Below are 140,588 nucleotides of genomic sequence, written 5' to 3' on the forward strand. Positions count from 1 at the left end.
ATTATAATGCCCCTATAACTGCCTTCACACACCATAAATCCCCCACACAGTATGATGCCCATATAGTTGCCCTCCACACAGTATAATACCCATAGCTGCCCCCAGAATATAATGCCCCTATAACGGTCCTCCACACCATATATCGCCCCATAACTGCCCGCACAGTATAATGCCCCTATAACTGCCTCCACACAGCATAAATCCGCTATAGCTGGCCCACACAGTATAATGCCCATATAGTTGCCCTCCATACAGTGTAATGCCCCTATAGTTCCCCTCCCACAGTATAATGCCCCATAGCTGACCCCAGAGTATAATGCCCCTATAACGGTCCTCCACACCATATATTGCCCCATAACTGCCCCCCCCCCCACAGTATAATGCCCCTATAACTGACTTTCACACAGTATAAAGTCCTCTATAGCTGCCTCCACTCTGTATAATGCCCCCATAGCTGCCCCAATAGTGCCTGATAAAATAGTGATATACATACTCACCTAACCCTGTTCCAGCGACGAGTAGAGGAGATCCCTCTGGTCTGTGTGGCACGGCGCAGACTGGTGCGATGATGTCACTGCCTCGCGTCCGGCGATAAATATTGGATGGTAGAGAAAGGACCTTACGGTCCCGTGCTCTACCATTGGGTTCAACTATATCGGAGTCCTGAAGACCGTTTAAACCAGGAAAAAATTATTGATAAAACGGAAACTCGCAAGAGGACGTCAATTAATTGCGCCGAATTTCGATTAATTGCCCAGCCCTATATGAAAATATACTATTCAGGCTGACAGGACACGTGGAAGTTGTAGAATTGCCACAGGTTGGAGACCGCTGGCCTAAATTGATACAGAGTAACAAATCTTAATCTGCGAGCAGGACTAGATCAGGATGGGTTTTCAGAACGATCGTTCACTGACAAAAGCAGAGATCTTGAGAATGTGGAGGAATTTAAAACACAAAGTATATTAGAAATAATTTGGAGGTAAGATAACTCAGGTGTAGGTTAACGGACAGTCATATAAAGCCAAAAGAAACTCAGCTCTGCTTCATCTGTATAAAAAAATGCCAGAAATGTGTGTAAAAATAGGATTATAGATTTTAGGTGATTTTCTTTTCTTCCTCCAGGATTCAATCTAAGGAACATATTGATTCATACGACAGTGATGTGATCTCTTCCCTCCATAATCACGGTGTTGGCATAGACCTTGCCCAAATAAATTAAGTCTCCGTTTCAACAATAATGAGAAAAATGACTTCACTCTTCTCATCACGAGCGAAAACCCAATAACAAGAAGGAAGCATTTAGGATTTCCTCCTGACAAACCAAAGTATTTATTGCATGAGACCCTGGAGGAATATTATCCAATAGCATGCCACTGCTCGTACACAGAAATGTGTCCCCCTCCCCCCCTGTAGATTGTGAGCCCACTGGTTATGGGCAATACCACTGTTAGTATTAGTACATCATTCCCATTGGTTTTTCTTTTTGACCTTGTTTTGTGATTTTTAGTCTGTTAGTGATGATCGGGGAAGAGTCATAAGGCTCCCCATAGTTGGTGTGAAGCTAAAATTCCTAGCATGCCATGAAAGCCACACAGTCATCAAATGTCTGGACTTTGTAGTTTATCATCATCTGTAAAGCTGCCAATTTCAGGCCACTGCTGGAATGATCACAAGTGTGTTGACCTTGTAGGAGGCAGTGACCCGTTCACTTATGTAAAACCCAGCGTTTAACAAGTAGCCATGAAGTTGATAATCTAATTAAGAAATTAGTTTTATTGTGTGCAAGAATAAAGAACTGTGACAACAGCAGGAGAGGATCATGTTGATTTTGTGGGAGGCAGTGACCTGTCCACTTTCATTGATAAATCACTGCATTTAACAAGTAGATGCCATGAAGTGGATAATCATCTAAGCAAGAAACGCGTTTTATTGTGTGCAATAAAGAACCCTGTGACAGCAGCAGGAGAAGAGTGTGCTGATTTTGTGGGAGGCAGTGACCTGTCTGCTGATCATTATATTGGTTAGAACAGAGCTGCATGTCCTTATGTGAGGGTGGGGCATGATGTGGGATGCAGGGTACCTTGGAATAACTTATTTGGACGAATCCTCCAAACTCATTGGAAGGGAACAAAATCAGATAAAGTCAGGCCAAAGTAACCAATATACTAAGGCTGTAGTAATATAAAAGGAAAGCAATCACAAAAATTCAGAAGACTGGAAATGCCTCAATGGACAAAAATAACCCAATGTTTACCTGTGACAATTCTAAAACTGAATGAAGGAAAGTGTTATATACATACCAGGGCTAAAGCAATGACTCTGTGGACTGTTTACAAAATATAAGGGTTCACATATTTGTTATTTTTATTAGTGATCGATTGTTATTTTAAATAAAGATATAAACATTGTGTATGGTGTGTTTTATTATTGTGAATGTTCCATTTGTATGACTCTTGTTCCGGTACTGCCAAAAAAGGTCTCTTCACCAAAGGCCACATGTTTTGTTCCCTACATTTAGCGTGTTCGCCAGGAAAGCTCCCAACATACGCGCTAAAAGCTTCCACAGGGCTCCATTAGCTCGACGAAGGCAAAATGAGTGTTCATTTGTACGTCAGGGTTGTATAGGTCGGTATATCGCACAATATAAAAAAAAAAAGTAGGCATGGAATAGTAATAGACCACTACGCTACTTCATACAATGGGTTCCCCCACAACAACAAAAAAACGGGAGCCTATGGGTATGGCATACGCCACAGGAATCTCTTGAACCCCTTCTCTCCTCAGCCATTTCTTTTTTTCCTCCCCACAATCCAAGAACCATAACTTGTTTTTTTACAGGACGAGTTGTAGTTTTCAAATGGCACAATTTTGTTATACCATATAATGTACCGGGAAACTGGAGAAACATTTACGGCCATACCAAATTTATAGTTTTTTTTTTTTCTTCTATTTACCAATTCCGCAAAATATTTTTTATTTTTTTTTTGTGTTGGCATATTCTGAGAACTACAACTTTTGAGTTCTCTCAATGGAGCAGTGTGAGGTCTGTTTTTTTGCAGGACGAGCTGTAGTTTTTATCCTTACGATCTTGGGGCCCATATGACTTCTTGATCACTTTTTATTTTATTTTTTTAATTTTAGAGCGATGAGGCGATTTAAAAACAATTCTGATTTTATTTTACTTTTTTTAAATGGCATACACTGTGCATAATAATATCTCGTACTTTTGTTTGGACACAGGGGTAACCATGTTTTTTTTTTTATATTAAGGCAAAAATACGAAAAGGGAATTCTTTGAACTTTTAGTATTTTTTCCTATATTAATAAAAAGTTTAACTCATTTAGAATTTTTTTTTTTTTTTAGTCCCACTGGTACAGAACACCCGCAGTACTTATGTATTGTACTTTTGCAGCTCTCCTGTTAAGCCCGACCTCTACCAGGACTTAATAGGAGCACAAACATGACAGACCTTCATTAGGCCCCCAGGCTGCCATGATAACCACCTGCACCCCGCGATCGTGTCACAGGCAGACTGATGGGATGAGCCACTAATGGCATAGATGCCGCAGTAGCTTTTGACCACAGCATCTAAGTGGTTAAACGTCCAGGATTGGAGTTCGCTCAATCCTGTCCGTAACAGTGACGTGCCGGCAGTAACATACAGCCCACACCCGCTGGGTACGAAGAGTCAGCTTTTCATGACCTATACGTTAAATGAATTCCGTAATAACCTGGGATTGACTGATGGGTCAAAGCCTCCATTTATTGAACACGTCCGAAGCCGGTCTCAGTGTACGCGTTAAACGCAAGGAAACCGTGATGGTTGTCACCTTTAAAGAACCTCTTTCCACGCACCCTATTAGGTCACAAGAAGTTGAGGGTAGCGCCTCTACATAGACCAGTCCTACTCTGGAACGTATGTGCATTACACCTATTATCTTCAATTGGTCATAGTTTCACTGGTCATAGTACCTGGGTCTGAACTGTATTTCTTACATATCATGCTTCTGTCCCGACTTAAGATTGTTCCTTAGGCTCCATTCACACGAGCATGACAGATTTAAGGCTCGTTCAGACCAGCGTAATACTCGTCCCACGCAATTCATTGGGGCCACTCACACATGCGTTGTTTTTCACACGGCGAGCGTCCATTGCGTGAAACTCGCTGCATGTCCTATATTGATGTGTTTTCACGCACGTGGTCGCACATTAAATCTATGGGTGCGTGAAAACCACGGACAGCATCCGTGCGCGGTCAGTGTTTCACGCATCAAATAAGTTGAGAAGCAGAGAAATAATGAAGTGCTTGCACGGCCGTGAAGAACACATGCCACACGCAAAACACACCGATGCCAATACACAATGCAACAGAAAGTCAGGCAAAACGCTGCGTCTTTTTTATCGGACACACTAGTCTGAATGTAGCCATACGCCCGTAAATCTGTCCGTGTACGTTGTGTTTTGCATCAGTGTGCTGTGTGTGTGGCATGTGTTTTTCAGTTTGTTTTTTTAATGTAATCGATGCGTGAAACATGGACAGGATACGGATGCGCGTCCGTGCGCTGTCTGGTTTTCACGCACCCATTGACTTCAATGGGCGGCTAGATGCGTGAAAACGCACCAATATAGGACATGCAAGGAGCTTCACGCAACGGACACTCGCTGTCTGAAATCTCACGCATGTGTGAATAGCCCCATAGAAATCAACGGGTCCGTGTACCATGCCTCGTTTCAACGCACAGCACACTGATGAGAATCACGCTCACCTGAATGAGCCTTTACGGTTTGACACCTGAGAATACTTAACATCTGCTTGTCCTATGATCCTATCCTCTCCCTTAAGGTTGTTAAGAAAATAATGGGATTTAAAAGCACAATAAAGAGAAACCGTCTGGTCTACATTTACATTCCTGAGTCATGTACCTCCCTCTCAGGTTCTGCACACAGGAAAATTCTTGCAGCCACCACTAGGGGGACCTTAGTGAGGACAGATTTATTATGGAGTTCAATGGGAGCTGTATACTCAGATTGCTGAAGGGATGTGTGTGTATATAAAAATTTTGCAGATTCACACGCAATAGGGGTGGGGGGGGGGGTTTGAATGAGGGTGCATGAATGGACATGCATGTGTGACAACAAGCTGCGGTTAACAGTGTGTTAAATTTCTGGATTTATTTTTTACATGAAATAGCAAAATAAAATTCTCCCAAAAAATACAATAAGGATTAAAAGCATACGGCATTGATACCAGGGTGGAAATGCTTAACTTTAAAATACGTCATATCTGAAAATTAAGGATGGCACATGGTTCAACGCAGGTTAAAAAAATATATCACATCAGGGGGACTGTACAGCCATAATTCTTCAAGTGTTCTGCCCGGTTCCTGTAACACCAAAACAAACATTTACTAATGAGAAGGATCATTTTATAGAACTCTGCAGCTCATAGATAATTGCTTATATAGCAGTTACCAAATATGTTATCTGTACTGCGCCTTTAAGCAGCTGAAGTATTAGAATAATGCCTGGCTATGGGAAACTACAAGTCAGCGGACTACCGGCTATTTTATCTAAAGGGCAGTCTACAAGTTTCAGAGAGGTCTGCAGGGAATCCCCTGTCCCGTGGATAGTTTCCACATCTTTTATTGGGGGGGGGGGGGGGCGCTACATTTAAGGGGTTGCCCAGGATTAGACAAGCATGGCTGCTTTCTTTCAAAAACAGCACCACACCAGGTTATATATGGTACTGAAGCTCAGCCCCATTCACTTCAACGGAGCGCAGTTGCAATACCAGACACAACCCATGGATGAATGTGACGATGGATCAGGCACTGCGTTGTGGCATGCATTATAAAGGGAAGCCGCGACGCAGCAGATGTGAACAGAGCCTGAGAAGTGCACATATAGCAATTGCCTAATATACTTCTAGGGGGAAGGAGATTTCCTCCTTCACAAGTTTGATTGATCCAATATTATCACCGGGGACATCAGAAACCTCTCCATTACCCCACATTTTCTATAGGGGGGGGGGGGGAGACGGACTGCTGGGATTTTTGGCCCATTATCAGATCACTTACTGGTGCAGGGACTGATCCCTGTAATAGAAGCGTATTATGGCACGGCTGGACGTGTACCGATCAAATGCAATAGACATAAAATTATTACTTACAGGTTTTTTTATTCACAGCCTCAGAGCACATCTTCTCGGACGTTGGCTAAAATATAAATACGTACATGGTCACAGAGGGAGAAATGGCGATAAATACACTTCTATGCAATATTATATATACTCAAAGGATATGACCTTAAATATAGCCCAAGCACGACAGTGACCTTTAGGACATATTCTCTTAAAAAGTGTTCCTCTTGTCATGTGTGCCGCCGCGTCACTTTTGAAAAATGTCCGTTGTAACAATAGAAAAATGTCGAGATAAAAAAAATAAATAGAAGAAACGATGAAACTTTGGCTGCTGCACTGATTTTTTTTTCATAAATAATAAATTATAAGAACCCACCAGCTCTCCTGACGTGTTAAGAAAGCAACATGGTTTTACCATTCCTCTTGCCAAGTTGTTAATTTAGTCACATATTTCCAGGAGGCGTAATAGGAGGAACTACACAACACAGAGAAAAGATGCTAAAGAGTTGTTATTTCATGGGGAATACAAGCATTTACTGAATTACACGTCAGGAGAGTGGACGGGTCCTCTAAGTTTTCGGTAAAAATGCTATTTAAAGGGTAGTTGTAGCCAAGTATTAATCTGTGGGGTCCTTTCAACGCTGATCAGATTTTTCTGCCTCGACAGTTACCCTTTAATCACATTATAAAACTTTAGTTTATGGCTGACTACTAGCCTAGAAAATCCAACATGAGGGATCATCATTGGTCCAAAAATGGCTGATAAATGGGGGAAATAGTCGAAATTGGGTGTGTAAGAACTGTGCCTAGGAGCCGTTCAAGAAAGATCTAACATCGGCATAGTTGTGGACTACTGCAAGATAGACCTAATAGTCGCACCATGAAAATCTTATTACATAAAATAAATGTGCAACACAACTTACACAATGATCAAAAAGGTGTAAAAAATTAAAAGCCTCCATAAGATACACACATTGTGGTTAGACTCTCACAGACATGGTTATAATGGAACAACCTTTGCATTTCAGTTCTATTATATTATGAGGTTATTACGCTCCAGGTAGATTATCGGGCAGATTTACTAAGGTGCACAGCGTGAACACAGGAGAAATATTCAGAATCCCGTCACCAAAGATAAAGAGATCAAAGAAACAGGTTTATAATGGAATTAAAGGGGATGTCTGGGTACAGGCGGCTTATCATACTGATTACCTATTCACAGGATGGGTCATCAGTATACGATTGGTGGGGGTTCTGGCTGCCTCTGGGCATCGCATGTTATGCAGTGGTTGGTGATGGCGGCAGATGGCTCCGTACACTGTATAGCGGCCGTACTGCAGAACAGAAACTCTGCTCCTATTGACTGCAGCACGGCCTCTATACTGAGACCAGAGCAATCGGCTTCCGGCACGGCGCACTGCAGAATGTCTGGTGCCAGGAGGCAGCTGCAACAGCTGATCTGTGTGGGGTCCGGGTGTCGGCCCCCTGCCAGTCATACTCTGATGACCAATCCTGTGGTTAGGTCATCAGTTGGAAAGACCTCCCCATGCCCAGACAACCCCATGCCACCAGCATCCAAAGCACCTTTCCAGGCAATCGGCTGTAACATGGAGTCTACATTAAATTTGTAATAAAAACTTTCATTACATTTAGACCTCATTCACACAGCAGAGCTGCCTGTACGGGGTACACAGACTCTCTTTGGTTTAGTATTAGAGCTCAGTGTTCCACCATATTTTTTTTTTTTAGGTTTACTAGATTTTTATGAAACCTAAACATCAAACCGGATCGGTTACCTTAATATGCTGCCCCATAAAACTGTCACTAAAACGGCTGCATTATGGCCGTCTGATCGTGTCCTTAGTCTAGCTCCATCAGAACAAAAAAAAGGGATAAATTGGCAAATATTGGGTCGCTGATTTTTCTCTTTTTGGCTGCTACCAGAGAGAGGCAAGAGCTCACAACTTTCCGCTTCCTTATACTGGTTGTGGACCAAGATACCGTTGCACTTATAAAGTTTCTCCACCCGAACTAAATGATTTCACCATCAAGAAAGTTAAATGGTTTTTCTCAGGATAGACGACATTGATGGCAGATCGATCGCTAGGATAAAGTGACAGTCTGCTGTCGATCCCGTGGTCTCCGGAGAATGCCCGGGCGGAGCTGACAGGAGACAGTGATATGGCGTTTTAATAGCGCCTCGGCTACAGATCTCCGCTGACTGGACATTATAGATATATCCTAACCATATGCCATTAAGGTCTCTCCTGAGACATAAGGGTCTGGCTAGACGTGAAAACCAACCACCTTTTCATGGGGTCTGGGTAGAAAAAGTTTCCAAAATTTGGTGACTTTACTTTTCATTTACCAAACTTCCAATTTTTTACTTTGGGTGGAGAGACAGTGGTTAGTAATGTTTCCTTGCAGCATAAGGGTATGTTCACACGCAAAATACGTCTGAAATTACAGAGCCGTTTTCGGGCGAAATAGCTGTTTTTCAATGGAGTTGATGAAAAACGGCTCCAAAAATGTCCAAATAAGTGACATGCACTTCTTTGACGCGGGCGTCTTTCTACGCGCCATCTATTGACAGCGACGCGTAAAATTACACCTCGTCTGAACAGAACATCGTAAAACCCATTGCAGGCAATGGGCAGATGTTTGCAGGTGTAATGGAGCCATCTTTTCAGGCGTAATTGGAGTCGTAAAACGCCCGAATTACGCCTGAAATAGGCCGTGTGAACATACCCTTAGAGTCCTGGGTTTGAATCCAACCAAGTGCAAACTCTGCATGGATTGTGCAGGTCCTCCCTGTGTTTCTTGGGTTTCCTCCCACACTCCAAAAACCTACAGATAGTGGGGCTCAAAATATAAATTCCCTCTGTACAGTGAGTGCCGGCATCATCTGTACAGCGCTGCGGAATATGTTGGCGCTATATAAGCATCAGAAATTATTAATAAAATGTTCATAATACATAAAGTGGACCTCCATTATTGTAAATGATATGAATCATATCAAATCATATCTAAGTGGACAGGGAGAGCTTAGTTCCCTGCGAATGCCAAAAACCTGAAGTGGAACAATTATGGGCCCCGTCTTTCCCAGAGCATGCCAGGAACGTAGGGCCAGTGCAGGGATTTGTATGCCATGCACTCGGCCCTGGTAATGTTTCAGCTTTTCTGGCATGCTGGGAGAGGGTATTTCCACCACAGCTGTTATATTGGTCCTTGCTGTCCATGGGAGTTTTGTGAACGATGGCCATACAGCCCTTGTATTGACTACAGGGGACCATTATATACACAGTCTCATTATGAGGACTCCCCACCCCTAGAGGAGTGAGGATCGCTCCACCTTTTTTGGTCCATTCACAATTGGCACTACCTGGTTTACATTTAACTTTTGACCTATGGCACAGGTTGTAAGTCTGATCGGATGCCAAGCTAGTAATGTTTACATTACACAAAAGTGCCTGAACTTTGCAAATTCAAGTTATTTCAGATATCCATGCACGCAATTACCCGAGCAGGCGAAAGAAAGCAGAAAGAGAAGCAGAGAATAAATACTGGAGACGATCGTACGAATTCTAACACTTAAAAGGATATTCTCCAAATAGTACATGCAAATATGGTTCAGGCTGTGCAGACAAGACTACAATTCTCATGAAGCCCCCAGCATTAGTAAATCTGCCGGTCAGAGGTGAATCATGCAAACATGGACTTTTGATGCAGCGTGACCTTGATTTAGGTCTTGTAGAGCTGAAAGATCCAATAGGTTTCTTTAATATTAATCCTCTGGATAGGATTTCCACCTCTGACTTTCATAAGTAACCCATGATTTTTGGGGAAATAAAACAGAAGGCATGGTCGTCATCAGTTGAGACGAGCTGTAGATAAAGAAACCAATGGAAAAAAAAAAAAAGTCAATTGTCAACACGATAAACTAGTCAAGTACAAGCACAAAGCTGACTAAACAGAGGGCGATACCATAATTCCCATCGAGTTATATATAGCGGTAGCATGCATGACTGACCACAAACTCCACCTCAGTGTGGTTGTGACCGTTAAAGGGGAAGGAATGATCTGATCTCCCTGGGTCTAGCAGTTAAAATGTCGCCAGGAGGCGACACATTTCCCTTGCATCAACCATAGTAGTATTACATGATGCCCATATCATATTTTCCTCCAGTTGCTCTTTGCTGTGTCTTTTGAGAGGGGGACCCACCACTAGAATGTCAAAATGCACTACTTAAGAGGAGCAGGTCTGCTTGGGTAAGTTCTTGCATTTCTTTTCTTAGAACTCTGCATTGCCATTCCTCTGTTATTCCTCCTGGAAAAGCATTAATGAAATGACCACTGGGCATTACCGATGCCTCTCATCAATAGCAGGTGTCCCTACACAGTCTGACACGGTCTGCACTGACAGGTCAACGTCAGACTGTGTAGAGACTAGGGTTGCACGATGCATCGAAATGTTAAAGACTGTCGATGCTGTGCACCCTCAAATGGTTCAATACCGGCGGCCCCACAGCTTAGTATTGTAATACATGAATTTGGTGACCGGCATGATGTAATGCGGCCGCTGCTGCACTAATTAGAGTCGGCGCCAGCCCTGAAGACCGGAAACATGGCACCCGCACTGCAAAGTGCACCCATGTACCTCTGTGCAGTGCAAGCTGCATCACATCATGCTTATCGTGCGGGCACACTTGCTATGCCCGAGCAATCAGGAGCGGGGCAATGGCTGTAATACACAGCCGCAGCCCCTCTCTAACGGCAGAGATCAGAAAAACCTCTGATCTCCACCGTTATCCCCTTGAATGAAGTGATCAAAACTGACCGCAGAATTGAAGTGGAAAACGAGGAGGGGGGGGACCTCTCCCATTGATCACATAACAAGGAATCCCTGTGACGCAATCGAGGGACATACCTTATATGGACAGAGAGCCCAGGGTCCAATAAAGGGCCCCAGGGCTGTCTGACCATATTTCCTGAGTTATGCCCTAACTACCTGTGTACTAAGCATCAAGTACTGTGTATCTAAAGATATACGCCAGTACATTAATGTTTAAAAATAGAAACGTAAAAAAAAAAAAACAAAAAAAAAAATGCTCTTTCACTTATTAATGTGAGGCACGAGGTATTATGAATTTTGAACATCCATGTGCCTCACATTAATAGTAATTAAACCCATCAGGTACCTCACACTTTAACCCAATATTGCTGATTGTGACACTGGTACATGATGGGGATCATTACTATTAACGTGAGGCACAAAATTCATAAAACCACGTGCCTTGCGTCAGAAAATGGAATGACTTTATTGTTGGCAAAGTATCACTTTAGTATAGAGAGCGGCAATACTACACAAAGTATCTGTATGAAAGTCCAAATTCCGGTATCGTGACAAATCCTAGTAGAGACACGTCCCCATTGACAAGAGGAATGGTAACACCCAATTCTAAATTTATTCATAAGTTTCCAGGAGGAATAACAGAGGAACAGCATAACCCAGTTCTAAGAAAAGATGCTGCAGAATTGTTATTTACTTGGAAATACAAGTATTTACTAAAACACACATCAGAAAAAGTGAGAGAAGGGGTAAAGGAAAGGGGTTTTCCCGTTAGTACAACCCCTTTAACACTATCCTTCATGTTGAACATAGGGAGCATGTGATAGAGCGAGAGCCGAGCAGGTTATATGGGTAAAGAATCAGTATAACTTGTAAGTTAAGAGACAATCTGCTGGATTTGGTCTGGTCGAATAGATCAGATACAATAGAAGATTAGCAGGTCCGGGAGCACTTGGGTAACAGTGACCGTAATATGGGAAGTTTCAAAATAACATTCAATAAAACGGTAACCTACAAAAAAACAGGAACTTACGAATAGCAAATTCAATTAACTGAGGGAAGCCCTTAAGGTGGCCATACATATAAAATGACCGCCAGCCGAATCTGTTGATTTCAGTGCGACTGGGCAATCATCTAACGTGTACGGCGGTGTCCAGACTCAACTCCGACGGCAGATGTCAGGAGAGAAGTATAGGACTATTTTTCCTGTATGAGGGGAGGGGGGGGGGGGGTGGGAAGGAATAGCTGTCGGCCGAACAAGCGTTTGACCGACAGCTATCTAAAGTGTATGGTCAGCTTTAGTCTTACGGACTGGGATCATGTACTTATAAATAGGGACTTGGAAATTAAATGGGGAGTTTTAACATTTATTTTGCATTAATAGTGTAGTGAATTTATACCCTATGGTAACAAAATGGCTAGGTCGGGAAGTTCTGAATATAATAAGGGTGGGGGATCAGAAAAAGCTTTCCAGACTTACAAAGATCTCAATAGAAATGGAAAAATGTTAACAAAAATGATTCGCATAAAAACAAAAATAAAAACGAACGACATTTATAATTTTTGGATGATTTTACCTAAATCCATAAAATGCTGAGAAAAAAAACAAAAAAAACACAACTGATAACATTGGCCCTTTACAATTATATTCCCATGGTCGTATTTTAGAGGTCAAAGAAATACCGGATATTAAAAACACATACTCTTCATCGGTGTTCACAGATATTCAGGGGGACAGTAATCACTTCTCCCCCTAAAATTACCCGCTAAACACAGAAGTATAGCTGCCTCTGAGCAAACAAATTATTGATAAAGCCCCTCGCCCAGACATCCAAGAGTATTAATGGAATGGAGTTCGGTAACAGATCGATCATTGCATCTCATCTTAGACTCTTGTAACAGGATCAGCGCCACAGGACTGGAGGACGGCTGATGTTGTACCAATAGTTAAGAAGTGTAAAAAGGTGGAAGAGTGTAACTACCGTCCAGTAAGTCCGACACCTGTGATATGTAAAATATATTAAGGTACACTATGAGACGAACTGTAAAATCAGGATGTTGGTCATGCGGCTCACGTGACATCTGGATTGCGCAAAACAATTTGATACTGTACCACACAACAGCATTGTACTGGAGCTACATAGGCAGGGACTGGGGGGGACGTGTATGTAGATAAGTAAAGAATTGGCTAAAGGGTTATGCTCATCTTCTCAAAGCATATGCCATAAGTGACTGATAGAAGAGAGTGCCACCTCTCTCAAGAACAAGGGTTCTGTGCCGCTTCATTGGCTTTCCTTGGAGCGGTGGAGTCGGCACACCACTTGCTCCGCTCTCCAAGAGAAGACAATCAGAAACTAAGCAACACAGTGATTACCCGAACGTTTCTGCCGCTTCGTTTTAGCGATCGGTTGGGTCTCTGTGCTCAGACCATTACCGAACAAAACTTCTGACATGTCACTATGAAGTCAAAAGTTTTTTAAAAGTTAAGTTACGCTTTAAAACTCAGCTTTATTGTAAAATATTACCGAAGGACCCAGATGGGCTGGCAGAATTGGCAAGACGGTGGCAGATTACATTTATCTGTTCGATCTAAAATGGTCCATCCTCAAAGAAATCAAGGGGAGTGATGAAGAACAAATAAGGGTACGACTCCTCCAAAGAGAGGTAAATCTGATCTAAACATTAAAATCTGTCATGTAAGGCCTTAACGATGTTTGCAATTTTAACGTATTCCTATGTTGATGCATATGGTCCTATAAAGAAACTAGTGATATGTTTGTTTATGACATAGCTCGGTGGTGGGATTCACTACGATTGAGAAAGGGGGCGGACCCCCAAACGTCGCATTGACGTGGCAAGACGCTAACTTTCCTCCTCGCAGAATCCCTGTGCTTTACCAAACCACCATGAACTAAGAGTGGCCTGGAAATAGTACTATTTGTGAGGTCATGTACCTATATATTCTGGCTAAAAGTAAGCTAGGCAGCTGTGCTCAATGTCAAGCAGCAGCTGCAAAAGCAAATAAGATTTTAGGGTGTATAAAAAAGGAACTAAAAACCTGTGATCCTAATTTAATCTTAACCCTCTATAAATACTTCATAAGACTGCCTCTTAAAGAGGCTCTGTCACCACATTATAAGTGGCCTACCTTGAACATAATGTGATCGGTGATGTAATGTAGATTACAGCAGTGTTTTATTTAGGAAAACGATCAAGTTTGACCAAGTTATGACCAATTTTAGATTTATGCTAATGACTTTAATGCCCAACTGGGCGTGTTTTTACTTTTGAAACTTCGGTAACGTTTGTGTGTGACTTAATGACAGCAAGCATGATCTCGCGAGATCACGCTATAAATGACAGCACAGCGTGAACTCGATGTGCTGCACTAAGTCCCACACAAACGTTACCGAAGTGTCGGGATTGTGAATAGACATCGCGTCCTGGCTGGAGGTAATGTATATTCACCGTCAGGACACTTCAGTAACGTTAATGTGTGAGTAAGTGACAGCACATAGTGAACAACGCAGGACCACTAGATGCTGAGTACATGAATGGAGAGAAGTGTATGACGCTGATTGGTCAACGATTGGTCAGCGTCATACACTTCTCTTTACAACGCTCACTTGGTCAAAAGCTAAAAAAACACCCAGTTGGGCAGTAAGAAAGTCATTAGCATAAATCTAAAATAGGTCAAAACTTAATTTAAAATTTATAGTTTTTCTAAATAAAAAAAAACACTGCTGTGATCTACATTACAGCTCCGATCACATTATGTAGGAGATAGGCCACTTATAATGTGGTGACAGAGCCTCTTTAAATATAGGATTCAGTTTTGAGCTCCACATTGTAATAAAGTTGTAAAAGAGCCAGAGAGGGTTCAAAGGAGGCCCTGTCTTACATTGAGAGGGTAGAAAAATTGTGCGTGTTCAGCATGAAAATAAAGACACCTTAAAAAAAAAAATCATATTTAACATACAGTGAAGGAAATAAGTATTTGATCCCTTGCTGATTTTGTACGTTTGCCCACTGTCAAAGACATGAACAGTCTAGAATTTTTAGGCTAGGTTAATTTTACCAGTGAGAGATAGATTATATATTTAAAAAAAACTGAAAATCACATTGTCACAATTATATATATATTTATTTGCATTGTGCACAGAGAAATTAGTATTTGATCCCTTTGGCAAACAAGATTTAATACTTGGTGGCAAAACCCTTGTTGGCAAGCACAGCAGTCAGACATTTTTTGTAGTTGATGATGAGGTTTGCACACATGTTAGATGGAATTTTGGCCCACTCCTCTTTGCAGATCATCTGTAAATCATTAAGATTTCGAGGCTGTCGCTTGGCAACTCGGATCTTCAGCTCCCTCCATAAGTTTTCGATGGGAATAAGGTCTGGAGACTGGCTAGGCCACTTCATGACCTTAATGTGCTTCTTTTTGAGCCACTCCTTTGTTGCCTTGGCTGTATGTTTCGGGTCATTGTCGTGCTGGAAGACCCAGCCACGAGACATTTTTAATGTCCTGGTGGAGGGAAGGAGGTTGTCACTCAGGATTTGACGGTACATGGCTCCATCCATTCTCCCATTGATGCGGTGAAGTAGTCCTCTGCCCTTAGCAGAGAAACACCCCAAAACATAATGTTTCCACCTCCATGCTTGACAGTGGGGACGGTGTTCTTTGGGTCATAGGCAGCATTTCTCTTCCTCCAAACACGGCGAGTTGAATTAATGCCAAATAGCTCAATTTTAGTCTCATCTGACCACAGCACCTGCTCCCAATCACTCTCAGAATCATCCAGATGTTCATTTGCAAACTTCAGACGGGCCTGTACATGTGCCTTCTTGAGCAGGGGGACCTTGCGGGCACTGCAGTATTTTAATCCATTACGGCGTAATGTGTTACCAATGGTTTTCTTGGTGACTGTGGTCCCAGCAGCCTTGTGATCATTAACAAGTTCCCCCCGTGTAGTTTTCGGCTGAGCTCTCACCTTCCTCATGATCAAGGATACCCCACGAGGTGAGATTTTGCATGGAGCCCCAGATCGATGTCGATTGACAGTCATTTTGTATGTCTTCCATTTTCTTACTATTGCACCAACAGTTGTCTCCTTCTCACCCAGCGTCTTACTTATGGTTTTGTAGCCCATTCCAGCCTTGTGCAGGTCTATGATCTTGTCCCTGACATCCTTAGAAAGCTCTTTGGTCTTGCCCATGTTGAAGAGGTTAGAGTCAGATTGATTAATTGAGTCTGTGGACAGGAGTCTTTTATACAGGTGACCATTTAAGACAGCTGTCTTTAATGCAGGCACCAAGTTGATTTGGAGCGTGTAACTGGTCTGGAGGAGGCTGAACTCTTAATGGTTGGTAGGGGATCAAATACTTATTTCTCTGTGCACAATGCAAATAAATATATATAATTTTGACTATGTGATTTTCAGTTATTTTTTTTTATATAATCTATCTCTCACTGGTAAAATTAACCTAGCCTAAAAATTCTAGACTGTTCATGACTTTGACAGTGCGCAAACTTACAAAATCAGCAAGGGATCAAATACTTATTTCCTTCACTGTATATGTGTGGTCAATACAAGGAACTAGCACATGATTCATTCATTCAAAGAACTGTACCAAGTGGGCATATATTACGTGTGGCGCAAAGGCGATTCAGACACCAATATAGGAATGGGTTCTACTATGGAATGCCCTACCCAAAGAGATGGTAATGGCAGAAACTGTCAACAAAAGGGCTACCGTAGATGCTTATCTAATGACAAATTATAGAGGGTTATAAATAATTTAACAATGAATAATATATATTAGGACTGGGAAACGTTGAGCTTGCTGGACATGTGTCTTTATTTCAACCTTGTAAATCCCGGTTCCCTCTGGATTTAGGAGTCCGGTGGGCGGTCTCACACAATGATTGACATCTCATACAGGGAAGGTTGTGAATCACTGAGTGGGACCACCTACAGGAGTCAACCCGAGCCGGAGCCTAGATCCATAACTGAATCTTCTCCCATAAAACTTTCTAGCAGTCTGCTCTATAACATGCACCTAAATAGACATGGCGAACATGCTGCCCCAACCCAGCTGACCATAGGGATCAGCAAATCAATGCAGTGGTATTAATAACACATTTATCTCTTCCAATTTTGAATTTGCTTATTTCTCCTACTTACCCGCAGAGCTGCCTTTCTTCACATACACAAAAAGCGATACTGCAATCACAACAACCACCACGATCACAGCGATGATAATTCCCGCTATAGCACCATTGCTCAATCCGCCACTGGGTTCTAAGAGAAGAGAAATAAATCTGTAATCAGTTCACAGTCGAGAGTAAAATACAATATAACAGGACAGGACTAAATTTGGTCACCATGACAATGGACTAGGAAATCGTCCATGGCGACCAGGTTTGGCTTCATGTCCTCTACACATTCGGCGGCTGGGTGCTGCATCTAGGGGCGTGTCTTCCGGCAAGATCACCCTACGTGACAGAGAACGCAGCAGGTTTTATATAAAGGCAGAGCGGTGTGCTCTTCCTACATACAGTAGCAGGCGATAGGCTGTTTGAATGTAGCTTATTGTCACTAGAGGGCGCATCACGAGAAGGGAGTACACAGGTTAGAGGTTTAGGGGTGTACTGCGTGAAGACACTGAGGGGCAAAGTATTCCGGGGTATTGTGTGAGGGGTTGGGCCAAAGAGAAGTCCTGCTGGGCGATGCCTCATTCACATCAGATTTTTTGGGAAAAACGCTGGACGTATACTTTAAACTTAGGCTGCAACAGATGCCTAAGGCTAAATGCGCACGTAGAATTTGATGTGGAAAATCTGCAGGTAAATGTAGGTAAAATTCGCAACTAATAGTGCGATTTGATGAGTTTAAAATTTGAATGCGAAAATAAGTGCGGTTTTATGCTGTGGGTTTTGGTGTGTTTTTTAAATAAACATGTTAGTTACAATTCTGAGGTGCAAACGCAAGATAAATTGACGGGATGCATATTTTGAAATACGTAACGCAGGTCAATTTAAAGCACGGAAAAATTGTTGTTTGTGAAGACGAGATTACCTGGAATCTCATTTACTTCGCTGGCACTGTATTAGGAGGTGGAGTTGCCAAAGGAAAATCCGCATGTCAAATCCGCATTGTCTGCAGGGGGCCCAACGGTAAACATGTAGGTCATGAACTCTCATAATCTTTTCACGATATATGCCAGGAGTTTTCCCACAAGACACATGTATCAGCTAGCCACAGGAGTCCGACCACAGGAACACCCAGCAATGAGAACGGGCGACCGAAGTGCTTCATGAGAAAGGTGCGCACGCTCGGCCAGCAATCTATTCATAGCTATGGGACTTTCTGTACCGCGGTCTCGAAACTTTTGTTTCTGTATCGCACCCCCCTAACCAATTAGAAAAGCATATGTTCTCCGACTGTCCCCTCGTGGCGTTTTTTTTTTAGTGCGGCCAAATGTTACATTAAAGTCTATAGTAAAATATAAAATGTGCTACACACAACTGCATTTTGGTGTATGGGGTTGGAGGCAACTTTGTGGTCATTTTTTTCCACAAACGCAGCATGTTCTGGGTATGGAGCCTTTGACGTTTTTTTCATTGGCTCTATAGGACTTCAAAAACGCCAGAAAAAAAAGACCACCACCACATAAAATACGCCACTAAACACGCATGTTTGATGTTAATAACACTAGCGTATTCAGAAGCGGTTTTTAATGCAGTTTAAAAACCGCCAGAAATTGTGTGTGAAGGAGGCCTTAGAAAATTCTGCCTCAAAATTCTGTCTGGAACTTTGAGGCAGATTTTGACCTGCCTGCACGCCTTTCTTGCGACTTTTTTGGCCATAGCCAAAAAAACACTGTGAAAAACGCTTTCTCTGCCTCCCATTGATGCCAATGGGAGGTCAGAGACTGAAACGCACGAAGAAAGAGCATGTCGCTTCTTTTTCTCCCGCTTGTGGGGGGGAAAAAAAAAAAAAAAAAAAAAAAAAAAAAAGACGCCTCCGTCAATGGGAGGCGATTTTGCCCATTTTTGGCCGCGACAGAGTGAACAGGGCCTAAGGCTGTATTTACACACAGCATTTTGCTGCGTTTTTTTTTCCATGCAGTTTTACATTTTGTGTGTGAAGGAAGCCTTAAGAAATCTGGAAATTGCAACAATGCCATTTCTTAATATCATGGGCCTCTTTGTAAAGCAGGGCTCTCGAATTGGGGTAGGTAGAAATGTACCGCCGTCAATATAAAAATATGAAATATTAATCCTGTATATATTTTTTGACTGCATTGTGTGTTGCTTATTTAAATCGAGAATTTAGCAAAGTTTTTTGTTCATAAATTGTATTCCAATAAATATATATCTAGGTTCTATCTAAATATCCTGATAATTTACATGATGGGGACGAAGAGCCGGATGTTACTTTTTACAACTAATTTTATTAAAGGTCCGGAAACCTTGAGGGTGTCCCATCTCTTGAATTACACGGCAGATGTAATAGAGAAGACTCCTCTTTAAATGCAGCCTCGTGTCAAAGGGAACATTTCACCGATCCCTAGGGTACATACGTTCTGCATGATGAAGTATTGCAAAACCGCTGGATTCCAAATATATAGAGGTCAGTTCATCCCTCATGTCACCTCTAAGGCTATGTTAGCAAAAAAAAAAAAATGCTGAAAATACGGGGCTGTTTTCAAGGGAAAACCGCTCCTGATTTTCAGCCGTTTTTTAATTAAGTCGCGTTTGTTACGGCCGTTTTTGGAGCTGTTTTTCTATAGTCAATGAAAACGGGTCCAAAAATGGCTCAAAAAATGATATGCACTTCTTTTCGCAGGTGTTTTTTAACCCGGCCGTTTTTTTCAAAATAGCCGCATCAAAAAAAACGCCCCGTCGGAACAGAACACCATTTTTCCCATTGAAATCAATGAGCAGATGTTTAGAGGCGTTCTGCTTCCGATTTTTCGGCCCGTAAAACGGCCAAAAATAAGAGGTGTGAACATACCCTTACACATAAAACCAGCTGACCTATGCCAGGTTCACACTTGGGTTTAGCTTTCCGTCCTTCAGCGGAGTCAATAAAGCAGAACAATGGAAAAACCGGAAGCGCCAGTTCCGTTGTGCGACAGACACCCCAGCGGCTGACAAAACCCATTGACTTTAATGGGTTCGGTCTATTGTTATGGCTTCTGGTATTCTTGGCCAGATCAGCGGTGGAGGCACCTAACGTAGCCTCAAACGCAGATGTGAATAAGGCCTAAGGTTATGTTAAAGGGGTTTTCTGACCCGAATTTTAACATTTTTAAAAAGGTCTGGGCGCACTTCGTATCTTCCAATATCCCCCCCCCCCCCCCCAAATACCTTCTTCTTGTTTCTAATATTTTCCTCACGATTCCTCTTCTTGCTAATTTTGCCGATTGTTTACATGCAGGAGTTCCGGTCCACGTTAGTTTCCGGTCCCGCCTAGACTACATTTACCACAATGTATAGAGCTGGTATTTCAGCCAGCTCCTTAGCACACCTCCTGTTTTCAGAAAGACCGCACATTGCACTGAGCATGCGTGGAGGAAGAAGTTAGTTCGAACCACGCATGCTCTGTGAATTATTGAACCTATCCGTCCCCCACCCTTGTACACGACGTCAGTAATGACGCTCCGTACATCGAGCAGGCCGGAAGGAAGTGTGGACAGTGAACGGACGGGAATTCACCGGAAGAGTGAATTTCAGATGGGGTTGGCGTCATGTGACCCGCGATGCGATCGGGAAAACCGTGCAGATTCTCCAGCGTGAGTAATTTGAAAAGTCACTTGTATTGCCAGTTGTAGGGGACTGACCATCACATCAGGTTCCGGAAAACCACTTTAACATTTGCCTTGTGGCTTTCATTCATAACGGGAGCCTCAGCGCTCTGCTGGATCGGTCATGTGACAGATGCCCGATGAATCCCCATCGACTTACCAAGGGGTCCATCGGGTTCCCGCATTTTTATTGTGGTTTTAATGCAGCGCTACCCTTTTCATCAAGTATGCTGGGAAAGCAGACAGACAAATTTAAAAAAAGATAAGCTGGCGTGTCGGGTCTGGCTTCTCGAACCGCTGGCGATATACATATGTGTGCAGCGGCTGAATGAGGCTAATTCTTCCCAGAGAATGACCTGCATTTACAGGCACATAGAGGGGGTACCGAGTTGGGAAACCCTCTTCGATAAAGTCCATTTGCCCTATTGGGGAATACGGTCAGGGATTGTACTTTACACTGGAATCTGATTGTCAATGGTATCAGCTATATTCTCTGGTCTGCACCAGTTTTGATACATGAGGCCCATAGAGCACACTTACCTTCTAAAGTCAAGTACACCTTGCCCTGTTTCAGCTGATTCGCTTGTTGTACACTGACGGTGTAAAAACCCTCATGGGTTTTATTGGCGTTTGTAATCTGCAAAGAGCCATTTAATAGCACGGTGGATTCCCGAAAAAAACTCTGTCCTTTAATGATGAATCCCGTTGAGTCGATCCTTATGATCTGCTGCGTTGCATTTGTAGTATCTCCTTTGTACCAATCATAATGTTGGACGTTTTCAGGTGTAACCCAGATATTGAGAAGAACAGTCTGATTTACCCGAGGAGAATGTGGGAAAACTGTAATGTTAATTCCAAATACTGAAGGCATCCATGTAGCCACGAAAACTGCAAGATACAAAACAGGACAGTTATATTGGGCTTTAAAATCGGAGCAAAATGTGTCAATTTTAATTGGACCGAACACCAGCAGCGAGGGGCAACAGGAGAGTTTCCATGGATATTACTTAGCACAATTTAAAGGGGGTTTTCGGTCCAAAGCCTTGAGACCCACATTGATCAGCACAAGAGAAGCAGGACCAGGCACTGGGTTAAATGCCACCGCCAATAGCGACCGCAGCATTTAACTTGTTTACAGAAGGAGTGAGCTCCCTCTCCCACCCATCGGCGGCCCGCAAATGCAATCACGGGTCTCCGATGGGGTGTCATGGCAGCCGGGGGCCTGATAAAGGCCCCCAGGTCTGCCCTGGGCATATGCCTATTAGGACGTGCCGGAAGATCACATGGTAAAGTCCTCTAGTGGGACTATATAAAAAAAAAAAAAAATAAAAAAAAAAAAGTAATTCATTAATAAAAATTACAGTAAAAAAAATAAAACCATTTTTCTGTGTAAAAAAATAATTAAAAGTACACATATATGGTATCGCCGCGACCGTAATGACTCAATTAATAAAGTTAATATGCAATTTAAACCGCAAGGTGAACACCATAAAAAAAAAAAAAAAAAAAAAAAAGCCAAAAAACAATGGCGAAATTTCCATTGCCCCCAAAAAAGTCACAATAATAAAAAAATTTAAAAAATCAATAAGTCCCATGTACCCTAAAACAGTACCAATCAAAACTATGTCTGATCCCGCAAAAAACAAGCCCAAAATAAAAAAAAATTACGCATCTTAGAAAGACTATGCGAAAAGAAATAATTTTAGTTCAAGAGTGTTTTTATTGTGCAAAAGTCGTAAAACATAAAAAACCTCTACATATGTGGTATCGTCGTAATCGTACCGACCCATAGAATAAAGATAATGTGTTATTTACGCCGCACAGTGAACGGCGTCCATTTAAAACACATAGAACAATGGTGGAATTTCAGGTTTTTTTTCTAATCCCCCGCAAAAAAAATTATATGTACCCTAAAATGGTGCCATTAAAAAGTACAACTAATCCCGCAAAAAACAAGTCCTCATACAGCTATGTCAACGGTAAAATATAAATAAAAAGTTATAGCTCTTTGAATGAGACTATAGAAAAACTAATAAAATAGCTTGGTCATTAAGGGGTTAAAATAAATGTAAGAGAGTCAACTAAGCTAAAGCCACACTAACCTACAGTAGGATTAAAGTCTTTTTCCCAAAATCAGAAAATTATCACCTATCCTCTGGATAGGTAATCAACTATGATAGCTGGGGGTCCCACTGATCGTGAGAAAGAGGATCCCAAATCCCTAGAACCTCCTAATTTAACTCTCTGCAGTGAGGCGTTTAAATAAAAAGGCAGTCGAGCTTGCACGCTGCTGCTCCATTCAATATTTATGAGAATGACGGAAACAGCTGAGCGCTGTACTCGGCTGTTCCCGCCATTCCCATAAAATTCGAATGAAAGAGCAGCGCGCATGCTGCACCACTCCATTCAACGTCCTCCTCACTGCTGTCAAGCAGGAAGGAGGATCGGAGTGTTAGGGACCTCCGTTCTCACAATCGGTGGAGGTCCCAGCCGTGGGGCCCAAAACGATCAGAAAATGATCACTTATCCTGTGTTGGTGACTATACAGGCATGTGTAGAAAATACTATAGTAGACACGTGCCCACAGAACGACATCCAATAAATGAAACCACATGCACAGCCAAGAACTTCTAAACGCAGCATAAGCGTATCGCAGATGGACCGACACCATACCCTGCCTCATGCGTATAGCAGACGGACTGACACCATACCCTGCCTCATGCGTATAGCAGACGGACTGACACCATACCCTGCCTCATGCGTATAGCAGACGGACTGACACCATACCCTGCCTCATGCGTATCGCAGACGGACTGACACCATACCCTGCCTCATGCGTATCGCAGACGGACTGACACCATACCCTGCCTCATGCGTATCGCAGACGGACTGACACCATACCCTGCCTCATGCGTATCGCAGACGGACTGACACCATACCCTGCCTCGTGAAATGTAATAAGTATAATGTACATCTCCAGTACATACAAAGTCAGGACCTTCCTCGTTCATGTTTAAAGAGCAACTCCTCTATTTTCGGTATTTATTACATTCCCATAGTAAAAGGGCAGTATTGGTTCCCCAAATAATTGCCAGGGGCTAAAAAGTCTATTGGATCCAAAGAGGTTGTCACCTTCATTCCTCCACAGGGAGGGGAATGGACTTCCACTGCTTTGGACAGAAGACAAGGCCATCAGGGGCAGAGCGCTCCAACTAATGCCCCATGCACAGTACCGTTGTGGGGCTCAGGCCTTTTTTGACGGCATCCGAGTGGCGCCTGATCGTCTTTACAGACCCATTCACTTTGACGGGTGAATTGGGTCCGTGAAAAATGGTCCGAGTCTCCGATCTGAGGAAAGATAGAACATGTCCTATCTTTCCTCGGATCACTGACGGGATCACTCGGCACACTCGGTCGTGTGCATGAGGCGTAAACCTATCAAAACATCAGATCCTCCGGTAAGCACAGGGGATGGACTAAACCACAACTACGGCCTCATGCACACAAACGTATTTTTTTTCCTCCAGTAAATACGGGTCCTTGGTCACACGTATTCGACCCGTATTGCACCAGTATTTACGGACCCATGCCCGTAAATACGGGTCCGGTGTCACCAGTGTTCCATCCGTATTTACGGGCACGTTTGCTCTGCAAAATTGCACTGCAGTAATCGGCAGCCCCTTCTCTCTTATCAGTGCAGGATAGAGAGAAGGGGCAGCCCTTTCAGCAGTAAAAGTAAATGAAATTCTTACTTACCCGGCCGTTGTCTTGGTGACACGTCTCTCTTTCGACATCCAGCCCGACCTCCCTGGATGGCGCGGCAGTCCATGTGACCGCTGCAGCGGTCACATGGGCTGAAACATCACCCCAGGAGGCCGGACCGGAGGAAGCAGGGAGTTCTGGGTAAGTATGAACATTTTTTTTTTTTACACTTTGATCTATATTGTGATCGGAAGTCACTGTCCAGGGTGCTGAAAGAGTTACTGTCGATCAGTGCAGCCCCTTCCCTCTATCCCGCATTGATCGTTTAACTCTTTCAGCACCCTGGACAGTGACTATTCCCTGACGTCGCCTAGCAACGCTCCTGTAATTACGGGAGCCCCATAGTCTTCTATGGGCCTGCCCGTGTCGTTATTATGGCCTGAAATAGGACATGTTCTATATTTTTCAACCGCACGGGCACCTTCCCGTAAGCATACGGGGGAGGTACCCGTGGCCAATAGAAGTCCATGGGCCTGTAATTACGGGCGTGTGCATGGGGCCTAACCTAGGAGATCCAGCCCCAGAATATCTCATCCGAAGCCGGCAGTGGAGAAAGTCACTCACTGCTGGGATTTATTATACATTAGGGTCATTCCACAAACACCCTATTAGTCTCTGTTCACATACGCGTCTCCGTGTCTTTCATTTAGACCTGAGACATGACAGCGATGAATGATCTGTTTTCAAACAGATACCAGCGAACCTCGACTGACCCTTTAACTTTAAGGGTATGTTCACACGGCAAACCAAAAACTGCTGTAAAACACGGAGATTTTTTCACGTTTTTTTTAAGCAACTAGCGTTTTTTTTACAGCCGTTTTTGTAGCTGTTTTTCTATTGAGTCAATGAAAAATGGCTCAAGTAGCGACATGCACTTCTTTTTGCGAGGCTTTTTTTTTACGCGGCTGTTTTTAAAAACGGCCGCGGAAAAACGCCTGGTGGGAACGGAACACCGTTTTTCCCATTGAAATCAATAGGCAGCTATTTGGAGGCATTCAGCACCCGCATTTTTAGACGTCTTTCAGGGCGTTTACGGCCCGAAAAACAGCTGAAAATAGCCTGTGTGAACATACCCTAATAGAGTTTGTCAAGATTCCTGTTTTGTTTTTTAAAGCAAGAATAGCGATTGCCGACTGACAGAAACCCCTATGGAGGATCTCAACGCAAATGAGCAAAGCTAAAAATATCTGACTCATGTGCACCGATAACCATTTCCCTTACTTGGCCCAATGTTCCTCATTTCAACCCCACCGTCCACGTTTACATGATGTGTCCTGCTGCAAAGAATCATGTTCTCGGCCGTAGCGGTGTGCAAAGTCCGTGATTAGGGCACGGACGGCCGCGGAGTGTCACCCGCATTTGCAGGCCATGCTCCCATTATGAAATTATAGGAGCACGATTCGTACATGAAAAAAATAGGACATATCGGGAAGGAGTCCGCGGGCCATAGAAACTAATGGATCAGTATTTTTATCCATAATTGCAGATAATAGTTACATTCGTGTGCATGAGGTATTAGTACCATTCGCAGGTTTTTTCTGCAGCATTTGTACTTATGCTTAGGTTGGGTTCATGAATCGTGTAAAAAAATAAATAAAAAAAATACACTGTGAATCCAGCCTGAAAATCTGCACCAAAATCCCTGATGCCGTCCGCATGTATTACATGAGGATTTAGCTGGGGATTTCACCCATTGCATCATGCATGCTATATATATGGAAATCCACAGAATACCTAGACCCGCTGTAGATTTTTTACGTGGCTGGACTTTGGTGAATTTTTGCAACTAAAATTCCACAAGAAATTTGAGTTGTGTGGACTTCAGCCTTGTTCACACAGTGCAGATTTTGCAGGTATATTTTAAGCGCAAACCAGGAACGGAACCTAAACAGAATATATAAAGGAAAGCCTTATTCGCATGAATGTATTCCATGTGCTGTCCGTGTAAATAACTACATTAAATGTAGATCTACATCTTTCCACAAAGTTACGGAGGTCACAATACGGCGACGCAAAAAATTTGGGGTTTCTTTCAAACTTTACTTAGATACTAAAACATGAAAACGATATTATCTTGGTGTCACCGGATTTTACTGACCCTCAAAATAAAAAAGGGAACGTGTCATTTTCACCGTACAGTAAACCCCGTAAAAACAAAACAAAAGTTATTACTTTTGAAGGTGGGGGAGGAAAAAACAAAAGCATAAAAACAAAAAATTTGTCTGGCCCTGGAAAAGGGTTAAGGCCTTATGTACACGAGCGTGTTTTTGCGGCCGCAATTCCCTCGAAAATACACGGAAGAATCGCCATTTCTTTTCTATGGGCCCACGCACGGCCCCGGAGCCCGGAAAGAACGGACATGTCTTATTACGGCCGTGTTCTGCGGTCCAGGCTCATAGAAAATAATGTCCGCGGCCACATGCAGGGCCCGCGACTTGCGGGCAGCTCGCGGGTAACACTCCGCTGCCGGCCGACCTGAAAATCACGGCGGTGCACATGGCTACGGTCGCGTGCATGAGGCCTAATAGATATGGGAATTGTTGGTCCAAAAATAACTTTAAAAACACGTATCTGGTGACAGGTTCGATCGTATAAGATGGTTTGAGACACGTATAAATGGCGCAGCTCGCACTTCTGGTTTTGGTCATTTTCAATATGACGCCAACAGTGACATCTGCATCGTATTTGGCAAACGTCACGCGGCATCGACACGAACTGGAGCAAAAGTGCAACCGGCTTACCCCGACCTATACGCCATTTTCTAGGCACAAACACCCAACTTTATGAAATTGACAGGCTGCAATATAACCTGCACCTACATATACATGCGTTTCCTTACGTCACTGGCAGAGATACTGTATAACTATGGTCTAAAACATGCGGCGCTCCAGCTGTGGTGGAACTACAACGCCCAGCATGCTCTGACAGCCAGAGTAGTAGTTCTGCCACAGACAATTGGTTTCTAGTCAGGTCTCCGCGAATAGCTACAGTACGGCGTAAATAGGCCGGATACAATGAAGCCTAACATACGGCCACCGCCCATAACGGGAGTCGTACACGAGAAGCCTCATTACGGCCACATACAGCAGGAATTATACAGAGTATATAATTACCGGACAGGAGACAGACCCCGGGGCTCATGGTGAGACGCTCGTGTTTTTAGGGACTTCCTTGGGCGGCTCGGCGGGCGGCGGGCGCTTCCTGGAGGTTTTACTTTCACTTTCAGCGGTTACCATGGCGACGCTCGGCTTCCGGTGGTAATGGCGCGTGAGGCGCTCCGCGTCCTGACAGAAAAGCGGCTGGAGGACTCGGCTTACTGAGGTGTAGGCCGCTTTATAGGACGAGGGCGTTGTTAGGTCTGACTGTAATTAATGTGTAATAGAAAAGTATCATTTTTCTTGCCCACATAATAGTGAAAAGTATTGGCCATATAGTGCCAGCCAAAGATGCCCCTAACGCCATAATGGGGTGCCTACTATGACAGGATTCTAGAAAGTATTCATTTTTATTGGCCACAGATGCCCTTTTATTGCCAGCCACAAGTTCACCTCGGTGTGCCTGCTACAGATGCCCCCTGTAGTATCCGATGAAAATGCCCCCAAGAGTGCCAGCTATAATGGTCAGTTCACACAGAGCATTTTGGCACAGAGTTTGAGGCGGAAACTGCGTCGGAATCGGCCCCAGAAAACGGGCCAAATCACCTCCCGTTGATTTCAATGGGAGGCCGAGGGGTTTTCTTTCCCAAGCGGTCACGGAAAAAAAGCAGCATGCTCTTTCTTCGAGGGGTTTGCGCCTCTGACTTCCCTTTGAAATTAATGGGAGGCAGAAAAAAACCTGCGGTGCTAGTTTTGGGCATTTGTTTTGGCATTTTTTGCCCACGGTTTTTGCAATATATATAATGGCTGTGGCGAAAACCTTGAAAAATAACATCATAAAATGTTGTCAATTAAAAATCTGATTTTTTTTTTCTACCTGTCAAAAAACTCAGTGTGAATTAGGCCTAAAAGTGCTCTGTGGTGCCAGCTCGGATGCCAACTGTAATACCAGCCTCAGGTGTTCCCATTCCATTAACAGATGCCCCTTTTAGCACCTGCCAAAAGTGCTCCCCCCATGGTGCCTGTTATAGAAGCCCTCTATAGTGCTAGTCACAGGGGCCCCAATGTGGCGCTCATGGCTCAGCATCAGGTGCAGTAAGGCCGCGTTCACACCTGCACTCTGCGCCTCCATTTGGTCTTTGTCACATTTGATGGATGGAATAGGGCAGCATGCAGTGCTCTTCTCCATGGAAACCTGGACTGGACCCCATTATAAGTCACTGGGGTATGTCAGGCAGCATGCCATGGATCCGGCACACGGCTTCCGTCATGAATGGAAGTCATGGTGCAGATGTGAACACAGCCTAAATGATGTCACCGCGACTCCTCTGATTTCATCAATATTCTACTTATAGATCAAGGCGACTAATATACAGTGAAGGAAATAAGTATTTGATCCCTTGCTGATTTTGTAAGTTTGCCCACTGTCAAAGACATGAACAATCTAGAATTTTTAGGCTAGGTTAATTTTACCAGTGAAAGATAGATTATATATTTAAAAAAAAAGAAAATCACATTGTCAAAATTATATATATTTATTTGCATTGTACACAGAGAAATAAGTATTTGATCCCTTTGGCAAGCAAGACTTAATACTTGGTGGCAAAACCCTTGTTGGCAAGCACAGCAGTCAGACGTTTTTTTGTAGTTGATGATGAGGTTTGCACACATGTTAGATGGAATTTTGACCCACTCCTCTTTGCAGATCATCTGTAAATCATTAAGATTTCGAGGCTGTCGCTTGGCAACTCGGATCTTCAGCTCCCTCCATAAGTTTTCAATGGGATTAAGGTCTGGAGACTGGCTAGGCCACTCCATGACCTTAATGTGCTTCTTTTTGAGCCACTCCTTTGTTGCCTTGGCTGTATGTTTCGGGTCATTGTCGTGCTTGAAGACCCAGCCACGAACCATTTTTAATGTCCTGGTGGAGGGAAGGAGGTTGTCACTCAGGATTTGACGGTACATGGCTCCATCCATTCTCCCATTGATGCGGTGAAGTAGTCCTGTGCCCTTAGCAGAGAAACACCCCCAAAACATAATGTTTCCACCTCCATGCTTGACAGTGGGGACGGTGTTCTTTGGGTCATAGGCAGCATTTCTCTTCCTCCAAACACGGCGAGTTGAGTTAATGCCAAAGAGCTCAATTTTAGTCTCATCTGACCACAGCACCTTCTCCCAATCACTCTCAGAATCATCCAGATGTTCATTTGCAAACTTCAGATGGGCCTGTACATGTGCCTTCTTGAGCAGGGGGACCTTGCGGGCACTGCAGAATTTTAATCCATTACGGCGTAATGTGTTACCAATGGTTTTCTTGGTGACTGTGGTCCCAGCTGCCTTGAGATCATTAACAAGTTCCCCCCGTGTAGTTTTCGGCTGAGCTCTCACCTTCCTCAGGATCAAGGATACCCCATGAGGTGAGATTTTGCATGGAGCCCCAGATCGATGTCGATTGACAGTCATTTTGTATGTCTTCCATTTTCTTACTATTGCACCAACCGTTGTCTCCTTCTCACCCAGCGTCTCACTTATGGTTTTGTAGCCCATTCCAGCCTTGTGCAGGTCTATGATCTTGTCCCTGACATCCTTAGAAAGCTCTTTGGTCTTGCCCATGTTGTAGAGGTTAGAGCCAGACTGATTAATTGAGTCTGTGGACAGGAGTCTTTTATATAGGTGACCATGTAGGACAGCTGTCTTTAATGCAGGCACCAAGTTGATTTGGAGCATGTAACTGGTCTGGAGGAGGCTGAACTCTTAATGGTTGGTAGGGGATCAAATACTTATTTCTCTGTGCACAATGCAAATAAATATATATAATTTTGACTATGTGATTTTCTTTTTTTTTTTATATATAATCTATCTCTCACTGGTAAAATTAACCTAGCCTAAAAATTCTAGACTGTTCATGTCTTTGACAGTGGTCAAACTTACAAAATCAGCAAGGGATCAAATACTTATTTCCTTCACTGTAAGTTACTTTAGAGACCACACCGAATTATAGGTAGGATACAAGAAGTGTGCCCCTTGGGGCCTCCATCACTTTTGGGACCTAATGGGGCCTCCACCGCCTATCCTCCCCTCCCCCCAGCTCTCCCTTAACACTTCCAGCAGTCTCTTGCATGGATGTTTGGAAAAATGTAACGCGTACCTCTGACAAAGTAAAATTTTATGATTTTAATATGTGTGATGAGCTTATTATGCAGGTGTTATTTCTAAGGGACAGAGAACGATTTTCCTTGTTGTCACGTTCTGTGGGTATATGGACCCACTGGGCCGTACCGCCATAGCGGGATAGCAGGTCTGGGAACTGGAAAATACTAAGGGACCACTTGCAAGACTAACACGGGTGAACACAACAACGCTCAGGCAATGAAGGAAGGGGTAGGTCCCTTATAGCCCAGGGTGAGTATGGGCTAATAACTGATTTTCTTCATGTGCGCGCGCTGGCCCTTTAAGGCCGGGCACGAGATTGCGTGCGCATGCTACGGGACACAGCAGAAGGAAGCGGAAGTGAGCCCTGGGGGTCTCCTGAGGAGGAGATGCGGGCAAACGCTCACAGATCCATGGCTACGGCTGTCGGGGGGTGAATAATCCTGACGGGCCATGGGCGTTACAGTATCCCCACTCTTATGCCCCCTCTTCTTGGGGCCAGAGCGGGAGAGATACTTCTTCATGAGGGTAGGAGCACTGAGGTTCTCCTCTGGCTCTCAGGACCTCCCTTCTGGACCAAACCCCCCCCCCCCATCCACTAAATAAAAAGATCGTCCTCCCACTTTTTTGGTGTCCAGTATCTCCTTAACCCCGAATGTATCTGATAAACTGCTCGGGGCAACTGCAGGACTAGGAGTCTTGGTGTTGCAGTTCAGGACCACAGGCTTCAGGAGAGAGACATGAAAAGAGTTTGGGATCTTGAGGGTGGGAGGCAGCTGAAGCTTGTAGGAGACAAGGTTGATCTGTAGGATCTCAAAGGGTCCGAGGAACCTGGGAGCAAACTTGTATGATGGCACCCTCAGCAGGATATTCCTAGAAGACAGCCAGACCTTGGTACCCAGAAGAAACTGAAGAGGCTCCCTTCTCCTTGTGTCTGCCTTTCGTTTCATGCAGTCGACCACCAGCAGAATAGAGGATCGGGTTTCCTGCCAGATCTGGAGGAATTCCCTGAATGCAGAGTCCGCTGCGGGCACCTAGGTTGTAACTGATATCGGGAGAGGAATTCGTGGGTGCTGGCCATAAGCGATGAAGAATGGTGTGACAGCAGTGGACTCGCTTGTGTGGTTGTTATAAGAGAACTCGGGCCATGGAAGAAGCTGCACCCAGTCATCATGCTGCCTGGAGATAAAGTGTCGTAGATAGTTCTCCATGATCTGATTGATTCTCTCTGGACTGGGGGTAGTAGGCTGAGGAAAAGTCCAACTTTACATCGAGGAGTTTACAGTGGGCTCTCCAGAACTTTGAGGTGAACTGAACCCCCCGATCAGACACGATATGCAGAGGCAAGCTGTGCAGGCGGAAGATGTGTTGGATAAAGAGGTTGGCCAGTCGAGAAGCAGAAGGTAGCCCAGTCAGCGAAACAAAATGAGCCAGTTTCGAAAATTGGTCCACCACCACCCAGACCGTACTGCATCCAGCAGAGGGAGCATTGGGCACTGGCAATGGCTGGAGCAGGCCAGCTGGCTCGGAGTGAACAACCTTGTTAGCAGCGAAAACCGTGCAGGACGAGACAAAGTCCATGATGTCTTTGGGCAGCGTGGACCACCAGAAATGACGGGCAATCAGGTCTCGGGTTTTACGGGCACCTGCGTGACCTGCCAGTTTGGAGCTGGGTCCCCAGCGAAGAATTCTCCTGTCTGCCAGGCGTACAAAAGGGTTGACAGAGACAATGCAGGACGGATCAATAATTTTTTGCGGATACTCCATGGTGTGCTCCGTCTCGAACGACCTGGACAAGGCATCGGCCCTCACATTTTTGTCGGCAGGGCGGTAGTGGAGCTCAAACTGGAAACGGGCAAAGAACAGGGACCACCTGGCTTTATGCGGATTCAGCCGTTGGCCCGACTGGAGATAGGTGAGGTTCTTGTGGTCGGTAAATATCAGGATGGGTTGAGCTGCGCCCTCCAGTGGATGTCTCCACTCCTCCAGAGCCAACTTGATGGCCAGTAACTCCCGATCCCCAATGAAGTAGTTGCGCTCTGCGGAAGAGAAAAGTTTAGAATAATAGCCACAGACCACTGCCTTGCCTTTGCACCAACAGAGGAGGCGTCCACCTCCAACGAAAATTGTCGAGACACATCAGAACGATGGAGGGTTGAGGCTGACGTGAAGGCACTCTTCAGGCTATTAAATGCAGATTCTGCCTCTGGAGTCCACACCTTGGCATTCATGCCCTTTTTGCTGAGGGTAAAGATGGGCGCTGTCAGTGAAGAGAAGTTTGGGATGAACTGCCGGTAGAAGTTGGCAAATCCCAAAAAACGCTGTATGGACCTTAAGGATTGAGGGCGTGGCCTTCCCAAGATGGACGTCAGAACTTGACGGACGTGCCTTTGATGTGTCGTCGGGTCTGGAGAAAAGATCAAGATGTCATCGAGGTAGACCACGACATAGACATAGAGGAGATGTCAGAAGATGTCATTGACAAACTCTTGGAAGACCGTGGGAGCGTTACACAGGCCGAAGGGCATTGCCCGGTATTTATAGTGCCCATCTCGGGTGCTGAATGCCATCTTCCCTTCGTCACCTTGGCGGATCCGGTTTAAGTTTTAAGCCCCCGTAGGTCTAGCTCGGAAAAAATCTTGGCTCCTCGTCTGCAGTCAAACAGTTAAGAGCTTAGTGGCAACGGATATCTGTTCTTGACCGTGATTTGATTGAGGCCCCGGTAGTCGATGCAAGGTCGAAGAGATCTGTCTTTCTTTTTCACAAAGAAGAACCCGGCCCCGGCCGGGGAGGAGGACTTTTGTATAAAACCCCTCTCCAACTTCTCCTTGATATAAGCGGACATAGACTGGGTCTCTGGCAAGGAGAGAGGGCATACCCGTCCACGAGGAGGGGACGCATCAGGAACCAGTTCAATGGGGAAGTCATACACCCGGTGTGGGGGCAGTGTCTCAGCCTCCTTCTTGCTGAATACATCCGCAAACTGTGAGTAGTAAGGGGGTAATCCTGCAAACAACCGAGGTAGGAGAGCTCGGGCTGGATGGACCTGTCCCAGACAGCGGTTGAGACACTTGGGACCCCACTGGAGAACCTCTCCGGAATTCCAATCCAGTACTGGGGCATGTAGTCGAAGCCAAGGCATGCCCAGCTGCACAGCGTTGACGTCCTTGGGCAGGATGAGGAAAGAAATTAGCTCTGAGTGAAGGGCTGCAACTTGGAACCTCAGCGGTTTGGTCTTAGACACAACTGGATCGAGCAGAGGCAGACCGTTCACTGAGGCAACGGCCAAAGACGTCTCCAGTGGAACTGTGGCAACTGGAGGAGATGCACTAGGTCTTTTTGGATAAAATTGGTGTAATGGCAGGAAGGAGGTGAAGGGAAAGTGAGCCCTAATCTACCCACCGCCCTGTCCCTGCCTACTTGCAACGACCCGCCCTAGGCGACGGGGTACAACTGGGCGGCGGTCCCTACGCTGTCTAAGTGCACGGGAGAACAAACGGAACACGCAAGGGAAGGGGCAGTAGCCACGGAACGCCGCGAGGAAACGGAGCGGTGAATGAGTAGTCAGGACCAGGATGAAGTGGAGTATACCAAAGTGAGCACGGAGAAGGAAGCAAGCCAGGGGCAAAGCAAAGCAGGTTAAGCGGAACTGCAGCAAGGCAGAAGCACGGCAGGAGCAGGCTGGAGCAAGCAGCAGTGAGGCCAGGAATCCAGAAGAATTACAAGCACTGAGGAAGAGAACACGGCAGGTAATAAAGGACAGGGGGCGGAGCTAACTCCGACTGACCAGGCCGCGATAGGCTCTCCCACTCCTGAGCCTGCCACCCTGGTTGGTGGGAGATGGTGTCAGTCGAACAGGTCTGGCCTCAGGTGTGGATTGATTAATCCCAGGAGTATACCTAGACGTAGTACCTGGCAGATCCCTAACAATTGACTGTGGATTCAGAGTCCAGATAGGCAGAGACCCAGTGGGTCTTCCCGCCGGACACTATGGTCACGGGGATGGACAGTTTTGAGGAGAGTTTTTTTTTTTTATCCAGCGCTGTATCGCCTAGGGTTGTTTTCCCAACCAATCCTAGGCATCGTTCCCGGAGCCTCATGTCAACCCGGATGGCAAGCAAGTTGAGGTCATCCAGGGTAGATGGCAGATCACGAGCTGCAAGTTCGTCCTTGATCTTGGACGGCAGTCCCTGCCAGGTCAGCTCTCCCGCCAGGGTGCGGAAGTGAATGGCGTACTCGCCCACGGAAGTGTCTCCCTGGAGAAGGTTCAGCAGGGTGGCGGATGCTGACGAGACCCATCCAGGGTCCTCAAATATAGTGTGAAATGTCCGTAGAAACCCCTGGAAGTCACAGGTCTCTGGTCCTTGACGTTGCCAAATAGGATTCGCCCATGCTAGGGCATTGCCAATAAGAAGAGAGATAATGAAAGCGATCCTTGCGCCATCAAAAGGTAACGCTCTGGCAAGTGAAGTGAATCTGGCACTGGTTCAGAAATCCCCTGCAGATACTTGGGTCTTCATTGTAACGAGGCGGTAGTGGCAGCGAGAATCGGGGATCAGCATTGGTACTGACAGGGGGTGTAAAAGGAGGAACAGCCGAAGCAACAGGAACGTATACTGTGATGACTGAAGCTTGCACATCCAGCCGATGAGTAATGGCGTTCACCGCCTGGAGGAGTTGGTCCTGTCGTAATTGGCAGAATAGCATATCCGCCTGCATGGCTTGTGATGTCGTCAGCGCATCGGGTTGAACAGCGGGGTCCATGGTCTGAGCGTACAGTCTTGTTCTGTGGGTATGTGAACCCGCTGGGCCGTATCGCCGTAGCGGGATAGCAGGGAACAGTGGGGACAGGAAAACACTAAGGGACCATTTGCAAGACTAACACGGGTAAACACAACGCTCAGGCAATGAAGGAAGGGGCAGGGCCCTACTTATAGTCCAGGGTGAGTATGGGCTAATTACTGATTTTCTTCAAGTGCACGTGCTGGCCCTTTAAGGCCGGGCACGAACGTGCACGCACACCCTACAGGACACAGCAGAACGAGGAGGAGGAGATGCAGGCCAGCGCTCACAGATCCATGTCTGCGGCCGTCGGGGGGTGCGTAATCCCGACGGTCCGTGGCCATGGGCGTTACACTTGTATTTAACTCTCCGATACCCCATCTGCAAGCACTACTAACTAGAACAAATTTCAGTGGTTCATTTTTATTGCCATAGGAAAATGAAGCAGCAGTCACACCCCTCTGGCTCCATTTATCTCTTAGATGAACAAGGGATTTTGTGCAGTATGTTAAAATCAAACATGGCAATCCATGGGATATGAATCTCATAAATGTCTGATAGATGCAGGTAGAGATGAGCGAACTTATGAAAAGTTTGGTTCGGCTAGTTCGCCGAATTTCACGAAAAAGTTCGATTCGGACTGCACTAGTTCTGACCGAACCTGTAATTTCCGTGCGCCAAGCATGGTACTGTCCAGGGTGCTGATAGAGTTAATGGGCTGCACTAACTCTTTCAGCAACCTTGACAGTACATGCTCGGCGCGCGGAAAATACAATTTGAATGTAATAAAAAAAAAAAAAAATGTTCATACTTACATTCCACCTGTCCGGCCTCCAGCGATGACGTTTCATCCATGTCGCCGCTGCAGCCAATCACAGGCTGTAGTAGCGGTCACGCACGTCAGGATGACGTCAGAAGGCCGGCCTCCAGGGATGACGCTTCATCCCACGTGACCGCCTCTGCAGCCAATCACAGGCTGCAGCGGCCTCTGCAGCCAATCACAGGCTGCAGCGGCCTCTGCAGCCAATCACACGCTCCTCTCCTGAAATACTCTGTGCTGCCTTAAACTCTGTGGACAGGTCAGGATCCTGTTTCTTTTAAATGCTGCTGGGGAACCCGCTCAATCCACTATATAAGGCTGCGCTACAGTGCAGCATTTAAAAGAAACAGGATCCTGACCTGTCCACAGAGTTTAAGGCAGCACAGAGTATTTCAGGAGATGAGCGTGCAGATTCAGTGCTGCTGTGAACTCTGCTCTTACCATTACGTTGCTCTCAGTCTGTTACCTCTCCTCCACTCCTGTCCTCAATAACACCTTCACATGATTGGCAAGTCACCACGTAATGGTAAGAGCAGAGTTCACAGCAGCACAGAGTATTTCAGGAGATGAGCGTGCGGATCTTGTGCGGGGTGGTGACTTGCCAATCATGTGAAGGTGTTATTGAGGACAGGAGTGGAGGAGAGGTAACAGACTGAGCTACGTAATGGTAAGAGCAGAGTTCACAGCAGCACAGAATATTTCAGGAGAGGAGCGTGCAGATTCTGTGCTGAGCAGAGTTCACAGCAGCACTGAATCTGCACGCTCATCTCCTGAAATACTCTGTGCTGCCTTAAACTCTGTGGACAGGTCAGGATCCTGTTTCTTTTAAATGCTGCACTGTAGCGCAGCCTTATATAGTGGATCGTGTGTGTTCCCTAGCAGCATTTAAAAGAAACAGGATCCTGACCTGTCCACAGAGTTTAAGGCAGCACAGAGTATTTCAGGAGATGAGCACGGCCGGCCACGGGCAGCCGGTCGTTTTTCCGAGCCGTACTCCCATTATAAAGTATAGGAGCACGGCCCGTAAAAGAAAAAAATAGAACATGTTCTATCTTTTTAACGGCACGGGCACCTTCCCGTGAGAAAACGGGAAGGTACCCGTGGCTAACAGAAGTCTATGGGCCCGCTATTTCGGGTCGTAATTACGACCCGTAATAACGGGTGTTTTTACGGTCGTGTGCATGAGGCCCCGTAATGACGGGTGACTACGTGTGTGAACCCGTCATTACGGCAGCGTTGCTAGGAGACGTCAGTAAATAGTCACTGTCCAGGGTGCTGAAAGAGTTAACTAATCGGCAGTAACTGTTTCAGCACCCTGGACAGTGAATTCCGATCAGAATATAGAGTAACCTGTAAAAAAAAAAGACGTTCATACTTACCGAGAACTTTCTGCTTCCTCCAGTCCGGTCTCCTGGCCGTTGCCTTGGTGACGCGTCCCTCTCGACATCCGGCCCGACATTCCTGGATGACGATACAGCCCATGTGACCGCTGCAGCCAATCACAGGCTGCCGCGGCCTCTGCAGCCAATCACAGGCTGCAGAGGCCTCTGCAGCCAATCACAGGCTGCCGCGTCAGAAAAGAAGTTCGGACTGGAGGAAGAAGAGGGACTCGTCACCAAGACAACGACCGGGTACGTATGAAATGCTTTTTATTTTATTTTTAATCAGCAGCCTCTTTTCTCTATCAGTGATTGATAGAGACAAGTGGCTGCCGATTTGTATAATATTTTTGACCGGGTTCGGTCAAAACGGGTTCTGCCGAACACGGTGAAGTTTGGATTCGCTTCGAACTTTTCCCGATGTTCGGACCGAAACCGGGTTTGGTTGTCCCGGTTCGCTCATCTCTAGATGCAGGTCCCAGCTTTTGAACCCACGTCTATGTTGAGATCCAGCTTCCGCATCCAGGCGGAAAATGAATATGTGTGTGTGACTCTCTCCTAATTAGTGAGCTTGGCAGTTTCCATATTCCACCCACCTAATAACTCAGTAGATGGAGAGCATTGGCAGCGGGACAAGGTAGGACGGGGTCTGGGGGCCCCGTTCTAGAGATAGGTCCGGGTCCTAGAGGTGGGACCTGCATTTATCTGACATTTATGGCATTTCCTGAGGTAGGGCTGGGCAATTATGACCTAAATCAAAGTCACGATTAATTGTACATGTAACCTCGATTATGATTATTGAACAATTATTTAGGCCACACCCCTTTTTACCCCCACACCGTATAATGCCCCATAGCTGCCCCCACACAGTATAATGCCCCACAGCTGCCCCCTCGCAGTATAATGCCCCCATAGCTACACCCTTACAGTATAATGCCACACAGCTACAATGGTGCCTAATAAAAATAACAAAATACATACTCTCCTAACCATGTTCCAACGATGAGAGGAGGAGATCCCTCTGCTCCTCCGTTCTGTGTGACTCGGCGCAGACAAGCGCGATGACGTCACTCGGCACACTCAGGCCCAAGGCAGTGACGTCATCGTACCTGTTTGCGCCGAGCTGTGAACGGCTTGGTTCAGAAAGGCGCGAGGCAGTGACGTTATCGCGCCTGTCTGCGCCGAGGTGTGGGTGGCATTACATAGTGAATGGTAGAGCAGGGAGCTAATGGCCCCCTGCTCTACCACTGGATTCAACTGTCAACAGTTGAAACTGGGGGGGAAAAAAAAAAATCTAAATGTGCAAAATGACGTCGGTTATTTGTGCTGATTTTCAGTTTCCTTTTTTTTTTTAATTAATTGCCCAGCCCTATCCTGTGGATATGCCATGAATATCCGAGGTGAGAATAACCATTTAAGTCCCTCTTCACGTATACCTCCGAAGGAAGGCCAAAACGTATTCCGCTGTATGACTTCATGGATAGTGACGTCAAAAGCTACCCTGTCTCTGCAGTCATCGGGCAGAAGAAGCATGAAGAGTCGCTCTGCCCGGGGATTCCGGCTTTGGGGAAGCTCGCGATGTTACTGTCAATATATGGGCATTTTTGTCACTTGAGCTCCCTGACATATACATTTAACATATACCTGTGACGGATGCTTGAGTGGCATCCTTCACCATAGGCTCCCATGTAAAAAAATAAACTTTTGCGGGATCCCTCAGGATGACATAGTATAGTATACTACACTATTCAACCCTTAAAATAAGGTAAATTAACCTATACAAGCCCAATGGAGGCCAAAAGGATGCTTTTTTGGAGCCCCATGGACATGTTTATCATGTACCTCAGGTGCTTTCCCGACATACACTACCGTTCAAAAGTTTGGGGTCACCCAGACAATTTTGTGTTTTCCATGAAAACTCACACTTATATTTATCAAATGAGTTGCAAAATGGCTAGAAAATATAGTCAAGACATTGACAAGGTTAGAAATAATGATTTTTATTTCAAATAATAATTTTCTCCTTCAAACTTTGCTTTTGTCAAAGAATGCTCCATTTGCAGCAATTACAGCATTGCAGACCTTTGGCATTCTAGCTGTTAATTTGCTGAGGTAATCGGGAGAAATTTCACCCCATGCTTCCAGAAGCCCCTCCCACAAGTTGGATTGGCTTGATGGGCACTTCTTGCGTACCATACAGTCAAGCTGCTCCCACAACAGCTCTATGGGGTTGAGATCTGGTGACTGCGCTGGCCACTCCATTACAGATAGAATACCAGCTGCCTGCTTCTTCCCTAAATAGTTCTTGCATAATTTGGAGGTGTGCTTTGGGTCATTGTCCTGTTGTAGGATGAAATTTGCTCCAATCAAGCGCTGTCCACACGGTATGGCATGGCGTTGCAAAATGGAGTGATAGCCTTCCTTATTCCCTTGTACAAATCTCCCACTTTACCAGCACCAAAGCAACCCCAGACCATCACATTACCTCCACCATGCTTGACAGATGGCGTCAGGCACTCTTCCAGCATCTATTCAGTTGTTCTGCGTCTCACAAATGTTCTTCTGTGTGATCCAAACACCTCAAACTTCGATTAGTCTGTCCATAACACTTTTTTCCAATCTTCCTCTGTCCAATGTCTGTGTGCTTTTGCCCATATTAATCTTTTCCTTTTATTAGCCAGTCTCAGATATGGCTTTTTCTTTGCCACTCTGCCCTGAAGGCCAGCATCCCGGAGTCGCCTCTTCACTGTAGACATTGACACTGGCGTTTTGCGGGTACTATTTAATGAAGCTGCCAGTTGAGGACCTGTGAGGCGTCTAATTCTCAAACTAGAGTCTCTAATGTACTTGTCTTGTTGCACAGTTGTGCAGCGGGGCCTCCCACTTCTCTTTGAACTCTGGTTAGAGCCTGTGTGTGCTGTCCTCTGAAGGGAGTAGTACACACCGTTGTAGGAAATCTTCAGTTTCTTGGCAATTTCTCGCATGGAATAGCCTTCATTTCTAAGAACAAGAATAGACTGTCGAGTTTCACATGAAAGCTCTCTTTTTCTAGCCATTTTGAGAGTTTAATCGAACCCACAAATGTAATGCTCCAGATTCTCAACTAGCTCAAAGAAAGGTCAGTTTTATAGCTCCTCTAAACAGCAAAACTGTTTACAGCGGTGCTAACATAATTGCACAAGGGTTTTCAAGTGTTTTCTAATCATCCATTAGCCTTCTAACACAGTTAGCAAACACAATGTACCATTAGAACACTGGAGTGATGGTTGCTGGAAATGTGCCTCTATACAGCTATGTAGATATTGAATTAAAAACCAGACGTTTGCAGCTAGAATAGTCATTTAGCACATTAACAATGTATAGAGTGTATTTCTGATTCATTTAATGTTATCTTAATTGAAAAAAACTTTGCTTTTCTTTCAAAAATAAGGAAATTTCTAAGTGACCCTAAACTTTTGAACGGTAGTGTATAAGATAAACGTAGTTCATGAACGCGATGTGAAGACTGCCTAATACTAGGAAGAGTTATGGATACTTCTGGTCCAAACGAAACCTAACCCCTCCCAATTATCCTAAATAAACTAGCAGACCCTGTCATGGGGGTAATGGTAAAAGAAAACCTTTATTTGACAACAAAACTTTATAAACTATATGAATATTTAACATTACAGACAAACTTTTAACTCAAACAGAGAAACCTCCATCTGTGTCTCGCCTCCCATACTCTACACATATAATTATACACCATTGGTTTCCTTCTAATCCTGAACAACTTCAGGTTAAGCCTCTTAGTCCAATATGCAACCTTGATGTTCCCCGTGCTCGTGCCATCTGGCACTGAAATGCTTGCCATGGCACTGAAATACCTGCAACCACCACAAGGGTGGGCTCACAACATACAAATGTATACAGCTCCCATAGAGATCAGTACTTGATTCATAAATCCAAATTCAGTTATCCCCTCCTTGTGGTGGACTCAGGAAAACAGATATTTAGAGAATTATTCAGCACAGAATTGTGGTCCTAAAAACGGGTGTAGTATATTTTGCAGAATTCTCAGTTGGGAGTGGGGCCCATTCTGAGTTTTGCTATGGGCTATAGTTATGCCTCTGATGCCAGACCAAAAAAATTTGGCTGTTTTATTGCAAATACAAGCACAGATGGCACTTCTGCACCTTCGACTTAGCACCTGGACCCCCACCTATCAAAACTTCTGATCTGTCGCTTTTAAATATCATACACTTTTTGTAAGTGCAGTCTACTATTTACAATTTTCAACATTGCATGCCAGTTTTTGGTGGGTAATGCAGTACAACTACGTTAGGTTTTACTCATTTAATACTTAATTTTACATATTTATATTATTGCTAGGAACTTGATGGTAAGTTAACCAACATGTATAGTGTTGGCCAAATTAATAGAAATATCAACAATTTATTGCATTTTTCATTGTTTCTTCGGTTGTTTTCAGTTCGGTATTGTTACAAATTCATTTTTGTTTGCTAATCTTTATATAAAAATAAGCAGTTTTCTATGAAAACTTAAAGAAGCCAAAATAAAATCTTGTATTCTGCAGTTGTATTGATAATTTCAATGTTGCAGACAATTTTGTCAAGAATTGTTTTAAAAACCTACAGGTGTCTTTTCATAGTTTTTATAACTTTTATCTACTATGTATTCAACTATATATGATTTGCTGCTACTGAGCATTACTTACATATATTTTTATAAATTTGACGTACTTATTTAACAAATTACATAATCCGGATACTGCCACATGGCACAAAGTCGACGACCCACTATTAATGTTTAATTGTCTGACCTAACGCCGTGAAAGCATGTTAAAATTTACATTTTGCAAAAAGAAGGTGTCCATGGATCAGAAATTGCCAACAAGGTCAATGTTAGAGGGGCAAATAGGACAAAAAGCGATTCTTAGCGCAGTATGAAAATAAAAATATAAGAATCCACTGCACGGACTAAGCCGCACTCACCAGACAGAGTTGTGAAAATCCACAGGCACAACTCTGGTATGCTGGTGTGCTCTGCCTGCAGGCCTCAGTAACGAGACCAGTGAAGATATACCAATGAAAAAGAAGAAAGATGCAGGATCCACCTGGTGCCACCAATGTAAGAGAGACTAAATGATTGTAAAAAGGCTAATTTAATAAACGTTCTACGCATTTCAAGATCGTTCTGACCTCTGGAATGAGCTCGAAACCCGTAGTATGCTTATTAAAGTATTCTTTTTTAGAATCATTCAGTCTCTCTTACATTGGTGGCGCCTGGTGTATCCTGCATCTTCTCTTATTCGTTGGATATTAGAGGAATTCAGAAGAAACTGATGACCTGTGAACCGTTGTCACCCAGATATTTTGGTCAATTTGCTTGCAGAAGGGCAATATCGGGTTGACTCGATTTTGATCAGGAAATGGCTAAAGAATTGCAAAAGATCCAGCAGACAGCTGCAAGGGTTTCTGGAACAACATGAAGTTGCAATAAGTTCAAGAACTGTTCAACAAAGTCTTCTCGATTTTGGGCTTCAAGACTGCAGACCTTTGAAGAAACCTTCCAAAAAGCCATGAATTTTTATGTTGATCTAGCCATATGAGGGCTCGTTTTTTTGCTGGACGATTAGTAGATTTTCACGACACCATTTATTGTAGTGGGGAAAGTGGAAAGAATTTCTTTGTGTGGTGGAATGGGAAAAAAACTGTGATTCCGCTTTTTTGGGGGTGTTTCGTTTTTATGGTGTTCACTGTGTAAAAAGTTTTTTGTTTTTTTTTTACTGCTTTTACAAGGAAAATATTGGTTGTTATAAATAAAATTTGTGTTTTGTCGCCATATTCTGAGAGCCATAACTTTTTTCCTTTGATTGAGCCGTATGAGCTGTAGTTTCTATTGGTAACATTTTGAACTACATAAGACTTTTTGATCTTTTTTTATTCAATTTTTTATGGGAGATGAAGTGACCAAAAAACTGTGATTCTGATGTTTTCATTCATTCATTCATTTATTTTTTATTTCCTCCCCTATGTATCCGGGGCCAGTGTCAGCACCAGTCAAACCTGGGCAAATCCACTGAGCTTGGGATGAGGGCATAGCGATCTGGGTAAACATGCTCTATACTTGTCTAGCTGTGGCTGGGGTAGACAGGGGCCCCACATACACTCATTCCCAATTCTTAAATCAGCACTTGGAGGCAGATTTCGGTCCTTTGTCATCAGATCTGTAACTTGGTGTGTACTACATAATACATCAGCAGCACCTGGAGCTTTGACGACCATAGGGAATATTGGGAGAAGGAGTTACAGTCCGTTCTAAAATTGATAACTAGAGAGGGATGCCAGGGGGAAGGCAGGCAACTGAGGGCACACTTTAGGACGGGGGATCTGTTTGGATTTTGCTCTGGGGCCCTCCTTTCTCAGTGTATGCCCTATACACTACCGTTCAAAAGTTTAGGGTCACTTAGAAATTTCCTTATTTTTGCAAGAAAAGCACAGTTTTTTTCAATGAAGATAACATTAAATTAATCAGAAATACACTCTATACATTGTTAATGTGCTAAATGACTATTCTAGCTGCAAACGTCTGGTTTTTAAACACTTGAAAACCCTTGTCCAATTATGTTAGCACCGCTGTAAACAGTTTTGCTGTTTAGAGGAGCTATAAAACTGACCTTCCTTTGAGCTAGTTGAGAATCTGGAGCATTACATTTGTGGGTTCGATTAAACTCTCAAAATGGCTAGAAAAAGAGAGCTTTCATGTGAAACTCGACAGTCTATTCTTGTTCTTAGAAATGAAGGCTATTCCATGCGAGAAATTGCCAAGAAACTGAAGATTTCCTAAAACGGTGTGTACTACTCCCTTCAGAGGACAGCACAAACAGGCTCTAACCAGAGTAGAAAGAGAAGTGGGAGGCCCCGCTGCACAACTGAGCAACAAGACAAGTACATTAGAGTCTCTAGTTTGAGAAATAGACGCCTCACAGGTCCTCAACTGGCAGTTTCATTAAATAGTACCCGCAAAACGCCAGTGTCAACATCTACAGTGAAGAGGCGACTCCGGGATGCTGGCCTTCAGGGCAGAGTGGCAAAGAAAAAGCCATATCTGAGACTGGCCAATAAAAGGAAAAGATTAATATGGGCAAAAGCACACAGACATTGGACAGAGGAAGATTGGAAAAAAGTGTTATGGACAGACGAATCGAAGTTTGAGGTGTTTGGATCACACACAAGAACATTTGTGAGACGCAGAACAACTGAAAAGATGCTGGAAGAGTGCCTGACGCCATCTGTCAAGCATGGTGGAGGTAATGTGATGGTCTGGGGTTGCTTTGGTGCTGGTAAAGTGGGAGATTTGTACAAGGGAATAAGGAAGGCTATCACTCCATTTTGCAACGCCATGCCATACCCTGTGGACAGCGTTTGATTGGAGCCAATTTCATCCTACAACAGGACAATGACCCAAAGCACACCTCCAAATTATGCAAGAACTATTTAGGGAAGAAGCAGGCAGCTGGTATTCTATCTGTAATGGAGTGGCCAGCGCAGTCACCAGATCTCAACCCCATAGAGCTTTTGCGGGAGCAGCTTGACCGTATGGTACGCAAGAAGTGCCCATCAAGCCAATCCAACTTGTGGGAGGGGCTTCTGGAATCATGGTGTGAAATTTCTCCCGATTACCTCAGCAAATTAACAGCTAGAATGCCATAGGTCTGCAATGCTGTAATTGCTGCAAGTGGAGCATTCTTTGACGAAAGCAAAGTTTGAAGGAGAAAATTATTATTTGAAATAAAAATCATTATTTCTAACCTTGTCAATGTCTTGACTATATTTTCTAGTCATTTTGCAACTCATTTGATAAATATAAGTGTGGGTTTTCATGGAAAACACAAAATTGTCTGGGTGACCCCAAACATTTGAACGGTGGTGTATGTCTAAAGTTATGGGGTCTACCAGAGTTTCTATCAAGTACAGTAGATGTGTCATAGCAATTTTTGAAGGTTTTCAGAGTTTTTTTAGAAAGAAAATGTACAGTAGACTGGATACTCTCTGCGTCTGACCCTGGGTCTGTGCAGATCCTCTCAGATACTAAACGTGAGTCATCTAGTGCTGAGTGATAAACAAGAAAGAGGTGGTGCATGGAGGGGAATGAGGAAAGAGAGGATACACACTTGTGAAGGAATGTCCGATATCAGGGTAGTGTCACTGTCAGGGTGTCACTGCTCCAGCATGGAAACTGCAGAACGAAATATACTGCTGTGTGGTTGTACAATGTATCAGCAACACACTAACACTGAAATTGCTTGGTTTAAGGCAGGGACCCTAAATCTTCTGAGACTCTAGCAATGGTCTTAACGGAATGCTTTTAGAAAAAACTGTTCCAGCTTAGAAAGCCGCCAAAGGAAACGTATCTATGTTGACCGCAATCCGTGAAGACACATATATTGAGGGTATCTATATACAATCCAGCATTTATCTGCGAGTGTAACAAATCATCTAGACAAAAACAGACCATACATCCTTGTGAGCTCATCACATGACGTCCATGATGGGTGATAATGAAATTTGTTTTTCCAATTAACACAAGTTCTAGATTTACAGGTAGATATTTCACATGCAGCAAAACAGTATTTTTTGATAAATACTGTATAGTTAAAGGGTGTAATGCCCATGGCCGTGGGCCGCCAGGTTTGCTTACCTCCTGACGGCTGCAGCCATGGATCAGTGAGCGCTGACCTGCATACCCTCCTCAGGAGACGCCACCGCTCACTTACGCTTCACTCTGCTGTGTCCCATAGGGTGTGCACGCACGCTCGTGCCAGCTCTTAAAGGGCCAGCGCGCGTACCTTTATTAAATAACCAAATTAGCCCATGTGCACCCTGGAATATGAGGGGCCCTGCCCCTTCCTGCATTGTCTGAGCGTTGTTGTCGTTACCTATGTCCGTCTCTGCAAATGGTTCCTGAAGTGTCTTCCAGTTCCCAGTGTTCCCGTTCCTGCTACCTGTAACCTGTATCCTGAGTTATCCTGGTCCAAGTCCCGTATTGAGTTGGAGTCATGCTGCACTGAGTACCATGCCTGTCCTTCTACATCACTCCTGGTGCCTGCCTGCTGCCTGTCTTGCTACTGTCTGAAGCTACCACAGGTACACCTATACGAACTATAGACTTTGACCTATGTCCTGTTGGCCAGCTGCCATACTGTTAAGGTGGTACAGTCCAGTGGGTCCACACACCCTACGGGACAGTGGGCTATCTAGCAAAAGTGCTTTCACAGTCAGTCTTTGCTACTCTGATTAGCAGGTCTTCATCCTTATTCAGGGATCTGATCTTCACTGCTGGGAATACCGGGGTTGTGTTCACAGAGTAGCTGCTGACTGGTGGAGGAAACCGGCAAGGGGAAATTACAGACAATGCCCGGGGCTATACCATCTACTGATCTTATAGGCGAGGCGGCTGTGCACTCGGCATGAAGGACAGACCCAGGAGTGGGTTCAGGTAAGAACCCGAAAAGTTTTTTTCTTTTTACTTTAATATTGATGCCCTATTCTTGAATGGTTTGGAGCTGAAGTACCAGGCACAGCCGTATTTATTGGATAGTGCTTGTTGGAGTACTGTGGTCCCTTCATTCATCTAATCGTAGGGGTGCCGGAAGTGAGACCACCACCACCACCAAATATTTAGGATCTTTCCTATTTATTGTTTTGAGGTGGAATTTTTCAATTAAAGGGGTTGTCCCACTGTCAGATGTTTTTACCAAAAGCACAGGTCACAGTCAACTTAAAACTGCTCCAAGCAGAAATAAACTTCCAGTCCATGTATTTCACCCCTTCTTCTCTCTTCAGAAAGCAAAGTGGACGGTTCGGTTACAGCTATAAAGTGACTGCTAGATCTAACTCTGCTGTAGCCGAGTGGCACTTAGATAGTGCCGGTAGAGAGGCAAAACACAACCGAGCGAACCTTACATAATGCAGTGGAGAGAGGCACAGCAGAGAGATACAGTTGTTCTCCCTGCAGTTAAGATGGGGGTAAACGCACAACTGGCATGGGTTCATAGCGTGGGTGAGAAGCCAGAAATTGTACATTTTTAAGAATTGTGTGACGCCAATGGCGGGTTCCACTTCTGACAGGGGTCCCCGCCGCTGGGTCTCATACCTTCTCCGGCAACCCATCCGTCCTCCATGCCACTGGTGTCTGCTTGTGTCCTCCTCTGGCAGCCGCACTGTTCTTAGAAATTTTTCAATGGTCTGGAGAACAATCTATGTGAAATTGCAGAAATGTGTCTTTGAGAGATCCTCGCCCTTTCTAAGTTATATTGTATCTGACCAGGGGTTGAAGATGGATCCCGACAAAGTGTCTGCCATGTTGAACGGGCCTCGTTCCCAGGGTTTCCGTGCAATTCATTGCTTTCCAGGATTTGCTAACTTTTACCGCCAATTTATTCCCCACATCTCCTTGTTGCTGGCGCCTATAATGGCCCATATGAAGAAAGGAGTAAATGCCAAGAACTGGACCGAAACACATTTTCTTCGGTTAAAAGAATCCTTTTCGGATGCCCCCATATTGGAACATCCAGACGTCTCTAAACAATTCTTCTTTGTGGTGAATGACTCTTCTGTTGGTGCAGGTGCAGTCCTGGCGCAAAAGGGTCCTACTGGTAAAACTGTAACCTGCGGCTTCTCCAGGTTCTCTCCTGCCGAGAGGAATTATTCTATAGGAGATTGGGATCTTCTGACCTGTCACCAGATTATAAGTGCCCTATCTCCTACATAATCTGATCGGCGCTGTAATGTAGATAACAGCAGTGGTTTTTATTTTGAAAAACGATCATTTTTGAGCAAGTTATGAGCAATTTTTGATTTATGCTAATTAGTTTCTTAAAGACCAACTGGGCGTGTTTTTACTTTTGACCAAGTGGGTGTTGTAAAGAAGTGTATGAGGCTGACCAATTAGTGACCAATCAGTGACCAATCAGCTTCATACACTTCTCATTGGGAGTTGGGGATTCTGAGGGTAGGAGGCAGCCGAAGCTTATAGGAGACAGGGTTTATCTGTTGTAGTATCTCAAAGGGTTCGAGGAACCTGGGAGCAAACTTGTATGAAGGCACCTTTTAACGAATATTTTGTGAGGACAGCCAGACTTTGGTACCTGGAAGATACTGAGGCGGCTCTCTTCGATTTATATCCGCTTTTAGATTCATGCGATCGCTGCAAGCAGAATAGGGGACCGGGTCTGTTGCCAGATTTGCAGAAAGTCCCCAAATGCAGAGTCAGCAGTGGGTACCTGAGATGTAGCCGATACAGGAAGAGGGATTCTATGATGTTGACCGTACACAATATGGAATGGTGTGGAAGTGGGGACTCACTTGTGTGATTGTTGTAGGAGAACTCGGCCCATGGAAGAAGCTGTACCCAATTCTCCATGATCTGGTTAATCCTCTTTACTTGACCATTGGACTGGGAGTGATAAGCTGAGGAAAAGTCCAATTTCACATCAAGGAGTCTACAGAGGGCTCTCCAGAATTTTGAGGTGAACTGAACCCCCCGATCAGATACAATTTGAAGGGGCATGCCATGCAAACGGAAGATGTGCTGGATAAAGAGATTTGCCAGTAGAGGAGCAGGAGGAAGGCCGGTCAGCGGGATAAAATGTGCCATCTTCGAAAACTGGTCCACCACCACCCAGACAGTGATGCATCCTGCTGAGGGAGGAAGGTCTGTGACAAAGTCCATCGCAATGTGCTGCCAGGGGGCATTGGGTTCAGGCAGAGGTTGGAGCAGGCCAGCAGGCTTGGAGTGAGCAACCTTGTTAGAAGAACACACCGTGCAGGAAGAGACAAAGTCCACAACCTCTTTGGGTAGCGTGGGCCACCAGAAATGACGAGTAATCAGGTCTCGGGTCTAACGAACACCAGCGTGCCCAGCCAGTTTAGAGCTGTGTCTCCAGCGGAGAATTCTTCTCCTGTCTGCCAATTGAACAAAAGTCCTCACCGGAGGGATGTCTCTAACTTGCAAAGGATTGGCAGTGACAATGCAATACGGGTCTATGATACTTTGAAGGGACTCCACCATGTCATCTATCTCAAACTACCTGGACAGGGCATCGGCCCACACATTTTTGTCAGCGGAATGATAGTGGAGCACAAATTGGATTGGAAATGGGTGAAGAACAGCGACCACCTGGATTGATGGGGGGTTTAATCGTTGAGCCGACTGGAGATAGGTGAGGTTCTTGTGGTGGGTGTATATCCGTATGGGGTGACCTGCGCCCTCTAGCAGATGTCTCCACTCCAGAGCCAATTTGATGGCAAGTAGCTCCCGCTGCCCAATAGAGTAGATTTGCTCTGCAGAGGGAAAAAGTCTCGAGTAATAGCCACATACTACTGCCTTTCCTTTGGAGCTCCTCTGGAACAGAAGTGCACCTGCACCAACAGAAGAAATGTCCACCTCCAATGGGCACTGCCGAGACATGTCAGGATGATGGAGGATCGAGGCTGATGTGAAGGTTTTCTTGAGGCTATTAAATGCAGATTCTGCCTCTGGAGTACACACCTTTGGCGTTGTCAAGTTTCTTGGTAAGGGTAGAGATGGGAGCTGTCTGTGATGAGAAGTTTGTGATAAACTGCCGGTAGAAATTGGCGAATCCCAAAAAATGCTCTATGGACCGCAGGCCCTGAGGACGTGTCCAGGACGGACTTTACCTTTTCAGGGTCCATCTTGAAACCTTGATCCAAGATGATGTAGCCCTGGAAGGGCAGAGAATTTTTTTCAAAGACACACTTCTCCAGCTTGACATACAGACGATTCTGCCTAAAATGCAGTAGAACTTGACGAACATGCCTCTGATGAGGCATCTGATCTGAAGAGAAAATCAAAATATCATCGAGATAGACCGCAACACAGACATAGAGGAGATCTAGGAACATATCATTGACGAATTCCTTGAAGACCGCAGGAGCATTACATAGACCGAAGGGCATTACCAGGTATTCGTAGTGCCCGTCTCGGGTGTTAAATGCCGTCTTCCACTCGTCACCTTGACGGATTCGGATCAAATTGTAAGCCCCACGCACGTCTGGTTACTCGTATACGGTCAAACAGTTTGGATATTAGTGGCAATGGGTATTTGTTCTTGACCGTGATCTAGTTGAGACCACGGTAGTCAATGCAGGGTCTAAGAGATCCGTCTTTCTTTTTAACGAAGAAGAACCTGGCCAGGGAGGAACACTTTAGTATGAAACCACTCTTCAGATTCTCCTTGATATAGGTCGAGATGGATTGAGTCTCCGGTAAGTGGAGAGGATATACCCGAGAGAAGAGAAGCATTTGGAATAGTTCAATCAGACAGTCGTAAGACCGGTGTGAAGGAAGCATCTCAGCCTCCCTTTTGCTAAGGATGTCTGCAAAATGAGTAGACAATCCCGCTAATGACTGAGGCAGAGAAGGTTGGACAGGATGGATCTGTAACAGGCAGTGGTGGAGGCATTTGGGGCCCCATTGGAGAACCTCTCTGGAACCCCAACCCAGGACAGGAGCATGCAGCCGGAGCCAAGGCACGCCCAGTAGAACCGGATTGACGGCAAGACTAGGAAGATAATCAGTTCAGCATGAAGGACTCCAACTTGGAGCTTCAGTGGCTTGGTTTCAGACACGATTGGATCAGGCAGAGGAAGACCATCTACCGAGGCAACAGACAAAGACGTCTCCAGAGGAACAGTGGGCAACTGGAGATGATCCACTAGGTCTTGCTGGATGAAGTTTGCCGTGGATCCGGAGCCCAGATAAGCAGAAACCCGGTGCGTCTTCTCGCCGGACACTATTGTCACAAGAATGATCAGTTTGGAAGATAATTTTTTATTAAGTGCCGTTCCGCTTTGGGTTGTCTCTCCAACCAATCCTAGGTACTGGAGTTTCTGTGGCTTCTGGGGACACAAACGCACAACCTGGCCTCCGAGGCCGCAATACAGACAAAAGTCCTGAAGTGCGTCTGCATTGTTTCTCCTAGGTAGACAATTTGGCCCTGACCACCTGCATAGGCTCCTCTGGTGGAACAACTGATGAGGACAGTAGGGATTGCTGGAAAGTAGCAGCCAGCCTAGGAAATCCTCTCTCCCGATGAACCTCTTGGGAACGCTCCCGGATCCTCATGTCAACCCGGATGGCTAGTAGAATGAGATCGTCCAGGGTAGGTGGCAGATTGCGAGCGGCAAGCTCGTCTTTAATCCCAGAAGACAGTCCCCGCCAGAATGTGGCCACCAAGGCCTCGTTGTTCTAGCTTAGTTCTGCAACCAAGGTACGGAATTGAATGGCATACTCACACACGGAGATGTCTCCCTGGTGCAGGGTCAGCAGGGATGCAGCAGCAGAAGAAACTATCCCAGGTTCTTCAAATATAGAACGGAAAGTCTGTAAAAAATACTGCAAGTGACGAGTCTCTGGTCCCTGTTGTTCCCAAGGGGAATTCGCCCGTGCCAGGGCTTTGCCCAATAAGGAGAGAGATTATGAAGGCGATCCTTGCGTCATCAGAGGGGAAGGCCTTGGCATATAGTCTGAAGTGGAATAGCGAGGAGGTAGCGGCAGGAAGCATCGGAGGTCGGCACTGGTACTAACAGGAGGTGTAGCAGGAGGAACAGCAGGAATAGGTTCGGTGATGACTGTGGCTTGTGCATCCAGCCGATGTGCAATGATGTTCACCGCCAAGAGAAGTTGGTATTGTCGTGACTGAAGGTCTTGCATGGCTATACACACCAGTGGAAATTTTGATCGTTTTTTCTGCATGCTAGCTGGGGGAAGGTCAAACCCTTGATGGACACTTCAGACTGTACATCTACAACCGTCTGAGTGGTAAAAAACTATCATTTTGTCTTGCATGGCTTGAGTTGCCTTCAAGGTCTTGGGTTGATCAGCGGGAACATGGCCTGAGCGTACTGTCACGGTCTGTGTGTATGTGGACCCACTAGGCCGCACCGCCATATTGGGGAGGCAGCTGGCCAAACAGAGCACCCAATCAATAGAAAATCCAGCACAAGGGTACCTGAATAGTCCAGACAGTGGCAGAGGCTTTAGCATGGATGACAGAAGGTGCAGCAGGTTGCACCAGACGTGGCGGACAACAGTAGGTACGGCAGGTTGCGCCAGATGTGGCGGACAACAGTAGGTGCAGCAGGACATGACTCCAACACTAGACAGGCTCAGGAACAAAGCACAGCACGGGATACAGGTAGCAGGGCACAGGAACACTGGGAACAGGATAACACTGAGGGACCATTTGCAAAGACTAGCATGGGAAATATTAACAATGCTCAGATGGAGTGAAGGGGCAGGGCCCCTTAAATAGTCCAGAGTGATTAGGGCTAATTTAAAATATAATTCATGTGCTGGTCCTTTAAGGTCGGGCACGTGCGTGCGCACCCTATGGGACAGTGCAGAGTGGAACGGAAATGAGTGCTGGCGTCTCCTAGGAAGGAGATGCCGGTCAGCACTCTCAGATCTATGGCCACCGCTAAAGTGTGAGTATGAATGGCGGTCCGCGGCCGTGCACGCTTCACAGACTTTAGTGTGTCTATGAAAAATCCGGCAGCACGCCTTGTGTTTTTGTGGTTTGGAGATTTTGTGATCACAAACTTGTGTGATTTTAATAAAACTGTACACACCCTGAACTTTTAGGCCTTATTCACATATGATGAACTGGTTCAGATTTACTTTAAGGCCTCTGTTTGCATTAGTCACCATTTCAAAGATCTTTGAAAACTTCTGCTCTATCTTAACATGCCCTGAAAGGGCTACTAAACCTACAGCTCTGTACACTTGATGTTTGTGGTATACATTTGCCGTATATACAGTACCAGGAAATTCTACTGACGTATACACCGAACATGTCTGTAGCCGATAATAGCTTCAATCTTTTTTCTAACTGTATACCTTTTCATCAGTATATCTTTTTTTTTTACAGTTTTAAAAAAAAAAGTCTAATAATGTGTCATTTAAAATGCTGGTGTGTTCTATTGTGGCAGAGGGGCCCTTGGTCACTCAGACACCAGGGTCCAAGTGAGATTTCTAGCTTTGCACATCATATTGTTACACCTATGCTTACTGATAACTCCAGCGTTTGCAACAGCATTGAAAAATCTTCCCCATTGTGATGCTTTTTGTTATCTCAAGCAAGAAATTAGACCTTCTAAATACTATATTTACTTTTGTACATAATTTTTGTAGCGGCGCTGGTCTAGATCACCCTAGCGGCCGCCAGCCTCGTTTTTCTTTGTGCCGGCGTCTCCCTGCTCTGAGACGCCGACGCACACTGTTCTCCACCGCTCTGTCCCTGTAGGGTGCGTGCACTCGCCCACGTTCTTAATGGGCCAGCGTGAGCACCAGGAATATTGACCCCAACCTATCCCAGCACACCCTGGACTTTAAAGGAAACTCTGCCCACTTCCTCTTTGCCTTAGCAATGTTGTCGTACCCAGTGTTTGTCTGCAAAAGTTCCCTAGCAGTATCCAGTGTCTGTGCCCGGTGTCCGAGACGGCTGCACTATCCGTGTCCGTTGTCCTTGCCAAGTCCAGTGTCGAAGATCACTTCAGTGTTCAAGTCCAGTGTCCGTGCCAAGTCCAGTGTCCGAGATGACTTCCAAGTCCAGTTGTCTTTCACAAGCTAGCTTCCGATAGTCTGGCACAAGCCAGCTCCCGATACTCCGACACCAGTTTGCTTCTGATTAGCCAGCACAAGCCAACAATCCAGGTACTCTCGCTCTATTGAGTATCATTGACTCTCGCTTGACCAGCTGTTACTCCGCTACGGCGGTGCGGCCCAAGAGGATCCACATACCCTACAGCCGTGACAGTTTGCTCAGGCCCTGGATCCTGCTGGTCAATCCAAGACGCCGGTCTAAGCAATTCAAGCAGACATACGAGACCTCCAAGAACGCCAGGATCAGCTTCTGCAAGCGATCAATGCTATTGCCACACGCTTGGATCTTGCTTCAGTTGATGCTGCCCCCATTCCTCTGCCTTCTATCACTCCAGTCAGTTCTTGGTCTGGAATTTCGTTGCCACTTCCACTTCCGTTACACTGGAGATGCAAAAACCTGTAGAGGCTTTATCAACCAGTGCAAGATACTCTTCCAGTTGCACACCCATCTTTTTCCCTCTGATCTGACCAAGGTTGCCTTTATTGTCTGCCTCCCCTGTTGCAAAGTTCTGGCATGGATGAACCCTATCTGGAAACGTAAGAGGCCGGAATCTTTTAACCTGCAGTTAATCTTGGAGACTTTTCGTACAGTGTTTGAAGAACCGGGCCAAACATCTTCTGCAGCTGCTGCGCTTCTGACCCTCCATCAAAGGGACGGTAGGAGAGTACGCCATACAATTTTGCATAGTAGAAACAGGGAGAGAACCTCCAGCTCACCGGTCTGCGTCTCCAGCAGCGTCAGTCGGATCCCCGCGACGGCCCGCGGTGTAGAAGAGCAATGTAGAGGAAAGAGTGATCCAGCGCTGATGGTAGTTTAAAAGGGAAATGATAGTCCCATGTTTATTTGAAAAAAATGATTAAAATCGGAAGGGAGACGCAGTCCCAAGATGCAAGTAGTCAGGGTGTATACCCAAGCCTACGCGTTTCGAACGCAATCATGACTACTTGCATCTTGGGACTGCGTCTCTCTTCCGATTTTAATCATTTTTTTCAAATAAACATGGGACTCTCATTTCCCTTTTAAACTACCATCAGCGCTGGATCACTCTTTCCTCTACATTACAATTTTGCACTTTGGCAGAAGAGCTTGCCTGCAATAGTGAGGCATTGGTGGCAACCTTCTGGCAAGGATTAGCTCCTCAAATAAAAGATGAGCTGGTGGCTCGTAATCTCCCATCTAGCTTGGATTTCCTAATTCTTCTGGCTAAACGGATCGACATGAGGTTCCAAGAATGCACACAAGTTTGTCGGGAAAAAAAAGTTCTACAGACTGGCGCATAAGTTCTATAGCCCCCTGCTACCCCTGTTGTCCCCGAAGAGCCTATGCAGGTGGACACACTCAGACTGTCAAACTAAGAGTGGCAGCGCAGACGTTCAGCAGGACTATGTTTGTACATAAGGATCATTTTGTGTGTCAATGTCCCTAGAAGCCGGGAAACTCCAGCACCTAGAGTTGATAGGAGAGACTACCCTAGGTGGATTGACGACCGCTGCAAAATTCCCTCCCAAATTACCGATTTTTGTGACAATCTCCTCTGGTGAAGAATCGCACTCTGGATTTTGGAGCAGCTGTGAATTTCATCCAACAGCCTTAGTAGACCATCTCCACTTGCCCACGACTCTTCTGGAGAAACCTTTAGCAGTTCTTCTGTGAATGGTCAACCTCTGCCAGACACAATTCTTTCCATCACAGAACCTCTGAAGTTGCAAGTGGGTGTTCTTCACTCTGAACAAATAGGTTTTTATGTTCTTCCAAAAGCTATTAACTGTATTCTGCTGGGACTACCATGGCTTCGCCAACACGCTCCTGTCCTCGATTGGAATTCCAGAGAGATATTCCATTGGGGATCCTGATGTCTTCACCACTGCCTGCCTCAGGTTCATCCTGTCCAGTCCCCGATACCTCAGTCACTCTCTGGTCTGCCTCCACAGAATGCCTGTTTCACAGATGTCTTCAGCAAGACATAGGTTGAAGTCCTTCCTCCCCATCGTCCGTACGATTGTCCCGTAGAATTGCTCCCTCAAGCTTCACCTACTCGTGAACGGGTTTATCCTTTCTCTTTGCCTGAAACCCAAGCCATGTCTGTATACGTCAAGGAGAACCTCGGGAGGGGGTTTATCAGGAAGTCTACTTCTCCAGTCGAAGCTGGATTCTTCTTTGTAGAAAAGAAAGATGGATCTCTCCGGTCATGTATCAAATGCCATGGTTTAAACCAAATCACGATCAAGAACAAATGTCCCTTTGCCGCTAATCTCTGAGCTGTTAGACTGAATTCATGGGGCCAAGGTTTTCACAGAGCTGTATCCGCAAGGGTGACAAATGGAAAACTGCATTCAACACCCAAGACGGTCACTACGAATATTTTGTCATGCCCTTTGGATTGTGTAACGCTCCATCTGTGTTGCAGGAGTTCGTAAACGACATCTACCGGGATCTACTGTATGTCTCCGGGTGGTTTATCTGTACGTCATCTTGATTTATTCACCAGATCTAACGATGTTTGCCAAGTCCTGTCGCGGCTATGAGGGAATAACTGTTACGCTAAACTTGAAAAGTGTGTATTCTAAAAAAAAATCCTTGCCCTTTCAGATCATGGACTCCAGATGGATTTGAAGAAAGTGAAGTCCATCCTAGAGTGGCCACATTCTCAAGGTCTCTGGTTGTCGTCTAGAAATATTAGTCTGAAAATTCCCTCCTACAAATTCACTCCCAGATTTCTTGGTCCTTTTAAAGTTCTGCAACAAATCAACCCTGTGTCTTACAAGCTATGGCTACCCCCTACTCTCAAGATTCCAAATTATTTTCATGCGTCCCTCCTGAAGCCTGTGATCCTTAACCGGTACAGTAAATCTCCTGGCTCTGTAATTGCTCCCAGTGGTTCTTCTGATGTCTTCGAGGTCAAGGAAATCCTGGACTACAAAAAGGTAGAAGGGAGGACCTTCTACGTGGTAAATTAGAAGGGTTTTGGTCCTGAGAAGAGGTCTTGGGAACCAGAAGAGAATGTGGATGCTCCAGCTCTCATCAAAAAATTCCTCTTATGCTCTGGACCTAAGAAGAGGGGGCGTAAGGGGGGGGGGGTACTGAAGCGCCGGCGGCCACTGGTCTCACTCACCCCAGCGGCCTCCAGCACCATTGTTCTCTGTGCCGTCGTCTCCGTCTTCTGGGGCACCGACGCACTCTGCTCTCTCCACCGCTATGTGCCGTAGTGCGCGTGTGCACCAGGAATGCTGACCCCATACTATCCCAGCACACCCTAGACTTTAAAAGAAACTCTGCCCACTTCCTCTTTGCCTGAGCAATGTTATGTCTTACACATTGTTTGTCTGCAAAGGTTCCCAAGCTGTATCCCGTATCCAGTATTTGTGCCCGGTGTCCGAGACGACTGCACTATACGTGTCTGGTGTCCTTGCCAAGTCCAGTGTCCAAGACAACTTCACTGTTCAAGTCAGGTGGTCTGGCACAAGCTAGCTTCTGATAGGCCGGCACAAGCCGGCTCCCGATAGTCCAGCACCAGTTGCATCTTATTATTCGCACAAGCCAACAATACAGGTACTCTGACCCTAGTGGTTGTCAGTGACTCTCACTTGACTAGCCTCTACTGAGGCCCAGTGGGTCCACATACCCCACAGCCATGACAGTTTTACTGTTATCTTTTAGAATTATCCTGAATCTCAAAGGGGTATATAACATAGAGAAGGCCCATGTGACAGCTATGGGGCCCCAATTAAAATGGAGGACGAGACCAACCTGCGCAGGGATTTATTGAAAATGGTGTATTAGGACCTCCTGTTGCAGGTGCTCAGGGTTATGGTGGTGTCAAGCAGCTCCTGTAAGGGGTGTAATATCTTTACTTAGGGGGCCCCCGTCCTATGTATGCCACCTGCATATGAAGTTGAGTAACTTTGTAAATACATTACATTACTTATCTTGTACTGATACCGATTTACTACCTGCATTATACTCCAGAGCTGCATTCACAATTCTGCAGACCTTATAACTTAAATCTCCCAGCATTTAACGCTAGTTCAATGCACTTATGCATGCAAGTGTCTTCTTTCCACCACTCATTGTACAGTAACCTAATATAGAAAAAATTAACTGGTAATAATCTTTAAACTCCATATGCTGGAAACTAAATATCGACAATTTTGGTAATGTAAACATGCTACCAAAAATTGCTTCTATACTTCAGACCTGCAGAATATTGTATGCCTTTTCTATTTTTTTTTAATGGGATTGAGGTTCTCTATCAGTTATCTATCGGTCTCCGGTCTGCTTACAGTGTCAGTTCCTGATACCATCCACGCGAGACATGAAGCTTCCCATGCTGGTTTTTAGGTCACCTGTTTTATTTTAGTATTGTTTATTCTGCAACCTTTGCCTCTAGGTCTCACAGCAGCTTACAGGAAGGGCTCAGACTCATGATATTTGATGAAAGGTTTAATGGATTATTGGAGGAAGGTCATTGTCAGGCACAGGAATTCCTGGATATAGTGATGTGAAAATGTTACAGGTAATGACACTGAATGAGGACTATTACAAAGAGTCTTGTTAAACTACTCTAAATAGTGATGAGTGTATCTATAAAAATATCTTCTACATTAATTATACACGATTTGCACAAACTGTGAACATGGTAAATTGCTTCTACTCCTAGTTGCATAGAAGTGTCTAAAAAAATAACCAAGCCCCCATAATGACAACCAGAGTACCCCCATAAACAGTGCCATTCGGAGTGCACTCATTAATTAATTAGTGTCAACTAATATGTTCAAACTAAAAGAAAAGAATACTCACCTCTTTGCTGCAGCAAAACTGCATGCCTGCATGTCCCCAGAAAGGGACATCATAGTAGCCAATAAGCAGCGCTTATAGGTGACATCCACTCCCAGCGCTGATCCATATCGGCAGAAATCAGCGTTGGGAACTTTTTTTTGTCCAACTGAACAGACTACAGTACTGACTTTGTAAGAGTTGCCCATACTACTTTAATCCAAGAGATCTGTCTTTTTCAGATGGTACTCCTGGAAATCTAGGAGCATTACCAATTCTGATTTATCATCCCTACTTATAATACACCAGGATAAAGGCTATGTAAGCATTTGAAAGACATATATATATATATATATATATATATATAAATATAAAATTTATTTTTATTTTTTTAATAAAAGGGTCAATCTGTGTGTTTGATGAAACTTTATCATTTATTATTTTTTTATTTTGTTTTACTTTTTGAGATACAGCTGCTCTGTATTCTCTATACAGAGTAGCTGTATCGTTCGCTAAATCCTGTTCCCGTCAGTTCCGCGGGACTGACAAGTTCAGCAAAAGCAGGTTCTGCGTGTCTGATGGATTCAGGTCTTAGTGAACGATACAGCTGCTCTGTATAGAGAATACAGAGCAGCTGTATCTCAAAAAGTAAAAAAGTTTTAATAAAAATTAATTTGAAAGTTTCACCAAACACTGACCCTTTTATTTAAAAAAATAAAATAAAAATCCCTTTCAAAGGTAAGTGAATTATTTAAATTATTAGGACTTATGTATGCAATAGAGGGGGGTTCAATTGAGACCCTCTTTTAGAGTGAACAGAGACCTGAGGCAAAGTGCAGCTCTTGTATCAGAGTACTGCTGACATCCCTGCAATATATACATGCTTTCCTACTCTCCCAAAACATTCGGACGACTGTAAGAAAATGTGGAGTACTCTCTGAAGAGCAGGCATTTTTCCTGTACACCGGAAGCGCTGTTGAGAGAAGCACCTCCTTTTCCTCCTTTTCCTCCGCTTTCTCTGTTCATTTGTCTGCTTTGATAGCCTGCGCTATAGACTCCTCCCTACCAAGTCCAAATTATAGACTCAGCAGGGAGACGTCTATAGTGCTTGTAAGGTGGGAACTAGAGGGTGCTGTGGTCTGTATTGTTATAGGGTCTGAAGGGTACAGTTCGTATGCATTTCTCATGATTCAAGAGTGGTTGGGGTCATTTGTGGGTTTGGCCTATATCTGAAGAGGCGGGGCAAACCTGATGTGCCACCACCAAACACTCTCTGATATGGAAGATCAGCAGCACATCCAGAAGACCATAAAAAAACACGTAGAGCCGTGTGCACAACGGTCTTAATGTCCTGGTTCCACGGATATACGATACCATCAAAATGTTGAAAATAACACAAGCACTCTAATTTCCAACACAGGCGGGTATTTATTGACTCAAACGTGCAAAGTTTTATCCTTTAAGAGATATTTTTCAAATTCTGATAAAGACCTTGTGGAGGTCAAAACGTTGCACATATTTTCTACATTCTAACTCTCTTTGATACCATTTCTCAAAGTAGGCAAGTATGTATGATTATTTGAGCTCATATTAATAACACCTACCAAGCAGTTCTCCTGGCAATACCAGTACCATGAGGTGGGCCCCAGCAATTAGCTAGTCTCGGGGGCAGGTATTGCAGTATTCACTTAAATACAACTGAGCTGCAATATCAGACACAGCCCATGGAGAAGAGTGGCACTGTAATGGGAAGTAGACAGACATGTTTGTCTAAATTTATACAATTCAAGATTTAGGATATCCAAACCAAAACGAAAACTAAATAAGCGCGGTTTCTAATTCTCATTTGATTCCCAAAGAGAACAAGCCCAATCTGCATCTAGTTGTGAATCTGGCATTAATGATGGCATCTCTAGTCCACGACATTTAGGAAGCATCACAGGATGCATTTACAGGAATGACGGTTCTAACAAAACGTGTCTGTAGTAGATTCTTCCTCACTGTTCTTCATATCTTTCTCTTAGCTCAGCAGGAGCTCCATCTATGTCAGAGCATTGCAGTCTGCATCGTCACCTTGGTTCTGCTGAATGTTACAGCCTTGAGGCAGAAAAAAACATAGATCTGACTCCTACGCACCAACAAAATGCATATAATTACATGCTCTGTGCATATTCTCTGCACTCTTTATGTGAGCACAGTGCAATAAACCTCTTTGAAGAGGAAGGATTTTAACATATTAAAGGACTTGTCCTTTACATTTTTAAGAATATATTAATTTATTAATTTCCTATAGATTATATGACAGAAACATATTATGCAGCACTGCTCTCTTCACTAATTTTAATCCCTGTGGCCAATGTGGTTTACAATCTAGTTTTGCACGTACATTAGGACCTATTTTATAGGAAGCCCATTGAGCTACCAAACTCTGCTAAATAACCCGAGCTGGGAAAGGGAAAGGCATGGCTTAATAGTTGATGTAAGGCTTCCCCCCTTTTTGGCTGTAATACAGAGCCAATTCATATGAATTGTTAGGAAACGTCTGTTCCTTTAAGATCGCCATGACTACTTGTCTAGCTTCGAGGCGGTTCTGGTTTTACTTGTTGAGCCGATCCCACTTCCCTGTCTTTCTACCTGTCAGATGTAAGGGTGGCGTATGTATACCTGGCTTCCTCCCCTTTTTTTTTTGCTTGTGAATTTTCCTGTCTTCATGTGTTTTGATCAAGCTACTGACTATAACCTGTACCTTGGACTTCTTGGAACTGGACCTCGGCTTGTCTCTGTATTGCTCCTTGTTTGCTGATTTGGACTTTCTGCTCCTGGCTAGTTCTGACCTCTGCTGTTCCTGACATCCACTTGCTTATCGATTTCGACTTTCTGTTTACCCTATGGCTATCTTGTTACCTGTTCAGGTATAGCCTGCATTGCACCTCTTATCCAACACTAAACTCTGTTAAAATAACCTGGGTTCTATGCAGTAAAAACCACCCTGCCTTGTGGTGTGCTCTGGCGAACACCATAGTGTAGCCTTAGACTTACACCAGGGTCTGTATAGTAATCTAATGTATAAAATAACACTTTCCAAGAATACAGTGCAGCAGAGAGTATTACATTATGAAAGTTCAACTATACTGTTAGGGGTGTGTCTGTCGACAAAATGTCAGCTTACTAATGACAACAAGCATGATTGAATAGTTGAGATTGTAATGGGGAATACATATGTCAACTGAGTATGGAGACAAGTGGGTTGGTAGGAATATAGCTATAGCCTTGTAAATTGGGTTGCCAGGAACACTTCTCTGACAAGTCAGTCTCCGATTCTTTTCTTTGGGGAGAACTTTCCAGATCTCATTATTTTAGACTACTACAACTAGCTGGCTAATAGACACTAACTTTTGTCATTTCTCGTGACATTCAGATTTTCTCCGCAATAAACCACTTATCATGTAAAGCAATGGGTGGTTTACCAGTTTTTAAAGGGGTTTTCCCATCAGAGACATTTATGACATATCCACAGGATATATTTTAAACATCAGATAGATACGGGACTCAGCTCTGGGACCCGCACCCATCTTCAGAACAGGGTCCCCTAATCCCTGTTCTAGCTTTGTCTGATCTCGCTGACTCCCGGCCACTTCCTGGCTATATGGTCGGGAGTTACGTAAACGGCGTAACTCGCTGAGCTTCCCTGGTTCCGTAACTCCCATAGTAGTGAATGACAGTTACGGAAGCAACATAGCATGTGAGCTACGCTGTTTCCGTAACTACCATTCAGTTCTATGGGACTTACGGAAACAGCGTAGCTCAGCGAGTTATGCTGTTTACGTAACTCATGACCATATAACCTTTTTGGTCGGAATTCACCTCATTCCGCCGCAAGACAGAGCGGCTGAACAGGGTTTAGGGGGCCCCGTTCTGGAGATAGGTGCGGGTCCCAGAGGTGGGACCCGCATCTATCTGACATTTACAGATGTAACCGTCTTTACCTTGACTTTTAACACATTAAATAAACAATGGTTAGATCTCTTATCTTGACTTTTTCAATGGCTTTTGTTGTGTGATATCACGCTGCAGCAAGTTATCAGAATCAAGTTAAAGATGGCTACATCTGTATGACATATCCTCTGGATGTGTCATAAATGTCTCTCGTTGGAAAACCCCTTTAAAGGGAAGGTGTCACAAATTTTTTTTTATATATAATATTGCTTTTAGTATGTCATTTTCGATTAACGACACATACAGAGATGGAATACGGCACATACATCCTCATAGAGAATGCGAACGGGAGCCGTTCCATTCACTATAGCGTACGCCGTCTGTGTGGGAACGGCGCATGCGCCACTCCCACACAGACCAAAAGACAGGTCTTTGGTAGAGCGATATCCGGCGCCATTTTCATGTGGACCGGAAGCCGCAGCCGGACAGTAAGGTGACGACTTCCGGTCGCGGCTTGCGGCCATATGTTCAAGGCAGCGCAGACGCAAGGACTAGGAGCGGAGGCGGCAGCGGCGGCAGGAGCAGGCAAGTTATGTTTGTGTATGTGAAGTGTGTGTATGTTAGTGTTATACTGTCTGATTACCACTGTATCTAATCCTCCTACACTGTGCATTCGCTCAGAAAATGGCGGCACACAGTGTAGGAGGTTTGAACATTCAACCCCCTCCTTTCTCCTGGCCAGGAGAAAGGAGGGGGGATTGTGTGAGGAGGCTAGAGCGAGTGTGTCTACTCCAACTTTGCAGCATAAAGCAATGAGGTTGCTTTACCACATCGCCAATGCTGCAATTTTGGGAATTGCTCCCTCTCGTGACCAGCACATAGAAATGTTATAAATCAGAATCTAATTTATAATATTTCCTGACTTGTGAAAAAATTAAAACAATGTGTAGTCATTTATATACTAACTGTTTAACTGTAAAAAAAAAAATTCTAGCGACACATTCCCTTTAAGGTAAATACTTCTGTAGTAGCCAATAGTATAGTACACAGGCAGTTGTTAGGTCATACCTAGGTATGTCCTAACAGGAAATATGGTAGGACAGCCCTGGGGTCCTTCAATAGACCCTGGGCTGTCTGGCCATATATGGTATGTCCCTCAATCGCGTTCCAGGGTCATCCCTCCTTCTCCTTTTCCCCTGAATGCTGCTGTCAACTTTGATCGCAACATTCAGGGGAATAGCGGCGGAGATGAGAAGTTTCTCTGACCTCCGCCAATATAGAGCGGGGCTCTTGCTGTGTAATACAGTCATTGCCCCTCTCCTGACATTAAGTGCGCGTGCGGTCAGCCTGAGGTGATGTGGCCGGCGCTGCACTAATGAGCGGCGGTTCAGGCACTGAAGACAGAACATGGGGGTGTTTTGTACAGTGTGTCCAGTTATCTGTTGCCAGCTGCAACTCTCACCGGTGGAGTAGCCCGCTGGTCGAAACAGCTTGGCATTGTGCTTGTTGATGTAAGGCTTGCAAGCAGCTACTCGGCCATGGAAATCCATCCCATGAAGCTCCTGGCATACCGTTTTTGTGCGGATGTTAATGCCAGAGGATGTTCGGAGCTCTGCAGTTATTGAGTCAGCAGAGTATTGGCGACTTTTATGCACTATGCTCCTCAGCACTCAGTGAACATGCTCAGCACCGTAACTTTATGGCTGTGTTGCTGTGGTCCCTAAATGCTTTCACTTTGCAATAATATCACAATATCACTCACAGTTGATCATGGCATATGTAGGAGGGAAGGCATTTCACGAATTGACTTGTAACCATGGTGATATCCTATTACAGTACTGCGCTGGAATATAGTTGGCTCTTTAGAACGACCCATTCTTTCATAAATGTTTGTAAAGATGGACTGCATGGCTAGGTGCTGGATTTTTATACATCTGGCAATGGGACTGAATGAAACCCCTAAATTCAATGATAAAGAAGTGTGTCCCAATACTTTTGTCCATATAGTGTATCTTGCATGCTGCACTGCCATTGCATGCAATAAACCTATCTATTTGGTACTCAAAGTCATTAACCTCTTTGGATGACCTCTGTGGCTTGTCGGCTTATCTTTAGTTAAAGGGGTTTTGTTATTGTGATAATTTATCACCCATCCGCAGTATAGGTCATAAATGTCATTTAGATGGTGGTCCGACCGCTATCTCCGGCAGCCCCATGGAAAGTGAATGCAGCGGTGGCTGAGCATGTGATGTCCCGCTACATTCACGTTTTGAACTTGAGGACCCACGTTCTCGGGATTAGTTCGGGTCCCCCACCAATCTTACATTCATCACCTATCCTGTGAATAGGTGATAAATTATCATAATGAGAAAATGCCTTCAAGTAGGCAGTTCAAGCTCCAAATCCCCTGCTTCCATTCACAATGTCAAAAAGCTAAATATTAAAATTCTGTCTGCCTGCAGCCATCACTAGGGGGAGCTAAGTGCATTTGGGAGCTGTATGAATCTCTACCTGCAGGAAAATGCTAAGCTATTTTCTCGACTCCCATAAACTGTAACAGAGAGGGCTGCACGCAAGGAAGGCCACCTTTACGTTAAACTGTTCGGAGACTCTCCCAAATCTCCCAATAGATAAAGTCCCAGAAGTGAGACCCAACATATGAAATATTTATGGCAAATCCTGTGAATATGGGATAAATGCTTAAAGTGGTTCTCTGGTTTTGAAAACCCATTTTCAAATACCCGATTAGGTAATTTTAAGTTAATACATGGGGGGTCTCCTGCGTGTACAGCCCATTGATTTCAATGAGAACTGTAGGAAAGCCCTTGCTGCAAGTTTCTCCACAGAGTCCAGCTGATCACTGGAGGTCCCAGCAGCAGGACATCCTGGAATTAACTTTTTCATAGGGTGGGCCTATCTAACAAAAAAGGGACTGTCCCGAAACCATCAGAATATTAAATGCGTTTCTAAATCAGCGCTGTATAGTGTGTGACTTGGGGAAATAAGACATTATTATTATTATTATGATTATTTTTTTAATGCATGTTTATTCGTTCACGTAGGTATTTTATATTCATATTCGTTAGGACCTATACCTGCTAATCAAGTTTATACATTATTGTGGGAACCATTGTTATTGTTCCTGATGGATAGCTCTTTTGGCAAGTGAAATCAGGGAGGTTTACGTATTACTTGGCACGCAACATATTTTAACGTATGCCCCACCCATTTATACCGAGCACGCCCACAACATAAGGCATTTGAATCACAAGTAGCACCTAGGACGCCCTTCATCATACTCCAAAATGAATACAGTCCCCAGACCTGACCCCCTAAACAAACACAGACCCATAGAATACAGACCACAGAGAGTCCAGGAGGTCTCCCCTTTTCCCCCGGAGCATCCCGGACACCCAGGAAAGTTGCAAAATAATCTTTTATCGTTGATCTGTGGCCGTCTCATTTACCTGGCACAATGTTTGTTATATTTTGCCTCTTTTTGTTTCCATGACACCTGCTCTCGCCTAAGCCTCTCCTGAAATCTCCTTCAATGCATGTTAATCCCTACTTAGTAGCTCCTGCTGATCTTTCAGTTTTCTTGCCCTCCTCCCATCTCCGTCCTCTATCCCCACCCTCCTGCTATGATGTATTTCTGTCCCAGCCACCACAGTTGGTGCTTGGCTCCTGGAAGCACAGCAGCAGGAAAGGGACAGGTGCCGTGTACGCAGTGAGTATAGGGGGGGACCAGTTTATATACTACAGCTGCACGCTGCTATTCTGCGTCTTTACAGCACTGATATATCCTACATATAATCTCCATCTATATATCAATCACTTGGAGCTGCCTCATGTTTTGAGATTTATGGACAGTCTTTGATATGTTATGCAGAGGATATAAACCTTCAGGATTGATGTGATCAGTATCATAGTCTAGATGTAGCAGAGCTGAATTTTGTAATTTAACTCTCTGGGGCCTTATTCTTTATGCATTATTTCATCTTACAATATTGCAATAGGTTTATCTGCAGTCGTATGTAAAACCAGAGATAAACCATTGTAATACCATGGGAAGTTATACCAAACACACCTGACGAAATCAGCTCTGCTACATCTATAATTTAAAGGACATCGGGAAGTCGAGAGTGTAAAAATTTACAGGAAAATCGGTGGAAAACTGAACATGAGTCAAAAGACAACGCAAATCATAAAGAGGGGTATCCGTATTATGATTTTGGTGGGGCTTGTAGTAGTAGGTTAGCAGAGGAGTGTTATCTTTATAGAAACGGTGCAATGCGGGAGCCCAGTAATTTTGGATTGCTGCTGTCAGGGTGATGAGGGGGGATTTGGTTGACTGACTGCTATTTTTTACTGTTATTTCAATTGCTTCCACCTAAGTGATGGAGGTCAAAGAACAGAAAGAGCAAGTGATACTATTGCACTATACAGAAGAAGGCCACATGCCCGTAATCACAGCCCACGATTGCGGGCACTGACGGCTGCCCGCATTTTCAGGCCGTGCTCCCATACAAAGTATAGGAGCACGGCCCGTAAAATACGAAAAATAGGACATTCTTCATAATTCCCGCACGGTTCTATGGCACAAACACCCATCCATAGCGCTACGGAAAGGTGTCCGCAACCAATAGAACGGAATGGGTCCGTAAAACCGCGGACCGTCGTATGGCAAACGTAATGATGTCAGCAGGATATAGGGTCACATCAAATAGCTTTATTACATAGACAATAACATTTTATGGCCGGATGTTTACAAGTGTAGTAAAATAACATCATACTACGCAATACCTACATACAGTACCTGTGCCCTTCCCTGTTAATTGTGTTGTGTTCTAACGCTGGAGACTTTATTTCCTGGTAATTGACATGTGTATTTCCACATGCCAGAAAACTATATACAGATGTAGCAGAGTTGAATTGTACATGTACAGTGACTTCTTTTTGTGTGCTGAATACATACTGTGGATCTATACAATTGTATGGGGCTTCTGTCTGGGTGTGATGAGAAAACCTCAAAGCAGAGGCCAATCTATCTATCAATCTATCTATCTATCTATCTATCTATCTATCTATCTATCTATCTATCTATCTATCTATCTATCTATCTATCTCATATCTATCTATCTATCTATCTATCTATCTATCTATCTATCTATCTATCTATCTATCTATCTATCTATCTATCTATCTATCTATCTATCTATCTATCTATCTCATATCTATCTATCTATCTCATATCTATCTATCTATCTATCTATCTATCTATCTATCTATCTATCTATCTATCTATCTATCTATCTATCTATCTCATATCTATCTATCTATCTATCTATCTATCTATCTATCTATCTATCTATCTATCTATCTATCTATCTATCTATCTATCTATCTATCTATCTATCTATCTATCTATCTATCTATCTATCCATACAAATACTGTATTTATTCTTGCAGCTTCCATGGAGAACTGAATTTAAAATGAAATCATGTGACAGTAAATGGCTTGTCGTACAATAATCTGATTCTCTCCGTTCATGAAAGGGCCTTTTATATCTACATTCGGCATACATACATTTGTTTTGAATGATGCATATTACAGCTTTATGGGGCTTTGACATCTGGAGTGCAGTTGTCTTCTATTTCTAAATCATTGCAGTAATTTTCATATTATTTTGAGAGCTAGCATTTTACTTAGTCTTTGTTCACACTTCGTTATATGTCTCCATCATAGGTATACAGTTAGTTTAAAAGGCTCTGATGTATTCCATGTTTCATGTATTCATGTCGCCCATGAGACCCCATAGCAAAAAAAAAAGTATACTGCACAGTATACTTTTTTTACTGTATGCCTCGGCGTGGTTTAGCGTAGTGTATAATGCTAAAACGTTAAAGTTTCTCACAAGATGTGGTAATGCCGCGATATTACTGCAGCTTGTAGGCTACCCTGTGTCTTCGTGGAGCCTAAGACGTCTGAACAGATACATACGACATCGCAAGTATAGAACTGTTTAGGCGCAGTCACACGAGGCATACTTGTTTGCTTTACAATATAACAATATATGCCTATGGGAAAAACGTTCCGCAACGCAAAAACGATTGAAATCCGTCATTTGTTGCAGAATATTTTTCTCATGAGCATACATTGTAGTTTTCTGCAGCGTATTCTTACACTGCGGAAATACGAGGCACATACACCTTGTGTCACTGCACCCTTTAAGTTCCATCCAAATCTGATTTTTTCATTTATTTGGCAGTTCTCTTCTCCAAAATTAACCTATGTGAGTAACAGCCATTACTTCTAATAGGTCACATGATATGACACATGGGGCTGACTAGTGAATGTCTCCTGGTCAGTGATGAGTTGATGATCAGTAAGCCGGAAGTGTTGTTTCAGCAGGTACTCATTATTAGGCTGGGTTCACACACCCTATTTGCGGACGTAATTCTGGCGTTTTACCCCCTAATTACGTCCGAAAATGCGGCTCATAAGCGTTGGCAAACATCTGCCCATTCAATTGAATGGACTTTACGATGTTCTGTGCCGACGGTCATTTTTTTTTACACGCCGCTGTCAAAAGGCGGCACGTAAAAATGACCCGCGTCAAAGAAGTGCCTGTCACTTCTTCAGACGTAAACGGAGCCGTTTTCCATGGACTCCATGGAAAAACAGCTCCATTTACGTCCGTAATGGACGCAGCGAAAAGCGCCTGCACATGCCATTACGGCTGAAATGCCGGAGCTGTTTTCTCCTGAAAACAGCACCGTAATTTCAGCCGTAACGGACGCTGCCGTGTGAACATACCCTTAAAGGGGTTGTTGTCCAAGTTGGGGCTGACTTATATACTGATGACCTATCCAACACCTGAACTCCGCACCGACCACCTGTTCTGGCTGTCTACAGGCGCCAGTAGCTATGCAGGAGTCGGTACCAGAAACAGAAGGCTCCGGTCACATTATAGCAGCTGTGATGGGTTACTTCAACTCTGCTCTTATTCACTTGCAGCACGGCCGTTATTCTGTGACTGCAGCCTTCTGCTTTATATTAGGCTCTGTTCACATCTGCGTCGGGACTCTGTTCATGGCTTCCGTCGGACCTTTCCGTCAGGGGAACCCCTTGAACGGAATCCAAACAGAAACCATAGGACGGATACGGTGCAAATGGTTTCCGTTTGTCACCGATGTGTATGGGTGCCGTTGTTTTGACGGAATCAGTAGCGCAGTTGACTACAGTATTGATTCCGTCAAAACATTGGAACCCTTACAGAACGGTGACAAACGGAAACCATTTGCACCGGATCCCTATGGTTTCCGTTTGTTTCAGTTTTCATTCCGTTTATGGGTTCCCCTGACAGAAAGGTCCGATGGAACCCATGAACAGAGTCCCGACCCAGATGTGAACGAAGCCTTACTGGTGTGCTGTTAGGTGACAAAGGTGCCTTGGGCCCCTCTTTAGGTCCGAGGCCTCGGGTGTGACTGCTACCTCATCACCCCTATAGCTATACGCCTAAAATCATATTAAATAGTAAGCATATCCCTGGGTAAAGTAAGTTCACTTGCCACTTGCCGTTATTTTTCAATTTTTTTCCCTTTTTTTACAGTATTTTGTAAATGTGCGTTTCTTTTTTAGGCTAGGAGTGACCTGTTAGGGTATGTTCACACGGCAGCGTCGATTACAGCTGTTTTCAGGAGAAAACGGCTCCGGAATTTCAGACGTAATGTCATGTTGCAGGCGTTTTTCGCTGCGTCCATTACGGACGTAATTGGAGCTGTTTTTCTATGTAGTCAATTGAAAACGGCTCCAATTACGTCCCAAGAAGTGACATGCACTTCTTTGACGCGGGTGTCTTTTTTACGCGCCGTCTTTTGACAGCGGCGCGTAAAAAAAATGAACATCGGCACAGAACATCGTAAAGCCCTTTCAAATGAATGGACAGATGTTTGCCGGCGCATTGGAGCCGTATTTTCGGACATAATTCGAGGTTAAAACGCCCGAATTACGTTCCTTTTTACCTCAGTAAATCTGTCTATGTATCAATCTTTCTGTCTTTTTATCTAAAGGATATCAGAATGATTTTTTGCTAAATATTCTTCGCAGGATTTTTCTGCATAGCTGTAGTCCTCATTTTGTAGTTAGAAAGTAGAAAGCAGCTAGAAATGTAATGTGCGTGCCACTCCTTTCCTAATCGAAGTGATGTGATGTGTCTGACGGAGCTGGTTTATTGGAGTAACATGACTCCTCACAATAATGAGGCCTCCCTTTATTTGTGTTGCATACCCAGTGGGGGGTCACAGTCATGAGGCCTTGGGGAGGTTCATACGTAGGGTAAAATGCTGAAGCCTTTGAATAGGGAATGTGAATATTCAATTCTTCCTTCTTTTTCAGTTCTATGTTACTAAAACAGCAATGGTGGCAAAAGATTCTTGCTATATATCTTTAACTTGAACAGTATCATGTTGTACATGTAAGCTGGTTTTCGAGGAAATAATTGGCTTGATGGGTGATACATATGTCATAGGCCGAGCCATGCCCTCTTCATTAGAAAAGAGGGAGGAATGTCACAGCTTAATAGAGGAAAAAAATATCAGAAGGAAATATCTATAATACTAAAGTGAAGAAAAATACAAAAATTCTAAACGTTTTCTGACTTGTCGGGTGCAGACTAAAAAGAATATAAAAAAATAACGTTAGCACAGCCTCTTCAAACCCCCCTTCCCCCCAAATCATTGCAATAGCGTTAACCCAGACCAAATTACCCTAAATCATAATAAAAATATATAAAAATGAATGCCATGTAATAGGGAACACAAATATAAAGCATATCATAGTATAACACTATAAGATTACCAGGAATATTCGGTAGAATTTGAAAAAGCAATTGAATGCGTACACCGGCTCTCTAGACAACCCAAATATACCACTGTAGTGTACTGAGATATCAAGATGTAAGATCAGAAATTTCATTGAATGTATTGCGACAATAATTTGTCAAATATTAAATACACTGTATGTTGTCCCAATAGTTTGAATATCTGATAGACAAAACCATATTAATGCTACAATTAAAACCAATATAAAGCAAGATGAAAACGTGTCCCAATAGATTAAAAAAGCACTCCAGCAATTTTTTTTGCACATATCTGCTAACTCACAAGCAATATTCTAGCAGTTCCATTTGTTTCTTCCCAGCTTAGTTGCACATCTCTGCTCTCCACCCAGCTCCTTGTTCCTCTGTATGTCCCCATGCATAAAGTGATGCTGAAGAGATCATTTCTCCCCTATCTAAGAGCGCAGCAGTGCAGTGATATAATAGTCCATACAATGAGTATCTGCAGCGGTATAAAACCCCCACTAACTCTGCCTGTGTATACTATCTGTATGTGCTGTGTGCAGAGAGTCCAGTGTATTTCTATGCTCCTCACTGTCTCTACTTGTAAGGACTGACATGGAGAAAATTATCACTAGCAGAGGACAGGGAGGCAGGCTCAAGCTGCATCACATAAGAATACACTGAAACTCTGCAGAAGGACAGAATTTCTATGTCACTGATCTATCATTTGCTGCACTTAGATAGGACTCTGAGCAAGTGCAGTGGGATGAGTCTTTGCCCCTCTATCTCTGAAAAGCCAGAAGCATCATGGGAAATGTAGTCTGCATATCAGAGGAGAAGAAGGAAACAACATGGCAGACAACCCATAGATTGCCCATCATCTAAAACAGGTATACACAGTAGCCTCTACATGATTCTTTAATAGCAGCCTATTCTGAACTATATAGGCAAAAAAGTGCTTCTTTAACCCCTTTGCGCACCTGGACGTAACTGCATGTCCTGGTGCGGGGTGAAGTATGGAGCGGGCTCAAGCTCTGAACCTGCTCCATATGCTGTGGGTGTCAGCTGTGTTTTATTTTCACTAATGGCCAGGAATAGCGATCAATCTGTTCCTGACTATTTAACCACTTAGATGCCGTGATCAGTAGCGACTGCGGTATCTAAGCCATTAGAAAGAGGGGGTGGTCCCCTCTGACAGCTCACCCCCCCTCACAATACGATTGCGGAGTGCCGATGGTTGGCATGGGGCAGCCCGGGGACCTAATGAAGGCTCTCATGTCTGCCTTCTTTTTGCCTCTGTTAAAGAGGCTCTGTCACCAGATTATAAGTGCCCTCTCTCCTACATAATGTGACCAGCGCTTTAATATACATAACAACAGTGGTTTTTATTTTGAAAAACTATCAATTTTGAGCAAGTTATGCACAATTTTAGATTTATGCTAATTAGTTTCAAAATAGACAACTGGGCATGTTTTTACTTTTTTAGCAACTGGGCGTTGTAAAGAGAAGTGTATGATGCTGGCCAATCAGCGTCATACACTTCTCTCCATTAATTTTTAGCAGTGCTCGCAACACCGTGTGATCTCGCGAGATCACACTGTACAGTCACATACTCCCACATTAACTTTACCAAAGTGTCTTGAGAGTGAATAGACATTGCCTCCAACCAGGACGCAATGTCTATTCACACTCCCGACACTTCGGTAAAGTTTCTGTGTGAGTAAGTCCCCAACAAACTTTACCGAAGTGTCGGGAGTGTGAATAGACATCGCATCCTGGCTGGAGGTGATGTCCATTCACTCTCAAGACACTTCGGTAAAGTTAATGTGGGAGTATGTGACAGCACAGCGTGATTTTGCAAGATCACGCTGTGTGGCGAGTACTGCTAAAAATGAATGGAGAGAAGTGTATGAAGCTGATTGGCCAGTGTCATACACTTCTCTTTACAACCCCAGTTGGTGAAAAAGTAAAAACACGCCCAGTTGTCTATTAAGAAACGAATTAGCATAAATCTAAAATTGTGCATAACTTGCTCAAAATTGATTGTTTTTCAAAATAAAAACCACTGTTGTAATCTACATTACAGCACCGATCACATTATGTAGGAGATAGGGAACTTATAATGTGGGGTCAGAGCCTCTTTAAGCCCTGCCTCTGGCAGGGTTTTACAGAAGCCTATAAAAATTACAATATACTGCAATAATGCAGTGTATTGTACTAGCGATGTAATGATCACTAGTTCAAATCCCCTAGGGGAAATATTAAAAAGTGTAAAAACAAAAAAGTTTAAAAAAAATTTCAGTAGTGAAAAAAAATATATAAAAAATTCAAAAAAAGCCCTTTTCCCAATTTCCTCTATAGTAATGTAAAAAAAAATAAACAAAATTGGTATCGCCGCATTCCTAAAAGTCTGAACTATTGCAATATAACATTATTTAATGTGCACGGTGAGCACCGTTAAAAAAAATATGGAAAACTCTAATCGCTGTTTTTTTTGGTCACCTTAGCTCTTAGAATCTTTTTAATAAGAAGTGATCAAAAGGTTGTATTTACCAAGAAATGGTACGAATAAAAACTACAGCTCGTCCCGCAAAAAATAAGCACTCACACCGCTCAATCGACGAAAAATAAAAAAGTTATGGCTCTCGGAATGTGGTGAAAAAACAAATTGAACATTTTGAACAAATAGTTTTTTCTTTGTAAAAGTAGTAAAATAAAAAAATTACCTATAGAAATTTGTCATCAACATTATAGTATTAAGCAGCAGAATAAAGTTAAGTTGTCGTTTTTACCGCACGGTGAAAGCCATAAAAAATGAAACCCAAAAAACAATGGAAGAATCACAGTTTTTTCCTATTCCACCCCGCAAATAACTTTTTTTTCAGTTATATGGTACTTAAGGGAAAAATAAAAAGTTATGGCTCTTGAAAGGCAGGGAGTAAAAAATTAAAGTGAAAAAGCAAAAAATGGCTTTGTCTTGAATGGGTTAATAGCTAAAAAGTCCTATTAACAATTCTTTGTTCGTAAGACAGGTACGGATCGCGGGGCTCTAGCGGTATACTGATTAGTAAGGGGCTTACAGAAATAATATGAATGGTTGTCTTGGTAGACTGCGAGACACTGAGAAATATGCACATTGTTCCCTCAAATTAATATTTCATAGAGCAGAAGATTAATGAATGCCCAACTGGAGGATAAAATAGTGGAGTAGACTATACTATTCTATCCTGAGGGAGCCCACAAAAAAGTATTCTGCGCAGTTTATGCATTTTTTACAGGTATACGTTAGACATATACGTTGGGAAGCCCCCTGTACATATACAGTATGGACAGTGATGCCAGGAGCTTCCCAATGAAAGAATCCAGCATTGGAAGCGCTCTGCCGTAGCTTTGTGCTTCCGATGCTCTGGCTGGGGACACGGTATTGTAACTCCTGACATCACTGTCCATATATGAACAGTGAGGTCAGGAGCTTCCAAGGGCACAGCACTTCAGGTAACTCTCTGCTCGGGGGGTTCGGGCGACGTATCTCACTGTGTGCCTATGCAGTGGGATACGTTACAGCCGGCCATCAGAGGTCTACAGAAGGCAAAAGCAAGATGTACACAGGCTCTTAGTCCGCACATTCTAACATAGTGAAATAATTGTGCAGGTGCACATCTGTTGTGACTGCAATACAAAACAAACCAACACAAAGAAACAGCAGCACTCTGTAGGCGCTAAGATATACGCAAACATTGATTATATAGATTATTTTAAACTGTACAACTGCTATATGTACTATACTTAGAAATGTGAGGTTCATAGCGCACGTTTTGATCAAATTGGGTCAGCCCACCTGCCGCGACAGATCGAGCACATACAGATAGGTCCTCACACTAAATAAACACGCCTCTCTTTTTTTTTTTGCCTAGGCCTACAAAATGAGGTTGGTAGGAATATCTGCAAAATATATTCAAGACATTCGAGTTGTTGGTTGCACTCACAGAGACTTTCTATGAGCCCGTCTTTAAGCTGACGAGGAAAGCCACTCACAGCCGAAGGGGCAAGGCACTCGACTACGCACTTCTGCCACATCGTTTGAGCGGTCGGATGGGTTCTCAGCAGCAGGACCCCCACTGATCAAAACATCTGACATGTCTCTGTGACGTATCAAAAGTTTTGGAAATGCGCAGTTTTTCTTAAAAAGACATAGTCAGCATAAATTAATATTCTGCTTCATGAAACAATAATTGTCAGAACAAAGTGCATATTTCTGGATACATAAAATGTCTCGCAACCGACGCTACAACATTGAAGTTTAGCTAAATGTTTGACAAACTTCTGACATGTCATAGTGACATGTTAGAAGTTTGGATTGGTGGGGTCCGAGCACTGAGACCCCCACCAATCGCTAGAACGAAGCAGCTGAAGTGCTCGTGTGAGCGCTCAGCCGCTTCGTGTCTGTTCGTCTTTCTTTCACAAAACATATATTTTTTAACGAATTGTTTTTTCTTCTAAAAAGTAGTACATCATAAAAGAAACTATATAAATTTGGTATTGCTGAAATCATATTAAGCTGCAGAATAAAGTTACGTTTCCTGCAAACGCTGTAAAGCAAAACCCCAAAAAACATTCCACTTTCTTTCTTTCTTTTTTCCATTCCACCCCACAAATGTTTTTATTTTTGCCGTTTCCCAGTACATTATAATGTACATTACATTGTGCTACTAAAAACTACAGCTCAACCTGTAAAAGACAAGCCCTCATACGGATATGTTGGCAGTAAAATAAAGTTATGGCTTTTGGAAAGCAGGGAGAAAAAAACTAAAATGAAAAATGGCCGCAGTGGCAAGGAGTTCTGTGAGTCAAATGTCAAGCTCCTCTAGTATATAAGCTACTCTAGTATGTACGGGAATCGAATATGCAGCAATTTATATGGAATATAAAAGTTTCCTCCTGTACTCCTATTATCTAAATAGCTTTTTTATGAGTAGATGCAGTCTGACCAGGGCGCTGCTGACCTGTACTCTGCAGCCAGACTGCAGGGCCATGGCATGGAATTACCCATCACGGTCTATTATCAGATTAAACTTACTCAAAAAGGAAGCAATTCTGGTAGTAGTACTCTTACACTATATAATGACACGGCCAACGGTAGAAGGGACTTTCCATCCTGATACGATTTTAAATGTTTGTCTTTCTGACTTCTACAACCATGTTGCTTAAATCTTTCATTTACCTGGAATGCAATGGTACCGTCTACTCACATGTACAGGATTCTGCACTTTAGGCCTCTTTCACGTGGCAGTAGTTTGGCCAGTATTTTGCATCCGTATTTAGAAACCAAATCCAGGAAAGGAAAATAAAAATACATATAATGGAAAGACTTGGACCTCTTAGACTCTGTGCACATCACCTTTTTTGGCTACGTTTAACGTATACGCCGGGAAAAGCTATTAACATGTACGTTAAAGGTAGGCTGTGACAGAGGCCTTAACAGTGGTATCTTTCACCCATAATTTCTCATTTCACGTGCACATAGCCTTATTTGTCTTAAACCCTCTCCTGGCTTTGGTTGCCAAATACTAATGCAAAATACTGACTAAAGTGCTACCATGTAAAATAATAAACAGCAGAGAGAATTGACATAGTAGTGAATGTGGAAATCCTATGTGGTTAGGACCTTGGAGGAAAACCCAACAATTGCACTATTCCCTAAAAGAAGTTCTTGGAATCCCTGGTGTACAAAGATCCTAGAGAGGGGAGTCATTCACAGTTTCACGCCACCTAGTAGCAAAGGGTATGGGACCTACCACGGCTGGGCTTTCTCCCTCCAAGGGTCCCATATTAGCTGTATGGTCTGACTGTATGGTATGTATGCCCTTGACCTACAAGGATTATGCTTTTAGGTATCCTCAGGTCATGTTCCCCAGAGTAGTCCCTGATTGGTGGTGGGTGCAGGACCATCAATGAAGGGGAGACAGTAGTTGGGTCAAAACCTAGGCAGTAAGGCTGTAGTCCAGAAACATAGCTCGGATTGTCACATAAAAGGTAGCAGAGCTGAAGGACAATCCAGAGACATAATCAGGACTTGAAAAGAACCAAGAGACAGATGGACCAGTGACAAACAGAAGGATAGCATGGAATTAGGACAAAAGAACAAGAAAACATCACGACCAGGAATCCTAGAACATTTTTGACCAAATTGATTTTTCGATCCTTAAGGTCCTTTTACACGGGACAATTATCGGGCAAACGAGCGTTCATATAAACTTTCTTTCTTCCTGATCATTGTCCTGTGTAAACAGGGGAACGATCAGCCGATGTACGTGCAAATGCTCGTTCATCATCTGATTGTATCATTTATGCAGCATGAAATATTATTGTTATCAGCAGCATATCTCCCTGTGCTGCCGACCTGATGGAAATGTATGGGGACGAGCGATCGTAGTAACGTTTGCCCATGCTCATGCTCGAGCTGTTTGGTTGATCGGCGCTCTTTTACACAGCCCATGTAGGGACGTGTAAGAGGACCCTTAGGCCAGTCATGTCTCAGGATATGATAAATAGACCAGCGTTATTATGCTGGCTCATAGTTGTGCATTATCACATTATACAATATCATTTTAAATAAGCCGCTCTGTTGTAGTTCTGTACAATTGGTTTTAGGACTAGTAAATGGAATAACAAGAGTCCCGATGTCTTGAAGTAACCTTAGATTAAAAAATATTTGCCTTTCTCATTCTTGATATTAGCTTATCTACACGAGTGTTAACACTCAGCTGAACATGAATTCCATGGGTGAGATAAGAAGGCTTGAAGCCTAATGTGGAACATGTACCTGGAATGACTTATGCTCTGAGAACCATCAAAGGCTGAATTGGGCTGACTATGTCCTGAATACCAGCTCTGCAACCATAGATTTCTGGTCAATGACATAGGCAAAAACAATTGTCACAAAAATGATCCCTCATCATATCACTTAGGACAGCATTGTCCACATAATAAGTTGTTGATCTTATTAGCAATGAAATTATATGAACCCAAGATAATAACTGTTTGTCGAAAACCAATTCCTCAGTTGTCCGATAACCGATGGACATAACCATGAATATAGTTTCTTACTGTAGGGTGTGTATATTAACCATTTTAAACTGCTGTCGTTGACAGTTTCTAGAGTTTATTTTGAGCTGTCTGGTACGATTTGACCTCCATGCTGATGTAACAGAGGACATGGCTCTAAGGAACATCAGCATCCACCCTGAACATCTATTGATCTTTCCAGTCGACCAAACCCACACCTATTGTATTGTGAGATGTTTACTATACTTTAACAATATTAACTATCTATCATCTTTATGGCTAATATATACTGCAGGCCTTTACTGTTCTAACAGCAGGTACCATCCTGCTTTGTTTAGGCGCACAGCTTGACATAAAGGCATGAAAAAACAGTGCTAGCCAGTGTATAAACACACGTTTTATGCAGTGAACACTCTAGAAGTATGTGGACTCTTAGGCAACAGTCACAGTGGAGTCCGTGTCTAGTGTAGATCATGTTAACCCAGATATCTGGTGCTGGTCCTCATTTTTCGGGTTTCAATGGTTATAAAATAGGTCCATTGGTATATAAAAGTTGCCGGAGGTACCTCCTCAGGCAATTATGCGAAGGGTATACAGTAAATATCTATTGACAAAATAAAAAAGTAGGTACAACAACGCTTTCTCGTATTGATGAACCACATATAGGACAATAGAGCAGTGCTCAAGGGTCTGTTCCCCGAGAAGACCCGCAGACATTTCTTCCACTCCCTTCAGACAATGGTTGTCCTGTGGGTTGCTTTTTCCTTCACCGACAGCTATTGATGCTTAACTAGGTGCCCCACATTCAGTAATGGACTGGAGTTCCTTCCACCAGAGAAATTGATTGTTGGGATCCACCCTCCATCTATACAGAATGTGCACATACACTTTTAATTGCATCATAATCTTAACACATAAGATCTAATAGGTTATTTGTGAATCACCCCATCATAAATAGAGCCTAGTGGCAAGTGATTGGCTCCAAAGTCAAAGTTTTTGTTGGTAATTTGTGGCCCGCTGTTGTGTCAGAGCTCAGACCCATCAGAAAATTCTGTGCTACTCTGGTGGGCCAGTCCAACCCAGCCCACATTAAGTGTTGTCACTGTGCTGGACATAGAGGCATCATTAGTTCCTGTCTATGAGCTCAGAACTCAGTCCATATCTAGAAGAGGTTTACCTTCTGCCAAAATCATTAAAGGGGACATGCCCCACAGGATATGCCATAAATGTCTGATAGATGCAGGACCCAGCTCTGACACTCGCAGCTATCTCTAGAATGGGGCCCCCTAAAACCCGTCCTACCTTTCTTGGCTCCGCTGCCTCCAGGCCTCTTCATGGTTAGATGGTCGGGAGTTACAAAAACAGCCGAGAGTTTGCCTGGCTACATTGTTTCTGTAACTCCCATAGATGGGAATGACTGAAACAGCATAGCTCGCCGTGCTACGCTGTTTCCGTAACTCCCGTTCACTTCTATGAGAGTTACGGATCAGTGTACCTCAGTGAACTCGGCTGTTTCCGTAACTCCTGACCACATAACCAGCGGGAGCTGTGTAAGCTAGAATGGGGTTTAGGGGCCCAGTTCTAGAGATAAGTGCGGGTCCCATAGGCCCCATTTAAGTGAAGAGGACGCAACACTAAAGTGGTGTCTTATTAAGACATGTAATCCGTTTATAAAATGGAAATACCTTTTTAAAGCCAGTTGGCTATCTCGTTTATAGTGGTTTTTCTAAAGATTCAATGAAAAACGGCTCAAGAAGTGACATGCTCTTCTTATTCGCTGACATTTTTTAACGTGGCCGTTTTTCAAAACGGCCGCATAAAAAAATGCCCCGTCAGAACAGAACGCCGTTTTTCCCATTGAAATCAATGGGCATATGTTTGGCGGAATTCTGCTTCCGATTTTCCGGCCGTTTTTCATCCATTTACGGCCCGAAAAACGGCTTAAAATAAGCCGTGTGAACATACCCTTACTGTAGAAATTGGCACATTAGAGATTGCTACTCTTGAGTGTCTGCTTAACCCCTTAAGGACGCAGCCTAGTTTTGGCCTTAAGGCTCAGAGCCCATTTTTCAAATCTGACATATTTCACTTTATGTGGTAATAACATCGGAATGCTTAAACCTACCCAAGCGATTCTGAGATTGTTTTCTCGTGACACATTGGGCTTCATGTTCGTGGTAAAATTTGGTCGATATATTCAGTGTTTATTGGTGAAAAATTGCAAAATTGAGAGAAAATTTTGAAAAAATTGCATTTTTCAGAATTTAAATGCATCTGCTTGTAAAACAGACGGTTATACCACCCAAAATAGTTACTAGTTCACATTTCCCATATGTCTACTTTAGATTGGCATCGTTTTTTGAACATTCTTTTATTTTTCTTGGACGTTACAAGGCTTAGAACATAAACAGCAATTTCTCATATTTTTAAGAAAATTTAAAAAGCCTTTTTTTTAAGGTACCTCTTGAGTTCTGAAGTGGCTTTGTGGGGCCTATGTATTAGAAACCCTGATAAAACACCCCATTTTAAAAACTAGACCCCTCAAAGTATTCAAAACAGCAGTTATAAAGTTTTTTAACCCTTCAGGCATTTCACAGGAATTAAAGCAAAGTGGAGGTGAAATTTGCAAATTTCATTTTTCTTGCTGAATTTCAATTTTATTCATTTTTTTTTCTGTAACACAGAAGGTTTTACCAGAGAAACACTACTAAATATGTATTTTCCAGATTCTGCAGTTTTTAGAAATGTCCCACATGTGGCCCTACTGCGCTCGTGGACTAAAACACAAGCCCCAGAAGCAAAGAAGCACCTAGTGCATTTTGAGTCCTCTTTTTTATTAGAATATATTTTAGGCAGCATGCCAGGTTTGAAGAGGTGTTGAGGTGTCAAAACAGTAGGAATCCCCCAATAGTGACCCCATTTTGTAAACTACACCCCTCAAGGAATTCATTTAGGGTTGTTGTTACCATTTTGACCGCACATTTTTTTCACAGGACGTATTTGAATTGGGCTCTGAAATGAAAAAAATGTCATTTTTTCCAATAAAATGTCATTTGTGATCAAAATTTCTTATTTTCACAGGGAACAAAATACCCCATTTTGTTGCCCAATTTGTCCTTAGTGTGGCAGTACCCCATTTGTGGTGATAAACTGCCGTTTGTGCCCATGGGAGGGCTCAGAAGGAAAGGAGCGCTATATGTTTGTTGGAGTCCAGATTTTGTTGGATTGGTTTTCGGGTGCCATGTCGCATTTGCAGAGCCTCAGAGGTATCAAAGCAATGGAAACCCACCAAAAGTGACCCCATTTTGGAAACTACACCCCTCAAGGAATTCATTTATGGTTGTTGTTAGCATTTTGACCGCACAGTTTTTTCACAGCACCTATTTCAATTGGGCTGTGACATTAAAAAAATGTCATTTTTTCCAATAAGATGTAATTTTTTACCAAAATTTCTTATTTTCACAGGGAACAAAATACTCAATTTTGTTGCCCAATTTCTCCTGAGTGCATCAATACCCCATTTGTGGCAATAAACTGCCGTTTGGGCCCATGGGAGGCCTCAGAAGGGAAGGAGCGCTGTGTGTTCTTTGGAGTACAGATTTTGCTGGTTTGGTTTTCGTGTGCCATGTCGCATTTGCAGAGCCCCAGAGGTATCAAAGCAATGGAAACCCACCAGAAGTGACCCCATTTTGGAAACTACACCCCTCAAGGAATTCATTTATGGGTAATGTGACCATTTAGACCCCATAGTTTCTTCACAGAACTTATTTGAATTGGGCTGGGAATTTAAAAAAAATATATTTTTTCCAATAATATGTCATTTTAGCTCAAAAATTCTTATTTTCACAAGAAATAAAATACTCAATTTTGTTGCCCAATTTGTCCTGAGTGCGGCAATACCCCATTTGTGGTGATAAACTGCCGTTTGGGCCCATGGGAGGCCTCAGAAGGGAAGGAGCGCTGTGTGTTCTTTGGAGTACAGATTTTGTTGGATTGGTTTTCGGGTGCCATGTCACATTTGCAGAGCCCCAGAGGTATCAAAGCAATGGAAACCCACCAGAAGTGACCCCATTTTGGAAACTACACCCCTCAAGGAATTCATTTATGGGTAATGTGACCATTTAGACCCCATAGTTTCTTCACAGAACTTATTTGAATTGGGCTGGGAATGAAAACAAAATTATTTTTGTCAAATAATATGTAGTTTTGGCTGAAAATTTCTTATTTTCACAAGAAACAAAATACCCCATTCTTTTGCGCAATTTGTTCTGAGTGCCGCAATACCCCATTTGTTGTGATAAACTGCCGTTTGGGCCCATGGGAGGGCTCAGAAGGAAAGGACCACCATTTGGCCTACTCGGGATTTTCTAGTGCGAAGTCATGTATGCAGAAGCCCCTGAGGTACCAGTACAGTTGAAACCCGCAAGAAGTGACCCCGTTTTAAAAACTACACCCTTAAGGCATTCATCTAGAGGTGTAGTGACCATTTTGACCGGAGACCTACACCCCATAAACTGTAATGTGGGTTCTCCCGGGTATGGCAATACCCTACATGTGGCTGTTATCAGCTGCCTGGACACACAGCAGGGCCCAGAGGGGAAAGACGAGGGGGGATAAGCTGTGCGGAGTGCATCAGGGTAAGTAAAATTGGGGTAAATTATAAACCAAGGGATGTATGATAAATTTTAAAACACTTTCATACAGAGCTCTGGTTATTCGGGACACGTGTCACATTGATATATTGTGTCCTCCCTTATCCCCCTCTTATAGCAGACTTTGCACCTCTTTTGACTTTTTCCCTTCTTGCCAGTTTGGGGAACTTCCCCTGGAAAGTGTTGCCCTGGTACGATGCGTGTGGGCTCGCTTCCAGAAGTACTGGGTGCCCCCCCTTCTTGGTCCCTAAAGATTAGGTTCTTGATAATCACCTCTTGAAATTCCAGGAAAGTTCCCGTCTGGCCTGCACATCGACGTAGCACGTACGCATTGTACAAAGCCATCTATATGATGTTCCCGGCCAGCTTCTTATACCACACCGCATGGCGCTGTAGGGCTTCAAGGCTTGATCTTACAAGTCCATCACTCCCATGTACCTATTGTAGTCCAGGATGCAGTCTGGTTTGGGGGTGGCCTTTCCTTCATATATCCTAAACCTGTAGGTATACCCTGATGCACTCTCACAGCTTATACATCTTCACGCCATACCTTGCCCTCTTACCCGGCAGGTACTCGCGGAATTGAACCCTCCCTTTAAAATGTACCAGGGACTCATCAATAGAAATACACTTCTCGGGGGTGTATGCTTGGGAAAACCGGGCACTGGAACGGTCTAATAGGGGTCTCCGTTTAGACAAACGGTCAAAACTGGGGTAATCTCGGGGTGGGCACGGCTCATTATCAGTATAATGTAAGAAGCGAAGTATTGCCTCATTTATTTATTTTTTTAGGTTCCAGTTCAGTTCTGAAGTTGTTTTGAGGGGCCCATATATTAGAAACCCCTATCAAATACCCCATTTTAGAAACTAGACCCCTCAAAGTATTCACAACAGCATGTAGAAAGTTTATGAACCCTTTAGGTGTTTCACAAAAATTTAGAGCAAAGTAGAGGTGAAATTTACATTTTTTTTTTGTCAGAAAATCCTCTTTATACCATTTTTTTTATAACACAAAAGGATTTATCAGAGAAACGCAACTTAATACGTATTACCCAGATTCTGCAGTTTAGAGAAATATCCCACATGTGGCCCTTGGGCGGTAATGGACTGAAGCACCGGCCTCCGAAGCAAAGGAGCACCCAGTGGATTTTGAGGCCTCTTTTTTATTAGGCACCATGTCCGGTTTGAAGAGGTCTTGTGGTGCCAAAACATTGGGAACCCCCCAAAAGTGACCCCAATTTGGAAACTAGACCCCTTGAGGAATCCATTGTAGTTTTCTTGGGGTGCATGCGGCTTTTTGATCAGTTTTTATTCTATTTTTAGGTGGCGTGGTGACTAAAAAACAGCAATTCTACTATTGTTTTTTTTTCGTTTTTTTTTACAGCGTTCACCGTGCGCTATAAATGACATATTCACTTTATTCTGCGGGGCGATACGATTACGGCGATACCAGATGTTTATAGTTTTTTTTTATGTCTTATGGCGTTTGCACAATAAAATACGTTTTGTAAACAATCATTCACTTTTTGTGTTACCTTATTCTAAGAGCCATAACATTTTTATTTTTCAATCAATAAAGCCGTGCGAGGACTTATTTTTTGTGTAACGAACTGTAGTTTTGATCAGTACCATTTTTAGGTACATGCGACTTTTTGATCTCTTTTTATTCCATTTTTTGGGAGGTGAAGTGACCAAAGAATTGTGATTGTGGTTCGGTTTATTATTATTTTATTTTACGGCGTTCACCGTGCGGGATAAATAATGAAATAATTTTGTAGTTCAGGCCGTTACGGACGCGGCGATACCAATTATGTATAGTTTATTTGTTTGTTTATATATTTTTATTAATAATAAAGGACTGATAAGGGAAAAGGTGGGATTTTTACTTTTATTACTTTTAAATCTTTTATTTTCTAATTTTTACACATCTTTTTTTAACTTTTTTTTCACTTTATTACTTTGTCCCACTAGGGGACATGAGGGCAGGAGGCTCTGATCGCTATTCTAATACACTGCACTACATGCGTAGTGCAGTGTATTAGAACTGTCAGCTACTCACTGACAGCAAGCATAGTGGGTCCTGACGTTGTCAGGACCCACTAGGCTTCCGTCTATGGCATAGCCGGACGCCATTGTTTGGTGTCCGGTTGCCATAGTCACCATCGCCGGCCGCTATCGCGTAGCAGGCCGGCGATGGCAGATTAACCCCTAAAAAGCCGCGATCTCTATAGAACGCGGCTTTTAAGGGGTTAATCAGCGGGGACACAGCGATCGGTCCCCGCTGTAGGAGCTGTGACAGCTGCTGAACAAGACAGCAGCGTCACAGCTCCTGTATGTGTCGGGAGGACGGCCGAAACGGCCGTTACTCCCGTGACGTACTATTACGGCATGGAGCGCGAACGATACAGCTGCCATGACGTAATAGTACGTCAAGGAGCGGGAAGGGGTTAAAGGGAAAGTGTCGCTAGAAAAAAAAAATTTTTTTTTTTTAGTTAAACAATTAGTGTATAGGTGATTAAATATTGTTCTAATTTTTTTCACGAGTCAGGAAATATTATAAATTAGATTCTAATTTATAATATTTCCCAGCGCTGGTCACTAGATGGAGCAATTCCCAAAATTGCAGCATTGCATGTGGTAAAGCAACCACATTGCCTTATGCTGCAAAATTTGAGAAAACTCACTCGCTCTAGTGAGCTCTCAGAATCCCCCCCCTCCTTTATCCTGGCTAGTGCCGGGAGAAACGAGGGGATTGAACGGTCTAACCTCCTACACTGTGTGTCGCCATTTTTTGAGCTAACACACAGTGTAGTAGGTTTATATACAGTAGTAATCACACACTAAAACACGAACATACATAGAAATAACTTACCTGCTCCTGCCGCCGCCGCTCCCTCCAGTCCGTCTGCTCCGTCTGCTACCGCCGCTCCAAGTGCACAAGTCCGGAAGCCGCAACCGGAAGTAGTAATCTTACTGTCCGGCCGCGACTTCCGGTCCACAGGAAAATGGCGCCGGACGTCGCTCAGTTCAACTTGGACTGTGGAAGCGGCGCATGCGCCGTTCCCACACAGACGGCGTACAGCATAGTGGATGGAACGGGCCCCGTTCGCATTCACTATGGGACTGTATGTGCCGTATTCTATGTCTGTATGTGTCGTTAATCGACACATACAGAAATGGAAAAAAAAATGGCAGCCCCCATAGGGAAGAAAAAGTGTAAAAATAGAAAAAAGTAACACACAAACACACAAATAAATAAAAAAAATGTTTAATAACACACTAAAGTCAAATTGACACTGGTCCTTTAAGCGATGCAGGACCATGGGGGTGATAAATGTTTTTCTATTATTGGGATACTGTGTATGGTTAATTTGTTTGGACAGAAGAAGTAACTTCTCAATGGGTACTACAATTTGAATATTTTATGTTGATGGCTCAATTTTATGTTAATTCTGTGTAGTGGGCACAATGATCTGATTAATTTGCCTACATTACAGCATGGGCACTGCATTGTGGGACATCTAAAAGGGGTGAACAATTTGTGGACCCAGGATGGGCACACTCTACTGTGAGCATTACAATTTGGAACAGCTCAGTGACATCACTTCCATCAATAGCTCGGGGCACTCCGAGAACATGCGGAGAACTGACCATTCTGGTATCAGTACAGTTCTTGAGGGACTACGGCCAGAGGGCTTTAGTACTTGGTAAAGGGCCCATGATCTTTAATACCCAGGGGCTTAAATCACTCTGAGCTCTCTCCTGCCATATTGTTTTACCAGAGTTGGTTTTTGGTAGTGTGTTTCCATGATTGAGGGTCGTGGAGCATGGGATAAGATTCAGATATCATCGTCTGCAATGGACCTCATATGCTCTGTTTCTAGGAAATGTTATGTGTAAATAATAGAAACCCTTCATACTACACAGTCAATATCTGCAGATATTTATCCAGCCGCAGCAATCTGTTTTCAGTTACTTGCATGGCTGCACCTCTGGGACATTCCCTCTATCCCCAATTACTTGCAGGCTGCGGATTTTACAATTCATGCTGTAGGCAGCGTGGTGTTACATAACTCACATACAGCCTGTGCTGTGCTCTGCTCGGTCATCTCCTGCTGTCTTCCTCGTAGGATCCTTTACTCATCTGCAATTCTATGCCAAAACTGTAGGATCATTGTTTCTCGAAAAAACAGCTGCTCTTTACTTGGCCTCTAAAATGGAGCAGGAATTCCTTTTAACAGCTTCGGAGACACTGCTGTTGTTCTTGCTGAACATTCCTCCGTGTTTTCTTGTGTTATCTTTTATACCTAATCCACATTTCTACATAACAATCTACAATTTACCGTATGGCAATGATTCACGTTCTTTGGGTCTTATGACATTTTTATTAGAAACGTTCTCATTGCCAGTCTGCTACAGTTTCGTCCCTGAGCCGAGATCTTGAGTATCATGCCTCATGCACACGTCAAAGCTGCCTGTACAGTGCTACACTAAGGGTATGTTCACACGGCTTATTTTCAGACGCTTTTCGGGCCGTAAAAGGCCGAAAAACCGGAAGCAGAGCGCCTCCAAACATCTGCCCATTGATTGCAATGGCGTTCTGTCCCGATAGGCCGTTTTTTAATAAAACGCAGCGAAAATCGCGAGTGGCTTAAAAAACGTCTGAAAATCAGGAGCTGTTTTCCCTTGAAAACAGCTCCGTATTTTCAGACGTTTTTGACTCTGCGTGTGAACATACCCTAAGTCCTTACGGTGTATTACGTGTGCCGCCATATGGTACCATATTCTCCCCTAAAATCAATGCTTCTAGGATAGATTATCTCCGTAACTTCATGCAATGAAACATGCTACGATTATATGGGTCCACAGATGGCCTATGGTGGGCTATGGGCACTGTATTATGGATCTATGCAGCTCAGTTAGGGACCCCAGTTCTCTCCCCAGACATTTATGATATATGCTATGTATACACCTGTCTATGGTCAGATGACTAATTTAAGTAATTTTCAATTCATTTGCTTAAAAATATATACGTAGTTTAAAAACCTGGATCTCAAGGAAAGTAAAGTTCACAGTTATTTAATTTAGTTTAGAACCCCTTTATTTTTATTCCCTCCTTGAGTCTGACTTTTACTGTCGGAGACAGAGGCGTAACTTGAAGCTCCAGGGACCAAAAGCAAAATCTGTAACAGCACCCCCGACCTGCCGTGCGCCATTTATAATACTGGTGTCTTCATATGTGGCAGAGGGTCCTTTGCGCTCCTTCAGGCATCAGGGCCCAAATGTGACAGCTACCTCCGCACCCCTTAAAGCGGCGTTCTGCTCATAGTTCTGCTCATAGTTCTGCTTATTTTCACACCACAGTATTTTATAATTTATTATTTGTATGATCTTTATTGTGATCATCCATTATTATTCACGACGTATCTCTAGTTTACTATTTGTGAAGGAGCAAATGAGATCCATGACCACCAAGCTAGTGAATTTAGGATTTTTTAGTGTGTACTGCGTTTTGCACCATGTGTTTTTGTTGCAATGCAGCCAGACAGCACAGACATTTCTATTCTCCTTCAGGTTTCCATAGAAACAGGGGGCGGAAAAATTAGAGGGAGGGAATGGTGACTGAGGGACGGGATAGCTGTAAATCGTTGTGTTCCGTTTAATGTACAGGACATACCAGGAGCTCGGCTTATACTCCGATAAATAATATATCAATCATTTAAGATTCTTATTCTGAGGATCAGGCCGCTCAGTGATCTGCATGGAAAATCGAGGTAGGATTTATATACTGATTATATAATGTTGTATACCCAAATATTCATGAAAAACTAGCTAATTGGTGTAGATAACAATGAGGTTTATAGGCTGTTCGTACAACAATCACCGATTTCCAATTGACAATACTGTTGTAGGTCTACATTTTGCAGGGTTGGGGTTTTTGTGCAGTAAATCAGTTTGCTATTTGCTAAATTGTTATATATCAGCACTTCGCTCATCTATACAGGATAATAATCCGTACAAGCGGTGGCGTGCAGAGAAGAGGGGGAGGGAGCCCCATAGCAAAGATCAAACTGGTCCTCCTGGGGTTTTCCACCTAGGACAGAAAGGCCTGGCGATTGTATGCCCTCCACGTCTTTTACAAAACCCTTGGGCTGATAGCCCACTCCATTGTTTTCTAAAAATGCTATCTATATGTAGAGAAAAAATACTTGAGAACAGGGAGTCTTTACGCCATAGTCATAGAAAAATATCCATCTTTATTCATTATTACATACAATAATATACATATACGATATATAAAAAACTCAACAAGGTTCTAAAAAATTAAGGTCTATTTGTGGAACAGTCACAAAAAAACATACAAAAATGAGTAAGGTAACACTGCTGTACAGTACAAATTTCACTGCTATTCAACCCAGGATAGTTTTGACAGCCACAGCCTATGTAAGTTGGTAATGAGTAACAAACTATCATACACTGTAACCATCCATAGCCTTATGATGTTAAGTGCATATTCAATCTTTTTTAGTCCTCTGCGTAATAAGGAATCAACAACTATGTCCACCTGGTAACACCAGGGGAACCAGTAAAGGCAGTCTTACCCATGAAGTTAGGGATGAGAGTGGTCCACACGGTAATTTAGGCACCCCGACGCGCGTTTCGCCGGTATCGCTTCCTCAGGGGGTGTGTACTGCTGTGTAATCTGTCCGTTTAAATAGTGTCAACAATCATCACTCAGTGTGTTCCGTTCTGTCCGAGTTCCCGGTCTACGACGCATGCGCGGGATTGCCTGAGACCACGAGATCTCCGTCTCCCATCGTCATGCGGACACTGCGCCTGCGCGCCCCCAGAGACGCGTCTCCAGGGAAACAGCGCAGGCGCAGCACCCGCATCTAGAAGAGAGGAGACAGAGGGCGGGCACTCGGCATCACAGCGACACGCGCAACCCCAAGGAAAACGGTATAGCAGTGGCGAGTCTGTCTGTGTCTGTCTATGTCGATCACCTCAAACAGCATTTCCCCATGCTCTGTGTCCAGATCAGAAAAGAAGAGAAAAGTAAAAATAACACCCCGACATAAGTTGGGTTCATATAATAACACCATGTGTACAACTGAAGTTGAATTAAAGTGAAATACATTATTGACAAATAAACAGAGTGTGAGTAATAAATAAAACCGTAAATGTAGAAATCTATAATTCAAATAGATGTGAAAAAAGTGAATAAACCTAGGATCAAAAAAGTTATTAATTTATAACAGTGAGTTAGGTACATGAAAAATCATGTAAAAAGACATCTAATGATGAATATAAAAAATAATAATAATAAGACATCAGTATAGAATATAAACAAATATTATTATAGGCAATGTGCCAATACCCATATCAAAGGACATGAGAAGGAAAAGGGGGGAAAAATTGTAATTTAGTGACATACAAAAAACTGGACCAGAAACATAATCCTTTTGGGAGTAATTAATATAGAAGACATCTCCTCTTAGTAGCATCTTTCTCCAATGATCGACCAGACTCCCAACAGATTCTCATCACCAGTGCCATACCACAGACATCCAAGGGGTCAATTATATAAGGTATTACTCGAACTCTAAACATGGACACAAAACGAGACGATTAATATCATATATCAAACAATAAGTCTCAGACAGAGGACCACAGCTAGCTAAAATCACTTAAAAAAACAGCAATGGACAATTAGAATATTATAAGAAAGCAGAAAAGCTCAATTGTTCATTAAGCCCAAAGGGGGTCAAAGTACCCAGGGTGGTAATCCATCTGCATTCTTTCTGCTCCAAAATCTTTTTCGCATTACCACCTATATGTAGAGAGAAGTCCTGCCTAGGTTCTTATCTCCCAATAGCAAAGGGAATATCATCAACATTGATGTGCCCCCTTGTTCCTTGGGGCCCTCAGCAGCCACATGGATGCAGATAACAACATCTTAACTCATTTCCAAATTACAACTGGCATAATAAAGACTCGGACACCATAGTAATATTTAATTGGTGGGGGTCGGTCATAGCATTTATTAAGAATAAACAATGTAAAACCAGATAACTTGCCAACAGAGTTGTACGCCAACAGGCGGTAGCCCAGTGGCATGTGATATCCGATGGTGCAACACCCATAATACCATTGCAACCGCCAGCTGTGACTCTACTTCCAGGGGTGCAGGGAAAGAGTCCAACACACTATCGGAGAAGCCATCTATATCCTCGGTAGAGGGGAGCACCTGACCCATCATGCCCAATCACTTTTCAGAGAATTAACCCCTTCCTAACCTGTCCCTGCAGTGAGGGAGTACCCAACTTATATAGTGGGGCCCCAGTCGAGATGTACACTGCTGATTACAAGTCATTGTTCATACATAAAATTATATCCGTAGTTTATTTACAATATTCAGCAATGATGTAAAAATTTGTGATCATGTTTTACTCCACTCGATCTGAGACAGTAAAGGTACTTTTGTACAGCCTGACTGGGGGCTGTGTATACGAGCGCCGATCAATGAGACAGCTCGTTGATCGGCGCTCCTTTCACAAGGAGCTAGTATGGGGACGAGCACTCGTTACTACGATTGCTCGTCCCCATACATTCCTATCATGTCGGCAGCACATCTCCCTTTGTAAACAGAGAGAACGATAATATTTAAGGCATGTAAAACGATACAATTGTTTGCTCGTTCATCGGCTGATCATTGCCCTGTTTACACAGGGAAATTATCGGGAAAGAGCGCTCTGGGAACGCTCGTTTGTCCAATAGTTGGCTCGTGTAAAAGGGCCTTAAGAGATGGGGACAGATGGAAGAGAATAACAGGATTGTAAGATCAGACTACGCACAGGGTGTTTTGTAGTCTGTAACCATAGAGACACATAGGTCTGCATAGGAGCGGTATTTTCAAAACAGTAGAATATTTTAATAAAGACTATATAAGTAAAAAAAAAATGTTGTTTATCTTAGAGGCATTGGAGCAGTACTTTTTTGTGTAACTAAAGTGATAAATGTGCAGATCCGCATGGCTGAAAACTGCATCGAAAGATGCATGCGAATCGCGGTAAAAACGCATTCATTTTTTGGTGCGGGATTCAGTCGCACAGAAAAAACGTGGCAAAACCGCATTTTGTGAATATACCTTTAAGCCCCTGTGTAACCCTGGGTGTTAACATTCTCCATTCCAAGCACTTTTAATGAATAATACGCTGAGAATGTGTGTTGAAATACGGACACTATAGAATATTTCATGATGTACTGTCCAGGCTACTTATGCAGTAGCTGAGAGTTCTACATTCCGCAGCTCATGACAAGCAATCTCTTCTACAGGTATGCAGCAAAGAATTTAGCCAAACTGCTGATTAAACATTTCCAAGTGCCCTCTTAAAAATAAAAAAGTGGCCCTCTACTATGTGAATTTCAGCATCCCACTTGACTAATGCTTTTTATGCAAAAATCTTCCGTACAAAGAAACAGTGTTCTTCCAGTAAAAACAAACTCCACTAAGTCCATTGTTCTGCTTTCTTGGCAGGAAAGATTCACTTGATACTTAAAGGCGTTGTATGAGATTAAAAAAAATCATGGATAGTTTTTCCAGGGAACAGCGCCACTCTTCTCCATGGGCGTTGTCTGGTATTGTAGCTCAGCCCTATTCACTTTAAATGGGACTGAGCTACAATAGCAAACACAGTCAATAGAGAAGAGTGGCGCTGTTTCTTGAAGAAACCATCCATGTTTTTTTTCAAATGACATAGTTTTCTGCACAATGGGGCTGATTTACTAATGCTGTCTAACATTTTTTTAATAAAGGTGCATGCACATGGTCATATCTTTTTCTTTATATAAGGGCCTGTTCACGTCAGCGTCGCTTTCCATTGAGGGGTTCCCTCTGAGCTTTCCGTCGGGGGAACCCCTCCGTTTCTCACCATTGTGAAAGGGTTCCGTTGTTTTGACAGAATCAATAGCGCAGTCGCCGGAACCCCTCAACGGAAAGCAATGCTGATGTGAACACAGCCTTAGGTCTGTGTTGTTTTTGACAAAAAAAGATATAACATTTAATTACCCCCAAAAATGTTATGTTACTTAGACATAACGGTGTCCCAACACTTGTTCTCTCTTGTTCCTTAGGCTTTGATTTAAGAGGACTTAGACATGTCTGGAAGTCATTCTGCAGTTCTTGGAGGCTTTGTACTGTCAGGTAAAAAAAAAATATATTTTTTAAAAATCTCTATATTATGTCCATCATTTTATGTAAGAGAATGTAAATCCTCATCTAAACCCTTCACATTTAAAAAAAAGTATATCAAACATTATAAATGCTCAGAGAAAATAGCCCACCGTGTAAGACTACATCTTCTGTAGGGGGAATAGGCTGGTCACTGGCTGTTTCCTGGCAAGCCAATCCGCAATGATCAGCTGATCAATGCTGCTTAATATACTTAGATTTCAGTGTAAGGGCTAGTTCACGGAAACCGCGTCGTAAACAGTGCCAAAAATGCCCGAAATCGCCTCCCATTGATTTAAAAAGAAGCGACATGCCCTTTCTTCGGGCATTTCCGTCTCTGACCTCCCATTGACATCAATATGAGGCAGAGAAAGCGGTTTTCACGGCGTTTTTTTTAAATACGCTGCAAAAAACGCGGCAAAGAGAGTGCAGGCAGATTTTTTTCACCTGAAAACAACTCTGTGTGAACAAGGCCTAAGGCATTCCATACTAATTAATATGGTGCTGGTAGATCCCACAATTCTTTGCTTAATCAGTTGGCAAACTAACGTGTATAGGGAATTGCTAAACATTTTTGGGTGTTTGCTGTTCCGGAAAATTAGATTGGCCATATTCTCTTGCATTTTCCCCGAGATGAGAGATATCTGGCTGCCACTCACTTCACTCACCTTTGTGTTCATTTCAATGGGTAGCTCAATTTGTTCATCAAGCAAGGTCACAATGACACAGGCTATACACAGTTAATCTTTTCTGTCTGTCAAGATGCTTCTTTATTTTTAAATAACGGAAAATATTAACTGTGTATAGCCTGTGTCATTGTGACCTTGCTTGATGAACAAAGTAATTCAAAGTGTAAGGGTCCTTTTGGACCAGCCAATCAGGGCTGTAGAAACGAGCGCCGATCAACGAGACAACTTGTTGATCGGTGCTCGTTTGCTCCTTTCACAAGAACCTATGATCAGTAATGTATGGCGACAATCAATCGTTACTACGATCGCTCGTCCCCATGCAGTTCTATCATGTCAACAGCACATCTCACTGTCTACACAGGGAGATGTGCTGCCGACAACGATAATATTTTGTGCTGCATAAACAATACGATCAGCCGATGAACGAGCGTTTGCTCATTCATCGGCTGATCGTTGCCGTTTCCACTAGGCAATGCAGGAACGAGCGTTTATATTAAATCTCATTTGCACGATCGTTGGATCGTTTACATGTATAAAAAAAATGCATTACAATACAATAGCATATGATCTGTGCTATGATAAAGAAAAAAGGCAGTACAACAATAACAAAGGAAACAATGCATAAAAGAAAAAATAGAATGTGTATTACGTTCTGAACAAAAGTAGCAAAGCAGCAAAAACTTTATAGTATTATAAAAGCTAGAAAAGGTATTTTTATAGGGAATCTGTCATCAAATAAACCCTTTTAATGTAGGTGTTGTGTAAGATGCTACAATATAATTAAGAAATTCCCCCTCCCCCCAAGCTCTAAATGAGATGGTGGTTGGCAGCAAAAAAAGTGTTGTTTATCATATAGATGCAGCAAATAGGTAATACATATACATACAAAAATACTCATATTTCATACATAAGCCAAGCTCTCATGTAGTCTGACCGCACCCATCAGGCAATACTTTGTTTTAGCCTAAAAACTAGAACTAGGTGCCCACACATAGAAAGTTGTCCTTAGAGCATGACCACATGTGGCGGAATTGCTCTGGAATTCCGCTGCGGACACTCCGCAGCGTTAATCTGCAGCGGACACGTTTCTCCATTGCCTTCCACAGCTTTTTAGTAGGGTTCATTTACACGTTGCAGACAATTCCGCTGCGGAGCATAGGCTGCGGTGCGGAATTTGGTGTCCGCAGCATACAATGGTTGTTGCGGACGTGTCGCGGACTTGTTGCGGACTCATTGCAGAATTTCTCCATTGACTTCAATGGAGAGTCAAAATTCTGCAATGAAGTCCGCAGCTGTCATGCACATGTTATGTGTGCTGCGGAGCGTATTGGTTTTACTAACATGACATTTCTTCATTCTGGCTGGACCTATGTATTTCTAGGTCTACAGCCAGACTGAGGAAGTCAATGGGGCTCCCGTAATTACGGGAGCGTTGCTAGGCGACGTCAGTAAATAGTCACTGTCCAGGGTGCTGAAAGAGTTAAGCGATCGGCAGTAACTGTTTCTGCACCCGGGACAGTGACTACCGATCACAATATGCAGCAACCTGTAAAAAAAAATAGAAGTTCATACTTACCGAGAACTCCCTGCTTCTTCCTCCAGTCCGGCCTCCCAGGATGACGTTTCAGTCCAAGTGACGGCTGCAGCCAATCACAGGCCAATCACAGGCTGCAGCGGTCACATGGACTGCCGCGTCATCCAAGGAGGTCGGGCTGGATGACGAAAGAGGGACACGTCACCAAGACAACGGCCAGTAAGTATGAATTTCTTTTTACTTTTATTAGGGAAAGGGCTGCCCCTTCTCTCTATCCTGCACTGATAGACAGAAGGGAAGTACTTTCACCTCAATACGCAACGGCTAGTCCGCATCAATTTAATGCCCATTTTAGGCAGAGCCGCAACAGAATCTGCAACGCAGATTCTGTGCGGCATTGATGCGGACAGTGGCGGAAGAACTCCGCCACGTGTGGGCATGCCCTTATAGTAGGTAGCACCGAGTATACTGTCTCACATACATTTTGGGAATGCAATACTTTAAATGGGTTTTCTAGGGATACAAAATTTTTGAACTAATACTCGATGTAAATACTGAATAAAGTTCCTAATATAAAGTCTGTATTAAATCTGAACACTTTCCTTCCTATACTCCCTACCTCGGCCCTGCCGGAAGTTCTGATTTTCGTCTGTCTCTTTTTTTTTCTCTCGACACAGGCTCGTGCGCTAGAGTTGGGGTATTTGCACACGCAAACTCAAAAACGTCTGAAAATACGGAGCTGGTTTCAGAGAAAACAGCCTCTGATTTTCGGGCATTTTTGAAGCTGAAAATGAAGCTACTTTTAATTTGGAGCTTCTTTTGAAGCTTCCTTTCAGGCTTTTTTTTAGGCGTTTTTTGAGGCGTTTTTTATAGTGTTCAATGGAAAATGAGCGCCAAAATATGCCTCAAGAAGTGACATGCTACTTCTTTTTACGGAGCGTCTTTTTACGTTCCGTTTTTTAAAACAGTGGCGTAAAAAGACTAAACTATATGAACTAAATTCTGTTTTTCCCATTGATTTCAATAGGCAGATGTTTGTAGGCGGTCAGCTTCCATTTTTTCAGGCGTTTTTCGAGGCGTGAACGCCCCAAAATATGCCTAAAAACACTGTGTGTGAACATACCCTTAGTATACGCACAACCCTGTGTCGATACCTCATTGACCTACGTATCGACACAGGGCTGTTCTTTACTAATTATTCTGCCCACTCTGTGTCTATTGGCGCTCCCCACTAGTTCTCTGTTCCCCTTTCTTTTATCCCGCCCACCTGCTTTATCTGATGTGCAATCACAGAATCACGTGACCGCACCTCAGATATCTAATGTGATCCCCATCATCCCTGTATACATGTAATCCCCATCATCCCTAAATATATGTAATCCCCATTATTGTGGATACCATCAGGGCAGGCAGCTTGAGGGCACTGATGAAAATGGTGCCGCTATTATTGTGCAACATAACAAAGGCAGACACAGTGCCTTAACAACAATTGCCGGCAGCTATAGTGCTTGTATAACAGTGTCCCCATAAGAGAGCCACAGTGCTGGCATAACCATGCTCCAACACAGTGGTAGCCAGTGTCCCCATAAATGTGGCTGCTTCAATAACACCATTAAGACAAAGAGAGTGCCACGCCACCATAAAAAATTATATTAGCTAAAGAAGGAAGACCAAACTTACCTTTTCCACAGTCTCCCACTACTATCTTCCATTGCCAGAAAGCAACATGTCAGCGGCCAATGACCAGTTCTGTTTAGAGATGTAAAGAAGGTTAGGACATGTGAATAAAGTTATCGGTTATTGAATTCTCGAAAACCACTTCAAATGTCTAAATGTACGGGAGACTAGACTGCTCCGCAAGTTGGGCCTCACTACTTTGGAGACTATCAGATATTCCATGAGAGTAGAAAAGTGAGCCCTGTATGCTAGTGTGACCCCTCAGTCCCTCAGCAACTCCTCTCTGCCAGTCAGAAGCATTAATAAATCACTGTGTGTCTAGGCAGACTTACCAATCAGCAGCCTAGAAAAAAAATCGGTATTAACCAATGCATGATCTGTAATGTCATCAATATCGACTGTATACAAGTAAGTGGTAGCCCTTCAATACAACCCACTGGTGTAGATCGGGGGGTGGTTTTCTGAAAGAGGAGGTCTTCTGGAAATGTTGTCTACTCTAATGTGCGTGTGCGTGTGTGTGTGTGTGTGTGTGTGTGTGTGTGTATTGATTTCCTATTTTACTTTGCATCTCTTCCAGTTCTACTTCATGCCTGTATAGGTGCAAGCAGTAAAGCGAGTATTGAAGTCATTCCTGCGAGACCTAAAGCTGGAGACATCGTCACACTCAATGTTACTGGAGTTGAGGGGACAATCCATTTTGCATCTTGGTATAGAGGATTAAGCACCAATGCAACAGATCAGATATTAACTCATGTCAATGGTAATGACATAAAAGGAGCAAAATACTTTCCAGATGCGAGCGGCAGACAAAATGGTTCATTAGTGATTCGGAATTTTCGGGAGGAATATAAAGGTTACTACACATTGCAGGTACAGACACATCGAACTCTACAAGATCTACAAATAAAAGTGAATGGTGAGTAAAAATGAAATATTCATGTTCAGTTTATAAAGTCCAGGGTCAGGGAATGTCCACCCAGAGCCAGGTCCAGATTTCTCATTAGGTACAAGAGGACCATGCCGAGGGGTGACTGAAATACAGACCTTAGGGGTGTGCAACCTGTAGGGTCCTGCTGAAGTGGGTGCCACCGATGGCCTGCCACATGTGGCTTGAGACGACCAGGAATTTCTAATATTCATTGAATATCGGTACTATTTAGACCTTTGATCTTTGAATGGCAGTATTATTTGGGCACTGTATGACAGTATTATATGCAGACATTATACGGAGATCTGGAAAACGGAAATGCTACAGATTTATAATTAAAATGTATTTTATATCAAATAATGCACTAATTATATTTATCTCTTTTGCCAGGCGTTGCATCTACAGTGTTCTCACCATTTACTATTCTATTAGGATTACTATTATACTCTTCTGTCAGTTATCTATGATACCAAGTCAAGAAAAGGTAAGCAATTCCGTTACCATGGTCAACTTGTCAAGTTTAATGAAGAAACCATTTTTTAGGCTTTGTTTACATCTACGTTAGGGCCCCATTCATGGGTTCCGTCAGAGCTTTCCGTCAGGGGAACCCATGAACGAAATCCAAACTGAAACAAACGGAAACCGTAGGTTTCCGTTTGCATCACCATTGATTTCAATGTTGACGGATCCGGTGCAAATGGTTTCCGTTTGTCACCGTTGTGTAAGGGTTCCATTGTTTTGACGGAATGAATAGCACAGTCGACTACGGTATTGATTCCGTCAAATTGACGGAACCCTTAAACAATGGTGACAAACAGAAAACATTTGCACCGGATCCGTCACCATTGAAATCAATAGTGATGCAAACGGAAACCTACAGTTTCCATTTATTTCAGTCAGGGTTACGTTCATGGGTTCCCCTAACGGAAAGCTCCAACGCAACCCATGAACGGAGCCCCGACGCAGATGTAAACGAAGCCTAAGTTTAGGTAGTATGTGTACATTTTTGATAGGTAGGTGTCCCACCTTTTGGCAAGATGGGGTTCTAGTGACCTTACTGAGCTCTTAAAGCCATGTTGTCTCCTAACTTGGGTATCTTGACCTTGGCGTCTTGACCTGGCCAAAAAGGACTTGTATCCTCATGTCCTAAAATTTCAGGACCACCAATTTTGAAAATGAGTGCTGTATTTATACATGGATTCAGATAATGCCAATAGTAGCAGGGTACACATACATTATGGTAATATTCTTTGTAATTTCTAGAATATCATACAATTTATTGCAAATTAGAAAATTATAGCAGTGAATTCACTGGTTGTGAGGTTTGTATTTTACATATTTAATGTCTGATAATCCGAAATAATCTGATAATCTGGCACCTTTCAGGTTCCATTGGTGTCAGATTTAAAATGCTCTATTGACAGTATACGTACAGATTTATATTGAAAACTTAGCTACAGTATCCCAGGCCCCAGTCAAGCTTTATGTATGTGATTGCAGATAGAAGGTCTCTAAATGTACAGACATACTGTACATAGTACATTCTCTAATCCAGCACGCTCATAACTTGCTGAAAATGTACAGATAATGTATTGGCTTGTGGAGGCGGAAGAGAATTGGCGACATTTAAAGGTGTTTATTGTTGCAGAAGAAACAATTTCTAGGTTTGGAAACTGAGTCACTTCTAATAATGCTTTCATTCATCACCGTATCCTAGCAATAGTGTCATTTTTGATGCAGGAAATTGTTCCCCGTTCCTATAACGTTACTAGTGCTGGGAATTTCCAGGTTCCAGAATTATGGTTTAGTATTTTATGATCAAAATGACATGTGGTTCCCACCCTGATACTTTAATTAAAACGTAGGTAGCAAACTGTTGCTAGTGTTTTCCAGTTCCCAGTGTTCCCTTACCTGCTACCTGTATCCTGTATCCTGTGCTACCTTGTTCCTGTGCCTTAGAGAATTGGAGTCGTGTTAAGGTCCCATCCGAGCCTAACCATCGCTACTGTCTGAACTACCACAGGTACCCTTACTCGGACTATAGACATTGACTTGGTACACTGTTTGGCCAGCTGCTATCCCGCTATGGCGGTATGGCCCAGTGGGTCTACATACCCACAGAACGTGACAGTACGCCATGGACCCCGCTGGTCAACCCGAGACCTTTACGACATCACAAGCCATGCAGGCAGATATGCTAGTCTGCCAATTACGACAGGACCAACTCCTCCAGGCGGTGAACGCCATTACTCATCGACTGGATGCGCAAGCTGCAGTCATCACAGCATCCATTCCTGTTGCTCCGGCTGTTCCTCCTGTCAGTACCAGTGCTGATCCCCGATTCTCGCTGCCACTACCGCCTCGTTACAACGGAGACGTGAGTACCTGCAGGGGATTTCTGAACCAGTGCCAGATCCACTTCACTTTGCATGCCTGAGTGTTCCCTTCTGATGGTGCAAGGATCACTTTCTTTATCTCTCTTCTCACAGGCAAGGCCCTAGCATGGGCAAATCCTATTTGGGAACGTCAAGGACCAGAGACCCGTTACTTCCAGAGGTTCCTACGGACATTTCGCATTGTATTTGTGGAGCCTGGACGGGTCTTGTCGGCAGCTGCCTCCCTGCTGAACCTTTGTCAGGATGACCCTTCTGTGGCAGTCGTCCGAGATCATGGACAAATTAGCCACTCGTGATCTGCCATCTATCCTAGATTACCTCATCTTGCTTGCCATCCGGGTTGACATGAGGCTACGGGAACGATCTCAAGAGACTTTGTCTTTATTGCGGCCTCAGAGGCCATGTTGTGCGTCTGTGTCCTCAAAAGCCAAAGAAACTCCAATGCAGGAGTTGGTTGGGGAGACAACCCTGGGCGATACAGCGCGATACCTAGTGGATCTCCTTCAGTTTCCCACAGTTCCCCTGGAGACGTCTTTGGCTGTTGCCTCAGTGAACGGTCTGCCTCTGCCCGATCCAGTCGTATCTCAGACAAGTTGGAGCTCTTCACTCAGAGCTAATTTCTTTCCTTGTTCTGCCCAAGGCCGCCAACGCTGTGCAGCTGGGTCTGCCTTAGCTTCGAGTACATGCCCCAGTCCTGGACTGGAATTCCGGTGAGGTTCTCCAGTGGGGCCCCAAATATCTCAACCACTGTCTGGGACAGATCCATCCAGCCCAACCTCCTCTTCCTCAGTCGTTGGGAGGATTACCCTCTCACTATTCATAGTTTGCGGATGTCTTTAGCAAGAAGGAGGCTGAGATCTGCCCCCACACCGGGCGTATGACTGTCCCATTGAACTGGTTCCTGATGCGTCCCCTCCTCGTGGACGGGTATGCCCTCCCTCCTTGCCAGAGACCCAGTCTATGTCCGCTTATATCCAGGAGAATTTGGAGAGGTGTTTTATACAAAAGTCCTACTCCCCGGCCAGGGCCGGGTTCTTCTTTGTCAAAAGACGGATCTCTTCGACCTTGCATCGACTACAGGGCCGCAATCAGACCACGGTCAAGAACAGATATCCATTGCCACTAATCTCTGAACTGTTTGACTGCATACGAGGAGTCAAGATATTTTTTTCCAACTAGACCTTCCAAGAGTTCGTCAATGACATCTTCCGAGATCTCCTCTATGTCTGTGTCGTGGCCTACCTCGATGACATCTTGATCTTTTCTCCAGACCCGACGACTCATCAGAGACACGTCAGTCAAGTTCTGCTGCGATTAAGGGAGATTTGCTTATATGCCAAGCTGGAGAAGTGCGTGTTTGAGAGAAATTCTTTACCCTTCCTGGGCTACATCATCTCGGATCAGGGCCTCAAGATGGATACTGAGAAGGTAAAGTCCGTCCTGGAATGGCCACGCCCTCAAGGCTTAAGGTCTATACAGCGATTTTTGGGACTCGCCCTACCAGCAGTTTATCCCAAACTTCTCTTCACTGACTGCGCCCATCTCTACCCTCACTAAAAAGGGCATGGAAACCAAGGTGTAGATTCCAGAGGCAGAATCTGCGTTTATTAGCCTGGAGAGTGCCTTCACGTCAGCCTCAACCCTCCATCATCCTGATGTGTCTCAACAGTTTTCGTTGGAGGTGGACGCCTCCTCGGTTGGTGCAGGCGCACTTCTGTTCCAGAGAGGCCCCAAAGGCAAGGCAGTGATATGTGGCTATTATTCTAAACTTTTCTCTTCCGCAGAGCGCAACTACTCGATTGGGGATCGGGAGTTACTGGCCATCAAGTTGGCTCTGGAGGAGTGGAGACATCTACTGAAGGGCGCAGTTCACCCTATTCTGATATTTACCCACCACAAGAACCTCACCAATCTTCAGTCGGCCCAACGGCTGAATCCCCATCAAGCCAGGTAGTCTCTGTTCTTTGCCCGGTTCCAGTTTGAAGCTCCACTACCGCCCTGCCGACAAAAATGTGAGGGCCGATACCTTGTCAGGTCGTTCGAGACGGAGGATACTATGGAGTCTCTGGAAAACATCATTGATCCATCCTGCATTGTCTCTGTCAACTCCCTGCAAGTTAGAGATATCCCTCCGGGGAGGACTTTTGTACGCCTGGCAGCCAGAAGAATTCTTCGCTAGGGACACAGCTCCAAACTGGCAGGTCATGCTGGTGCCCATAAAACACGAGACCTGATTTCCCATCATTTCTGGTGCCCACGCTGCCCATAGACATCATGGACTTTGTCTTATTCTGCACAGTGTGTGCGGCTAACAAGGTTGCTCACTCCAAGCCTGCTGGCCTGCTCCAGCCGCTGCCTGTGTCCAATGCTCCCTGGAAGCATATAGCAATTGATTTTGTCACGGATCTGCCTCCCTCTGGTGGATGCAGTACGGTCTGGGTGGTGGTGGACCGATTCTCGAAAATGGCTCATTTTGTTCAGCTGACTGGCCTACCTTCTGCTTCTTGACAGGCCAACCTCTACATTCAACACATCTTCCACTTGCACGGCTTACCTCTGCATATCGTGTCTGATCGGGGGGTTCAATTCACCTCAAAGTTCTGGAGAGCCCTCTGTAAACTCCTCAATGTAAAGTTGGACTTTTCCTCAGCCTACTACCCCCAGTCCAATGGTCAAGTCGAGAGAATCAATCAGATCATGGAGAACTATCTGCGACACTACATCTCTTCAGGCAGCATAATGAGTGGATGCAGCTTCTTCCTTGGGCCGAGTTCTCTTATAACAACCACACAAGCGAGTCCACTGCTGCCACACCATTCATCATTATTATTTACGGCCAACACCCACAAATTCCTCTCCTGGTGTCAGTTACTTCCAGGTGCCCACAGCTGACTCTGCATTCAGGTACTTCTTGCAGATCTGGCAGCAAACCCGATCCTCTATTCTGCTGGCGGTCAACTGCATGAAACAAAAGGCTGACACAAGGAGATGGGAGCCTCCTTAGTTTCTTCCGGGTACCAAGGTCTGGCTGTCCTCTAGGAATATCAGGCTGAGGGTGCCGTCATACAAGTTTGCTCCCAGGTTCCTCGGACCCTTCGAGATCCTACAGCAGATCAACCCTGCCTTCTACAAGCTTCGGCTGCCTCCCACCCTCAAGATCCCCAACTCCTTCCATGTCTCCCTCCTGAAGCCTGTGGTCCTGAACCGCAACACCAAGACTCCTAGTTGTGCAGTTGCCCCCAGCAGTTCATCAGATTCATTCGAGGTTAAGGAGATCTTGGACACCAAATTACTGGGAGGAAGAACTTTTTATTTGGTGGATTGGAAGGGGTTTGGTCCAGAAGAGAGGTCCTGGGAGCCAGAGGAGAACCTCAATGCTTCTACCCCCGTGAAGAAGTTTCTCTCCTGCTCTGGCCCCAAGAGGAGGGGGCATAAGAGGGGGGATACTGTAATGCCCATGGCCACGGACCATCGGGATCACTCACCCCCCCCCCCGACGGCCGCAGCCACGGATCTGTGACACCAGCGCTCACTTCCGCTTCATTCTGCTGTGTCCCGTAGGGTGCGCGCGCACGCTCGTGCCCGGCCTTAAAGGGCCAGCACATGAAAAATATCAGTAATTAGCCCATACTCACCCTGGACTATAAAAAGTGTCCGGCCCCTTCCCCTTCCTTCATTGCCTGAGCGTTTTGTGTTTACCCGTGGTAGTCTTGCAAATGGTCCCTTAGTGTTTTCCAGTTCCCAGTGTTCCCGTACCTGCTACCTGTATCCTGGGCTGCCTTGTTCCTGTGCCTTAGAGAGTTGGAGTCGTGTTGTACCGATCAGGTCTGCTGTGTTACACCACGCCTGATGTCTGCTGCCAAGGTCCCATACGAGCCTAGCCATCCCTGCTTTCTGAACTACCATAGGTACACTTACTCGGACTATAAACATTGACTTCGTACACTGTTTGGCCAGCTGCTATCCCGCTACGGGGTATGGCCCAGTGGGTCCACATACCCACAGAACTTGACACATGCCCTGTTGATGAATCTGGCATAGGGTAAAAACAATGCAGATGAGAACTAAGTAAAGTGACACAAATTATTCAGACTCTCGTATATATCGGAAAAGTGGTGCTTCATAATTAGGATGTATACCTATGAATTAATGCCAGCAAAATGGTGTAAACACATTGAAAATCTGCCCCATAGAGCTCCAAATCCTCTGCATTTTCCTTCACACAGTGAACTATAAAACTGGCAGCCACCACTTGGCGGAGCTTAAAGGGGTTATCTGGGTTTCTACATTTTTTTTTTTTTTACTAATGGCTGCAAAAGGCATGGCTTAAAAAAACAACCAGTACTCGCTTATCCTTTCTCCTGTCGGAACTCCCTGTGATGGTTTACATGGAGGCAGTATGTGACCGCTCCAGCCAATCAGAGGGCTCAGCGATCATGTGTCGTATTTCTGGCATGATGCTGTCGACTTCATAACATACAATTCAGGGCTTTCCAGAAGAATTCACATACAGGAATAAAATGTTAATATGTTGTTATGTTCTATTTCGTCTAGATCATTCTGAAGACAAACTACCTTTAAATGATTGTAAGTAATTCAAATCTTTCCTTTATTTTCAACAGATGTCCAAGAGCTTTTCTACTTAAGTTCACAAGATCATATGCCCATGTATGGATCAAAAGCAAAAATGGCAGATGTGCGGATTGTGATTTATCTATATTAAGCCGCCACTGGAATCTACGAAGTGAAGAAGAATAAAGTCACCTCGAAGTAAAGGAAAGAAGAATAAAAAGAAGACACTACATTCAAATTGATTATATACCTTAAGATATCCAAGGATATATCAAGACCTCCATTGGGTATTTACCCAACCATTCCATTAACCTCTTCCTCCCCACAGCAATCTCTCCATAATAAGCCTTTGTTCATCTCATACTTGATACATTTAGACCACTGCACTTTTATTGATCGCTCTGTGATTCTAATATTTACCGACTAATTTATTCAATACTGACGACTATCAAAGGTACTGCACAAGCAACAATATTATCATCATTAACACATTGTATCCAGGGGAACATGATTATCTATCTACGGTACTTCAGAAATCTTTGACTTTTTATTGACCAGTGAAAATGTTTGTTCTCGTGGCACAATGGTCTCCAATCTGTGGCTGTTGCAAAACTACAACTCTCAGCATGCCCTGACAGCCACAGGCCACTGTCGTAGCACATTTCGTAAAATTGTCACTAGTTCTCTCTGTTCAGTTACTGTAGGTCTAATCTAGTACCTACATCACTAGGCATGAACCAAACTATGTTTTATTTTAGAAAACCCCTTTCACCGCTGATTTTGCCAGGGAGGCCTCATCAGTCAGGCATTTCCCCTGCAGTTAATGAAGATCGGATTTAAGGGAAGAAGTAAAGAGCATAGTATCACAAACTGTCCATTTCCTGAACTTTCATTATTCTGATCATGGTGAAATGGGGCACCTTTCCAAACTTTACTTTAGCGCCCCATGGTTACATGTTACATTCCTTTTGCAGCATGAAGAGGTGTAACCATAAACTTAAAGGGGTTAACATTTTTTTTAGTAGGGTCTGAAAATAAAATAAATAAACCAAAAGGGCAGTGCTTACCTATCCTTGCCAACCGGTGATCCAGCACTGAGGCTCCGGCGCCACTCCTGGTGGTTGTTTATATGCACGTAGAGTGTTACCGCTGCAGCCAATCAGAAGACTCATCGGTCATGTGTTGTATTTTTAGCATTATGCCAGAAATCTGATGAGTCACCACTGAGCCCTCTGATTGGCTGCAGCGGTTACACGCTACGTTCATGTAAACAACCCCCGGGAGGGCTGCCGAAGCCGTGGAACGCTGTGAGCAAGAAAAAGTAAATATTGCTTTTTGATATATTTTCTATCATTTGCAGCCCTTACTAAAAAAAATTCACATGCCGGATAACCCTTTTAAGGCCCATTTACACAGGCCGATAATCAACCGAACAAGGGTTCGTAAGAACACTCGTTCCGGATCATTGGCCCGTATAAACATAACAGCGATCAGCCGACAAAATGACCAAACACTCATTTATCGGGTGATTGCATCTTTTATTGCTTCCTTGTCAACAGTACATCTCCCTGTGTAAACGGGATGTGCTGCCAACATTATACAAACTGTCTTGGGACTGAATTATTTTTACAGTTTGTAAAGGGCCTTTAAACGAGCACCGATCGACTTGTTAGGCTATGTTCACACCTGCGTTGGTGTGTTCCGTTCTGCTCTGTCAGTGGAGTAGAACAAGTGAATAACAGAACCCACGGTTCCGTTGCACAACGGACACTGCCGGTTGCCGACAGAACCCATTGCCTTTAATAGGTTCCATCGGGGTGTCCGTGATTTTACCGGACACAATAGCGCAGCATGCTGTGTTATTGTATCCGGTAAACTCTGATAAACACTGCCGAATCTGCGACAGAGGCCCCTAGCAGAGCCTTCGACACAGATGTGATCAGAGCCTTAGATCGTCGATCCATGCTTGTTATGGGCATAAAACTTGCCGGTGTAAAGGGATCTTAAGTGGTTTTTCACACCGTTCAACACCTTGTAAACACATACACAATTTTAATCCATTTATCGCTGTTATCTTATTGTTGTGTTGTTTGATTTATCTTTGGCCCCATATCTCAAATGTATAACATATTGCTAAACATCGTTTTACTGTGCAGAGTATCTACTGGCATTGGTTGTACATTTTTCCTGCGCCTGCCTTAAATACCCATTCTCATTCCCATTGTTTATGTTGTTTGTCATTATATTTGCGTTTTATGCATAATTTAATAATTTGTTCCTTATTGTACACTGCTAAAAAAACAAACAATTGTCTATTTGAAAATAAATCTATATTTAAAAGAAAGCCTGATCACAAAAGAAACAAAAGGAACTTTCATTACTATCACAGGTTTACAAAAAGGACCAGAGTGGTTATATATAGTAGGTGAAGGGACGGGGTGGGTTGAAATGCATTGTGTCTGTATTTTGTTTATGTATTTTTAAACAATCTATAGGTTCGAACATCATTTGCATCCAAGACAACAATAACCATATATCCCAACTTTCAAATATATATTTTTTAAAGTTAAGCCATTCCTCTAACCCGACCAAATCCCTGTCCATGCACCTAATTCTGCCCAGTTTGTTACATTGCAGGGAAAAACTGTGAAGGGGTACAGCACTAAAACAGCTCTGCGGCCGCTTCATTTTTAGGATTGAAGGCGTACAGAGTTTTTTCTTTTATGATAGCGGTAAACAGATAGTGAGCCCTTACTGCCTCTCACATTAATAATGCCCCTCTTTATGCCCCACAGCATAATAGTGCCCCTCCATTGTGCCACACAGAGTAATAGTGCTCCATACAGTAATAACAGCCCCCCATTGTGCCACACATAGTAAGGGCTTATTCAGACGAACGGGATATTCGTCCGTGCAACGCGCGTGATTTTCACGCGCGTCACACGGACCTATATTAGTCTATGGGGCCGCGCAGACAGGTGCGTGATTTTTACGCTGCGTGAGTCCGCAGCGAAAAACTCGCGACATGTCCGTTCTTTTAGCGTATTTCGCGCATCACGCACCCATTGAAGTCAATGGGTGCGTGAAAATCACGTGCACCACACGGAAGCACTTCCGTGGGACGCGAGTGATTCGCGCAACAGCTGTGAAAAGGATGAATGAAAACAGAAAAGCACCACGTGCTTTTCTGTTTACAAACATCCAAACCGATTGTCATTATGATGGCGGCTGCGCGAAAAGCACGCAGCTGCGCATCATACGGGGCTGACACACGGAGCTGTCAAGTGCCTTTTGCGCACGCAAAACACTGCGTTTTTTTTGCACGCACAAAACGCACACGCTCGTGTGAATCCGGCCTAATAGTGCCACTCTTTGTAACCTGCACAGTATCAGTGCCCCCACACTGTAATACTGCACCTATACAGTCCTTCCACACAGTAATAATGCCCTCTTTTGTGCAGCTTACAATAGTACTGCCCCCACACAGTGTTGATACCCTGTTAGTGCCCCCCCACACAGTAAGGATGCCTCCTTAGTAACCTCACACAGTACGGATGACCCCTTATTGCCCCCACACATTAAGAATGCCCCTTAGCGCCCCATACAGTATAGATGCCCCCTCTGCCCACACACAGTAATAGTCCTCCTTTGTGCTTTCATTGTGTGGAATACAGCAATAGCACTCCGACACAGTGATGATGCTCCCTTAGTGCCCCCTTACAGTAATAATGCCCCCTTAGTGCTCATTCACAGTAATGTTGCCCCCTTAGCACGCACCACATAGTAAGGATGCCCCCTTAGTGCCCATACACAGTAAGGATGCCCCCTTAGTGCCCCCACACAGTAGTGATGCCCTCTTAGTGCCCATACACAGTAAGGATGCCCCCTTAGTGCCCCCACACAGTAGTGATGCCCTCTTAGTTCCTCCCATCAGAAATAGTGTCCCATAAAATAAGAAACTTAATACAAACTCAGCCCTGTTCACACGATGAACGGAGCTGATCATCCAGATTGAGCATAACCAACTATGGCCTGTGCAGTCTGCGGCTGGGCGCAGGCAGGTGCAATGATGTTATCCAATCGCCAATGGCAGAGGTAATAGAATGAATGATGGAGCAGAGAGCTTATACTCCCTGCTCCACCATTGTATTTAACTGTAACTGCGTCCTGAGGACACACATACAGTTGGACTGCAGGACATGCAGCAGGCGTCCCAGGGAGGGAGGTGTGACGATGACTGCTCCCAATTTTTTCCTGGACCCTTTCAAGGTTCTTTCTTCTTTTACTTACAATCCCATGTTGTGATGCTCTTTAGTCATTTTACGTCATGGTTTTATAGTATTTATGTTTTTTATGGGACCCAGGATGAGATGAAAAACTACAGCATGTTCTACTGAAGGCATGCAACCATTGAAATCTTCCTCTTCTCTGGCTCCATCTACAGGCTGTATGAATCCTACACATGCCCAGTTATAATATGGAGTCTGCTGCATTATATATATATATGCACACACACACTGGTCCTTCTTAATGAATTAGAATATCATCAAAAAGTTAATTTATTTCAGTAATTCAATTAAAAAAGTGATACTCATATTTTTATAGATTCATTACACACAGAGTGATCTATTTCCAGCATTTTTTTCTTTTAATGTTGATGATTATGGGAACAGTTAGACCTTATTCACACAACTGGGTTTCCCAGCCGTGCGACGGCCGTACATAAAACGGCCGTCACACGGCCGCAGCAGGAACAATAGATCCCTAATGGGGCTATTCACACAACCGATTTTTTGACGGCCCGGGAAACCCGGCCGTCAAAAAATGGGACATGCCCTATTTTCGGCTGTTCGCCCGGCTCCCATAGAAGTCTATGGGGCCGGGTAATACACGGCCATCACTGGATTGTGTCCCGAGTGACGGCCGAGTCTACCGTCGATCTCTCTCCTTCTCCTCCTCACAGTGCAAAGTGCATGTGAGGAGGAGGGTATTTTTTTGCTCCCTATAGGAGTGGAATCTCCAATCCCCGGCCACAGCTTTGGCAACGCTGCGGCCGGGGATTTGGGATTCCGCTTCAGATGTGTCTGACGTCACTGTGTCCATATATAGCTGGTGTCTCCGCTCCAGGAGAAGTCAGGGACTTCTCCTGGAACGGAGGCGCTATCTACAGACAGGTAGGGGGGTGCCATCTATGGGCGGGTGCTGTGTAGAACTACCTCCTGGGGGCTGTGTGGCATTACCTATGGGGGGGCTGTGTGGCATTACCTACGGGGGGGCTGTGTGGCATTACCTATGGGGGGGTGTTGTGTGGCACTACCTATGGGGAGCTGTGTGGCACTACCTACAGGGGGCTGTGTGGCACTACCTACAGGGGGCTGTGTGGCACTACCTACAGGGGGCTGTGTGGCACTACCTACAGTGGGCTGTGTGGCACTACCTACAGGGGGCTGTGTGGCATTACCTATGGGGGGGGGGGCTGTGTGCCACTACCTACGGGGGGCTGTTTGCCACTACCTACAGGGCGGCTGTGTGCATTACCTACGGGGGGCTGTGTGGCACTACCTACGGGGCTGTGTGGCACTAACTACAGGGGGCTGGGTGGCACTAACTACAGGGGGCTGGGTGGCACTACCTACAGGGGGCTGTGTGGCACTATCTACAGGGGGCTGTGTGCCACTACCTACTGGGGGGCTGTGGCAGTATCTACAGAGGGCTGTGTGTGGCATTATCTACAGAGGGCAGTGTGTGGCATTATCTACAGAGGGCAGTGTGTGGCATTATCTACAGAGGGAAGTGTGTGGCAAAAAATGTACAAATGAAATTCATCCAATTTTAAAACGGACAGGGAAAAAACGGATGTAAAACGTGTCAAAATCGGCCGTTAAAAACTGCAACACGGAACAGAATCGGAATGGATGCAAAACGGCCAGGAAAAACGGTCCAAAACGACCGTTTTTATCGGCCGACACTCGGACCCTGTCGCGTGAATAGAGCCTTAATGAAAACCCAAAGTTTTGTGTCTCCGAAAATTAGATTAATATAGAAGCTCAATTTCAAAAATTATTTTTAATACCGAAATGTTGTCCTACTGAAAAGTCTGTGCAGTATCTGCCCTCAATACTTGGTCAGGGTTCCTTTTGCATGAATTACTGCATCAATGCGGCGTGGCATGGAGGCGATCAGAATTTGAAAGCCTTTTAGCAGTGTATTTTTAATTCGTTTTTGGCAATGTCAATGGAAAAAGTTGAAAATCTGCTTCAAAAACACCTCGACGTGACACTTTTTTTGAGGCGTATTTTTTACTCAACGTTTTTTCTAATAGCGCTGTAGAATTATGCCTCGTATGAACTACACTTCTTTTTATCATTGATAACAATGGAAGGCTGTTTGCAGGTGTTTTCAAATACGCCAAAAAAAAATAACGTGTGAACATTCCCCTTGAGAAAAGACACTACTGACTTCTCTACTTGGTGCCCAACTTTATCGGCATTCTCCATGCAGTCTCTGGAGTGCCATAAATAAAGTCCCTTCAACTTTTGCCATAAAACGATGTATCGGCTGTCGTTACCAGACTATACAATGAACTTTACGTATACTAACACGACCCCCCGAAAACGGGATGAATCCTCTCTAACTCACACAAAAATACATCATAATGCGGTGCCCATTGCTGGAACTGTGAGTGCACATTTTAATTTTCATGTCCATTGACACGTCTGTTAATATTTGTAAAAACACCACATTCTGATGTTAGAGCCAGACTATTATACAGAGATGAGCACCGTTACCTAGACACTGCTTATCTCCCCCTTGTAAAAGCAGACGATCACAGATCACATTGTCAGAAGTTCCTTCTTCTGTGCCAACTACTGGTTGACTGACATGTAGTGCCCTCCTATTTATAAGTGGCAGTTGCTTTGTGTAGTATACAGTACTGTGCCTCGGCTACTGCAGAACATCATAATACACCAGCGGCTGCTGCAGACCTTCTTTATAAACAGGATTTGGGGTGTTTTCATTTTAATCAATCAATGATGGACAACAACTTCCCTGTTATTTTTCAAAAAGAGGTTCTGCAGCAGCAGTACCCTCTAAAATAAAACAGTTACCTTGGGGTTCAGTAACCTGTATAAATGTAGTCAGCCTGTGGCCTAGTGCTTTTATATGGTCACAGAACTTCTTAGTGACACCTAATAATCTTATTATAGTGGGGAAGACTTTATCCCGTTTGATTTGGTTCTCTTTTTCTAATTTAAGACTTGTGTGAAAATCTGATGTAACTATAGGTTAAATTTATGCAGAAATATAGAAAATTTGGAAGGGTTCGCCATCGTTCAAGCCCCACTGTATATAATAGAGATACAAGGCCTAACAATGATAGCAGAAGCCATTAACATCTGACTATCCTGGACCAATCACCTTGACCAGTGCTAAGCGAACAGTCCCTGTGATTGGCCAATTAATACTATTGACCAATCACAGTGCAGCATGTTAAAAACTAGGAGAAAAAAGCTCCCCTCAGCTCTGACAGGATCGTTTCTCCGTCAGAGCTGAAGATAGAAGGAGCAGCCAGGCTGTGAGGCAGATGTCTGAGGGGGAGCATTCTCCATCGCTTCTGTGCCGCTAACCTCAAATAGAAAATATAATATAATGCAATGTTATATTCGCACACCAACAGAGAGGGTGAAGTAGGCGCCATATTTGTATTGTAAAATAATGGCCAAACCTATAACAAACCCTATGTGGGCAACTGCTAATAATGCTGCCCAGAAAATTCCACATTTTACCAGAAATTTGAGCAGTGGCATAATAAAACCATGTAGATATCTAGCAACTGTGTCACGTAATGCCAGGCACAAACAATGCCATGCAAATAAATAAATGAGGGGTTAACCCCCTCCCGACATTTGGCGTAACTGTACGTCATCATTGGGATGGGGGAGTATGGAGCCGACTTAGCGGGTGTCAGCTGTATGTTACAGCCAACACTTCACGGTAACGGCCAAGATTGGAAATAACTCCGATCCCGGCCGTGTAAGGATATGTTCACACGCAGTGGTTTCAGACGTAATTCGGCCATTTTATGCCTCGAATTACGCCTGAAAAAACGGCTCCATTACGCCTACAAACATTGCTTGCAATAGGTTTTACGTTATTCTGTTCCCACAAGGTGTAATTTTACGCGTCGCTGTCAAAATACGGCGCGTAAAAAGATGCCCGCGAAAAAGAAGTGCATGTCACTTCTTGGGACGTTATTGGAGCCGTTTATAATTGAAAAACAGCTCCAATAACGGCCGCAAAATACGCTGAGAAAAACGCGAGTTGTTACAAAAACGCCTGAAAATCATGACCATGGGATTACAGAGTTCGTCCACTTCAAAACACTTTCACTTAACCTCCCCTTCGATACCGTCCACCCCCCTTTAAACTTCATGGCCCCTCTTTCTTCCATACCACTCTCCCCTCCCAGTAAAACACACGAGACAGTGGGTTGGAAAATTTCGGCCACAGCAGCCATTTTATTTACAAATTTACATGAACATAAAACAGAGCTTTATAAATAACATTACTAGGAAAGGGAAGTCCTTGGAGCTACAAAACTTTGGCGCTGAACTGCCCACCTGTATAGCTACTTACCCCCCAGCCGTCTCCCTACAGGCTCTGGGGCACCTTTCTAATCCGCAGTTGGCTTGCCAAGTATGTAAAACCACTCCCCGGGACACCACCCAGCAGGAGGCCAAAGTACGCCCATACCCATGAGCAATTATGTACTTGTTAGGGACCATACCTCTGATGAATCCCCCACTTCAAATTACCACCAACTCCAAGGACCCCCCAATCCGCCAACAATGCCACTGTGACTCCACTCCTACCGGTCACCACCAGCCGTCCCCTGTAAAAGAAAGAACACCAGCAACAACCAAGAATGCATACAGTAAAAAACAGACATAATACCTAACCTTAAGGGAGGGAGGGCAGGACAAGGGCTAATCTATTTTCAGGCGTGAATGGCGCGAACCCGGCACTCATCCACCTATATGCCCTCGTTAACCTCGCCCCTTCCCAGCCACCCCCCCCCTTTTTCCTTCCTCCCTCTCAACCACTTGAACTCTTAACCTCCCTCCTTCTCCCCTGCAACCCTGGTCATGTCTGCCTCCCCCAACCATTTCATGTTGTGTCCGGCCATTTCTTGACCATGGGATTACAGAGTTCGTCCACTTAAAAACACTTTCACTTAACTTCCCCCTCGATACCGTCCACCCCCCTTTAAACTTCATGGCCCCTCTTTCTTCCATACCACTCTCCCCTCCCAGTAAAACACACGAGACAGTGGGTTGGAAAATTTCGGCCACAGCAGCCATTTTATTAACAAATTTACATGAACATAAAACAGAGCTTTATAAATAACATTACTAGGAAAGGGAAGTCCTTGGAGCTACAAAACTTTGGCGCCAAACTGCCCACCTGTATAGCTACTTACCCCCAGCCGTCTCCCTACAGGCTCAGGGGCACCTTTCTAATCCGCAGTTGGCTTGCCAAGTATGTAAAACCACTCCCCGGGACACCACCCAGCAGGAGGCCAAAATACGCCCATACCCATGAGCAATTATGTACTTGTTAGGGACCATACCTCTAATGAATCCCCCACTTCAAATTACCACCAACTCCAAGGACCCCCCAATCCGCCACACGAGCATACTTAAACCACCTTTAAGTATGAGAGCCCCCACTATCCATCATTGCTCGTTCAATACCTTCTTGAATACGCAAAGCCCAGAGGTCAATGCCCACCGCATTCAGATGTACTCCATCGCCCAGCCAATATTTTCCTTGGCCATCCTCAAAATCATAATGCCTGACAAAAAACCCACCATTTTTTACCACAAAACTGGAAACCGCCCGATTAACCTTAACCCGGGCATTGTTGATACGCGCTACTGAACGCGCATTTCGCCATACACTACGAGGTACAATTTCGGACCAAATCACCTTCACTTTCGGAAAACAGGACCAAAGCCGGAGAAGATCATACTTAACGTCCCTAATTAGCTCTCTAAAAGGACGAGTCCCTAAATCGTTACCCCCACATGAAGGACCAGCAAATCAGGTACCCGATCCAGCTGAGCATACCGATGAAAATCCGGCGAAACCCGACTCCACACCATGCCTCACGTGCCTAGCCACCGTATCACCACCGTTGACCTCTGGAACCCTAATTGTCGCCCATCTGGACGAACATCAGCCCTTAAAGCCCCCCAGTGCACATACGAGTGTCCAAGTATCCACACAAGTGCGGGTGAGCAACCTGGAATAGAAGAAGAAACAAGGATGACACAAACCAGGGAATAAAATTAAGGGATGAGGGATGAGGGAAAAAGGGGGGGGGAGGGAAGGAAAGGGGGGGGGAGGATGCAGGGCGACACGGAGAAGAACAGAAAACCCCCATACCGCGCAGCCACGATCACACAAACTGCGGACGCACATAAGACTTATACCTCACAGAATCCCAACGACCTATGCGCTTCACCACCTCAGGCCCCAGACCCCACGACGCTGCTTCCGTGGCTGCACCAATACGAAAAGAATGTGGTGAGTAAATAGCCTTATCCAAACCCAACACCTCTAAACACCTACGGAAAACACCTGTGAATTGGCATCGTGACAAGAAGGAACCATCTTCATGACATAACAGCGGCCCCCCACTACTCCTTTTCAGTGCCTCGTACCTCACAAAGCATCTCACCGGGCACATCCCAGCCCCTGCCGCCGCCCCTAGCATCACCCGTTTTCCCTTACCACCCTGATCCGTTTTCGACCGCCTCACCCAAAATTCCACTCTCTCCTCACCCCCCAATACATCCTCCGATTGCAAACCCCCCGCTCTCTTTTTACTGGGGGCCACTAGTTCACCCACCCGTAAGGCCCCAAAAAACGCCCACGAAAAAGCCAACTGAAACAATGCCACTTCAAAAACCGAAACACACCCTCACCAACACTTCACCTAAATGCTCCAAGAGCGCAAAAGGAACCGGGCGACGGCCGTCCGGCCGACCCACCCACATTTTCCGAAACCCCTTTAACGCCTGGACAATCAAGAATTCCTTTGTCAAGTCCTTCAAACCCTGTAGTTTAAAACCAAAGGCCAAAGCTGAAATAAAACGATTCACCTTAAATACCGACCAGCCCTCCACCGATACCTGACCCAGAAAACCCAATAAAGCTACCACCTGTTCCTCCAGAGACTAGACTTCGGGCAAACCTGCTAACCACGACCCCCAGTCCTTCCACGCCGCGTCGTACGCCAACCATGTACCAGGCGCTAGAGAGGACTTGATCAAACCTCCTGCTGCTCGCAAACCAAGTCCCAAAGCTGCTCCGGGAAAGCGACCCCTTCCAGATCCGCCTCTGGTGCCAACAGACGAAACTGCTCCCACTGCAGGCGAGAGAGAGAATCCGCAAAGTCATTATGCACCCCCGGAACATGAACAGCAACAATCCAAGCATTGAGTGACAAACATCGCAACACCAGATGACGCAACAACCTGACCACCGTGGGGGGAAGACGCAGACACATTATAGATTGCCAACACCACCCCCATGTTATCGCAGTGGAACCGCACCTTGCTATTCTGAAAACGCTCCCCGCAAATCTCCAGCGCAACCACTATCGGGAATTGTTCCAGAAGGGCAAGATTACGAACCAGTCCCAATGATACCCATTCACCCCGCCACTGCCCCACGCACCATTTTCCTTTACAATATATACCGAACCCCACACTACCTGAAGCATCTGTAAACAATTCCCATTGAACATTATCCACCAACGGAGAAATAAGTAACGACTTCCCATTATACAATCGTAAAAACTCCCTCCAAACTGCCAGATCGTCCCGATGCTCCCTTGTCAGCCGCACAAAATGGTGTGGGGCTCTAACTCCCGCCGTCGCTGAAGCCAATCTCCTACAAAAAATTCTGCCCATGGGCATTATCCGGCAAGCGAAATTAAGTTTCCCTAATAACGACTGTAAATCCCGCAGCTGAATCTTACGAAGCCGGCCAGTTCTGTTCACCTCCATTCTCAGCGCATCCAGCTTATCACTAGGAAGGTGGCATTCCATTGCTACCGAATCCAGGGTAATGCCCAGAAAAACTATACAAGTTCCGGGCCCTTCAGTCTTCTCCGGGGATAACGGAACCCCAAAACGATGAGCGACCCATTGGATTGCCCCCAGTAAATTAGCGCACACCTCCGAACCGGATGGGCCCACACAAAGAAAGTCATCCAAATAATGGATGACCGACCATAACCCCACCACCTCGCAAATTACCCATTCCAGGAACGAACTGAACGCCTCAAAATAAGCGCAAGAGACAGAGCAACCCATTGGGAGACACCGATCCATATAGTAAGCCCCCTCCCAGTAACACCCTAACAGCCTCTGGCTATCCGGATGAACCGGGAGAAGCCGAAAAGCCGCCTCGATGTCGGTCTTAGCCATAAGGGCCCCAGCACCGTACCGTCGCACCCACTCGACCGCTGCATCGAATGACGTGTATACCACCGAGCACAGCTCAGGGGCAATGCCATCATTAACTGACAACCCACGCGGGTGCGACAAGTGATGGATAAGCCAGAATTTATTTGGCTCCTTCTTAGGAACAACCCCCAGTGGCGATACCACCAGGTCCGGTACGGGAAGAGACAAAAAAGGACCCGCCATACGCCCTAACCTAACCTCTTTACACAACTTGTCCGACACCACCTCCGGATATTCCATCGCCGACCTCAAGTTCCGTAGAGAAAAAGGCACCGCGTGAGCCGGGGGAGGGATCACAAAACCAAACTGAAAACCGCGTAACAAATCCCCTTTTTCCCTGTCCGGAAACCTATTTAGGTATGGCTCCATCTCTACCCACCTCACCGGTGTCAGACCCATGGCCACCACCACCCCCCACTTTTCCTTTCCCTTTTCTGAAACATTTTGCGGACCCGTGTGAAGTCCCACCGCAGGAGGAACAAGAATGTTTGAACTTACATCCCGCCCCAAACTTGAAAGGACTGCTCGAACTTGGCCGGGGCCATCACCTTCAACCAAAGCCCAATGTCTTTATTATCCCACCGAATGTTGGGACGAATCGCTTTTCTCTGACGAAACTGTTTGTCATACCGCAGCCAAGTCTGGCCACCATACGACCGATGCGCCTCGCCTATAGCATCCATGTACCCGAAAAGGGCGGAACAATTTTCCGGCGCCTTTTCCCCTATAACACTTGCCAGAATGGCAAACGCCTGCAACCAGTTCACAAACGTCTGAGGGATTAAACGGTATTGACGCTTCTCCTCCTCCTTTTTACTTTCCCACCTTTTACCCTTATCTAAGTTAAATTTCTCCAAGGGAAGAAGCGAGAAGATTTTGACGTATTCATCTTTCCAAATCTTTTCCTTCACTTCAGGTTTTAAATGTGCACCCAACAAACCCTGAAAACAAACGTACACTTCACCTTTAGCTTTATCATCTAATCTCACCCTATCCACATCTTTATCCTTGTCAGTCTGAACCGCAACCGTCACCCCCCCCAACCTCATCCAGGGGGACCACCCCTGGGCGGTGCACCACCTCTACTTCCCCACCCGACGCAGGGACCCACGCCGCGATCGGGGATGGAGTGGGCAACCTACCCCCTTCACAACGCGCAAGCAATGCCTTTACACAGCCAAGCAATTCCTGCACTTCTCCCCCCACACTAACTGCAGACATCAACCCACTACTATCAACATCCCTAACTGTCTCACCCTGGGAACCCCCACCAGCCCCGGGGATCTAAATATAGCTGGAAACGTATGTAAAGGTGAGAGTGACTCACCAGACTGCGTGGGCGCTGAGTTCCCACCAGCAGCGGCGACGGGACCCCCACGACGACCATCCTCCATCTGCACACTTCCATCCTCGCCCGCCTCCGGACATCTGGGGCCTGATGCCGCGCCGCAGGCTCTACAGCCGTGTCCACCAACCTGGACCTCCGAGTCGCCACGCGTCGTCAGGGGCCGTCCCGACATCCTCCCTCCAACAACCGCCTCCTCCACAGTCCTCCGGCAGAATCACCGCCGATTGCGGCCTGCGTGACCGACCAGGGACATCATCCAGATGACAGGCGGGCCGTCCGAATGGTACATCGCCAGATCGGCCCGCCGCAGCTCCACGAGGCGTCGACCTGGAGACGGGAGGCTGTCCCTCCAGCCTGGGATCCTGTCCTCCTCTCTCCGAAGGGCCCGACCTGCAACCGGGATACCTCGCGGACCGGGACCTCCGCCCCCTAGCGGTGGAAGCGGAAGCCCGGCCCGAAGGGTCCCTTGAGGGGCTCCCAAGCCTGCGCCGAGCCCTGGGTAAAGCGTCCGGGCTAAGGCGCTCCGGAGGCCGCGCCCGCCGCGACCGCCTGAGGGGGAATGTCATCACCTCTGGCGATGCCCGTGTCCCGGCAGCAGACGTCCCCGCCGTCTCCTCCAGCCCTGCAGACAGCTCCTGCTCCGAGACCACCGGACCAGTCCGCCCGAGCTCCTCTTCTAGCCAGGCCATACCACACTCTGCCACAGCCTGCCGCACTTGCTCCAGTAGGGCCTGCATCACGCCTCAGGTCAGTCCCGTGTGACAAGGGCTAATCTATTTTCAGGCGTGCATGGCGCGAACCCGGCACTCATCCACCTATATGTCCTCGTTAACCTCGCCCCTTCCCAGCCACCCCCCCTTTTTCCTTCCTCCCTCTCAACCATTTGAACTCTTAACCTCCCTCCTTCTCCCCTGCAACCCTGGTCATGTCTGCCTCCCCCAACTATTTCATGTTGTGTCCGGCCATTTCTGGAGCTGTTTTCGCTTGAAAACAGCTCCGTATTTTCAGACGTTTTTGAGTTTGTGTGTGAACATACCCTTACAACTTAGATTCCTCGGTCAATAGCGACTGTAGCATTGAAGCTGTAAAAAAGAGGTGGGCCCCTTTTGTCACCTCATCGACAGGGTGCCGATGGTTGTCATGGCAGCCTAGGGTCCTAATGAAGGACCCCTGGTCTGCCATCATTGTGCTCCTATTAAGCCCAGCCAGAGGCAGGGCTTAATAGGTGCTGGTAAAAGTTTCAATACTTCGTTCACATCTGTGTTGGGGGCTCCATTAGGGGTCTTCGTCGCAGATCCGGCAAGGTTTACCCGAGACCATAGCACAGCACGCTGGGCTATTCTGTCTGGTAAAATCATGGACACCCCGACGGAAAGCCGACGGAACCCATTAAAGTCAATGGGTTCTGTTGTCAATCGTCGGTATCCATTGTACAATGGAAACATTGTTTCCGTTATTCCCTTGTTCTGCTCCTCTGACAGGGCAGAAAAATGGAACACACCAACGCAGGTGTGAACTCAGCCTTATCAAACAATCGCTTGTTTAAGTCCCCCAGAGGGACTAAAAAAGAATGTTTCCCGTTTTTCCCCCTAAAGAAATGTAAAAAAAGTTTCCCAGTACATTATATAGTTCATTAAAAGCTTGTCCCACAAAAACACAAACGCTTTTGCAGCTATGTTGTATTTATGAGCTTGCCAGATATTAGGGCGCATACAGTAAATGCTTTTCCCTTTTTTAGGGGAAAGATTAAAAAAAACTTAAACCCCCAGACTGGGGAAAAGAGGGAGAATCATATGGGAATTGGAATTTCCCATGATATAGTAATACTCGAGCATCTTTTCTTAGATCTGTGCATTGTGACTTTCCTCTGTTATTCCTCCTGGAAATGCATTAATACATTGTTTGTCTTTATACTGCTTTGCGCTATAGTAGGCTCAAACCCCATTGGGTCAGTTCAAATATTTTTGTAAACGGAGGTGCTCAAACCCAGTGCTCAAAACAAAGACTGATATGTGTACAGTATCACTAAATGACCCTAGATGGTGCTAAAACCATGCAGTATTAGTAATGGCCACTAGGTGGCGCTATGATTAAGTCGCTGCATGTAGTATACTGTATACTTATACATACAATTTCCTGCTCCCTATGCAAAGAACGTATACGTCCCCTGTGGAGCCATGACATATAGAAGTATATACATGGCATCACTAGTATAAGGCTATGGGTCACGTGTCTGACAGTCCCTGTTTTGAAGAACAACGAAAGTGGTACTATACGGTAGGACTATTTTATAAGTGTCTAGTCTATATATAGACGAATAAAAACTAGAAGGAAATTCTAAGCTAAGAGAGGGTGTCCACTGTTCAGGATCCTCATCTCTTGGGCAGAGTTGAGAGCAATTACAAAAAGTGTCTCTCTGGAGGACCTGTCCTGTCGTGCAGTACACAGATAACCTATAGATTTGAATGAGCACCATGTCATACTTCACTTTGCCTGTGGTGGTGCTGCAGTGAAATTTAACACTTACCGCCAGGTTTCCTCACAAACTACAGATGATCGCTGGGAGTCCCAGCAGGGGGACACTGTGTAAACAGCTTATTGTCAAGGACCCTTTTAAAAAGTAGTGATAGTCCAATGTGGAGAACCCCTTTAATGTCTGGTTCAATTAATCAAATATCAGTATATGTCTTTTTAGGGATTTTCATGCGTTCAGATCTGGGAGCAAGTCAGACAGAACGATCGCAGATTTGGTGCAGGGTTAACAGGAAGTCCAAAACATAATGGCTATGAGGGATAACTAATGAAATTAAATAATTTCTGAGTCTAAGAGGGCAAGAGATTTAGAAAATGATCTAGATGACTCAGGCTCAATGAGAGATGTTTAAAGGGGCTTTCTGCTTGAGAGTCTCTCTCTCTCTCTCATTTTGACCTATTTGACACGTTTTCGACCACGGCCATTGAGCGACGTGGGTAAAAAAATGTCACGAAAACCGTTTTCTCTGCCTCCCATTGATTTTAATAGGAGGTCAGAGATGGAAACGCTCAAAGATAGGGCATGTCGCTTCTTTTTCCTGTGAGCGTTTTTTACCGCTTGCGGGGAAAAGATCACCTCCGCTTCCTATTGAAATCAATGGGAGGCGATTTTTGATGCTGTTTCTGACGCGGTTTCCGCTTCAAAAACAGCGCCAGAATACTCTGTGTGAACTACCTCTTTGGGAACTGACCACTGTCCACTGACCACTGTCCACTAACCACTGTCCCCCTAGACAAAAAGCAGTAAATAGGCAGCAGTCACAAAGGCTGGAAGATTGAGGTGGAAGAACAATCCAGATTCAGTCTTTACTATAGAAAAAATTCTGAATTGGTTTGAGAGAAATTCTCGAGTCAGTGAGGTCTGAATTCTGGAGAGAGATTCCATTCACTTTACACCACAGGGCATATTCCGCCTCCTAACAAATGTTCTAATAAGTGTCACTGTTGCCAATAGCAACCAATCACATTCCAGCTTTCATTTTTACAGAGCAGTGATCTGATTGGTTGCCATGGGCAGTGCTGACATCTTTTGTCGGAGCAGTTGTTGTTACGCATGGAGCACATTATCCCTTTCACTGCTGGCGAATATCATGTCATTCTGATTCCCCTTTATATAATCCTCAATAACCTCCACACTTTTTGCTGTACGTTCACATGTTATGTCTTGTTTTGTTGAGGATATATTGGCCTTTTTTTCAGTGTATAAATAGAACAAATATTTTTTGAACCATTTGCATTTTGGGTAAGTAGATAAAAAATGGGATAAGATAAACTTGTCTGGTCTCTTTTTAAAACAGCGCCACACCTGTTCACAGGTTGTGTGTGGCATGACAGCTCAGACCCTTTCACTTCATTTAAGCTCAGCTGCAATACCAGACAGAACCTATGGACAGGTGTGGTGCTGTTTCCGAAGGAGAGCAGCCACGTTTCTCTAAGAAATTGTATTAATGCAGATTTTGCATGTATTTTTTTAAGCCAAAACCAGGAACGGAACCTGAACAGAGAAAAAAATGGAAAGGAAAGCCATCCAATTCCGGTTTTGACTTACAAAATACCTGCAAAATCTGCATCAAATCTGCACCGTGTGAACAAGGCCTGAAGGATTATTCAAATCTTATAAAGTGATGGCATATCGCCAGGGTCCGACCTCTGAGACCGATCCGGAGACTGAAGGGCTGATGCTCAGCGCTGATGTAGTGCTGTGTCCCCCTCCTAAGTTTCCCTTGTACAGCGGGGCCATGCTGCAGTTCCCTAGACAGCGGGTGGCAGGTGCGCCACTTTTCAGCAAAAAAAACAGTAAAGAGAACGTATCGCTAAATCAGCGCTGCAGCCCATTCATTTTCAGGGGTGACCTCTGGGATCACCACCGATCATAAAGTGATTGCATATCCTAGCGATATGCCATCATTATTTAAGATAGGAATACCCCTTTAAACCCCATACGACCACATCACAAAAATCTAGATAGCATCAGCACAAATAGATAAATAAATAAGAATGCTTCCTGTATACTGAGCACAGTGAAGCTGTGGCACTGCAGTTTTTGCACAGCTCAGAGTTCCTCATGTTATGATCTTTTCAGGAATGGAGTCTCTGCAGATAATTGTAGCAATCTAGTAAATGACGACTACAAGAATCCAGACCCAGGCTTCTTAGAACTATACCATACACTTATTAGAGCCTACAGTCTTATTTCGCACACCTGATGGCACTTTTCTTCTGTTCTGAATCAATTGTGTGCTGAGACTCGGTATCTAATTATAAAAATGCTATAAAATGCTAATGGATCATTGAATTTGAATCAGATTAAGGCTGGGTTCACGCGAGCATTTTACGTCTGTAATGGACAGAACGTATTTCGGCCGCAAGTCCCGGACCGAACACACTGCAGGGAGCCGGGCTCCTAGCATCATAGTTCTGTACGACGCTAGGAGTCCCTGCCTCGCTGCAGGACAACTGTCCCGTACTGTAATCATGTTTTCAGTACGGGACAGTAGTTCCACGGAGAGGCAGGGACTCCTAGCGTCGTACATAACTATGATGCTAGGAGCCCGGCTCCCTGCACTGTGTTCGGTCCGGGACTTGTGGCCGAAATACGTTCCGTCCATTACAGACGTAAAATGCTCGCGTGAACCCAGCCTAATGTAGAGGCGGCTGGACACGGGGCAGATTTTGTTGCAAAAATTTTCTGCGACTGAAAATCAGTTCTATTCATCTGAATTGGGTTGTTTCTGCAGCAGGTGCATGGATTTCTGCAAGTTCCATTCAGAGGAATAGAACTTAGGCCGGATTTACACGAGCGTGTGCGTTTTGCGCACGCAAAAAAACGCTGCGTTTTGCGTGCGCAAAAGGCAATTGACAGCTCCGTGTGTCATCCGTGTATGATGCGCGGCTGCGTGATTTTCGCGCAGCCGCCATCATAGAGATGAGGTAGTCGACGCCCGTCACTGTCCAAGGTGCTGAAAGAGCTAACTGATCGGCAGGAACTCTTTCAGCACCCTCATCAGTGAATGCCGATCACAATATACACCAACCTGTGAATAAAAAAAGACGTTCAAACTTACCATGAACTGCCTGCTTCCTCCAGTCCGGTCTCCCGGCCGTTGCCTTGGTGACGCGTCCCTTTCTTGTCATCCGGCCCCACCTCCCAGGATGACGCGGCAGGCCATGAGACCGCTGCAGCCTGTGATTGGCTGCAGCCTGTGCTTGGCCTGTGATTGGCTGCAGCTGTCACTTGGCCTGAATTGTCATCCCGGGAGGTCGGACTGGAGGAAGGAGCCGGGACTTATCGGTAAGTCCGAACTTCTGTTTTTTTTTACACGTATATGTATATTGTGATCGAAAGTCACTGTCCATGGTGCTGAAACAGTTTAAGTCTTTGAGCACCGTGGGCAGTGACTGTCTCCTGACGTCGCGTACCCGAACATTTTTTGCCGGGTTCGGTCAAAATAAGTTCGGCCGAACCCGGTGAAGTTCGGTGCGCTCATCTCTAATTTGACACTCCGTTTGGATGTTTGTAACCAGAAAAGCACGTGGTGCTTTTCTGTTTACATTCATCCTTTTGACAGCTCTTGCGTGATTTTCGCGCATGCAACGCAGGACCGTCCGTGTGGCATGCGTTGTTTTCACGCACCCATTGAAGTCAATGGGTGCGTGTTGCGTGAAAAACGCAAGAATATAGAACATGTCGTGAGTTTTACGCAACGCACTCACGCAGCGCAAAATTCACGCATCGTCTAAACAGCCCCATAGACTATTATAGGTGCGTACGACACGCGTGAAAAGCATGCGCGTCGCACGCGCGTATAATAAGCTCGTGTAAATGAGGCCTTATTTTCAGTCGCAGAAAATAAAAGTGAAGTGTGACGTCATCCATCGAAGACTGATTTCGAACTTATGTTCACAAAGGGTGGATACGCTGCGGAAAAGTCTGCAGTATATCCGATCCACAACCCACAGAGAAATAAATGACCGCTGCGCAATTGCACCGAAACTGCTGCAAATTCGCAGCAAATTCCGCATTCTAAAAGAAGAAAATTTGATACTCACCTCTAATCGGACTCCCATGGCAACGGGTCCCAGATGTTTCCGGCCGGTGTGTGCCTAGGTTGCCGTCTGTAATGACATTTCATCACATGTGATCGCTGCTGCCTGTGATTGGTTACAGCAGTCACATGCAATGAAACGGTATCACAGGAGGCAGCCTATGCACACACCGGCCAGAACAGCTGATACCAATTGCCATGGGAGTGCCATCAGAGGTGGGTAACGTCTTTTTTTTATGTGTTCAGTATAAATAATGAAAATCAAATTAAATTAATTGAAACTATAACAAATAAATTAATATGACCGACAGAAACGAGTCAGAATGACGTAATTATACCTGTGGCCTTTCTCTGCCTTTTTTTGTGGATACTTCTTGACAGCACAGCTACTTTTTTTTTTTACTTCATTGGAAAGAATCTAGTGTGTTGAAGGAGCTGGTAAGTAAGGCCGGATTTACACGAGCGTGTGCGTTTTGCGCGCGCAAAAAATGCGGCGTTTTGGTTTCAACTGTGTTTTTATTGAACATTTTTCAAAAATATACATATAACTTAGAGCAGCATGAAGGGCCATGCAATTCACATAGTAAGACAGTAACTTTCAATAGACAGACAAAACATCTGGGAAAAAACACAGGGGTTTAAGGGGGTGAGGGGGGGGGGGATAGTCGGAGCTCCACCTACCACCTAATCTTGAGTTCCCTGTATCCAATACTTGTCCCACGGGTCCCACACCACTTTGAACCTGTCCAGTTCATTGTCAATAGAGGCCGTCATATGCTCCATTGTACGTATTTCCCTAATTCTAGTTACTAAGTCGATGTGGGAGGGAGGGGTTGTCTGTCTCCATTTCCACGCTATCAACGTCTTAGCGGCTGTGAGAAAGTGTCGAAAGAGTCGAGCTGGTGATTTCCCCAAAGACCTAGGGGGAACATTTAGGAGGTAATGAAGAGGGTCTAAGGGAATATCCTGCTGCAACACCGCCAATGCCAAGTTCTTAACTTCCAACCAATACTGTTGTACCAGTGAACAGCTCCAGAAAATATGGAACAGATCACCTCTCTGACCTCTACATCGCCAGCAATCCGACGGAATACCCGGATTGAAGCTATGCAAAAAGGCAGGGGTATGGTACCAAAACATAAGGATTTTATATTGGTTTTCCTTATATGCAGTGCAGATGGAGGTTTTAGCTGCTTGCGACCAAATAATCTGCCACAATGAGAGTGGGATGGATTTATTCAGTAAGGCCTCCCACTTCAACATGTATCTATGCCCAGGCGGAGGGGAACCCTCCGGGGATAGCAATAATGCATAAATGGCTGAGATAAGCCCCCTAGTGGTGGTAGCATACCGACATAACCTTTCGAAGCTTGTAGGTGCAGTAACCCGCGTGGATCTAAAAGTTTGCTGCATGTAATGTCTAACCTGAAGATAGTGAAAGAACGCAGCGGAGGGAATATTATGATGTTTTTGAAAGTATGAAAACGGGTGAAGCTCTTGCGTGTGGGGATCAACCATATCAGCCAGGTGAAATACCTCAATTCCCGTCCACAATCGGACTATTCGGGAGGTAGTGCCCCCCGGAATAGTGGGAGTGTAGAGTACTGAAGTCAAGGGCGGGCAACCCGATGCCAAATGGAAGCGGTTTTTACAGGTTTCCAAATGCGGCGTTTTGCATGCGCAAAAGGTCCTCAAAAGCTCCGTGTGTCAGCTGCATATAATGCGTGGCTGCGTGATTTTCGCGCAGCCGCCATCATTATGACACTCTGTTTTTATGTTTGTAAACAGAAAAGCACGTGGTGCTTTTCTGTTTTCATTCATAGTTTTGACTACTGTAGCACGGAAGTACGTCCATGTGCCGTGCGCGGTTTTCACGCACCCATTGACTCCAAAATTTGCGAAAAACTGGCAAATATAGGACATGTCGTGAGTTTTTCGCAGCGCACATACGCTGCGTGAAAATCACTGACAGTCTGAACGGCCCCATTCACTAACATAGGTCCGTGCGAACAATTTGTTCATAAAGAAATTCTTAACAATACCAGACTTGGTCTTCTGAAACAGAAAAGGAATTGTGATTATAGATCAAGAGGAATGGGATAACATCTTTGACTAGGGTCTCTTTTTAAACTCTAATCATAGATTAATACAATTTCATGTTATACACAGGATATATTACTTACCCGCTCCATTACAAAAAATCAAACCAACAGAAAGTTCCAGTTGTCCAATATGCATGTATCCCCAAGCAGACTTTATCCACAATTAGGTCCAGAATTATTTGGACAGTGACACAAGTTTTGGCATTTTAGCTGTTTACCAAAACATATTAAATATACAGTTAAATATTCAATATGGGCTTAAAGTGCAGACTCTCAGGTTTAATTTGAGGGTATTCACATCCTAATTTGAGGAAGGGTTTAGGAATTACAGCTTTTTAATATATAGCTGCCTCTTTTTTAAGGGACCAAAAGTAATTGGACAATTATCCCAAGAGCTATTTAATGGGCTGCATGGGCTATTCCCTCGTTAATCCATCATCAATTAAGCAGGTAAAAGGTCTGGAGTGGATTCCAGGTGCGGCATTTGCATTTGGAAGCTGTTGCTGTGAACCCACAACATGAGGTCAAAGGAGCTCTCAATGCAAGTGAAACAGACTATCATTATGCTGAAAAAAAATGAAGAAATCCATCAGAGAGAGAGAGAGCACAAATCTTAGGAGTGGCCAAATCAACAGTTTGGTACATTCTTGGAAAAAAAATAAAAAAAAGTGCACTGGTGATCTCATGAACTCCAAAAGACCTGAACGTCCATGGAAGACAACAGTGGTGGATGATCGCAGAATCCTTTCCATGGTGAAGAAAAAACCCCTTCACAACATCTACCCAAGTGAAGAGCACTCTCCTGGAAGTAGGTGTATCAGTATCTAAGTCTACCATAAAGAGAAGACTTCATGAGAGCAAATACAGAGGGTTCACCACAAGGTGCAAACCATTAATCAGCCTCAAAAATAGAAAGGCCAGATTGGACTTTGCCAAACAACATGTAAAGATGTAGCCCAGTTCTAGAACAGCAGGAAACTTAGATCAACCCGTACCTGAATAATGGGAGGAAGAAAGTATGGAGAAGGCTTTGAACGGCTCATGATCCAAAGTACACCACATGCTCTGTAAAACATGGTGGAGGCAGTGTGATGGCATGGTGGGGGCAGTGTGATGGCATGGGCATGCATGGCTGGCAAAGGCACTCGGTCACTAGTGTTTATAGATGATGTGACTGAAGACATAAGCAGTTCTGAAGTGTTCAGGAATTTACTTTCTGCTCAGATTCAACCAAATGCAGTAAGGCTGATTGGACGACGCTTCACAGTACAGATGGACAATGACCCAAAACATACTGCAAAAGCAAGCCAGTAGTGTTTTCAAGGCAAAGAAGTGGAATATTCTGCAATGGCGAAGTCAATCACCAGATCTCAACCCGATCAAGACGGCTGCAGTAAAGGCCGGGCAAAGCATCACAAAGGGGGAAACCCAGCGTTTGGTGATGTCCATGGGTTCCAGACTTCAGGCCGTCATTGTCTGCAAAGGATTCTCTACAAAGTATTTTTAAAAAACATTTTAATTATGGTAATGTTAAATTGTCCAATTACTTTTGAGCCCCTGAAATGAGGCGGCTGTGTAGAAAAATGGTTGCAATTCCTAAAGGTTTCACATGATATTTTTGTTCAACCCCTTGAATTAAACCTGAAAGTCTACGCTTCAATTGCATCTGAGTTGTCTCATTTGCAATTCAATGTGGTGACATGCAGAGCCAAAATCATGAAGATTGTGTCCAAATAATTCTGGACCTAACTATATTATCTGGGACTTTTTCAGGATGCAATCATTCTGGAGTGAGGTTACCAAGAAAATATGGTGTTCTGTTCAAGTGAATGGGACAATGCTGCAATACCAGGCACACCGATTTGGCATAGAGCTAAACTGGGGAGTGGAGTCTAATGGAAAGCCAGTTATTCACCCTTTAACCTCCATACGGATGTGTTGATTTGGCCGCTAGAATCCTTAGAGAAGTCTTTGTTGGCAACAGACGAAGTACAAAAACAGCAGACCAGATGCAAGTTCCTAACTCAGGCGTAGGTCAGGGCACACGTCAGACATTTATTCATGGTTAGCAGAGCCACTGTTAATTTGCTTCAGGACAACATGAGGACCCAAAAATCAAGCAGCCAATTTGAAACACGGAATCTTTAGATGCATATGTTTGGAGAACAGCCACACTTTGTCTCCAGGATGAAACTGAGGAGGAACCATGCGTTTGTCAGAATTTTTTTTTAAGTGAGTAACAGCTCTATTTAAAGATTCCTTGGCCTCTTGCCAGTTGCGCAAGAAATCTGCATACGAAATGTTGGCTGCTAAAACCTCAGAAAGGGTTGGAACTGGTAGGGGAACTCTATGATGCTGTCTGAAGAAAGAAGACTGAGTGGATTCACCAGTATGGTTATTATAGATATACCCTGCCAAAGGCAGGAGATTATTCTAGTCGGCTTGAAGAAAAGTCACAACGTTTCTGAGGAAGTTCTTCAGAACTTGGTTGATACGTTACACTTGACCATTAGATTGAGGGTGGTAGGCAAATAAAAATTCCAACTTAACTTCAAGTAACTTGGAAAGAGGACACAATAAGCTTAGGCAGTCCATGCAGGCAACATATGTGTTTAATGTAGAGCAGCCATACGAGTAGCTGAAGGAAGGCCAGGTAGTGAAAGTGTGCCATTTTAGAGAAACTACGACCCAGATCACTGAAAAGCCAGAGGAGCTTGGTAAATAGGTTATAAAGTCTATAGCGATATCAGTCCAGGGAGAGTCGGGAAAAGGCAAAGGAAGCAACGAACTCTGTAGGTTTATGATGTGAAACTTTGTTTTGTGCACAAGTGGCACAAGCTGCAAAACAACCCCTAACTCCTTGGCGTCATCCAATGTACTCTTACGTTCTATGTATTCCATCACAATATGGCACAGGCTCAGAAGTTGAGCCCGCACCATAAGTTCCGAACACCCGACATGTGCCTGCAATAGTCGGGATCAAAGATACCCAATCTCAGCCTCTCTATTGAATGCCTCAAGTTCTGCCTTTTCTATTGCCAGGGGCAAGGCTTAATAGTAGAGCACAGATAAAGGCAATACACTGCAATACATAATTAATGCACTGTATTTCATGAACGATCCAAAGATCTCATGCTTAATTCCCCTGAGCGGACTAAAATAAATTAAAAAAATGTTTAATGAGCTCTCGGATTGCCATGTGAGAAAAACAGAAATTAAAAAAAAAAAAAGACAATTGGCTAAAAGGGGTAATGTCCCAGGATAGAGAAAGCCACCAGTAGTGATGAGAGGCTAAATCTAGACTTTTACATATTCCTGGATTTTCAGTGGATTTAGAATAATGACCCCAATTAAGAATTTGTTTTCTTTGGTTAGGAGGAATAAAAGTCTTCCCAGGAGGAATATTGTTAAGCTGGAGCCACCTTCAAAATACAAGAGGGAACAATGATGCATTGTGGTTCAGGATCTTGAGCTTCAGAACCAAAGGAGTGAGATATGCATCAGCCTTGACGTTCTTATCTGCTGGTCTGTAATCGAGGAAAAAATTTAATCGAGAAAAGAATAAAGTCTAACGAGTCTGACGAGGATTCAAACGATGTGCCCTCTGAAGGTACAGTCCATTTTTATGGTTAGTGTAAATAGTGATGAGATAATGAACTCCTTCCAACAAATGTCTCCATTGTTGGAGGGCCCATTTGATGTCAAGGAGTTCACGGCCACTGATGCCATCATTTTTTTCAGCCATGGAAAAAAAATACACGGGAAAGTGTTTTAACTTTATCTCCTTTCTGAGAGAGAACTGCTCCTAGGAGACAAGGCATCCACTTCCAGAATAAAAAAATTGTTTGGAACCAGCCTATTGGGAACTGAGGCAGAGGAGAAGGCCTGTTTAGTGCTGAGGAAAGCGGAGTTGGCTTTGGGAGTTCAGCCATAAGCAATAACACCCTTTTTAATAAAGAGCAGAGATGGGAGCCAACAGAGAAGAAAATTGAGAAATGAATTGCTGATAATAATTGGCAATTCCTAAAAATTTACAATTATTGAGTCCATGGGGATGAGGCCACTCGCGTACTGTGGATAATTTTGCTGGATCCACTTGAAGTCCTTGATCAGAAATGATATAACCAAGAAATGGTAAACTGGATTTTTCCAAAAGACACTTCTCCAGCTTGACATATAGATGGTCCTCCCTGAGACACTGCAAGACAAAATGCACTTGTTTCCGATGAGCGTTGAGATCTGGAGAGAAAAAATATCGTCCAAATACGCAATACAACTGTAAAGGAAATCCCAGAAAATGTCATTAACAAATTCTTGAAAACAGCTGGAGCATTACAGAGACTGAAAGGCATGACCAAATACTTAAAGTGTCTGTGTCTAGTATTAAATGCAGTTTCACTCATCCCCTTCACGGGAATCAAATTAAATTGTATGCACCATGTAAATCCAGCGTGGTGAAAATCTTCGCTCCTTGCAGTTAGTCAAAAAGCTCAAAAATTAATGACAAATTATATTTGTTCTTTCTTGTGATCTCATTGAGCCCTCGATAGTCTATACAGGGCCATAAAGTACCATAATTTCTCTCAAAGAAAAAGAAGCCAGATTCAGGAGGGGATGATGATTTGCGAGTAAACCCCCTCTCCAGGTTTTCTTCAATATAGAGTGACATGGTTTCAGCCTCAATAAAGAACAGTGGATATACCCTAGCCCGAGGAGTGGAATTGGATATCAATTCAATAGCGCAGTCATAAGGTCTATGAGGAGGAAGAGTCTCAGCTTGACGTTTACAAAAGAAATCAGAAAAACTGGTATATGGTTTCTGTAAACAGTCCAAAACTTCTTCCTCAGGCTGAGGTCTAGGGGGTCGGGTGACAGGCAGAAATTCTTGGTGGCAACTTTCACCCCATCAGGTTATCTTGCCAAAAGTCCTATCAATAACTGGAGAGTGTTAACTAGGTAAAGCCCAAGAGAAGAGGACTGAGAGAATTTTTCAAAACATAGAAAGAAATTTGTTTGTGATGGAATGCTACTGGAAAGTTGGAGTTGAAGTCTCCCTGCTTCATCGGTCAATCCCCACAATACAGACACAGATTATTGATGCGCCATTTTTGGCGTTTTTCTATGGAGAGCTTAAGTCTTTCCACCTGCGATGGGTTGGTCAGGACAAGCAGAAGCAGGGGCAAGTAGAGGTTACTAAAAAGTAACAGACACGGTCCATTTCACATTGTCTCTTACGAAACCCAATGTCAATACGGTTGGCTAAGGAGATTACATTGTCCAAAGAAGCAGGTAGATCTTGACCTGCCAGTTTATCCTTCATCTTTGATGCGGCCTACCAGACCTTTCCAAAAAGAAGCGACAACGGCTTTATTATTCCATTGTAAGTCCATAGTCAGGGTACGGAATTAGATGGCATATTTACGTACAGATGAAGTGCCTTGGCAGATTTTGAGCAGGGAGACTACCAGACCAAGTTCTTCTAATATTTTTTTAAAAGTGGGTACGGAGGCTTGAATATCAAAAAGGTAAGACCAGGGAGTGGCAGGGGAGCTGTATAAAGAGCCCTATATGTGTATAGTGTTGCTGGCCTTATCATTGCCTCCAGCAGTATAAGGCTATGTTCACACGGGGTATTTTGCATAGTTTTTTTACGCGGAAACCGCGTCGCAAAACTCGGCAGAAACGGCCCGAGAACGCCTCCCATTGATTTCAATGGGAGGCGTCGGCGTCTTTTTCCCGCGAGCAGTAAAACTGCCTCGCGGGAAAAAGAAGCGACATGCCCTATCTTTGGGCGCTTCCGCCTCCGACCTCCCATTGACTTCAATGGGAGGCAGGAGAAAGCGTATTTCTCGCTGTTTTATGCCCGCGGCGCTCAATGGCCGCGGGCGAAAAACGGCGCGATAATTGCCGCGAAAATCGGCGTGCAGGGAGAGGAATATCTGCCTCAAAGTTCCAAACAGAATTTTGAGGCAGATATTCCTCCCCCAAAATACTCCGTGTGAACATAGCCTAATAGAGGTGTTATTAAATCACACACCCTGTAATGATAATGAGATGACTCTGCACAGTTTACACAGCAAAGCTAGGAAGTGAACTGCAGAAACCAGGAAAGGTCAGCCTATTGTGTGTTTTCCAGTGGCAAGTATGAGATCTGGAATATTTCAGGATTGTTTTAAATGGATAACCTGTGCCAGAGTTCAGACACAAGGATAAAGGGGTTATGGAGAAGATGACAGGAAACCCTAAGTGCAGACAGTACATTCTCTCTCTCGTGCACCCATCGCTTCCTGACGCCTATTTTCGCATTGAGTAGAGTACTGGCCTTCAAAAATGGAGCTTTTCATTTTCTAATGGCTCCTCCAGGCACACAATATTTGTGCATTGCTGGTTTTAAAATCTAGTGTCACCCACAGAGTTTTTTGTGCAATAAGTCAGGTCCTTCCCTTTTCACAAAAAAAAAAAGGAAGACCATACCGGTTCATGTGTGTTAAAATAAACACGTCTCCACTTCCTCTATGTCTCGTTTGCCAATCTATTACCAGAGCAAGACATTCTGTCATCTCTCCTTATTTAGATGGAATTTTGATGGCATCATGCAGGCATGTAACAAGAGGATGGAAGACTAAACTCAACCCCCTCCTGGGCGGATTTAGAGCACAATTGGTGAAAAAGGAACAAATTTATTGACTTCAGAAAACTCAATAATTTAGCTTAAGAGAACAGCAGCGGGACAATCTTCAACTTCGCATGGCAACAACAAACACCTGTTTGCTTTAGTGTGCATTGAAAACTATCCCAGGTTTTAAAAGGTATTGCAAATAATTGTCCACCGTCTCTTTAAAAAGAATGTTAATAACAGAAATGTCTTAGACTGTATTTACATATTGCGTTTTGTGCCAAAATAAACCGATCAAAAACACTTATTGGCCGCACGTTTTTACATGTGAAACATGCAGCAATACACAGTAAACGGTGTGCGGTTTTGCCGGCTGTTTTTACTACTGCATTAGTCCTCAATCTGGCGTTCACCTCCTCCCTGATCTGTTGATTGACCGCCTCACCATACCCCAGAGCCTTCTTCAAATGTGATTACTCTTGCTAACCGTCTTTATGGTCTCAGTTTTAGTGCCTATTCAGAAGAACGTATAAATAGTTAGTGCGACGTACGTTTTTTTAACGGTCGTCACACGGCTGCATGTATTTCTATGGGGCTGTTCACACGGCCAATGTTTTAACGGTCCGTGTGAAGGGCCCGTGAAAAAATAGGACATGTCCTATTTTTGTCCATTTCCACGGAGCCCTCAGTAGACTCAAGTCTAAGAGGGATCCGTGAAAATGGGTCCTGCACGGGTGCTAGTCGGACGTGAAAAACTGCAGTTTTTCATGACCGATTTCGCACACTTTCGTCTAAATATAGTCTCAGGCTAAAGAAAAGTAGTGTAGAAGTATCATCTTAATGCATATACAGTATATCTGGTGTAAGTCATCCGGTGGCCTTGGTCGGTCTCAACCACATTGATGTATAAAGTCCCAAATATAGTCGGCGACAGAACTTGAGGTGAAGCAAAACTTTTTTTAATCCAACATTTGATGTTTCGGCTAGCTATACTAAAGAATAAAAGTTAGCTGAAGTGTCGCATTTTGGATTAAATTAAGTTTTACTTCACATTAAATTCTGAGACTGAGTGCTGTGTGGACCATCCTTAACCCCTTAGTGACCAGCCTATTTTAGGCCCTAATGACCAAACTATTTATTTTTTTTCGTTTTTCTATAGTCGCATTCAAATAGCTTTTTACTTTTCCGTCGACATAGCTGTTTGAAGACTTGTTTTTTGCGGGATTAGTTGTACTTTTATCATGGCACCATTTTGGGGTACATATCATTTTTTGATTGACTTTAGTGAACTTTTTTTTTGGGGGGGGGGACTGAAAGTCCACCCTAGTTCTACGCGTTTTAAATTCATGCCGTTCACTGTGCAGCGTAAAAAACATGTTACCTTTATTCTATGGGTCAGTAGGATTACGACGATTCCACATGCGTAGAGGTTTTTTATGTTTTTATGACTTTTGCACAATAAAAACAAAGTTTTGATTGGTACTGTTTTGGGATACATGGGACTTATTGATTAACTTTTATTATGACTTTTTTGGGGGGCAATGGAAAAAAATAGCAATTTCGCTGTACTTTTTTGCGTTTTTTTACGGTGTTCACCTTGCAGTTTAAATTACATGTTAACTTTATTTTTTGGGTCATTACAGTCGCGGCGTACCATATATGTGTACTTGACACTTTTACTAAATAAAACCTTTTTTTCAATATAAAACTGACAGGCAATCTATTAGGCCATGCCTCTGACATGGCCTAATAGGCATATAGCCAGGGCAGGCCTGAGGGCCTTTATAAGGCCCCCGGCTGCCATGACACCACATAGGAGGCCCACAGCAAATAATTTAAATGCTGTGGTCTCTATTGGCCGAAGCATTTAACGGGTTAAACGGCCGCGATCAAAGTAATCTTCGATCGCTACCGTTGGAGCAGGAGACCGCTTGTCATCAGACAGCCGAGCACCCTCTCCAACCTGCACGGGACACCCATGCAGGAGTTAGACTAGGCTAGCGTGAAAATGCAAATTTGTGGTCACTAAGGGGTTAAGACGGCCTAAATTATAACCAGCTACAATTGATGGTCAGCTAGGTATAACATAATAAACACGCTGGTCAATGATTTTATTTTAACTGTGGGTTGACTCGGGGTCGCCACATTTATTTATTAAATAAATAAATTGTTTAAACACAACCAAAATAACTTTATTGACAAACAAGAAGTCAATTCAACAAACAATTAGCTTTCAGTCTATTATAGGCTCCGTTCTGGCGTTCCGTCTGAGCTTTCTGTCTGAATGGAGCCCTGACTGAAACAAACGGAAACCATAGGTTTGTCTCCATTGTGAAAGGGTTCCGTAGTTTTGACGGAATGAATAGCGTAGTTGACTACGGTATTGCTTCTGTCAAAACGACGGAACCCATGCACAATCAAGAGAAACTGAAATCATTTGCACCGGATCCGTCATCATTGAAATCAATGGTGATGGAAACGGAAACCTATGGTTTCCGTTTGTTTCAGTCAGGGCTCTGTTCTGACGGAAAAGCTCAGACGGTATGCCAGACGTGAACAAAGCCATACCTGAATATCGAGCAGTCCTTTGCAGGAGCTTGTCGGCAGATAGTTACCAAAACAACCGCCACTAAGGAGGACGTGTATTCCTAACTACACGATCCTCCGACCCCAGTTAACAAAAACAAGGCCCTTTCCACCCCATCTATCTCCAGACGTAGCGGTAGAAGTCGAAGAGGTGAAATTTTTGGTTCGGAATATGGGCGTTTCCATTTATTCTGGTTAAAACAGGGCGGAGCTTAATTGTCCCGATTTTGTGGTCCCATGTCCCCCATCATACACATTGGAGCCAGGAACAGAGTGGAGGGAAGGAGATGGAGCCTGGATATTTTTGTCAGTCAATAAGTGGTTGGCACAGGAGAAGGAACTTCCTGCAAAAGTGATCTGCGGCAGGCCGCTTCTACAAATGGAGATAAGCAGCGCCTATGTATCGCCGCTCATCTCTGCATAGTCAGCAAGTGACAAATTTGCATTGACATGTATGATATAATATTGTAATCTCATTGATGGAGAATGATTGTGGCGTGTAAAATAAGGAAGCTAGGCTTATTGATGCTGAGCTGTGGAGTCCTGGGGATGTTCACACACTATTCCTAGTCTCTGTATTCACACAGCTTTGCATGTCAAGTAACGCCATGTCTGCTCTTTTTGTGCTGACCACTAAATTATCAGCAATCCACATCTCAGCCCACACTCACTTACTAAACAAAAGTAATATTTCTTAGGGCTCCGTCACACTTGCGTATAAAAATAGGTCTGCGCACTACGGATAGTTTGTTTTACAATTTGTTTCTTTATCGTCTCCATTTTTTTTTCATATTTTGTTATGAGTTGTTTTTTTTTATTCGTATTTGTTCTGATTTTTTTCTAAGTGATTATTTTTTTTTTACTGTTTTTGTAATGTCGAACGATTACGGATGTAAAAAAAAAGGAACAAAAAACTCACAAGTACGGAGCATGCATCTTTAAACTCAACCCTTTGACTTCTAGGGGCTAAAAAATAATACCAATACAAATCCGTTGAAACGTGCTGCATCTTAAAAAAAACCAGAATGCGCATTAAAAAACACATTTTTTAAAAAATTAAAAAAATGGAAATGTGAATAAAACCCTTTAAATGTTTTAACACCGTTTTTTTAATTCAAAAAATAATAATTCACGTGGATCCAATATACAGAAATGTGAATGAGCCCTTATGATCAATAAATCCGTGGAGATAAAGCGGAGGACTTCCATCGCTCGTTGCTGGGTTTCTAGAAATCTATTGAAGTCAAGTTTCAAATAAATGTTAGTGGAGAATAAATAGAATTGCTCTTACGTTTCCAAGACGATCCAGCCTTTCATCAGACAATGCATGACGGACTTTGGTCGCAACCAGTCTACACCAAAGGTGGAGCAGCAGAGGATTTTTGGGATATATGTTTCACCTGGAAAAGTTTGGTGCCCATCCCCCACCTAGTAATTCTTAGGGTATGTTCACACGAGGTCATTACGTCTGTAATGGACGGAACGTATTTCGGCCACAAGTCCCGGACCGAACACACTGTAGGGAGCCGGGCTCCTAGCATCATAGTTATGTACGACGCTAGGAGTCCCTGCCTCTCCGTGGAACTACTGTCCCGTACTGAAAACATGATTCCAGTACGGGACAGTTGTCCGGCAGCGAGGCAGGGACTCCTAGCGTCGTACATAATGACGTAATGACCTCGTGTGAACATACCCTAAGAAAGATTCATAGTTCAGTGGTCCGATCTGCTACTGGTGGGTGACTGCCAGCTACTGTTAAAATCGTATGTATCCCCATTATAACCTTTGCGGTCAGTGTGAGTGGTGCCAACACCTGGGACCACATTCCCTACGTGCACGCCTTGGCTCCAGTGCTGTTATTACTATATGAAGCACTTTGTGTTTTCTATGTTGATTTGGCCTTCATACTGGTCTATATAAACAATGAGGGTCCGGAGATTTTAGGGTTACAGTTTCTCTTACATGGAAACTTTTGTCCATGAATAGCAAAAAAGTTGTTCTGTTTTGCAGGGTCAAACAATATATTTTTGACTCCCCAACTCCAACCGCTCGTGGCTAGGGGAAGTAAATCTCAGCGTGGCACACGGGAGCAGATTTATGATTGCTTTAAGGGAGCTCAGACAGCGTCAAACTAGACCAGACAGGCAGAAGATGCACCAAATCTATCACAGTGGGGCACGTTGTATGATAAACTTGGCACATGTTAGAAACTTTTCTCTCTTCCTTACGCCACGCCACCTCTTGGTTGGCTGAGCAAAGTTTTGCGCCCAAATTTTGGGGCATTTTAACCCACGCCCACTTTTCTAGACATTTTTCAAAACTGTCTCGTTAGGCGCAAAAAGTGTCTAAAACACATACGTCTGGCGCAATTTGAGCAAGAATTCAAATGAATTTAGACTAAAAAAAACCTTCCCCACTGTTACTTATATGTTATTTCTGCAGGCACAGGTAGCACCAAGGACACACAGGGCGGAAAGTACACAGCGTATTCGTCCTGGAAACCTCGCTGGAATTCAGTGAGATCTCTACAACGAACCATTCTATCTCTGTAAGGCTGGGTTCACACGACCTATTTTCAGGCGTAAACGAGGCGTATTATGCCTCGATTTACGCCTGAAAATAGGGCTACAATTCGTCGGCAAACATCTGCCCATTCATTTGAATGGGTTTGCCGACGTACTGTGCAGACAACCTGTCATTTACGCGTCGTCGTTTGACAGCTGTCAAACGACGGCGCGTAAAATGAATGCCTCGTCAAAGAAGTGCAGGACACTTCTTTGAAACGTAATTTGAGCCGTTTTTCATTGAAGTCAATGAAGAACAGCTCAAGATTACGGCCATCAATGACGCCTCGCACAATGCGAGTACGAGCAATTACGTCTGAAATTACGGAGCTGTTTTCTCCTCAAAACAGCTCCGTAATTTCAGCCGTATCGGACGCTGCCGTGTGCACATACCCTTAAGGCGACTAGTGCTGGATTTTATATACCTGTGGTAATGGGACTGAATGATACACCTGAATTCAATGATGAAGAGG

At 44.2% G+C, this 140,588-nt stretch overlaps 2 protein-coding genes across 8 annotated transcripts; one reads left to right on the forward strand and one right to left on the reverse strand.

Moving 5' to 3' along the window:
• Positions 1-5,161: 5,161 nt before the first annotated feature.
• On the reverse strand, positions 5,162-27,817 carry LOC142662206 (cell adhesion molecule CEACAM1-like). Of its 2 annotated transcripts, none has more exons than XR_012850888.1 (5): positions 27,684-27,817; positions 21,349-21,696; positions 17,181-17,297; positions 6,174-10,027; positions 5,162-5,388 (listed from the first exon to the last, which is right to left on the reverse strand). XR_012850888.1 is itself a non-coding variant. In XM_075840263.1 (5 exons), exons 1-4 carry the CDS (start codon positions 27,709-27,711, stop codon positions 6,194-6,196), a joined length of 519 nt encoding a protein of 172 aa, XP_075696378.1. In that variant the 5' UTR covers positions 27,712-27,817; the 3' UTR covers positions 5,162-5,388; positions 6,174-6,193. The 2 variants fall into 2 exon arrangements, 1 of the variants encoding a protein (XP_075696378.1); XM_075840263.1 differs by having other exon boundaries at positions 6,174-6,219.
• A 22-nt stretch (positions 27,818-27,839) lies between these two features.
• LOC142662207 (cell adhesion molecule CEACAM16-like) lies at positions 27,840-108,119 on the forward strand. Of its 6 annotated transcripts, XM_075840268.1 has the most exons (6): positions 27,868-27,926; positions 58,874-58,999; positions 93,890-93,959; positions 98,464-98,802; positions 99,205-99,298; positions 105,833-108,119. In XM_075840268.1, exons 3-5 carry the CDS (start codon positions 93,914-93,916, stop codon positions 99,279-99,281), a joined length of 462 nt encoding a protein of 153 aa, XP_075696383.1. In that variant the 5' UTR covers positions 27,868-27,926; positions 58,874-58,999; positions 93,890-93,913; the 3' UTR covers positions 99,282-99,298; positions 105,833-108,119. The 6 variants fall into 6 exon arrangements, with proteins under 6 accessions (XP_075696381.1, XP_075696383.1, XP_075696385.1 ...); XM_075840266.1 differs by lacking the exon at positions 58,874-58,999 and having other exon boundaries at positions 27,840-27,926; XM_075840270.1 differs by lacking the exon at positions 58,874-58,999 and having other exon boundaries at positions 27,872-27,891.
• The last annotated feature ends 32,469 nt before the right edge of the window (positions 108,120-140,588 follow it).

Source organism: Rhinoderma darwinii, chromosome 10 (genome assembly GCF_050947455.1).
Source record: "Rhinoderma darwinii isolate aRhiDar2 chromosome 10, aRhiDar2.hap1, whole genome shotgun sequence".
Classification (NCBI taxonomy): domain Eukaryota; kingdom Metazoa; phylum Chordata; class Amphibia; order Anura; family Rhinodermatidae; genus Rhinoderma; species Rhinoderma darwinii.

Excerpts from the sequence above, each read along its gene's own strand:
- LOC142662207 (XM_075840266.1), top strand. The coding sequence starts at position 93,914 with ATGTCTGGAAGTCATTCTGCAGTTCTTGGAGGCTTTGTACTGTCAG. Across the intron at positions 93,960-98,463 it reads TGGAGGCTTTGTACTGTCAG|TTCTACTTCATGCCTGTATA; the intron begins GTAAAAAAAAAA and ends CATCTCTTCCAG. Across the intron at positions 98,803-99,204 it reads TCTACAAATAAAAGTGAATG|GCGTTGCATCTACAGTGTTC; the intron begins GTGAGTAAAAAT and ends CTCTTTTGCCAG.
- LOC142662206 (XM_075840263.1), bottom strand. The coding sequence starts at position 27,711 with ATGAGCCCCGGGGTCTGTCTCCTGTCCG. Across the intron at positions 17,298-21,348 it reads GGTGTACTTGACTTTAGAAG|AACCCAGTGGCGGATTGAGC; the intron begins GTAAGTGTGCTC and ends CTCTTCTCTTAG. Across the intron at positions 6,220-17,180 it reads GAAGAAAGGCAGCTCTGCGG|CCAACGTCCGAGAAGATGTG; the intron begins GTAAGTAGGAGA and ends TTTATATTTTAG.